At 33.6% G+C, this 144179-nt stretch overlaps 9 protein-coding genes, 2 long non-coding RNA genes and 1 pseudogene across 19 annotated transcripts; 5 read left to right on the top strand and 7 right to left on the bottom strand.

Annotated features, from left to right (window-relative positions):
* Positions 1–8815: 8815 nt before the first annotated feature.
* On the bottom strand, positions 8816–9439 carry LOC107895500 (E3 ubiquitin-protein ligase RNF13). Its single transcript, XM_016820767.1, has one exon. It carries the CDS (start codon positions 9437–9439, stop codon positions 8816–8818), a length of 624 nt encoding a protein of 207 aa, XP_016676256.1.
* A 29002-nt stretch (positions 9440–38441) lies between these two features.
* On the top strand, positions 38442–42016 carry LOC107895499 (uncharacterized). Its single transcript, XM_016820766.2, has 3 exons — positions 38442–38985; positions 40777–40901; positions 41834–42016. Exons 1-3 carry the CDS (start codon positions 38442–38444, stop codon positions 42014–42016), a joined length of 852 nt encoding a protein of 283 aa, XP_016676255.2.
* Positions 42017–42418: 402 nt separating this feature from the next.
* LOC107896626 (uncharacterized) lies at positions 42419–44996 on the bottom strand. 3 transcript variants are annotated; one of them, XR_001683793.2, is made up of 4 exons: positions 44651–44963; positions 44447–44540; positions 43479–43541; positions 42419–42729 (listed from the first exon to the last, which is right to left on the bottom strand). It is a non-coding gene; the product is annotated as an uncharacterized lncRNA (long non-coding RNA). The 3 variants fall into 3 exon arrangements; XR_001683791.2 differs by having other exon boundaries at positions 43479–44540; positions 44651–44994; XR_001683792.2 differs by lacking the exon at positions 42419–42729 and adding an exon at positions 42793–42977 and having other exon boundaries at positions 43479–44540; positions 44651–44996.
* A 576-nt stretch (positions 44997–45572) lies between these two features.
* LOC107895498 (FIP1[V]-like protein) lies at positions 45573–51788 on the top strand. 3 transcript variants are annotated; one of them, XM_041079134.1, is made up of 9 exons: positions 45573–46119; positions 46385–46572; positions 46838–46964; positions 47129–47197; positions 47298–47414; positions 47506–47607; positions 47701–47906; positions 48376–50310; positions 50939–51788. In XM_041079134.1, the coding sequence occupies exons 1-9, from the start codon at positions 45712–45714 to the stop codon at positions 50970–50972; spliced, it is 3186 nt and encodes a 1061-aa protein (XP_040935068.1). In that variant the 5' UTR covers positions 45573–45711; the 3' UTR covers positions 50973–51788. The 3 variants fall into 3 exon arrangements, with proteins under 3 accessions (XP_040935068.1, XP_040935067.1, XP_016676254.2); XM_041079133.1 differs by having other exon boundaries at positions 45575–46119; positions 46466–46572; positions 48376–50290; XM_016820765.2 differs by having other exon boundaries at positions 45576–46119; positions 48376–50290.
* A 5539-nt stretch (positions 51789–57327) lies between these two features.
* Positions 57328–58107, bottom strand: LOC107895497 (uncharacterized). The gene has a single exon (XM_016820764.1). The coding sequence runs from the start codon at positions 58105–58107 to the stop codon at positions 57328–57330; it is 780 nt and encodes a 259-aa protein (XP_016676253.1).
* A 604-nt stretch (positions 58108–58711) lies between these two features.
* Positions 58712–64111, top strand: LOC121208467 (protein high chlorophyll fluorescent 107-like). Its single transcript, XM_041079135.1, is given in 10 exon segments — positions 58712–59093; positions 59194–59253; positions 59255–59341; positions 60237–60542; positions 60626–60685; positions 60799–61044; positions 62931–63041; positions 63179–63206; positions 63291–63355; positions 63481–64111. Coding segments are annotated over 10 exon segments (1605 nt in total). The 5' UTR covers positions 58712–58832; the 3' UTR covers positions 63862–64111.
* A 1049-nt stretch (positions 64112–65160) lies between these two features.
* On the bottom strand, positions 65161–66754 carry LOC107895496 (probable N-acetyltransferase HLS1-like; annotated as a pseudogene).
* A 27335-nt stretch (positions 66755–94089) lies between these two features.
* On the bottom strand, positions 94090–98540 carry LOC107943161 (uncharacterized). Of its 4 annotated transcripts, XR_001695968.2 has the most exons (7): positions 98183–98530; positions 97874–98073; positions 97012–97074; positions 96362–96510; positions 96168–96262; positions 95758–95820; positions 94090–94435 (listed from the first exon to the last, which is right to left on the bottom strand). It is a non-coding gene; the product is annotated as an uncharacterized lncRNA (long non-coding RNA). The 4 variants fall into 4 exon arrangements; XR_005903516.1 differs by having other exon boundaries at positions 95207–95820; positions 96168–96510; positions 98183–98540; XR_001695967.2 differs by having other exon boundaries at positions 96168–96510; positions 98183–98531.
* Positions 98541–99040: 500 nt separating this feature from the next.
* Positions 99041–103479, top strand: LOC107943160 (uncharacterized). 2 transcript variants are annotated; one of them, XM_041079132.1, is made up of 3 exons: positions 99041–99576; positions 100290–102203; positions 102619–103479. In XM_041079132.1, the coding sequence occupies exons 2-3, from the start codon at positions 102054–102056 to the stop codon at positions 103180–103182; spliced, it is 714 nt and encodes a 237-aa protein (XP_040935066.1). In that variant the 5' UTR covers positions 99041–99576; positions 100290–102053; the 3' UTR covers positions 103183–103479. The 2 variants fall into 2 exon arrangements, 1 of the variants encoding a protein (XP_040935066.1); XR_005903515.1 differs by lacking the exon at positions 99041–99576.
* Positions 103480–109287: 5808 nt separating this feature from the next.
* Positions 109288–109788, bottom strand: LOC121208055 (uncharacterized). The gene has a single exon (XM_041078572.1). The coding sequence runs from the start codon at positions 109786–109788 to the stop codon at positions 109288–109290; it is 501 nt and encodes a 166-aa protein (XP_040934506.1).
* A 1179-nt stretch (positions 109789–110967) lies between these two features.
* On the top strand, positions 110968–116656 carry LOC107896625 (protein high chlorophyll fluorescent 107). The gene is made up of 8 exons (XM_016821827.2): positions 110968–111582; positions 111683–111826; positions 112722–113027; positions 113111–113170; positions 113284–113529; positions 115415–115525; positions 115663–115839; positions 115965–116656. The coding sequence occupies exons 1-8, from the start codon at positions 111061–111063 to the stop codon at positions 116340–116342; spliced, it is 1944 nt and encodes a 647-aa protein (XP_016677316.2). The 5' UTR covers positions 110968–111060; the 3' UTR covers positions 116343–116656.
* A 990-nt stretch (positions 116657–117646) lies between these two features.
* On the bottom strand, positions 117647–119712 carry LOC121208466 (probable N-acetyltransferase HLS1-like). The gene is made up of 3 exons (XM_041079131.1): positions 119527–119712; positions 119188–119321; positions 117647–118532 (listed from the first exon to the last, which is right to left on the bottom strand). The coding sequence occupies exons 1-3, from the start codon at positions 119710–119712 to the stop codon at positions 117647–117649; spliced, it is 1206 nt and encodes a 401-aa protein (XP_040935065.1).
* Between the last annotated feature and the right edge of the window lie 24467 nt (positions 119713–144179).

The following is a 144179-nucleotide window of genomic DNA, read 5'->3' as shown; positions in this document are numbered from 1 at the left end:
TATTTTCAAGAGAAATAGACGAAAGTGTCATCTGAGTCTCGTACTATGAGATAATTAATTTATAGTGAAGAGAGGTTGGAACTGTCAGACAGAAAAATAGGGGTAAATTTAAAGAATAAAATGTACTTATTTAATAGACCAAAAATTCTAAAAATTTTATGGTAAGAAGATATATGAGTCTACTTTCAGGGAAAATTAACAGTTCTCAATTCGAAGTCCTGTAGCTCTGGATACAAATAATTTAGTGACTATGACTCAGGAAAATAGCTTGACTGGACTTTGAATTAATAGAAAGAATTTTAAAAATAGCATGTTATCATATTGCTTATTATTTTTCATGCGAGCTTACTAAGCGTAAAGCTTACTCCCTCCTTTCTATTTCCTTAGCACTTTCAGGTCGGCTCGAGGTTGGAGATCGTCGGAGGCAGCATCACACTATCGAGACATCTTCGTTGGAATATTAATATATTTATGCTAGCGATTCCAAGTGAGTGGCATGTATATGGACTTAGTTTTATGATAGATGTTGTTATGAGTAGCCAAATGTATTGGCTTATAATGATTCATTGTATATAGCCATGAGATGTGGCTTATAATGATTATGGCTTGTAAGCCTATTTATCCATGTTAAGTCCTAATGTTTGTGATGTGGATATGCTTGTTGAAAATGCATGTTGGTGTATAACATTTGTGTATGATGAATGCTTCATGACCAATCGAACTGATCATTGCTATGAGAAAATACATGATATAAAAAAAATGATGATGTTGATTGAACTTGAATGCTCAAGGTCTAATGACACAAGTGATAAGTGAATAATTCTAGATTGTTAGTAAAGGTGGTGCAATAGTAAGATTAATGGTCATGGATGTTTGCATCTAAACTTAATATTGCACGAGCATGCGAAATACATGAATAATGACATGTTAATGTTAAGAATATATCTTAATGAAGGAGGTTAAATCATTAAAATGATGTCATGATATGTGTCCTTAATATATGTAATGAATTGAAGAAATTAAGGGTAACACAAAGGCTTGGAAAATAGCCTAAGTGTTAGTCACACAAGCAGAGACACGGCCATGTGTCTCAGCCGTGTGGAGGGCACAGCCTAGCACACGGGCGTGTGGCTTGGCCTTGTGGTTCATTTTTCGTGATGACGTCATAGTCAGAGAGTTACACGGCCTGAGGACATGGCGTGTTGAAGACACACGGGCGTATCCCTGTGTCCACACGGGCGTGTGGCTTCGCTTCATGGAAAAATTTCATAAATTTTCCCGAACCTTCCAAAGTTCTCGGTTTAGTCTCTAATTACTTTCATAGTACGCTTAAGGCCTTATAGGCCCAAATAAGGGACTTTAAGATAAAAATTGAAAAGTGTTAAATTTGAACGAGAAATTTTATGGCCCGGTTTGCATGATTGTTTGTGTTTAAGTCCGGTCATACCTCGTATCCTGTCTCGGCATCAGACACGGGTAGGGGCATTACAAGGCAAATTGAGTCCGAGATTTATCGAGCCGTATGAGATTACCAAGCGTATTGGGCCAGTAGCATATAGATTGTTGTTACCACTAGAGTTAGAAAAGATTCATGATGTGTTTCACGTATCGATGCTTTGACGATACGATCTGATCCTTTGCATGTGATTCCTCCATCTGAGATTGAAATTCAGTCTAATATGACTTATGAAGAAAAGCCGATCCGTATCTTAGCTCGAGAGGTTAAAGAACTGCGAAATAAGAAAATTCCGTTAGTAAAAGTGATATGGCATCGACACTGTATTGAAGAGGCCACGAGGGAGCCTAAAGATTCTATAAGACAAAAATATCCAAATCTGTTCAACGGTAAGATTTTCGGGGACGAAAATCCCTAATTGGGGAGAATTGTAACAGTCCGATTTTGACCCTAGTTAGAACAGTGGTTTCGGGACCACATATTCGAGTCAGAAAAATAGTTAAATATTATTTTCCGTGCTTATGATGTGTGAATTAGCATATGTGAAAGTTTCGTTTGAAAATTCGATTGTTTGTATGCTTAATTTTGAAAAATGACTTAATCACGTAAAATATAAAAGTTGTCTGCTGTTTGTAAAAGTGCTTATTTGATTTGTCTTTGTTAATGAAAGGTCCTTATGTGGATATTAAGCCATTCACATGGATGATAGACAATTATGGCCTTAATATATATGAATTTATAATGGTTTATAAAAAGGGCAAAATAGAAAAATTGTTATTAAAGTTATTATTAATAAAAGAAAAACATGAATTAGGTGATATATTCATCACCATTGCTGAAAATTCACAAAAGAAAAAGAAAGAAATAAGCTTGCTAGGGTTTGGCTACCTATTTTGGTGATTGAGGTATGTGTTTTAATCGGTTTTTGATAATTTCTATGTTTTTGTAATCGTTGCTTCGTATACTATCAAGCCCATGTCTCAATTTCTGATTTTGATAATGATTTTTAAATGTGCCATGGATGAATTCATGAGCTTTTTGTTGTTAATTGATGAAATATGAAAGTTTGATGTTGGGTTTATATGTTTTGTCTTTGGATTTTTGATGATTTTGAGTAAAATGGGCTAAATTGTAAAAATGTTATTTTGAGGGACTAAAATGTAAAATAAATGAAATGAGTGGACTTGTATGAGAGCAATGAATATTCAACCAAGCATGAGTATATGCAAATTATTTGTATTTTGTGATTTTGTGAATTAGGGACTAAAGTGTCAAAATGTGAAAATGTGAGGGCTAGTTTGCAAATTGCCCTAAATATGTATCTATGGATTGTTTTGAATGAATGTGTGATTGGATAAGTTAAATTTGAATTGATTTAGATCGAGATCTAAAGAATATAGAATTAGATTGGGGAAAGTCAAAAGTCGTCGAGTAATCGATTCCATTTATCCGAATCCGTACGAGGTAAGTTGATATACAATAAACGTGTTTGAATTGAATTCTTATTATTCATATGATATTGAATTGTAATGAATGAATGCTCAAGCTAAACATGTGCTATTTGAGAAAGTATTGACAAAGTTCCGAAGTCCGAAAAGTCCCATACGAACTCTAGGAATAGTTAGGATACATATGTCACATAGGATTTTCGATATCTGTTTTACGTGTAAGACCACATCTGAGACGTTGGCATCAACTTCTGCTTTACGTGTAAGACCATGTCTGGGACATTGGCATCGTATTCGGTTTCGTGTAAGACCCTATCTGGGACAGTGGCATCGATGTTTAATTACATGTAAGACCACATTTGGGACGTTGGCATTGTATATGTTATCTGAACTATCCGCGTATCCTTATGTTTTCGAACGGTTCAAACGGGCATTTCGAGAAAATGAATAACTTTGTGAAATCATATCAGATTCAGGTGTTTACTTTGTATATCCTATTTGAAAATGAAAGGTAAGTATTTGAATATGATATTTGAGTTAGCATTGCTATTCAAAGTATAAATGATTTGATGATACTTATTTTGCTTTGAATGATATGTTTATTTGTATATGGCTTACTAAGCTTTTGAAAGCTTATTTTGTGTGTGTTTGCATTGTTTTATAGATATCAAAGCTACTATGAGCTCGAGGATCGTCGAAGATCGTCACCACACTATCGAATCTCATTTTGGTACCTTTTGAAAATGTATATAGTAAAGTATGGCATGTATAGGCTAGAAGTTATGGATTACTTTTTGTGATGTATATATTTAGCCATGTGATATAGTTGGTTTGTGTTTGAACTTATATTTTGATAATGGCATATGATATGTAATGCTAATGTGAAATCGTGGTATGTTTTGGTTGGCCAAAAGAAATGGTCAATGTTGAGAAGTTTTGGTAAGTTTTGAGTATTTGATTGAATGACGTATTGATCATATGTTTTGGTATGATTTTAGTTTAAGTTTTGGTATGAATTGAGATTTGAAATGATTGGTAATGTTATAGCATGAATCATGTATGGTTTGGTATAGATATTAGCTGAAATGGTTGTGCATATATGATTGGTTTGGTGCTTGTAGGTTGACCCAAATTGGGGTGGCAAATTGGCTATTCAAATGGCCTATTTTTGTCCACACGGGCAGAGACACAGACGTGTGTCTCAGCCGTGTGCGACACATGGTCATGTTACACGACTGTGTGTCCCCTAGGGTACCCTACGAATTAAATTCAGTATACCCTCCAGTTTTTAAATGGCCTAGACACACAGGCATGTCTACTGGTATTGTGTGGCACACGGGCTAACACACGGGCGTGTGGTCAGCGGTGTGGCCAAGTCAGTAGCCTCCTTAATTTTTACACTGCCTGGAACACGGGCGTGTCTTGTGGCCGTGTGGATAAGTGAGTATGAATGCCTTGTTTTGCCACGTCTTAGACATACGGACGTGTCTAAGGCCATGTGAGGCACATGGCCTGTTCACACGGGCGTGTGACCTTTTAAAAGTTAAAAATTTTCTATGTTTCCGAAACTTTTGTATGTTATCAGATTGGTCCCGAATGCAAGAGTTAGGCTTTGTATGCTCGATTTAAGTTCTTATTGAATGTGAATGAATGTCATTTACTGTAATGATATGATTATTTGATAATGATTGTTCTGAATGTTATTACAAGTCCGGTAATGCCTCTTAACCTATTCTGGCGATAGTTACGGGTTAGGGGTGTTACATAACTCGATTGCAGAAAAACCCTTCTTCGATAATAAAATTTGTCTTTTCCTAGTCACTCTGATCCAACAAAATCTAATTATAGCCTAAGAAAGAGTCCTTGAAGTTCATGAACCTGTGACCTGCAGAAGCACCAACCAAATGGTCAATTGAAGATAAAAGGAAACTATCCTTAGGGCACACCTTGTTAAGGTTGGTGATATCAATACATATTTTCCATTTTCCATTTGCTTTATTCACCATAACCACATTTGAGACCAAATTTGGATACTTTACTTCCTTGATAAAATCTGTTGATAATAGTTTAGCCACCTCTTGTCTCACTGTTTCCACCACGTGCAGAGTGAACTTTCTCTTCTTCTACTTAACCGATTTTGCCTCCGGGAGTACATTCAACTTGTAGACAATCACCTAGGGGTCCACCCTTAGCATATCTACCACTGACCAAGCAAAACTTTCTAAATTTACCTCCAAACACTGAACCAACATGCTTTTTTCTTCAATTACCAACGCTGATGAAATCTTTATAGTTATTTCTTCATTGTTGCAAAATAGTTGTAAAGATTTAGTATGCTCTGCTGCTTTAGGCTTCTTACTTCTCTCTTAATCCCTCACATCCAGGCTATCCAATTCCAAAGCTTGACTCGCTAACTTTGTCCATTGCAAACTCTATCCTCTAAACACGGGCTCTCGAGCCTATTTAACAGATAACATATGGCATTGGCTTGCAGTTTGCTAATCCGGTCGTAAAAACCCAAACCCTATCCTCGTTGGGAATTTGATCTTCATGTAAAACATTGAAACCATTATTTTTGCCATCCTTATTGTTGGGCGCTCAAAGATAGCATTGGACGCCATAGAATGGTCTACAACAAAAAACTGAACGTACTTCATAGTCATGTGCTTGCCATCCCCCAAAATGACTGATAAAGTGATCAAGCCCTTCACTTCAATTGGATGGTTCGCAAAATCATACAACGGGTTAGCTCTAGACAAAGCTTGCTCTTTCAACCCTATTTTCTTATATGCTTCCCAAGATAACACCTCCACTGTTCTCCCACTATCCATGAGTATCTTTTTAACCTCAAAACCTGCGATCGTCACAAAAATAACCATTGAATCGTTACCCTCTTTGTCACAGACTAACTCTTCATCATCTTTACCAAATTCAAGGTTCCATCTTCCCTACAACATGACCTCTTAGGGGCACTAACAAACATCACACTTCTTATATGAGTCTTCCTCTTTGCATTAGAACCTACCCAGTTTTCATATTTATCTACAATCACATGGATGATACCTTTGACTTTCTGTTTACCTTTAGGATCAGTACACGAACTCTGATCCTGCTGGGAGACACCCTGATCAAAAAATTCAGTGAGTTCGACATTTCGTACTGCTTCTTCTATAACATTCTTTACAGTGAAACAATCTTCAGTGTTATGACTCTCTTGAGTTGGACCTTCTTGTGCTACGCCTCATTGGAGATGGTTTGGGTAGAATACCGAGACTTTTTTACTTGGTTCGAAATGTAAGTATGGGTAGCATTCAAAGGAGTGTAAACTTCAAACCTACCTTGGGGAGTGTATTTCCTGATATGTTTTGGTTGAAACCTTTGAGGGCCCTGCTTCCTGCAAGCTCCCTCTCGATTCCTAAACTGTCTGTCTTCCTTTTGAAAGGTGCTACGTGATGCCCTTTTAATTTCCTCTGCCTCTGCGAACTTGTGGGCTCGTTCATACAAATCTACCAAACTCTGCAGTCTATTATCAATAAAGGAATATTGTACATGATCATTTTGTACCCCTATTATGAAATCATCGATAACCTACTAATCCTCTAAATTATTCGTGTTCAAAGTCGTCGCAAGAAACTGCTTCACATAATCTTAAAAAGACTCGCCTTCTTTTTGTTTCATGGACATCAGTCCCATAGGCCTGCTCATGATTGCCCTATGGGCCCTGAATCTTCCCAAGAATATCTAGCCCAACTAAGAGAAATTTTGAACTGATCCTTGAGAAAGGGACAAGTATTAGTCCTTCGTCCTTCCTTTAAGTGTCGTGGAGAAGTTTTTACATTTTGCTGAATCCGATGCTCCCAGCGCGTTCATATAATCATCATACTGCATCAATAGGGCTCACAGATCTCTTCTCCCCTTAAACATGTCCTTTAGGACTTTAAAATCACATAGAAAGTTCACTGCTGCTACCTTAGGGGCTAATGGATTCTTAGAATAGAAAAGCCAATCCATGTCCTGAGGCTCGGGGTGCAACGCTCTCATGTCTCATCGCAACTCGTCCATCTCATTTTTTTCATTCTTTCGCATGCATGTCTAGAGCTTTGTCCTAGGTACTTACATTATCATGAAAATCAGAAGTGTACCTTCCTTCTTAACTCATCATTTTATTTTAGCAACTCTTGCTGAAAAGTCTACTGCTGCTCGAACCGTGCCTCCTACGTAGCCATTTGTTCTCTCATAAATTTCATCTGCTCTTAAAGAGCAAGAAATTGTTGTGGCGATGTTTCTTGATTGGAAGGGAGTGGCAACCCATGACCGGAGGATATGTTCAAATCCAATGGACCGGAAACTGCTTGATTAGCTACATTGTCAAAGTTCTCCAGTCGATTGGCGAACCAATCACCAAACAATTTTGTTTGATTAGGTTGACTGCCAAAATCTGAGGCTCTAGCCTGTCTAGATGAAAGATTGAAGGGGAAATTCTCGTTCGGGTGAGCCATTGTAACTTTTGATAATTTTTCTCATACTTGGGAGGAATCTGTTGGTCGGAAGTTTATCCACGCTCACCACACCAATTGTTCAGTAATTTTCCATCGTGTCTTATTAAAGGGGACAATCGAATATTTATATACATGCTACTGTACATGGAATTGACATTCATAGTAGACTCTATGCATGCTGGACACGTGTACTGCTCTAGGCTGTCTGCTAGAAACTCCTTGGGCATATGCGAGTCGAAACCGTGAACTCCTCTTGCGAGCACCCCTTAACATGTGCCAGTTGAGTATGCGAGCTGAGTCTGTGAGCTCCCCTTGCTAACTTCGTATTGTGAGGCTTGTACGTATCCATCAGGTGGGTCCTAGCCGAGTTACGGGTAGGCGACCTGAAACTTATCTAATTTTCAGGTTAGTAATCATAAGCACATAACAAGAGTACTTTTATATTTTTATATAAAATTAAAATATATATATACAATAAAATTTAAACCCAACATATATATATATTTAATTCTGTTCAAAAGATCCACACTTATTGTTGTTGTTGAATGGAACAAACACATTTCAAATAAAGAAGAGGAAAACATTTTTTCAGCCATGAAATATAATACTTAATCTTATTCATAGATTCATTCTACAAATGAAAATTGTAATATCAAAATACTCCAAATTAAATTAAACTTGACAAATCAATTCCTACTGTCATAAAAAAATAACACGACAACAAGGGCAACGCTTTTCTTCTTCAGCCAATCCGCAATGCAAATATCATGAAAAGCATGCGAGCAAGGTGTGCATATCTACATATCTACATAAAACAAAATGCCAAATCTTAGTCATGAATTCTACATACGAATGAAAATCGTAGTATAAATATACTTCAAATTAAACTACACTTGCGAAACAAATTTTTACTGTCCATAAATTAATTTAAGAAAATTTACTTCTTACACAACAAAACTCTTTGTTTCATCTTTTAAATTAGAGTAAATTACAAAAAAAAGTCTTTTTTGTTTATCTCGGATTATATTTTAGTCACTTATGTTTGAAATATTATGTTTTAGTCACTTACGTTATCATTTTGTTGCAAAATAGTCACTTTATTGTTAAACTCCATTACCTCCCTAACAGTAGTCGTACATGGTAGTCTAAATGAGTTTTAAATACTAACTTAGATATCCAGTTACTAGTATAGAAATAGATTTTTAATTAAATAAATTTAATTTAGATTGTCACGTGCGACCGCCGTTAGGAAGATAACGGAGCTTAACTGCAAAGTGACCACTTCGTAACAAAACGATAATGTAAGTGACTAAAACGTAACATTTCAAACATAAATGACTAAAATGTAACCTGAGGCAAACAAAAGTAATTATTTTTGTAGTTTAGCCTTTAAATTATAGCCCATTCATCTACTACAACTTAAAACGACAATACGGGCAACGTTTCTTCTTCTTCAGCCAAGCCGCAATGCAAATATCATGAAAAGTATGCGAGCAAGGCATGCAAACCGCTTCACTACCCATCGCCACCTCTTCCAAACATATCGCACAATCCTTTCCTGACCCTTCCACCATCACTTTCACCGGTTTTTCCGTCGCCTGCTCCGCCCTCACCGTCCCTTCATCTTCGTCATCATCATCATCATCTGTGTCGTTATTTCCAAAGTCAGGCACATCGTGGACGACTGCCTCGATCCCCACCCACATTCTCAAAACCTTGCTCCCTCCGTCCCTCGCAACCGCCGCCATTCGAACAGCAGAGGCCGCAATTTCTTCCACTGTGGACGTCTGAACCGGGACGCGCATGGAGTTGAGCATGTCCAGAACGGCGCCGTTTCCGTCGTTAATCAAATCCTCCAAAGGAAACTCGTGGATGACGTGAGAAATAATCCTCCCCACCTCCGTGAAAGTTTCGGCATCAACGCCGCCATTGCTCTCCACTATGATAAACGTGGCCTTAAGCTCGATTTCGAACATGGAAGAGGGCAAAGATTTGACGTTAGAAACGTGAGGGAAACTAATGTTTTCGGCTGCCATTGTTGAGAAAAAAATGGAAGAAAGTGATATAATTTATTAGAGAGAAAATGAAAGGAAAAACACAAAAAAAATGAAGTGGATTTGATAATAGGACGCGCACAGGTGAGTGGGCCCCAGAAATCGGCGGCTTATTTGATCTTCTTAACGTGGTTTACCTTGCTTCTTGTCGTCGGCCATTCGGCGACTAAGCCCATCTTGTTGGATAAAATTAAGCCGACTTGGAGGAGCATGGATTGGATTTCTGGGCCCCGTTGAGGCATGCACCACCTTACTTTTAAACAACTTTCTTAACCAATAATTGAATGATTATTATTATTTTATACTAACGATAATTTTTTTAAAAATTGCAAGTAAATTATTAAACATTTTTTATTAGACATGTAATAATCTTTTAATTTTTTTATAAAATTGCGTTAAAAAATGGCCAACAACCCTCATAGTTGGATTGTGGGATTAGATCTGTGAAGTGGCAAGTTTGAACAAAAAAAAAGATTTTAGCTGGTTTGAATTATTATCTATTAATTACATTTTTATTTAAAATATACTCTAAAATTTTAAAAATTAATAAAATTATTTTATTTTTTAATATTAATTGAATTTCGATCACTACCGAAAGCTTCTTCTTTTTTTTTATGATAAATTCTTTTATTTTGATCTTTTAAAATTTCAATTTTCTTGTCCCATATGCATTTGGATTTTTTTTCCAGGAGTCCATTAATTAGCGAAATAGCGGCGGGCTTCCAGGTGCCGACATGTTTTTTATTCTGGTAGGATAAAAAATGGCATAATATCAAGAATAGTCCCTATAATCTTAAAGCAAGTTTAAAAACCATCAAAAATTGGATTTGAAGAAAATAAAAGCAATACGTGTCTAAATTCTTTCACTCTTTTTCCTTCTTCTTCTTCTCAAATTTGGGGCTATTAGGATTTATTTACTGCAACTGGATCTCTTTTTCCTTCTCTTTTTCATTTCCTCAATACCAAATTTTGATTATTTTTAATTTTTCTTTAAACTATAGGGACCATTCTTGATATTATACCATTTTTTATTTGAGCAGAAAAAACAAAGAAGTCCGGACCCATCTTTTCTTATTTCATATGTAAGAGAAAAAGGCAATGCAATGGTGGTTTTTGGTTGGCCATTCTCCTACAGTTGCGCTTGTCAAATTTGTCAGTGAACTCTCTTTTAAGTACTCAAAGCTTCTTTCTTTCTTTCATGGAAAACTGAGAAAAATTTCCTTCTTCTCCGATTTACTTTCACCCATATAATCTTGAAAATCACCAATGTGAAAAGATAGATCATAACTTTAGCACACAAGGAGAATAAGAAGAAGGAAGTAGAGAAAACAAAGCACATGAAGGAAAGAGGTGAATACTTCATGCACTGGATGGTGAAGTCTAAAACAAGAAATAATTAAAAAAGCTTTACCAGTTTTGAGCTTTCAGAATATTCAGTATTCACAGCGGCATTGTTATTTTGCAGTCCATTTGGTTCCAAAGCGGCTTCTAATATTATGATTGCTTTCCATGACTTTCTAAGGACAAAGTTTTGATTAAACTGCTCCCATAGATTAATGATATGATTATTCTGCTTGCTGAATGAGAAGCAAAATCTTCTGAGTTTCCAAGAGAAGTAAGCTTTGAGATAATTATCGAATTAGCGTGCTAATATATTGGATCAAATTTTGACCTATCAATTTTTATTTTTTTCTATATTATTTATAAAATTTTAATTTGATTCAATTTTCTTAAATTACTATTGATATTATTAAATTAACATTATTTTATGTTGATATATTTCATACCCAAATAATTTTATTTATCAATATGAAAATAAGTTCATGTATTCTTTTATTTAAATATGTATAATTGAATCAAAATCGAAGTTTTATTTTCATACATATAAGCCACAATTCAAGTTTCATGTGTATAATTGCATCAAACCTATGCTCATATTTCAAATTGCACATTGGACTAAAATTAATATATAAATTTAATATTTATCCCTAAAAATTTTAATGTAAACTTTTGAAAAGAACAAATGTGAAAGGATGACCAAACACATAATGCATATAAGAGAAGATAAGAAGAATAAAAATTCAAAATAAAATAAAATTATTATATTAAATTAAAAGAAATTAAAATAGTTAAACATAAATTAATTGAACATTTCAAATACAAAAAAAAAATTCTATATCATAAAATACATTGGCTATTTTTGTCACTCATAAAATTTAGGTATCAAATTGAAAAGAAAAGTTTAGATATTAAATTAACAAAAAAAGATTAAGTTCAAGTACCAAATATTATATTAAATTATTTTTTTAATAATCTTAGTTGAGATGGAGGCCTCGCATCATTAAGCGTCCAGGTTTGGGTCTCACCGTGCACATTTATAATGTGTGGGTTTCAAATTCTATTATGTGTATGCCATGCATGCATTTTGTTTGAATTCTTTTCAGATTTGTTCGGTTCTTCGTCTATTGTACTTTGAAATGGTTTAGCTTTATGCTATAATTGTTCGAACATATATTTATATTATACTTCTTTACATAATTTATTTGTAACAATAAACTTCAAAAGAAATTAACACCGCATCAACTTATTCACAAATACTTTTATTTAGTATTGCTTTTCAAAATCACTTTTATGGTCAAAAGCTCTTCTGGAGCTATAAGTGATCCTAAGCTGACAACTTTTTAAGTAAAAAATACATTAAACCCAAATACAAAAGTAAATTTTTAGTATTTGTGTTTGAAAAAAATGCTTTTGAAGTCAAATGATGTTTTTAACCCTCATTTATAATCCAATATATTTTATGTTATATTTATATGAGATAGAATTATTTATTGAAAGGTGGATATATACGAAAATACTTGAACTTAGTAACTTATACCGACTTTCTACCTAAACATTTTTTTGGAACTAATTGGTACCTAATTTTAGAAATCGTAATCTAACTTGGTACTTTTTTTAGTACTTGGCTAACATAGTTAATTTTTTTAGTCTCAACCCATCAAGTTATGCCACGTGTATTAGAAAGTTAATCATATTGTGCCACGTGTAATAAAAGAAAAAAATAATGTAATTTCTAATTTTCATTTAATTTTTATTAATTAAAAATAAAAAAAATTAATTAATGAATTTTACAAATATCTTTTAAATAATATATTTTAGTATTTTATTCTTTACATCTCATCTTCTTCATTGTTTCTTTCCATGGTTTTGCTTTTCCCTTTCACCATCACCATAAGCGTTTATCATCTCCATTGCCATCACCAAACTCCGTTCAAGTCCTTTGCTATGAGAGACTCCCTTCTTTTAAGTTCAATAATTTGATTTCTCAGAAAAATATTTAAAAATATCAAAATCCATCATTGAGCCTTGACCTCTCTTACCTCCGATTGTTTCCCCGTCTGTTAGATGGCCTCTGTTTTTTAGTATGTATTTCCTCTCACCAAGCTCTTCCTTCTCACCGTATAGATTGTCAAATGGACACTTGGAGACCCTCTGGCTGTCAAGCCTTGGTCATTCATTGGGTTTAACACTTTTTTTTGTGGATGCTAATTTTCTTAGCTTCTTCTATTTGGTTTATTGTATTGTTGAAGTTTTTGTAATTGTGTGACTTTCGGATATGGTGGTTCAACAATAGAAAAGTGAGTTCTATTAGGGTTAGGAGCCATAGGTATAGTGTTTTTCTTTGCAGATGTGATTTTACAGTGAAAGTTTAACTCCATTTATTTTATTGGGCATCGACCTGTATTGATAACGAGAAAGAAGGAATAGAGAAAATTTGGCACAAATATTTACATGGAAAAACTCCTCCAATGAAGAGGATAAAAAACCACAAGCAGAAGAAGACTTCACTAAATTAGCAAATAAACGACGAGTACAAGATGAAGATCATAAAAAACAAACCCAAACCCAAAATGCAAAGCTTTTTGGCTAAAACACAAAATTCCCTTAAAGCTTTCTTAAAGCCTTTTTTTTAATCTTCTCTCTTAATCTTGATGTTATGAAGATAAAGATGTTATTCTAGGGTTACAAAGACCCTTTTTATATGTTAATATTAGAGTTCTAATCTTACTAAAATACCTCTAGTATAATCAGAGTTTAAGTGGAAAGAGTAATCCTATTGAGAGTCTAATTACGTGGCTACTTTAAGTTAGAATTTGTCGCGTCGTTGCAACGTCCCAAGCTCCTCGTCGTGAAGTCACCTCTACTTTTCTTTGTTTCAAATGTTGTCACATCATTGAGATTTCGCGTGATTCCTCATCATGATTTCGCCCCTACTTTGACTCTAGTTTGACTGAAAATGTGATACACACTCTACAAATTTCCACCTTGACTTGTATTTTAACATGCCTCCTTTTCTGGGCCCTGTCATGGGCCTAACTTCATCTTATCAAGATACTAACCAAGTCCAAACAATGCTTGAACTTGGAAATTGGAAGACTCTTATTCAAAATGGTCATACTTTTATTGCTCATATAACCAAGTCGCATATACTACAACCGAGTTGACTCCAGCTCTGTAATAAACGAGGAAATTATTGTTGCATTAGTCATTGTTGAACCCTGTAGAATATATAGACTATCGATTTTCTAACCTTTCATCTAACAAGAGTTCCTCGAGATACTTTAATGTCACTTGACTTGATGGCAATTCTATAATTGTTCGAGTCTAACTTACTTAAGGAGATGGGGTTTTTCTTTAAATCAAGCACGTGCCTAACACTTGACAATGTCTTGATAATCTCGTCATGCATCTTGATCTGAACAATACCAATATCGATTATCTTACAAGGTGAATTATTCCCTATGAGCACAACTCCACCTTCAATTGGACTTTATGTGGAAAAGTAGTCCATTTTCGGACACATATGGTAAGAACACCCCAAATCCAAGATCAACTCGGAAGTAAGCTTAGACCTTTCGATCTTTAACACCACAACCAATCATCACTATTTTCCTCAACCACACTAGCACTGGCTACCAATCTCTCGTTGCTCTCAGCAGCCCTCCTGTTCCTATTTTGCATCTTATAACACTTTGCCTTAACATGACCTAACTTATTGTAGTAGCCACATGTCTTGTGTCGTTTCCTCGACTTAAATCTAGTTTTGCTTCTAGCAACCAAAACTAAGGCTTGCTCATCTGACTTGCTATTCGAGCCTAACTCATTGTCGAGTTTATCTTTGCTCAACAAGTTTCCTTTCACATTCTCGAACAAGAGTTTATCTCTATCATAAATTAAGGTCTCACTGAAAGACTTACATAAAGGGGAAAAAGAGCACAATAATAGCATAGCCTGATCTTCATCATCTATATTGGCCTCGAAATTCTTCAGATCATTTAAGATAGAAACAAAATCACTTACGTAAGCCCTAATGGATGCACCTTCGGCCATACACAACGTGTACAAGCGTTGTTTTAACACCAATCGATTAGCCAAAGACTTTTTCATGTAAATGGTTTCTAACTTTCTCCATAAGGCGAATTTTGTTTTCTCAATAAGCACTTCCTGCAACACATTATTTGTGAGGTATAACTGAATTATCGATAGAGCATTCTCAGCAAGCTCATCCATTTCGACTGATCTAAATTTGTGAGCTTTTTCCTTGTAGTGACCTTTTTTAGGCCATTCTAAACCAGTATTGCAGTCATTCGAACTTGTCATAAACTGAAATTTGTTATCCTATCGAACTTCTTGATATCGAATGTAATTGTCGCTGTCTCTAAACGAGTTTATTGTAGAATCCTAACTAAGTTCTGATACCAATTTGTTGGGATCGACCCATATAGACAATGAGAAAGAAGGAATAGAGAAAATTGGACACAAATATTTACGTGAAAAAACTTCTCCAATGAAGAGGATAAAAAATCATAGGCAAAATAATACTTCACTAAATTAGCAAATAAATGAAGAGTACAAGATAGAGATAAAAAAAAACCTAAACCCAAAATACAAAGCTCTTTGGCTAAAACGCAAAATACCTTTAAAGCTACTTAAAGTCTTTTCTTAATCTTCTCTCTTAATCTTGATGTTATGAAGATGAAGATGTCATTCTAGGGTTACTAAGACCATTTTTATAGGCTAAGATTACTAAAATATCTCTAGTATAATCAATGTGACAACTTATACCTAACCCAGTTATTGGATCCGAATATTAAATGCCACATTTCGTTAACGAAGCAACTCACTTTTCCATTATTTTTTTTTTTGAAATGGAAACGAAGTGGTAAAATTATATAATAAAAATTTTGGCAACATTTTTGCCTATTTTATATACAAACCCCTGCAAAATTTAGATTTTACAAAATATCCACATTCAAATAATCTTCCAAATTAATTCCTAGCACTACGATTTCTCAAAACATATAATTCATGATCAAATCTATTACATGCCAACTATATCTGATTTAGTCTAACTTAGTGAGACGGAGTAAAAACCAAATTCATGATCCATTTCAATTCCATTTTTATATAATTCTCATTTCAATTCTATTTCATGTTCAAATCACATATTGCCTAATGTAAAATTAGGCTTCCAATTCAAAACATATTAATCATTTTCTTTTTTAACCATCTAAAATTATAATACTCAAGTCCAAATCATAACCATGAATTTGCTAATTTGATCATATGAAAAACATAGTATTCATCTCGAAACATAATTTTATAAATATTAACTAAATCACTGAAACTTATCCAAAACTCATAATAATAAAATAAAATAAAATTAATATAACTAGTCATAGTGAACTAAATATTCTAAAGTTTTATGTGATGGAAATAAGATATTAGCACAAACTGAAGTTTCAATCGATTTACTCATTTTCGTCCTTCTCCTTCAAGATGCTCGCTTCGTTTTTAGCTACAATAGGAGCAATTCAATACGAATCAATGTCATTTATCCATTCTAATACTAAAACTAATAAAAAAACAAACTTAAATATGCATGGTTAATCAAGTTAGCAACTTAAGTTTCCTAGTCCGAAATTCACATATCTTTCAACTCGATTATCTGTTTTTAATTTCATCTTCACTAGAGTACTCACTATTTCACAAGCTATCATTTAGCACCAATATTACACAAAGTGGTCAATGTTCTCTACTTCCCCTTTAACATGACCAAATATACCAAGTAAACTTTCCATCCATTTTATTTCTTTTTAACATTTCTAACAAGCTAGAACTCATCTTCTAATCATTTCCTATCCAAAAAGTATACCTACTTCACTTAAGTTTTCTAAGCTTTCATCACTGTCCTTTAATGAAAACTTCCAAAATATTTGATAAAGTCAAAAACTATTGATACATATATATATAAAACAAGCTTCAAAGATTCAAAATCCATGAAAAATTTGAAGAAAAATCATACCTTAAGCTTGAATTTGAAGGAAAAAATAATGAATTTCTTTTTCTCTCTTTTTCTCTTTTTTATATATTATAATATTAATTAATAAAATATTAGTACTTATTAAAATATTATTATTAATAAAAATATCATTTAAAAGCAATCATGAAACCACTGATTTTTTTAGGTAATGGTAAAATTAACGATTAAGTCCTTTCCATCAAAATAAAAATAGAATGATTACACTTCAGTCTCTATACTTTTTTAACTTATACAATTTAGTCCCTGTACTCGATACCGAATTTTTAACTTAACCACATGCTCCTACTAATAATCCTCTATGTTTTCATGTTTGGCATTTTCCTCTAAAAACGATTATAATTTCTTATACTATTATTTATTTATAGATTGCTTATTCGAGAACTTCCACCATAAATATTCTTCTTCTCTCTTCTTTTTATTTATTTATTTTGAAAGTGGGGATATTACAATTCTCCCCTCCCCTTTAAAAAAATTTTGTCCTTGAAATTTACCTGAAGAGTTGCAGATATTATGATCGCATTGTCTCCTCAAGTTCTCAGGTAGCTTCTTCTATGTTATGATTTCTCCATAATACTTTTACCAAAGGAATTGCTTGTTTCTCAACTATTTCATGTTTCTTGCTAAAATCTGCACCGATTCTTCTCCGTACGATAAGTTAGGTTGTACCTCAATGTTTTCCACTGACACGATATGAGATGGATTCGATCTATGTCTTCGGAGCATCAATACATGAAATACATTATGGATTTGGTTTAATTTTGGTGGCAAAGCTAGTCGATAAGTAATAGGTCTAACACTTTCTATAATCTCGTATGGTCCAATGAACCTCAGACTTAATTTTCCTTTTCGACCAAATCTCATAATCTTTTTCCACAAAGAGACTTTCAGAAATACTTTATATCTCGTTTCGTAGTTTTTTTTCTTCTTTTTAAATCAGCATATGACTTCTGCCGATCTGAAGCTACTTTTAATTTTTCTTTAATTAGTCAGACATTTTCTTCTATTTCTTGTATTAATTCTAGGCCAACCATCTTTTTTTCACTAAGTTCAGTCCAACACAAAGGAGTACGACATGTATGTCCATATAGAGCTTCATATGATGCCATCTGAATACTTGATTGGACACTATTGTTATATGCAAATTCTACAAATGGTAGATAACGTTCCCAATCACTATCAAAGTTAATGAGATAAGCTTGTAACATATCTTCTAACAATTGAATCACGCGTTCTGATTAGCCATCTGCCTGAGGATCGATAGTTATTTTATCTCATTTCCACTCGAGAATCGATATAGGCTGAAATAATCCTGTCAAAACTTGGTGTTCAGTTTTCACCCTTTGACAAGTTATACACATTGTAGCATATTCTGTAATCTCTCTCTTCATAGCTGGCCACCAATACAATTCTTGCAAATCTCGATACGTCTTGGTACTTTCTGGATGCATAGCATAAGGACTATTATGCACCTCTTGAAGTATTTTATTCTTTAATTCAACCTTGTTTGGCATATAAATTCTTCCATGAGATCTTACACAACCATTATCTCTAATATTAAAGTCTCTCGATCAATTGTGCTTGATTGATTTTCATTTTTCCATCACCTTATCATCATTTTACTAAGCCTCTCTAATCTGCTCAATTAACTGCACCTTCACTTTTAATTCAGTTAATAATGCATTATCATCACAAACACTCAACTGTGCAAATAGTAATATCAAATCAGCAAGGGATTTTCAGCTCAAAATATCAACAATAACATTTGCTTTACTTGGATGATAATCAATCACACAATCGTAATATTTTAACAGCTCTATCCAACGACGTTGTCTTAAATTCATTTTTTTCTGGGTAAGAAGATATTTCAAGCTTTTGCGATCTATGTAGATGTAACACTTTTCACCATATAAATAGTGTCTCCAGATTTTTAATGCAAAAACCACTGTTGTCAGTTCTAAATCATGCGTTGGATAGTTGCGTTCATATGATCTTAGTTGTCGTGAAGCATATGCAATCACTTTGTATCTTGCATCAAAATGCAACCAAGACCATTAAGTGAAGTATCACTATATACTACAAACTCCTTTCCAGATTCTGGAAGAGTTAACGCTGGAGCCTCTATCAACAATTTCTTAAGCGTATCAAAGCTTTCTTGGCACCGTTCATCCCATTTGAATGGTAATTCTTCTGGAGTAGTTGAGTCAAAGGAAAAGCTATTCTTGAAAATACTTCAACGAATCTCCGATAATATCTCGTTAATCCCAGAAAGCTACAGATCTCTAAAACATTTTTCAATTGTTTCCATTCCAGAATGGCCTCAACTTTCTTTGGATCTACACGAATACCTTCAGCCGAGACTATATGCCTAAGAAACAATACCTCAGATAAACAAAACTTACATTTTCAAAGTTTTCCATAAAGCTATTTTTCTCATAATTTCTACAGTACAATCCTTAAATGATGATCATGCTCCTCCTCATTCTTTGAATAAATTAAAATATTTTCAATAAACAGTACTACAAATCGATCTAAATATGGTTTAAAAATGCGATTCATGATATCTATGAATGCAGCAGGAGCATTAGTTAGCCCAAAAGGTATCACAAAAAATTCATAATGGCCATATTTGGTCAAAAAGCAATCTTCGGTATATCACTTTTTTTCACCTTCAATTGGTAATAACCAAATCTCATATCAATCTTAGAGAATACTACTGCACCTTTCAATTGATCAAATAAAATATCAATACGAGGCAAAGGATATTTATTATTTATTTCCACCTTTTTTAACTATCAATAATCGATATAAAACTGCAACGAAACATCTTTCTTCTTTACAAACAACACTAGTGTGTCCTAAGGTGATACGTTGGGTCATATAAAACCTCGATCTAATAAATCTTGCAACTGTACTTTCAATTCTATCAACCCTTTTGGCGATGTGATAAGGGGCAATAGATATTAGAGTAGTTCCCTGATAAACTTCAATTGCAAACCCCACCTCTCGATCAGGCAAAAGTATTGGTAATTATTCCGAAAACACATTTGGAAATTCCTACACCGTACAAATTTCCTCCAATTCCTACACCGTACGAATTTCCTCCAATTCCTACACCGTAATAATTTTTTGGAAGTTCAGTTAACGGTTAATTCAGTTCAAAATCAGTCGGTTAACCAAATTAACCGAATTTAATAAATAATATTATAATATATAAGCATTCGGTCAGTTCGGTTTGGCTAATTTTTTGGAAATATTAATTAATCGGTCGGTTAAGTCAGTTAATTTTTTAATATGTTTTATACTTGTTTTAACCAAAAATAAAAAATATATAAATTTTGGTTAACCGACCGAATTAACTGAAAAAGTTTGGTTCGCTTAATTTTTTTGAAAAAATTTTGGTTCGGTTAACGTTTAAGGGTTTAAAAAGGTCGGTTAATTCGGTTAATGGTATTTCGGGACGATTAATCGGTCGGTTAACTGAGTGAACACCCCTAGCATACCTATATACTTGATTTACTATCACCAAATGTCTCATCAGATTTGAAACATTAATTCTAACATCAGATATCTCAACTATTAGTTTCTCTATATTAATCAACTCAGTTCTCATGTATGAATGTGTAGAACCTAGATCTATCAATGCATGAATAGATACAGAAAATAGAGAAAAAATATCAGAAACAACATCGGTGGCATCACCTTCCTCTCTGGTCCTAACAGTATAGACTTTGGCAAGAATGGTAGCCTCTACACGACTCGCACATGAATCAGTGACTCTCCCCTGACCGCCTCTACCACTGGCACCACCTCAAGTACTACCACAACCTCGAGGTGCAGAAGTTGATCTCTGATATGACACATGGGTAACATCGACCGACTTTAGACAATCTCGAACATAATGCTCCATTGAACCACATCTAATACATGCTCTAGTCTTACGCTAGCACTCTCCTTTATAACTTTTCCTGCAATAATCGCACTGAGGTATCCAAATAGTACGACCAGGATGGTTTGTTTTGGCTATTGGAGCAAATGACTATCTAAATCAGCTCTTGCCCTCAACACCAATCTAAAGTGTAATGGATCTTCCTTTATCTCTGAAATCTCTAGCTCATTTAGAAGGTGGTTATGAGCTAGAACTAATCGGCCTTTTTCCTTGAGCTTTATCATCCACTTTCTCTTTATCTAACCCTATTGCTTGCTCTACCATTTTGGCTCTTTCTACCATATCAGCAATTTCCGTAATTGATAATGTTCATCTTTCCCTGTTTCAGCTCAATAAACTCTTTCTTCTTTTCTTTTAGATACAATTCTCCAACATACCTCTTGTTAAACTCGACCTAAAACAACCCCAATTAATCCACTCTGGATGGTGGGAACGAACCACTGTTCTCCGCCAATGGAAGGCATCTCTTCACAGTAGAGACACAATACACTTCAAACACTCAGCTGGGGTGTATTCTAATTGTTTAAATATCCTTTCAACTGATTCTAACCATTCTTCAGCAATAGAAGGATCAAGATCTCTCACACCTCTAAACTCGGTGGCCCCATGTTTTTTTACTTCTTTAATGAATGACCCTCTCTGTTTAGCAAAAGGTGCAGGTTGAGGTGCAACACCAGCAACCCTCTGTAATAAATTAGCAACAATACGCAGTAATGGATTATTACCTTGAGTCGGTTGTCTCTGTCTGAAAGTTCTCAGGGACTAATGAACACTGGTTCTAATACGAACTCGGTTTGGTGATGATTCGAGTCGTATTAGTTGCCCAATCGAGAAATTGAGTAAGTTTGATTCGTTATAAGAAAAAGGCTGAAGATGGATAGAAGATAGGTTCAAACAAAGGTTCAAAGAGTTCGGAAGATGGATAGAGGAATTTTGGATAAGGCAAAGGCTGAACCAACAAAATAGAGATTGTCGACCCAAGACTTACAAGCACTTAGATGGATAATGAAAAGTAAAATCAGCAAATAAACCTTGACCCACTATCTAACGAGATAGGAACCAAAGGTATAACGAACGCCACACTTTGCAGTGATAAGTTTGGAAAACAAAAGGAAGGATTAAACGCCACAAACCTAGCTTGATAAGTCAAATCAACCCAAAAAGAACAAGGAGATTTGAACTCTTACAAGTTTCAAATATTTCATAAATTTGGCAAAAGTAGTCTCACCAAAACAATGTTTTCTTACAAACTATTTATAGGCATTATTATGACTATTCAAATGCAACATTCATATCAGCTATTAACAAAATATTAAAATTCGGTTATAACTCTTCATTGGTAGCCAAAGAGTCATGCCTTTTCATTTGATTCATGCATAGTTGAAAAGTCATGTCTCTTCACTTGATGAAGGCTTAGTGGTCCATTAAATGTGCTTATTGATGTCCCTTCATTTTCCCCTTAACCAAATGCCTTAATGCTTATGTATTCATCTCTTAAGTGGCACCATAACTAGATTTGAGTCCATGAAACTGATCAGACTTGAAGAGTCACTCTTGGTCCATTTGAACAGTCACCATAATGAGCTTTGAGTGCTTCAATACCCACCAAAAACGTTCCAAATATACACCAGCAATTAAGTGACCAAATGCACACCCTCTTATGCCAAAACTGGATAGCCAATTGAATGTGACAGCATTTTATTTTTCTTGGCAAACGAATAGCCCTTTTTGTAGCTATGTGACCAGCCTTTTGGACTTTCCTACAACAATCACACAATCAATTTATTTAAGAAAAATTAAACACACTATAACTTAAGCATTAAAAAAATAACAGCCAAATTAAATAACATACTTATATAAACAAACTCAAACATATTTAACAACTAAGATGCTTAAATGCTTGGTTTAATTAATATGTAAACTAAATGAACAATGAATTACTTAATGCATGACTTCATTAAAAGATGCAAACTTTAATTAACATGGAAGTTACATAATGCATGACTTTATTAAATACAAAACACATAATGCATGTCATAATTAAAAGATATAGATCATTAATGCAAGACATTAATTAAAGATGCATTTAATAAACAAGACATAATTAAAGACTCATATTATAATAACTAAAGTAACTAAAATAATTAAATCAAAGTCCTTATTCTAGCAACCAAATTAACAAACTGGAATCAAAAGCTTCATTTTGCACTTGGGCCCCTCGAGGTTGGGCCAATTTCGATGTCGCCGAATTGTTTCAAAACATGATGCTGCTGGGATCGCATCATACCCTCCCATTTGAAAACTATTTGTCCTCAAATCGAGCCATTTGCTCGCTAAAAATTTTTCATTGTCACGAACACCTTTGTTCATGATCCTAACAGATTCATTTCCAAAAATAGGAGAACCACAAATGGTTCGAAAAGGAAAAATGTTATTTTCATGCCCTCCCTCTTTAGGAGGAAACCATTCTAAATTGTCACCTACACAATAATGGAATAAATTAGTGACACTTTGAATTTTGAACAGAAAATAACTTTTCAACAACCCATCCAAACTTGGAATGCTTAAACCACTACCGGGATGAAAAATAGAAGTTGATCTCACCTTCTCATAATGAATCAAAATGTTCTTAAATGGAAATAAACCAGAATCACAAAGTATTTGAAAGAACTATAATCATAGGAATCAAAAACATAGTTGTTCCTTACCATTTCAATTTAACTTGGAAATTCCTTGACTGGCAACATGTTAGGAACACGAAGCAAGCTAAAGTTATAATCATGTGAACGATGTCTGAATCTCTCAAACCCTAGCATAAAACAACCTCTGGAATCAAATATTTTATTTTGACTTGGCAAGACATCAAAATTCACATGTTTTGTTTTCAAACATAATGATAAAACATCAAACAAGCAAAGATTGTTCACACTTCTATTCACATGAAATTTATTATGCTCGCCTTTACTTAATGATAATTTAGGAAAACTTGCCCCCGGTTTAAACACATGGTTTTGATCACTTATTCCAGCACGTAACAAAAATTTTGTTTTAACAAGTAAATCAAACATGCCAAGCAAAAAAGATTTAGACACACAAACTTTCAAACAATCAAATCTCTCAAATCTCATGCAACTATATGAAGATTTCGCACTAAAAGTTAAAGAATTCTCATTACCATCACGGTCAAACAAACTGAGCGTTTCATATGAAAACTCTTTATCAAACATGATCAAATTTTGTGGACGTCGAGTTAATCTCACTTCACCAACAGACTTGCCAACACAGTACAAATCATGAGAAAAACTCTTCATGTCACTAGTTAGTGAAAAATCATTAACAATCAGAAAATGATAGTTAATCAAATCAAGGTGAGGAGTTCTTTCACAAACTAAGTCTTCAGCAATTTTCTCAACAACATTCAAATGTGATTGTCGTGATTCAATGGCTAAAAACTCTTTACCTTGCTTACGTTTAGGCGTTTGTGGTTTGATTTCATTTTCAACCTTACCTTTCTTGATCCAATGAAATCGTCTCTCATAGGAAGGTAATGAAGTTGAAGCTTGTAAATCAAGTCTTTAGACACCTGAATATAAGACGTAATATGAGAACAACTCGCATATGGGTTAGTAAAAAAATTTTTCACTTTCTCTTGACCACGATTTTTTTTTCAATCGTCTCTTTTGAAGACTCGTTCTCACTTTTTATTTCATTTTCATCTTCAACAAGGTCACTCGCTTCTTGCTCTCTTTCTTTTCTTTCTCCAATCTCTTTCTCATTTTCAATTTTCTTTTCATTCTCACATTCTTTTTCAATCTCAATCTCGTTTTGCTTTCTCTCACTCTCTTTTTCTTTTTCAATTTTTTTCATTCATTTCTTTTTTTCTTTTCTCAATTTCATTTCATATTCTCTCATTTTCTTTTATTAGCATTTCTTGTCTATCCTTTCTTTTTATTTCTTTTACTCTCAACCTTTCATTACAAGATGGAGATAATACAAAAGAATCAGAACGATAGAATTTTCGTTGGAAAGAAGTGGAAGAATCTTCATATAAGTCACGATCATTTCTTTGTGAATAAGCTTCTATGGATGAGTACTTATATGAATCACGTTCACTTCTTTATAAGGACTTCTTCGTAGATGAATACTTTGAGGCACTTGAAGTAAATTTTCTACTTTCTCGTTGGTAGCCTTGAAAAGTTTCAAGCTTTCGTGGTTTGCTTCATACTGACTCAACTTCCTTGATGAATGAGAATATCGATATGAGTCTCTTCCCACGTAGTCATTGAATGTTTGTCTCCGTAACGATCTTGTTTCATCCTTTGATTTGGAGATATTTGTTTCTATTGGGCTTTTGCTTGCTAGCCCCGCTCTTCGGCACGAACCAATCGTTCTTGTTGGGGTTTTAGTTTTCTATCAAACAACCGGTCCATCTCTTTCATCAAATCTTGAAGTTCAAATTCTGAAAAATCTTCTCGAAACATGATTTATTGATGGAAAAGAAAAGAGTTTAAAGATAAAAATGAGTATCTTACCAATATAAGCCTCATGTTTCACTCAGCTGGGGTGTATTCTAATTGTTTAAATATCCTTTCAACTAATTCTAACCATTCTTCAACAATAGAAGGATCAACACCTCTTACACATCTAAACTCAGTGGCCCTATTTTTTCTTACTTCTTTAATGAAAGACCCTCTCTATTTAGTAGGAGGTGCAGATTGAGGTACAACACCAGCAACCCTCTGTAATAAATTAGCAACAATACGCAGTAATGGATCATTACCTTGAGTCGGCTGTTTCTGTCTGAAAGTTCTCGGAGACTACTAAACATTGGTTCCCTCTTCACCAGGTGCATTGGGTCTATTTTCATCTTCTATTTCTCATTCCATACTATCTCTCAATTCCTCGAACATTTTACTATAAAAAATTTTAAACAAAACAATTTTAGCATCCGATTTCAGCTCAAACTCAATATTTAATAATGACATGTACATTAGACTTAACTATACATAATACATCACATTTTTATACATCCGATATCAAATTTAGATAGCTCTCCACTCAAATGTGACACCTTATACCCGACCCAGTTGTTGGATCCGAATATAAAATGCCACATTTTGTTGCTGAAGCAATTCACTATTTCATTTTTTTTAAAAGGAAACGTAGTGATAGAATTATTTTATAGAAATTTCTGTAGCATTTTTGCCTATTTTACATAAAACCCCCTGCAAAATTTAGATTTCATAAAATATCCACATTCAAATAATCTCCCAAATCAATTCCCAACACTATGATTTCTCAAAACATATCAATAAACTAGATTTCTACGTTTTACTATTTTATTAAAACATTAGTTATAAAGTACTAGCAAAGAAAATGTAATGAAAATATTTTAATTCACTTTACGACATAATATTATATATATACAAGCCTAGGTACTTGCCATTTACATCATTTATAAACTAAACTTTTCACCAACATTGTTTGAGCTGAACTTCGGTACTATGGATGTTACTGGAGCAACCTAACGAATCTAACTACCTGCATATGAAAAAATAGACAAACTGTACGCTGAGCAAGTTTTATGCTCGGTGGTGTTAATATTATATAAATCAATACATAAGTATTATGTAACACCCCAAACCTGTGCCCTATGCCGGGATGGAATACGAGGCGTTACTAAATTTAAACACATGCATTCAAACATTTACGAGTCACCAAAACTTGATTAAGTTCAAAATTTTTTGAACTTTTCCAAAACTTCTTATCAAGGGCCTGTCAGGCCCAAAGCATCTCTTGGAAATCACTCCAGACCAATTCGGGTCCTTTAATCAACATTAGGAAAATAACCTTTGAAACAGGGCACACGCTCATGTGGATGGGCAACACGCCCGTGTGGAACTTGAACATGGTCGTGCTAATGGCCTATGTGGCACACACGGCCTAAGCACCGAGAGACACGCCTGTGTCCCATGCCCGTGTGAATTAAATTTTAAATTCGAACCTACAGGAGTTTTCACACGGCCTGACACACACCTGTGTCCCTCACACGGCCATCACACACCCGTGTCCTAGCCCGTGTCTAAAAACCTTGACATTCTGTTTCTGATGTCAGCATCCAATTAGGGGTACACGGCCAAGGCACATGCCCGTGTGCTAGGCCGTGCCCTTCACAAAGCTGAGACACACGGCTGTGTCTCTACCTGTGTGTTTACTACCATGCATATTGACTTGTAAAATTTACGTACAGGGGACACACAGTTGGACACCACGCCCATGAGGTTGGCCATGTTTCACACACGGCCTAGATACACGCCCGTGTGGAAAATATAAGGCTATTTACTAAGCCTTATGCCACCCTGAAACGAAATTTAATACCAACCAACATGTCAAAGTCTAATTTAATGAGTTCTCAACCAACAACCATAGCTAAGGCCTATATACATTTCACATTCATAAAAGACTATCTTGCATTCATATAATGACTTACAATATTAGCAAATTTCCTGGCCTTATACAAAATGAGTCAAATGTTAAAACAAGCCAACACCTTTGGCCCCAAAACAATGTGGACACGAAAATAAAATCAAAGATTCCTATACATGTCATAATCAAAATGATAAAACTAGCTATACCAAGTGCTTCAAGGATAGTGTGACTGGCTTCTACGACGTAGGCGACGATCCTCGAACTACTTTGGCAGCACTATAAGAAAAGGGAAAGGAAAGAGGGTAAGCATGTGAGGTTAGTAAGTACATATATGCAAATAAGTGTAATTAGAAACACATTCATCAAACAATGGCTTATCATATTTAAATGATATATCATTTTAACCTCACTATCTTGCTCTTCCTTCTTTTACGCATACTTACTACATCTCATCACATACTAAGGTCTTCATTCGAGAGTTTAGTATACATACTAGTAATTACCCGTAAAATAACTCAAGTTCATTCTCTCTATTGACATACCTCATTGGAAGTATCGCCAACCTATTCATTGAGTTACCCCTTTGAACACTCAGAAATACCAATGAATACACGGATAGTTTACTCTTAAGTACTATACAAGTAGCCAAAGCTACCTCGTACTTTGTAATACTAGCATATTTGAGCTACTCACGGGCCTTTTCACCAAGTCAGTACCCGGACCCCATAGCTCTATCATGGAATGCCCACTCATTGAGCTACTCACGAATCTACACACAAAGTCAGTACTCGGACCTACATTACATATTTCACTTATCTCATCAACTCAGACTCAACTCATGAGTTCAAACCACTCAATTTCTCATGACTTATATTTTATATCCTATACTATTTCTCAGGTTCGACGAGATCTCGTGTCTAACCTAATGTTGTCGCACTTGTTCATAATGTGGATTACACTTATTTCGCACTATTTATACTTTCATGGTATCGAGTAAGATTATGATACATAAAAAATTAAACATTTAAAAGTAAGCTACAATAACACATTATTTACATATGTACTTACCTCGGCACAAAATGATGGGAACGAGCCTAATCCTCGTAAATTTTGTTCTTCCCTCGATTAAGACTCGAATCACGTTTCTCTTGATCTAAAATATCAAAAATTAGCTTATTTAATACACGAATAATTCAATTCAACTTAAGGCTCATACTTTGATAAAATGACCGTTTTGCCCTTAAACTTTGCAAAAATTACGATTTTACCCCTAGGCCTGAAAATTAATTTTTTATCGAATTTCCTTATTAGCCAAGCCTAACCGAATTCATTTTATAACTATAAAATCTCACAATTCTCATTATTTCAAACATTTATCACCTATTTAATATCTTATGCAAAAATGGTCCTTAGTTAGGGTTTCCATGAAATCTACTTCACAAAATTGTTTATTTCACAACCATAATTCATTTTCTTCCATAAACTTTCATAAAGCAACATGAATACTCTCATGGAAAAACCCTAGATTTTCAACCATTTTGCAAAATAGTCCCCTTGTTAGAAAGCTCATGCTACAAGGGGTTCAAAAATACAAAAATCACTAAGAATAACCTTCTAAACGACTTACTTGCAAGAGATACAAATGGTTGATATTTTGAGCTCTCTAAACCCCCTTTTGTTGCTTAAAAATCTGTGGAGAAGATGACATAATAGCTTCCCTTTCTTTTATTTTTTATTTTAGTCAAATAAGTTACCAAAAGCTCACCTAACCTAGCCATGACTCAATTTGTCCCCTATGGCCGGCCAAGCTTCTTTTAAGGGTTTATTTTCCCTTTAAAGACTCTCAATTATAATTCTCTAGCTATTTGACACCCTTAGCTATCAAAATAAGACTTTTACACTTTAAGCTCACAAACGCTAAAGTTAATTCACCAAAATTTTCATGCACATTTATAAACATGTCGTCACACATAAAATAATATTAAAATAATTTCTCTGGCTTCGAAATTGTGGTTCCAAAACCATTGTTCCGACTAGGCCCAAAATCGGGCTGTTATAAAACTAAACATAAATTAATTGATAGAAATAAACTAAAACATGATTATAAACATCATTAATAACATCACAATAAAAGAAAATTTTAATATTAATAAATTTTAATATTTTGATATTGACAAATCATATAAAGAAAATAAGCTTTTTAATCAAATTCAAAATCGCGTAATTAATTTAATTCACACAATATGGAAATACAAATAAATTCAATTTTAGTTTTTCTTTTTCTTTCAATTTTGATCCCATACTAAAGTTTAGACTCACAACAAGATATACAAATTCGTCACTCCGAGTTGTTCAACAACGATGGCTATCAGAGTAGTCCACGACCCTTTAGGAATTAGGATTGCCCAAAACCCTCTAGGAATTGGGGCTAACAATATAACAACTGACCAATTTGGCATTTTCTCCCTTGACCCTTTGGTAATTGGGGATATCTAAATCCTCTGATATAAAGACTCTATGACATACCAACTATATCTGATTTAGTCTGACTTAGTGAAACGGGGTAAAAACCAATTTTCATGATCCATTTCAATTCCATTTTCATATAATTCACATTTCAATTCTGTTTCATGTTCAAATCACATATCACCTAATGTAAAATTAGGCTTCTAATTCAAAATATATTAATCATTTTCTTGCTCAATCATCTAAAATCATAATACTCATGTAACACACTGAATTTTAGGGCTAGAAGTTTTGAGTTTTGTGGTTAGGGTTAGAAAGAGATGTGTGCTATTGTGTTTAGTTGTGTGTTTAAGTGGCAGAATAAGCTTGCTGGTTTGGTGGTTTGTTGTGTGTTAATTTGTCTCTGGGTTCTGGGTTCGACTCATTGTGTGTACTTTTTGGAGGAAAGTTTTTATTCCGTTTTGTTTGTTTTCTTTTAATTTAAAATATATAATTATTTTTTTTCTCCTGGACATTCTCCTCTCTTTTTTCTCCCTATTTCTTTTCTTTTTGTTTCTCTTTTACTTTTTCTTTTAATTAATTTTCAAAAACGATTTTGCTGGTTGATTTCGAGAATTTCGCTCTTTCGTCGTCAAGTTAGTGTCTGGGTATCTTCAATTGCGAATCAAGTGTGGGTTCCTTATCTTTTTAATGTATTTGTGAATTCTCGTTTTGACTTCGTGAAAGTTGACATTTTATGCATGTGTTCGCAAATCAATTATTTATGATGTGGTATCACTGCTTTATGCTTATAATTTGTATGATTTAGTATAATTTCAAACTATCGAGGGCTGGGAAGTGCTTCGTGGGTGAAAACACATTTTTCGGGCAACTTTAGGGTGGTTTCTGGACCACATGTGTGGCCACATGGGCGTGTGCCGATTCACATGGCTGTGTGCATTTAGGAAGTAGGGTTTTTGGGCAAAATTTGGTGCCACACAGCCTAGCCGCATGGTCATGTGGCTGATTTGGGGATTTTTGTCGATTTACACACGAACGTGTCCCTTAGGCACACGGGCATATGTGTTTGGGAATTAAGGATTTAATGTTTTGGCACCACACGACCATTTGGCTAATTTGGGAATCTAGGGATCCCACACGGGTGTGTGTTTTGGACACATAGCTATGTCTGGTGGGCACACGAGCATGTGAGACCCTCACACGGTCATATCTACCTTGTACTCTATTTTAGCATAATTGGACAGTGAGTTACACAGCCTGTTCACACGGCCGTGTCCATGTTTCACACGGGCATGTGCCTCTCTCCACACGAGCGTTTTGACCCCCACACGGCCGTGTGATTCTAAGTCACTTATTTGGTTCTGTATATGTTTTTTATCTATGAATGTGTTTGTGTGTGTTTTAGCCACGGCTAAACTTTAGCGAGGATGGCTAAGATTTCTGATCTGGGCTTCAACTTATATGTTATTTGCGAATGAGGTGTGAGATGTTTGACTCTGAGTCCAGTCTACTGGGTGTGTGTGCATATCTACTTCTATCTGATTGTCTATTGACGTTTTCATTATTTATGTGGGTTTGAATGCATACACATTAATTATTTTGGGTTTGGTTGTGAAAAGAAGGAAGACTATTTCTATTCTGATATGGCAGTTTAACTGTAAGCTTATTTGTACAGTGGTTTACCGTACTATACCGCACGTACGCCATCTTTGCTACATACTATTATCTGATCTGGAAGTTTAAACTGCATCATGACTGTACAGCAAACTACCGTATTGCACTGTACTACATTACGCCAACTCTGCTGCGTATTAATAATCTAAGTGGCTTAGTCCACATACATGGTGTATAGGGTTGGATAGGCCTTTCGAGGTCCTACGTGGTGTATTTTGGTTGGATGAGCTTAATCGGCTCTTATGAGGTATGATCGGGGGACGGAGAGGTGTGTCGGCAAAATGGGTGGGTTTTTTTACTTGACTGCATTTCATACGCATCTGTTTGAGCGATCTGGGTGCAAGATTATCTGATTGTATTCTATCTAACTGTGTGTGACTTGGTGTGCTTGAGTTGTTACGTTCTGTTAGGACATTGGTTCCAAGTATGCTTTCTGACTCTGTGAGTGTCTGTAAGTCAGTAGCGCTCTGGAATTGAGTTCTGTAATTCTATTTTAAGTCTCATTTTAAACTCACACTGAGCTTGTGTAGCTCATCCCCTTAGTGTTTTCCCTTGTAGGTACGCTCGGTTTCAGTAGCTGGACTCGGTATGTGGAGGTCTCAGACAGTTTCTGTTTAAAATAATTTATCGGTTATCTTCTCGGCTTTCGTTTGGTTTACCATTTTGAACTGTAGAATTTTGTAAAAACAGTAATACAAGTTCTGTTTGGAAATTACCACTTATACATTTTATTTCATTTATATACTAAGCTTAATTGTAATTCCTTTGTTTGAAAGCCAGCGTTAAATTGTTTTCAGTTTGTCAAACTTAAAATGTGGTTGTGGGAATTGAGACAATATGTTTAATAAAAATTTTCTACGATCATTTTGGTGATCAATGTAACCCCCAAGATTCGATCTTAACTTCTAGGCTGGGTTTAGGGTGTTACAACTCAATCCAAATCATAACCATGAATTTTCTAATTTGATCATATAAAAAACATAATATTTGTAACACCTTTTATTCAAGTCTGAGGCCGGAACTGGGCACGAGGCATTACCAAACTTAACCACATGCATACAATCATTTCGATGTCGTTAAGATTTAGTCCAATTTAAACTTTTTTAAACTTTGTCTAAGCTCCTTAACATGGGCCTACAAGGCCCCAAACATCCATTGGAAACCATTCGGAACCAACTCGGGTCCGTAAACCGACTTAATAAAAATGATTCTTGAAACAGGGCACACACTCATGTGGAAGGGCAACACGCCTGTGTAGTCACTATAACTTGGCCATGTTGATGGCCCGTGTGACACACACGGCCTAAGTATATAGGGACACGCCCGTGTCCCATGCCTGTGTGAATTAAATTCTAAATTCGAACCTACAGGGGTTTCCACACGGCCTGACATATGCCCATGTTTATGACTTGTGTCCCTCACACGGCCATGACACGCCCATGTCTTAGACCGTGTCTAAAAACCTTGACATTCTATTTCTGACATCAGCATCCAATAAGGGGCACACGGCCAAGGCACACGCCCGTGGCCATAGGCCGTGTCCTCCACACGGCTGAGACACATAGCTGTGTCTCTACCCGTGTGTTTACTATCATGCATTCTAACTTGCAAGTTCTACGTACAGGGGACACATGGCCAAACAACACGCCTATGGGGCTGACCGTGTGTCACACACGGCCTAGTCACACGGCCTAGTCACACGCCTATATGTCTACCCGTGTGGACAATATAAGGCTATCTACCAAGCCGTTTGCCACCCTGAAACACAATCTAACACCAACTAACTTATCAAATGTCCAACTTATCATGATTTCTCAACCATCAAGCATAGCTAAGGTCTCTCTCTCTCTCTCTATATATATATATCATATATTTAACTATGCCAACAATTTTTCACATTCATGAAAGACTTTCTTGCATTCATAAAAAACTTTCAATAATAGCCATTATTCATGGCCTTATACAAAATGAGTCAAGCACTAAATCAAGCCAACGCATTTGGCCCTGAACCAATGTAACACTTTAACAAAATTAAAAGGTCTCATACATGCCATAATCAAAATAAAGAAACTAACTATACCAAATGCTTCAAAATGATAGTGTGACTGGCTTCTCCGACGTAGGTGATGATCCACGAGCTATTTTGGCGGCACTATAAGAAAATGGAAAGGAAATGGGGTAAGCATAAAGCTTAGTAAGTTGCATAAAAATAAACATTAACAAATTTTTCATAGAACAATATGCTCATAAACTTTCATAGCTTGTTCATGAGTACCATAATTAGGTATAAGCACAACTTACTCATCACCATCCAATACAATTCATATGGCATATATTGAACCCACTTCTCATACATTTCAAATAGGTACTTGGACCACTACCACATGGTCATAACTTTTCTCATTTCGATATAAATCATAAATCTTCCATTGAACCATTCGGAATATTACCGGATACTCTATAGCCCTAAACATGGGATTAAATGCCGACGCCATGTCCCAGACATGGTCTTACACTGGCTAACACATTAAAGGCGATGCCGTGTCCCAAACAGGTCTTACACTGACTTTCATATATCGAGGTTGATGCCATGTCCCATAAAAGTCTTATACTGGCTTTCATATATCGGTGTTAATGCCATGTCCCAGACAGGTCTTACACTGACACACAACAAGCTGACGCTATGTCCCAGATAGGTCTTACACTAGCTTGTATATCTCGAGGCCGATGCATGTCCCAGAAATGTCTTACACTAGCTCTCGTCTCAATGTCGATACATGTCCCAGACATGTCTTACACTGGCTCACATACCACCCAATGTCATGGTATGAATATCCAAGTCTATTCCAAACGTTCAACCGGAAATCTTTACTCCATTACTTTCTTAACATGCATTCTTATATTCACATTCGTAACAATTTATGCAATATTAATCCAATCAGACATTATAACAATATAGTTGCATTATTGACATACAACTTACCTCGATATACAAAAGTAGGCGGCTAGTTGAATTACTCTACTAGTTTGGTCTTCCCCTGGTCTAGGTTTGGATTCTGCCTTTCTTGGTCTAAAATGATAAAATTTCACTCATTTAACCACCATATTAATAAAAAATCAACAATACATAATTTGGAAAAATTGACCATTTAGCCCTTAGACTTTCACAAAATTATGATTTTTCCCTTGGGCTCGTAAATCGATTTTTATCAAATTTTCACATTAACCAAGCTTAGCCGAACCTAATTCATACTTATATAAAGTCACAAATTCAAACATTTCACACATTTATCCTCTATTTTCCTACTTTACAAAATAGTCCATTTTAGGTGTTTTTCATGAACACCAATTCACAAAAGTTGTTTATTTAACAACTAGGATTCATTTTCTTTCATAAAAACTCAGAAAATATTACAACTCCTTCCATGGTAAAGCCCTAGACTATCAACCATTTTACAAAATAGTCCCTTCAATAGCTAGATTAAGCTTTAGGGGTTCCAAAAACACAAAAATTATCAAGGCTATCTAAATCACTTACCTTCAAAGATGGAGAGTGGCTGAAATTTTAAGCTTCCAAAACCCTCAATTTTCTGGTATTTTTGGTAGATAAGGAAATGAGAATAAGATGATATCTTTTTCTCTTTCTTTTATTTTTATTTTATTCATTTAAGTCACCAAACACACCTAATATTTGACCTTTGACCTCTCTTGTCCCCCTATGACCGGCCACTCTCCTAAAAAATGTCTATTTGCACTTTAAATACTCCCAATTAAGGTTCCTTGGCAATTTAACAATTTTAGCTATCAAAATAGGACTTTTGCACTTTACGCGATTTAGTCCTTTTTCACAATTAAGCATGAAATCGATAAAATTAATTCACCAAAATTTTCATACTCTCATATAATTATGCCACAACACATAAAATAATATCAAAAAATAATTTCTTTAACTTCGAGTTAGTGGTCCCGAAACCACTGTTCCGACTAAGCCCAAAATCGAGCTGTTACAATATTCATCTCGAAACATAATTTTACAAATATTAACTAAATCATTCAAATTCATCCAAAACTTATAAAAATAAAATAAAATAAATATAACTAGTCACAGTAAACTAAATATCCTAAAGCTTTATGTAATGAAAATAAGATATTAGCACAAATTGAAATTTCAATTGCTTTACTCTTTCTCTTCGCCTTTCTCTTTCAAGATGCTCGCTTCGTTTTTAGCTACAATAGGAGTAGTTTAATATGTAACAATGTCATTTATCTATTCTAATACTAAAACTAATATAAAAAAACTTAAATATGCATGGTTAATCAAGTTAACAGCTTAAGTTTCCTAGTTCAAAATTTGCATATCTTTCGACTCAATTATCCGTATTCACCAGAGTACTCACTATTTCACTAGCTATCATTTAGCACTAATATTACACAAAGTGATCAATATTCTCTACTTCCCCTTTAACATGGCCAAATATACCAAGTAAATTTTCCATCCATTTTTATTTCTTTTTCACACTTCTAACAAGCGAGAACTCATCTTATAATCATTTACTATCCAAAAAATATACCTATTTTACTTAAGTTTTCTAAACTTCCATCAATGTCCTTTAATGACAACTTTCAAAATACTTAATAAAATAAAAAACTATTGGTACATATATGTAAAACAAGCTTTAAAGATTCAAAATCTATAAAAAATTTGAAAGCTAGAATTTAAAGGAAAAATAATGAAAGAATTTCTTTTTTTCTCCCCCCTTTTTGTTTACCTAAAAGGAAGAAAGAGATGAGAAATGTTTCATCTTTTCTCTCTTTTTCTCTTTTTTATATATTATAAATGGAAAAATTGCCACTAAGTCCTTTCCATCAAAATAAAAATAGAATAATTGCACTTCTATCTCTATACTTTTTCAATTTATTCAATTTAGTCCCTGAACTCGATATCAAATTTTTAACTTAACAACATGCTCCTATTAATATGCCTCTTTGTTTTCATGTCTGACAGTTTCCTTTAGAAATGATTATAATTTCTTATACTACTATTTATTTATATATCTCTTATTCGAGGACTTCTACCATAAATATTATTTTTCTCTCTTCTTTTTATTTATTTATTTTTAAAGTGGGGATGTTACAATCAGAGTTTAATTGGGAAAAGTAACCCTATTAGGAGTCTAATTACGTGGCTACTTTAAGTTAGAATTCGTCACGTCATCACGACGTCCCAAGCTCCTTGTCGCGATGTCGCCTCTGCTTTGCTCTGTTTCGAATGTCGTCACATCGTTGCGATGTTGCATGATGATTCTTCGACACGACGTCTCCCCTGTTTTGACTCTGGTTTGACCGGAAAATGCGAGAAACACTTCACATATTTATCTTGGATTCAAGTTCATCAATATTAACTCCATTAATTTATGTTGGGTAATCAAAATTGGTAGTACTATAGTTAGAAAAATGGGTATTATCATGACTTAGTTTTTGTTTGTTAGATTTCATCTTTTTCATTATCACATTATTATTGAAAGAAACTCATTCGTCACTTAAGCTTCTTCTTCACGTTGTCCATGAAAAAATAAACCCATTTTCAATTTTTTTCACTAAAAAAGCCAAGATTAATTTCAAGTTTAAAAAATTTATAAAATCCAAATTAATCCCATTTTAATAATTTTGCAAGTTCCAAAAACCTTTTTAAATATATTCTTTTAATTATAAAAAAATCTTTTTCTAATTTTAATTAAAATTAAAATATTAATTTTATAGCCAAATTATTAAAATATTAAATATTTTATTAAAATTGGACATGTGGTGCAAATTTTTGGTTAAGATATTTTTTTAAGAAATAGGAGTTTTATTTTGGTAGTTCCTATCTTTTTGTAGATTATTTCCTAGTTTATAGTTATCTAGTTGCCTACCTATGAGGAGAAGTTTGTTTTTAACGTTATTGAAATTGCCTATATTAAGGTTGGTATTTGATGGATAAAATATATAGTTCAGCTTCCTCTCCTCTGAGTTTATTTTCTTATTAAAGTCTTTTATTCAGTTTTAGTAGTGGTGAGCAAAATCCGATTCAATTTTGAATTAAATAGTTCGAGTTATTTGAGTTAATCAAGTTATTCGGATCAACTCGAATAATAAATTAAGTTTTTTGGTTTAACTCGAATATGAATTACACAATTCGAGTTATCCGAAAATCTGAATAAGAAAAAGCAAAACTACGTCGTTTTGATAAATGTTTACCTTTTCTAAAGTTAAAAGTCAAAACTATTAAGTTAAAAGGCAAAATTACGTTATTTTGCAAAATATTTACTCATTAAGTTAAAAGATAAAACAATTATATTGTTTATGTAGTTAAATAATCTTGTATTCCATGTACTAGTTAAATAATCGGTCTATGTAAATGCAACATTGAGTATAATTAATATGATTCGTTAACTCGACTTGGCTTAACTCGAAATTTTTTCACTTGATTCGATTCGATTTGGAAAAATTCAAATTGAATTCGGTTGCTAAAATATGATTCGTCAACTCGACTAACTCGAATTTTTTTTACTCAATTCGACTCGAATCGAGTGAATACTCACCCCTAAATTTTAGCAAAAACTTTTAGTTAACAGTGATATCAGAGCCATGTTATCAAAAACAAAAAAGGCAACAGCTTTTCGTATTCCATAGCATCTGAAAATTTTGTGCAACCAACAAAACCTCGCTTCGATGGTTATTATGATCACTGGAATATGCTAAAGTAAAATTTTCTGAAATCAAAAGAGTATGGGTAAGTTGTCTCGGATGGAGTGCTAGAGTCAACAACAACAATGTCAAACACAAAAATAGAAGGGATGAAGTCGAAGGATCTTAAGGCCGAAAAATACTTGTTTTAGACCATTTAACGTTCAATCTTGGAGACAATTCTTTGCAAAGATACCTCCAAGCACCTTTGGGACTCCATGAAGAAAAAAATCAAGGATCAAATAGAATCAAGAGGCAACAATTACAAGATCTACGGTTTGAATTCAAAACATTACAAATGAAGAATGGAGAACCAATTTCTAATTTTTTTCTCAAGAACAATGAAAATAATCAATAAAATGCGAATCCATGGTGAAAAGATTGAGGATGTGGTTGTGATTGAGAAAATTCTGCGATTAATAACACCACAGTTTAAGTATGTGATATGTTCTATTGAAGAATCAAAGGATCTTGATATTTTTTCTCTTGATGAGTTACAAGGCTCTTTATTAGTTCATGAGAAGAAAATTGTTCAGCAGGACAAAGAGGAGCAAGCATTAAAAGTTTCTAGAAATCATGTGTCTTCACCTAGTGAAGGAAGCGGTGGAGGGGCTAGAGGAAGAGGTCGAGGCAATAGAGATGGTGACAGACATCACCAATATAATATGAATAATCAAGATTCATTTCAAGGCAGAGGCAACATATATGATCAGTTCTCCAAATCAAAAATTGAGTGCTATAGATGTTACAAGCTTGAGCATTGTCAAGCCGAATGTCGAACCAAGTTGCCTCAAGACAAGGAGAAGACCTCGAAATCAAATTTTGTTGTACAAGAAGAAGAAGAAACATTGTTGTTAACAGTTCATGAAAATGCAGACAAGACTAAAAAAAAAAGTTTAGCATGTAGACACAAGTTACAACAACCATATAAGTGGTAGTAAATCCATTTTTTCTCATTTAAATGAAAATTTTCATACTGTTGTCAATTTTAGGGATAAATCTACTATAAAGGTCATAGGAATTGGATATATTAAAATCATCACTAAAAATGGCTTTATAGAAACAATCTTTAATACCTTTTATGTTCCTGATTTGAAAAGAAATTTACTTAGTACTGGTCAGTTGCAGGAAAAAGGTTATGTTATAATCATTTGGGATGGAGATTGTAAAATATATGATCCTTCAAAAGGTGCAATAGCCATTGTTCAAATGAGCTCGAATAGACTATTTTCATTACAGATAAAAAGTGTTCAGACCTATTTGCAAGCCAAAGTAGATGATCTATCATGGTTATGGCACTTTCGATTCGGTCATCTAAATTTTGATGGACTAACAACACTCTAACGGAAGAATATGATGACATGACTTCCTCAAATCACTATTCTAGCTAATCCAATATATGAAAAATATGTTATTAGCAAACAACATCGATCTCAATTTTCACAAGAAAAGTCATTGAGAGCAAAGAAAGTGTTGAAGCTAATTCATTCCGACATTTGCGAACCAATTTATCCAACATTAAATGGAAGGGAAAATATATAATCACTTTGATTGATGATTATAGTTGAAAAACATAAGAGTTATTCTTGCAAAATAAATCAGAAGCGCTCATGGAATTTAAAAGCTTCAAAGTTCAAGTTGAAAATGAAGTAGAAAGTTGGAGGATAGTACCGCTCAAAAGAATTTGAAACATTTTGCACTGAACAATGCACTCGAAGAGAATTCACCGTTGCATACACACCATATCAAAACAGTGTGCCAGAAAGGAAAAATCAAACCATTCTCAACATGGTAAGAAGCCTATTGAAAAAGGGAACATTTTAAAGGCTTTCTAGCCAGAAGCTATAAACTAGAGCATTCATGTTTTGAATAGAAGTCCCACATTTTCTATTCAAAACATGTTGTCGGAGGAAGCATGGAGCGGCAGAAAACTAGTAGTAGATCACTTCATAATTTTTGGGTGTCTCGCATATGCACATGTTCCTGAATAAAAAAGGAGAAAGCTTGATTATAAGGGCGAAAATGTATTTTTCTTGGTGTAAGTGAGACAACCAAGGCATACAAATTATTTAATCCTTTCACTAAGAAGATCATCATCAGTAGAGACGTCTTTTTTGATGAAAATACTACATGGAATTGGACTGAAAAGGGTGTTAAACAACAAGAAATTCCCACTAAGTATGATAGATATAAAGATAAAATTGAAGTTGCAACTCAAGACTCAAATTCATATGCAATTGATAATCACATGCAACTCTATTGTGAAAATCAACCGGATAATGACATAGTCATCCATAAATTTCAATTGAGAAAGCGACCAACTTGGATGATTGATTATATAAGTGGAGACGAATTATCTGATAATGATCAAATTGCCCATTTTGCTTTGTTTCCAGATTGTGATCCCCTTACATTTTAAGAAGTTGTAAAAGAAAAAAATGACAAAAAGCCATGAAAAAGGAAATCAACTCAAGAAAAAGAAACAACACTTGGGAGCTAGCAGAACTTCCAAAATAGAAGAAGTCCATTGGTGAAAAATGGGTTTATAAAACAAAATTCAAGAAGAATGGAGAAATTAACAAATATGAAACTTGATTAGCCATAAAGGGATACGAGTAGGAGTTTGTGTTGATTACAAAGAGATATTTCCTTTGGTTGCAAGCTTGGACACTGTTCGTATGGTTCTTTTCATAGTTGCTCAGAATTTGTGGAAGGTTTATAAATTAGATGTAAATTCAGCCTTTCTACATGGAGAATTGCGAGAAGAGGTATACATTGATCAACCTTCTGGTTTAATAAAGCAAGGCAATGAAAGTAAGGTATACAAGCTAAAAAAAGCACTATACAAACTAAAACAAGCTCCAAGAGCTTGGTATAGCCGTATAGATGCTTATTTTGCGAAAGAAGGTTTTCGTAAGTGTCCCCATAAACACACACTATTCATAAAATTAGATGGAAATGGAAAATTACTTGTAGTGTCTCTACGTTGATAATTTGATTTACACTGGCAATAATAAACTAATGATCGAGTCCTTTAAGAAAAATATAATGACCGAGTTTGAAATGACTGATTTTGGATTGATGCATTACTTCCTTGGCATAAAAGTTGTGCAATCAGATACTGGTATATTCATTTCACAAAAGCAATACATTCTTGAGGTTTTGAGTAGGTTTAAAATGTAGGATTGCAATTTGACCTCTACTCCGACTGAGTTTGACATAAAGTTAAGAAAAGATGATAGAGCTAATAAGATAAATGTTACTTTGTTCAAGCAAATGGTTGGAAGTTTAATGTATATAACTTTCATAAAACTTGACATCATGCATAGTGTTAGCTTAATTAGTCATTATATGAAAAATCTTAGTAAAAACCATTTGCTAGCTGCTAAAAGAATCTTTCATTATCTTAAAGGCACAATTGATTTTGGTATTATCTACAAAGCAGAAATGAAAAGCTCTTTATTTGGATTTACAGATAGTAATTATGTATAGGAAAAACACATCATGTTTTGTCTTTATGACGAGTTTTGGAGCTGTATCATGGTCATCAAAGAAACAACAGATTGTGACATTTTCATTCATAGAAGTTGAATTTATTGTAACAGATTTATCCTCATGTTAAGTTGTTTGGCTGAGAAGATTGCTTGAGACACTTCCGTAGTATCAAAAGGAAGCAACAATTATCTACTGTGATAATATTTTAGCAATAAAGATTTCAAAAAGTTTATTTCTTTATGGGGGAAACAAACAGATAGATGTCAGATACCATTTTATACGCAATTTGTGGAATGGTGGTGTAATCTGTTTAGTGTTTTGTAACAGTGAAAGTCAAATAGCTGACATCCTAACAAAGCCATTGAAGCAAGTTGTGTTTGAAAAACTGAGGAGGATGCTTGGAGTATGCTCTTCAAAGGAAGCTGCAATTGATGATTAAATGGTTTTATTTTTTTATATTCTTAAACTGATGTCTACAAATATCATTTTAAGGGAAGGTGTTAAGATATTTTTCTATGAAATAGGAAGATTAAGCTACAAATATCATTAAATGGTTTTGCAAATTAACCTCCAGGCTAGCTAGATTAAGCTAAAACTAATCAAAAACATAAAAATCATTAAAAATGGGGCTCGGGATCACTTACATGCACACACCTAAGCTAATCGAACCTTCAAACCCTAGCAATGGCTATTCTTCCTTCAAATTTCGGTGGAGAAAATGAATAATGAAGATGAAGCAAATTTTGTTTTGTTTAATTTAGGTTTTATTTGTTCAATCATCATTTTAACCTTTAAAAACTATTATGATTACAATAAAACCTTGCCATGTGGATCCAGTATCTCATTTAAATGGTTTATTTACCATTCAAGTCCATTAACTTTCATTTCAAAGTCATTTAACCCCTTTAGCTAATAGAACTCTATTTTTTTTTTACTTTTATGATTTAGTCATTTTCACTTAATTAACTATTTAAACATTAAAATTTCGTAACGAAATTTTAATACAACCATAATAATATCTGGTAGACCTGTAATAAATAATAAAAATATAATTTACCCATAGGGATTGTGGTCCCGAAACCACTGTTTCTGTCATCACAAAAAATGAGCTGTTACAGGCAGCAAAGCCAGAAGTATCTTCTCCCTAGGGCCCTGCCAATCAAATCACCTTCATCAGTTACAATGCAGGATATTATGTCAACTTAAAGATTTCATTTTTCACCCACATCTGAGGGAACGACAAATAATTACCAAACAATATATTCACATAAAAAGGTGATTATGGATTTGAATCTATAAGACACCCTGATCACAACCCATTTTATCGAATCCCCTAAATTTATTGTTAGCAGACACAAATTGTAAATCTTCTCATCTGTAACATGGTAAGCACCTGGATACTGTAGCCGTTTCAAAGTCAAAACAATCATTAGTAGGCTCCACTGGAATAAATCAAGTAGTAGAACTATAACTTATCAGCAAAGAAAATCATTGATTCATAGTGCTTTCTGAAAATGTTCAACTACAATCCATCCAATCAATTTCATAGGAAGCTTTATATTCTTAGGCAACCATGTTGCCAGAACAAAATTGAATGTCTTCAGTTAGAATGAATTTGGCCTAGGCAGTAGGTAAGCAAAATTCATGCAAAGGATTAAGGCAATGTGTACTTGGGTGCTTGAATCGGTCAAAGCTCTATGCCTATGCCAAAGATCACTTAAAATGTGTTTTGAAATTAAAGACTAATGAAGAACGTATAAGACATGCTAGAAATTTTCAACATTAGAAACTTGTGTTTCCATATTCACATCAGTAATTAATTTCAACACATCAATTAAGAATATAATGAATAAAAAATTAACAATAAACAAGATAAAAATACATAAAAGAAGCTAAATTACCATAGGTATTCCTAGCTCTTTAAGGTCATTTTCGCCCATTTGCTTTAATGCAGTCATATCCACCTGAGTAAGATATCAAACCTAAAGATCAGTCGAGCTACAGATAAAAATAAAGCAATTTACCAATCAAAATTACATCTGTCTATGATATTTCAGAAACCTAAAACTATTAAGTAAATCTTCAAATTTTGGAAGATAAATTAGCTGCAGCAACACCATACAGGAAATTTCTCTATGTACAATCTGTTTGGAAATATCAATACTCAAATGCCTTGAAGATACTTATAATTGTTTTATAAGACATTCATAAGTTTAACAACAATACCAAATTTACAATCATTTAAAACACACAAACACCAGCCATAGTTGGCAGAATAACCATATCTGACATTTGTCAAGTAAAAGTAGATTTTAATGTTTTATTTAAAGTACAATCAATAAAAATATGTCCCTGCATCTCTACAGCATAAAATCCTCTACCCCTTTTTGTCATTTTGGGAAGAGGGTTGTCAATTTGGCATGGGGAGGGATATGAATGTACGTGAATCATCCTTCATTCTTAGTATTTGTCAAAACTAGAACCAATGACTCAAGTAAATGTTATTGGGAAGCTACTGGTCCAGCTCCACAACATATATTGTACTAGATATGAATAAGCCCTACAATTTCCACATACACTTTCACTATCATCTTAACCCTCCTTCATTTTTACAATAAATAAAACATCATTTGGTGAAGTGTAAATGAAAAATTGCTACATACATATCTACTTGAAAATAAAGTGTATAAACAAGATAAAATGCATCAAAAATTTTATCTGGGTATTAATTAAAAGGAGAAAAGAAAAAAGCTGGTTGCTCATCACAAACAAAAGTTCTTTTCTTTCTTTGGATGGAAGAAATGAAAGACTAAGACATTTCATTTAAGTGAGGATAATAGCCCCAAGTTTCCATTTTTCATTTTCTCACAATCCAAACAAAAGTCCAAGTTTCCAATAGTCGACGTTAAAGGCCTCTCTCCCAGTTCCCGACCCAATCTTTGCTTGTTCCATTTTCAATAACCCTGAAAATAAACCAAGACTTTGAAATTAAAAAAAATAGAATTATTCTTAGGATAACAAAAAGAGCAGAGAGGAAAACAAAAGGAATAACAGAAGAGAGAAAAAGGTTTACCTGAAGGATGTTGCGATGAAGGGGAGGAGTGCTAGTGGCCGGAAGCGAATGAAGCAAGGGAGGCTGAGATTGAGAGTGGTTATTGAGTTGAGTGAGAACATTTTTTAAGTGAGAAAGTGAGGAGGGTAAAATGGAATTCTTTGGGCACTGAATCAGCATTCAATGGGAATGAAAGGGAAAAAAAATGGCTCTTATTCTCTCCATAAGCCTGTAATGGAATATAACCATAATAGGCATTCCACTCAACCAAACATTGGTTTGTGGAGGGCCTGCAGAATTGAGTTGTAATGACATAACTATTATATTGAACCAAGCATGGCCTTAATGGTGGGATGGATAAAAATAATGGTAACTATTATATTGAACCAAGCATGGCCTTAATGGTGGGATGGATAAAAATAATGGGTGTAAGGTAATGAAAAAAATACGAAGTTTAGGTAGAAAGTAGGTTAAAATAAAATTAGATCTCAAGTAGTATAAATTACGAAATTTAGGTATCTCCATATATATTTACGCTTTATTGAAATTTATTTCAAAGATATAATATTATATGTTTGAATTTGTAATGATTATTTAAAAAATAATTCGTATATTCAAATTAAAATTTATATATAATTAACATTAATTACTTGACAAATATTTAAAGTTTATTATATATTAAAATATTAATAATAAGTTACAATAAATTATTTTTAATATTTTTTATTAAAATATCATAATATTAAAAAAATAAATATTATTTAAATACATATTATTATTTTACTATATTATATTTAACATCAATATTTGAAGTCTAAAAACACTTTTTAACAAATTGGTTAAATTTTGCATCAAACTTAGCCCAATAAATCTCAAATAATAGTCTATGGGCTAAACTTCAATAGGCATTAAGGGCTTTTGCAGGGTTTTAGATCCTATAGGGTTTCTTTACCTTCTTTGCACTATGGTTTTTCTTATCATTTTTCAGGAACGAGAATGAATTTAACGTAATCGAAATATTTGTAACCTATGACTGTGACATTCGACTAATTTGTGCACAAATAGTGGAAAGTAAAAGAAAAATGGAGTCGATGGATCATGATTTTGGTGATTTGTATGCTGATGTTGAAGTCCAAGCTAGCTCAGCTGTTGGCGAACCACAAGAGAATAACCCTGGCAATGGCTTCAAAAGCACCGAGGTGCATAATAAGTTCATAGCCGGTTCAGTTACGGAAGATAGTGACAGCGAGGACGATTTGAACATTGTGTTGAATGATGATGATTGCGATAAGTTTTCGGTCACCGGTGCTAGGAGTCACGGTGGTAGCTACGAGGAGAACGAAAATGGTGATTTTGGTGTAGATGGAACCGGGTCGGATAATATTACAAGGCGAGTGGAACCGTTTAGTCATGGGTCGCAGCTGAAATTTAGAGGGAATGGTGTAGAAAGAGGGACTGGAGCTAAAATTGAGGTTAATTCTCTCTTCAAGGTAACCTTTTTTTGCTAATGTATTGTACTTAAAGTAGCATAGTTTTATTTATTTATGTTTCGTTTTCGTTTTCGTTTCGTTTTATGTATATGTTAGTATTGTTTTAGCTTTTTTTTTAATGGAGAAAATGAACATTTCTTTCCTTGATGTAAATTACAACCATTTGTGCTCTTAATTTTGATCCTTATTGTATCAAAGCAGTGTATCCTCTCTTTTTTTTTTTCTAGATTTGTGTTAATTCATGATTTGAGTTTTTATATCGTAGTATGTGAGACCTCATGGATCATCATTTCCAAGTAATATAAGGGTTAATGGACATACTGCTGTGTTGTCATTTTCTTCTAAGTCGAGAAGAGGTGACCGGGAAGACGATGTTTACAACCAAAACAAGGTTGCTACCATGAAACCATTGCCACATCAATTTGGACATGGTTTTTCCCTTCCATGGTACAGGTTGGTTGATGCACTTTAATCTTTGATTATATTGAACCTTAATTTGCTATGGGTTCCTTTCATGTATCATGCATTGAAAAATGCAAATAATTTTCAGGCTGTCTAAGCTCTGTAATGATAATTAATGTTATCTGAGTTTTTTAGTTACTATCTTTTAATGCTCATTTAGAAATGTGAGTTATTAACTCTGTTATAGAGCTTTTCTAATCTATTCCTTAATGTTGTTGACTATGTTTCTTATCCTTCCCGCCTTAATTTCTGTCAGGAAAATATTGGATGTCAATATTGATGCATTTGAGGAGAAAGCTTGGAGGCATGCTTCTGCAGATATGTCAGATTTCTTCAATTACGGATTCAATGAGGATAGTTGGAAAGAATACTGTAACTCCCTGGTAAGTAATTTATTATCATGCTAATTGTCTTGCCATGTTTTCACCTTGCGGTGTAGCTCATTTCTTCTACTATGATGCTACTGCTGTTTAGCTGGATGGTTTTCTTTTAAAAAAAATTTTATAGCACTTTGCTTACGGAAACCTTTTATTGAGGTTTTTAACAGGAGAAACTTGGGCAACAAACATCAAGGCAGGCTAGGATTCCTTCTCATTATTCTTCAAAACTTGACCAGGTTGATTATTTTAACCTTAGTAATACTCTTGAGTTTTTAGGTAATGAACTGTAAAAGTATCTCAATTATCTGAGTTTTCCAACTTTTTATATGGTGATAGGCTTATGAAGCTGAGGCTGGTCATGAGATAGTAACTTGGGAAGCTATAACGGAGGATGTAGTTAAGGTTGATTCGTCATTGAAATGTGCTGATAGAGGAGAGATGCTCTTGGAACTGGTATGCTTAAAGCTTCAGTGTCTGATACAACAATCTTCATAGCATCTGTTTCGTGGGTTTTGTTTAATTCTTTAGTGGTTTATTACTTCAGCCAAAAGGAAGAGCAATTAAGGTTGAAGACAGCATCAATGAACGCCAACCATCCATGGATATAAGGCGTCCACGTTTTCAAGATTCTGATGTTATTATAGAGGTCTGCTTTGACTCTAGTCTTTAATGCACAATATGCACAATTCTTACATATTGTAACCTTTGTATCATTTTTAATTCCATGGGTTGGCTCCAGATAACTGTGCAGGATTCCACTGTGGATTCATCTGACTCTGCAAAGGAGGAATTAGGTCATGGTAGCAAGTCTAAAGTGTCAGAGTCTGGGAAGCTGGATGCAAAGGATGATAGAAATGTTTGCTTTTCCATTAGTGCTAGCAGTGAGGAATTGAATGAAGAGCATTATGCAAGGGCTAGAAATGTGTCCACATCTTCTTTGGAGAGGTCTGAATCATTTGTTTCTTGAACTATATCTTTCTATATTATAAATATGATGGATATTTGAAGCTTATAGATCCTTCTACTGAGTTCTCTACGTGCTTGATTTGTCCTGCACATCCTTTGTTGGAACTTCTGGTTCTAACATGGGTGTTTTTTTTTTATTCACTTGATTTTAAGTGCTAGTGTTAAAGGGTTTCTCTGCCTCCCAAAAGAAGAAAGAAAACGGAGGATTCCATAAAAACTAAAAAGGAGACTAGTACTTGTTTAAAACTTGAAAACAAGATTTACTGTTGGCACTTGACATATCTAGTATGTTTACATCTGGCATTTTAAGCTTCGTCTGCTTGTATCAGCTTCTGATGGCTGCATAGTTGTACCATATTTTAGTGATTATTTTTAGTAAGCTTTTCGTTATTGTTATTATTATTATAAACCACTGACAGCCTAATTTTTTTAAAAAACATCTGATTAGGTCTTTGCAGCCGGCATCTAATCAAACTTCACTAGAGACCAGTGATCATGGCAAGGCCTATGTCTCTGATATGAATGGGGGTTGCCATCAAAATATGGAAGTTCACATTTCAGAAGGAACTGCTGAAGCAGTGGTAACCAAAAATAAGGAAAATGAAGCAGCCTGCAGAAATACTCACCATTCACATACTTACATTACTGAGACAGAACCATCACTTGACAATCGAAGTCATTTTAGCCCTACACTTTCCTTTTCTGGAAGCGATCCTGAAGATAGTGTTGATGCTGCTTCCATTGAAATCCAAAGTCCATTAAGAGGGAAAGAACCACGTTACGGCACTGGATTACGGAAGTCACTTGATCATAAGAGTTCCAGAAGTGATGGCCCCAAAATGAAATTAAATGATGGAGAAGGTTTTTTGGAACATACAACTCCCATGAGAGACAAGCGAAAGCATGAGAGTTGGAGACACCAGCATTCCTTGAAACAGAGGGTCGTGGTTGAAAGTGATGATGAGTATGACCCTTATCCAATATCAGATGCAGAGGGTGATTGGAAAAGATACCGAAGAGATGGAAATCTCACTGAGGAAGAATGGAAGCATCACCGTGGTAGACCTCACGGTATTATTGACCAGAAGATATACCCTGAAAACTGCTATGAAGCTTCCCCTTTATCAAATGCGAGGGAACTCTGTTATAAAGATTACTCATCTGTTTACTGTGGCAGACAGAAGGAAAGATTGAAAGATCATGTTTATCATGATAAAGAAACTTCCTCGTATTACAGGGAGAAAGAACCTTGTGTTAACCGCAGTAAAAGGTTTACTGACAGCCATCTTTGGGCTCTCAGCAGAAAAGCTCATCTGTGCTATCACTTTGTTAGAAGAAACTGGAATGAGAAGGAGTTTTATCATGAAAGACGAGCTGGCGTAGCTAAAGAAGATGACATGGAAGGGTTTTGGTATCGTGGACAAAGACTTCCTGCTCAGAAGATTTTGGTTCCTCACACTTGCGGAGAATCTGGGAGTTTAGCCTCAAGGTATTCCTCTGCTTCAACAGAAAGAGATATTCAATGGAGAAGGGGAAGTGAAAGACTCCAACTTAGGAAGAAAACTGATCATGGTGATCACCCCTTAGATTATAAGCATGAAGATGAGTGGTTAAAACAAAAGTATGACTCATCTATTTCATTCACACGCTGTGAAAGGGGTTTGGTTAAATCATATGAGAGATGCATACCACCCATCAGGAGAGAAGTCAAAGTTTCTGGCAGAGAAGGTAGATTTGTTGATGCTGCCCTTTTCCATTTGAATAGATCAGGGACCGTTGAAAGTGAAGATGAGCGTCAGAGACATGCATATAGCAGATCTCTGGCATTGGCAATTGACATAGAACTGTCAGCACGTAATGGAAGAAGATGGTTTAATACTGTATTACCCAGAAATGAGGCATCTGACTCTCTAATTGAAAGATGTCATAAACATCAGAGAATAATATGTAATGAGGAAGACCGAGACAGTACTTGGTTTAGTTCCTACAATTATACTGATGAAAATAATTTGCAAAAGGATAATGAAGTTCAGTCACAGGGAAGAGGTCGTAGTAAGCGATCTAGAGTACTACACTGGAGAGAGGATAAATTACTTGTAAATGATAGATTGTTTGCTCAAGGGGTGTCTTTTTCTTGTGAAAAAACTTCTAAGCATGATTCAATTCATGCTACGCATGGGTCACACCAGGATGAGGTGTTTAATGATGATTCAATGTTAGAGCATCATGGATATGAAATGATAAGTGAAGGAAGTAATGCCAACTGTGTTAAAAGAAAATCTTTTATTAGGTATAGAGGTGAGAATGAGCAGGAGGTCCTGAAGGACAGGGACCCTGTTGACTTGATTGTTGGGGAAAGAAAGGTAAAGCTGGGGAAACCAAGGTCAAGGAAATCTTGTATCATTTGTACTTGTATATATGAGTGTTCTATTTGTGTTGGTCAAATCCTTTTTTTTTCTTTTCCATCTAATGATCTTATTGCATATTTCTTATTTTCTTCTTTTCTACGATGCTCCACCTTCAAAGGCCTTTAATACTAGTTGAAGTGCTGGAGTACAGGATAATTTATTTAAGTTAGAATAAGTACCTTTTTCATTAGCTGATGGAGGCTATGCTTCTACTTTCAAAATTCATACACTTTAACTTCTCTAGACAGAACTACAGGTCCAAGTAATTTGTTCATGTCAGTTTAATTACTTGATTTTTTTAATTTAAATTTTTGTGAATTTGACAAAAATGATTTGTCACTATTTGCAGACAATTTGACAGTTCGTATTCTTTTAATTTTACTTTTCTCTTTGCATTTTTACTTCCATGTGCACTACTTGCATGGTTACGTTCATAGGCTATTCATGATTGATATTGACTTCTTCCTAGATTTTTGTTATTGAGTACCATGCATAAACATCTGATTTGTCATTTCATCTGACCATATATATAAATCTGGTAAATTATCTAGAGCATGGTCAATTATAGTCTGTGACATTTCCGTATGATAATACCTTCTGCAGTCTTCTGGAAGACACTCACATAGTAGAAGCTTAGTGAGCAAAGCAAGGGTCGTAAAGATGGGCTCAGAATATCCTACAGAGCGGAAAGCTGATATGGAATTTCATGACTCTTATGGAAGCAAAGCAGCTAATAAAGACAACTGTAATACGAATGGCCGAAGAAATAACAATGAGAAACAGTTTGGTAAGTTCTCAGTTACAGAGTGTAACAAAGATTTGGATATCGAGGAGGGTCAGATCATACACGAAGAGCAAAGTGTTGAAGATATTAACCCGGAAAAGGAAAATGCTTCTGAGACTATGATGCAAAGGGGGAAGGCGAAGATGAGAACATTGCTCGTGGATAGTGCTTCTGATAAGAATGGAGCTGTAGGTGAATATGAGAACAAACGGATACTGGAGACACTAGCAAAGATGGAGAAAAGAAGGGAACGGTTTAGGGATCCAATCACAATAAAACGGGAACAGGACAAGATCTCTGCTCCCCAAGTTGAACTGGTTGTCCAGACTAATGAAACAAAGCGACAGAGGCCTGCTAGAAAGAGGCAGTGGGGTGTAAGTTAGCTTTTCTATAGTTTACTTCATGCCATCTTACTGAAGATGATATGGTCTCCTCAGGTTTCAGGTGAAGCAGGATTTTCATTCTCCGTTCTGAAGGGGCAAGTAACGGCTGCCGTGGTACATGCCTTTAAACATCACAATCATCATGTCTCTTCCGTATAAAATAATATTGACTTCAAAAATTACAGTGGGTGAATTTTATTTTTTTTTTGTTCTTGTTCCAGTTCTTCATCTTGGCAAACTGCATATGATTTTTTTATGCTTATGATGAAAGTATTAATGTTTTCAAGGTTTAAGCTTATTCATTGCTGACAATGTTACATTTATGGCATTTTTATCCAGTCTAAAGGCTTTGGTTAATCATGGTTTAGAAGATTTGATTCATATTCAACTATTGGGTATATTTATTTGATTTGATTAAATCTGTTTTACTGGAAATGGCTTCTATTTTGTGTCTATAAGGGAACACATGCCTATGTAAGAAAGCATTGAATAATCGAATAATCAAATAAACAAATTTCAATGTAAACTTGGAGTCTCAAATAACAAAAATTTGCTATTTTTTATTATTACTAAATCCAACTTTATTAATTTTGAGTTCATTTAGAAGAATCCGACTTTTATAGAGTTAGAAAGACTTGATATAATAAAAAAGTATTCCTATAAAATAATTCATAATTGAAAACAATATTCAATTCATCTACTCTCAATTTCTACACTTCTTCTTGATACCATTTAATTTCGTGCTAACATTATAAATTATGCAAATCGATTGTGTAACATATTATAGGTTTTTAAAGATTTTTTTTATTCAACTTGGACAAAGGTATGTAAATATTCATTTATACATATTTATTAATAACTTTATATATATTTTTATAATTTTAAAAAATGATATTTTATAAAAATTTTCTAAACTAGAAATTTTAAATTTTAAATTTTTGATTTTTTTTAAAACTTTTATTCTAAACCCTAAAATATAAAAAAATATATAACTTTTTTTTATAATTTTAAAAACTATAAGTTATAAAAAATTGAAAAATATTTTATTTTTCTAAATATCAAATTTATGTAAAATTATATAATTACTAAAAAGTTGCATGCGCATAATACAAGGTAATTAAAAAAATAAAAAACTTAAAAAAATCTATAATAAGCAACATCATCAATATCAAATCACTTGCCACATCATCAATTCTTAATTTTAGATGCCAAATTAGTCAACGGAATTAAAGACTTTTACAAATATACGCAATTTAAAGATTTAATTAATTAATTATTTTTTATTTGTTTTTAATTAAGTGCTTAATTAATTTATTGAATTATCTTATAAAACTATTCTGGTTATAAAAAGTAAATGGGTTAAGTTAAAGAATAATTCTATGGTGTTGTGAAATAATAAAGAAAGAATAAACTAAAATGTGATAGAAGAAAGAGTGTAGAGAGAAGAGAGAGTGTATCTTCTTTTTTATATATTTTTTATGAGTACATGAGCCCCATATATATATAGGGGTTAAAAGTAACTCTCTAATTATTATAGGGCATGTAAAGGGTCATGACCTTTTATCTCTCATATTAATGGGGTATAGGAAAAATCTCATAACTTATGGGATATAGGAAGAGTTTTATAACTTATGAGGTTGATAATGACATCCACATAAATATTTCATAACACTCCCCCTTGGATGTTCATTATCTAATTATGCATCGTTAAAACCTTACTAAGAAAAACCCAGTAGGACAAAAACTTAGTGAAGGAAAAAGAGTACATAATTATATGCTTGTTATGATGCCTCATTAAAAACTTTACCTGGAAAACCCAGTGGGATAAAACCAAAGTTAAGGGAAAAAGAGTACAGCGCGTATTAACTCCCCCTAATGGCTACATCACTTGAGATCTCGAAGGTGACGCATTCTAATGTAGTAAACAAGCTTCTGAAACACTAATATAGGAAGCGCCTTAGTGAATAAATCTGCTAAATTCTCACTTGAACTAATCTGCTTAACTTTTATCTCCTTAATCTTCTGGAGGTTAAGAGTGAAGAAGAATTTTGGTGCAATGTGTTTTGTTCTGTCACCTTTGATGTATCCACTATCGAGCTGATCGATGCATGCTGTGTTGTCTTCAAACAAGATAGTTGTAGCTTCCTTTCCAGATGATAAACCACAATTATTCCTTATATGCTGGATCATAGATCTTAGCCATACACATTCATGACTTGCTTCATGGATTGCTAAGATTTTTGCATGATTAGACGAGGTTGCTGTAATTGTTTGCTTCATTGAGCGCCAAGAGATTGCAGTACCTCCATATGTAAAAACATATCCAGTTTGTGATTTTCTATTATGAGGGTCTGACATAAATCCTGCATCTGCAAAACCAATTAACTCTGTCTTGGATTTATTAAGGAAAAATAGACCCATATTCTTTGTGCCTTGGAGATAACGAAATATCTGTTTTACTCTAGTCCAATGTCTCCGAGTTGGACATGAGCTAAATCTTGCTAGCAAATTTACAGAAAAAGGTATATCAGGTCGGGTATGGCTAGCAAGATACATTAATGCCCCAATTGCAATGAGGTATGACACTTCAGGACCAAGAAAATCTTCACCATCTTCCCGAGGACGGAAAGGGTCTTTACTTGGATCAAGTGATCTTACAACCATCGGGGTAGTTATTGGATGTGCCTTATCCATATAAAATCTCTTAAACACCTTTTCAATATACGTTGATTGATGCACAAGGATTCCTTCTTTTAGGTGCTTAATTTGTAACCCCAAACAAAATTTCGTTCTTCCAAGGTCTTTCATTTCAAATTTTTTCTTCAAGCACTCAACAGTCTTTTGGATCTCTTCAGGAGTTCCAATGATATTCAAATCATCAACATATACTACAATAATTACATATCCAGATCCAAACTTCTTAATGAAAATGCATGGGCAAATTGGATCATTCTTGTATCCTTATTTCAACAAATACTCGCTTAGGCGATTATACCACATGCGTCTGGATTGTTTCAATCCATAAAGGGATTTGTGCAATTTGATGGAATAATGTTCTCTAGAACCTGAACTCACTGCTTCAGGCAGTTTAAATCCTTCAGGGAGTTTCATATAAATGTTAGTATCCAGTGGGCCATACAAATAAGCTGTTACTACATCCATTTAGCGTAAATCAAGCCCTTCTCTTTTAGCCAGACTTATCAAAAATCTAAATGTAGTTGCATCCACCACAAGAGAATATGTCTCCTCAAAATCAATTCCAGGTCTTTGTGAGAATCCTTGTGCAACTAAACGTGCTTTATACCTTACAATTTCACTCTTTTCATTTCTTTTACGCACAAAAACCCATTTGTATCCCACTGGTTTCACACCTGTAGGTATACGGACTATAGGTCCAAACACTTCTCTTTTTGCTAGCGATTTCAATTCATTTTCAATTGTTTCTCTCCATTTTGGCCAATCATCTCTTTGTTTACATTCCTCAATCGATTTTGGTTCATAATCCTCTTTATTATTTATAACATCTAGTGCTACATTGCATGCAAAAATATCATCGACGTCGATTTGATTTCGGTTCCATTTTATACCAGACATGACATAATCAATAGAGATCTCTTCATTGTCAGGTACTTGATTTTCTTCTGAAACTATTCTTCCAATCATGTCTATAGTCTCTTTAGGAGATCCCGGTATAATCATTTTTTCTTTGATTTCGTCATCATTAATCTTTGCTCCTTTCTTTTTTCAATGATTCTTATCTTTGGAACCAATTGGTCTACCACGCTTCAGGTGTGTATTAGATTCAGTAGCAACTAGATTTTGTCCTTCTGGGACATCAAGTTTTATTAGAGCATTCACAGCTGGTATATGTGACTTAGTCACTTTCTTTGGGTCAGAAAATGCGTCTGGCAATTCATTAGCTAAATTTTGTAATAATAATCTTTTGAACTTCTAAATCACATTGCTTAGTTCGAGGATCAAGATGAGCTAATGACAACTTTTTCCAACTAATTTTCTTATCCAGCTGTTTGATTTCTCCCCCTAATGTTGGAAAAATTGACTAGTCAAAATGACAATCTGCAAAACGAGTCGTAAATAGATTCCCTGTAGATGGTTATAGATATTTAATTATGGATAGGGATTCAAATCCAACATATATACCCAACCTTCTTTGAGGTCCCATCTTAGTTCTATGTGGTGGAGTAATTGGAACATATACGGCACATCCAAATGTTCTTAGATGGGAAATATTTGGTTCCTGACCATGAACTATTTGTAAGGGGGAGACTTTATGATAACTTGTTGGCCTGATGCGAATTAATGCAGTTGCATGTAAAATTGCATGCCCCCAAGCAATGATTGGGAGTTTTGACTTCATAAGTAATGGCCTTGCTATCAATTGAAGTCGTTTTATTAAAGATTCTGCTAGACCATTTTGTGTGTGAACATGAGCTACAGGATGTTCAACACTTATTCCAATGGACATGCAATAGTTATTAAAAGACTGAGAAGTAAATTCACCAGCATTATCAAGACGGATGGTCTTAATAGGAAAATCTGGGAAATGGGCTCGTAATCGAATCAATTGAGCAAGTAATCTCGCAAACGCCAGGTTGCGAGTTGATAACAAAGATACATGAGACCATCTACTCGATGCATCGATTAAAACCATAAAGTACCTAAATGGTCCACATTGGGGATGTATAGGCCCACATATATCCCTTTGAATTCGCTCAAGAAAAGTAAGTGGTTTGTTATTTATCTTAGCTGGTGATGGTCGGATTATTAATTTCCCCAGTGAACATGCAGGACATGTAATGTTTTGAAGAATCTGCTGGCTCTTCAATGAATGTCCACATGAATTTTCAATTATTTTTCGCATCATTATTAAACCGGGATGGCCTAACTGGTCATGCCAAAGAACAAAGTCATTAGTAAACTTCTGGTTTACTATAGCATGTGTTTCTATAGAACTGATCTTTGTGTAGTACAAACCAGTAAAGAATGCAGGCAATTTCTCAACAATTTGTTTATTGCCTTGAGCAATACTCGTAATTTGAAGTAATTCACAATTTCCTTCGTTTAAAGTCTCAATATGATATCCATTTTGGCTAATATCTTTAAAACTCAATAAATTTCTTTGAGACTTAAGGGAGTATAATGCATTAATAATTTCAATTTTTGTTCCCCTTGGTAATAAAATAATTGCTCTTCCGGAGCCTTTTATAATAGTTGTACTACCAGATATAGTGCTCACACTTTCTTCTTTCATTATTAAATGAGAAAAATATCTCTTGTCTTTCAATATGGTGTGAGTAGTTGCACTGTCTGCTAGACATATATTTTCACCATTCATAGCTGATTGCCTTTGCGAGATAATGTTCTTCAAAGAAACAAAATAACCACAAAATGTCACAGATAATGGTGAAAACAGGTATTCAAAGTTCAAATTACTAAAAGGTCTATAAAACAAAATTATCACATAAAACATAGCACTAGTAAAGGTCATAACATCATTATTAAAGTTGCTAAATGAAACATAGAGTAGTAGAGGTTTATTTTATTATTTATCAAAATTTGTGGCCTTAATTATTTTCTTCAAGGGTAGAAAGAAAATCAGCCACTTCTAAGTGGGTTGCATTGTCATCATCAAAATCACATTCGCCATCTTTATACACAAGATTGGTTTCTACTTTCTTTCCCTTCTATTTTATGGACTGCTGATAGAGATCAACTAGATGCTTTTGTGTGCGACACACACGAGACCAATGTCCTTTTCCTCCACAACGATAGCATACATTAGTCACATTTTCACCTTTTTCTTTCTATTCTATATTACCATTTTTTCGATCCCACTTCTGGTAGGAATGTGAATTTTTAAATCGACCACCTCGACCATATCCATATCTATGTCCGCGGCTACGCTCTCGGCCACGACCACGACCACGCACACTACTATTTGCATGGTGTATTTCTTTTAATTCTTGCCCATTGTGTAAACTCACATTCGCTTCAGGGAATGGAGCAGAGCCAGTTGGGCGTAATTCATGGTTTTTCATTAGCAGCTCGTTGTTTTGCTCTGCCACTAGGAGGCAAGAAATTAATTCAGAATATTTCTGGAAGCCTTTTTCACGATATTGTGTCTGCACAACAACATTATTTGCATGGAAAGTTGAGTATGTTTTTTCTAACATTTCTGCATCAGTAATCTTCTCTCCACATAAATTCAATTGTGAAGTGATTCTGAACATGGTCGAGTTATAATCACTAACAGACTTAAAGTCTTGCAATCTTAAATGCAGCCACTCATAATGAGCTTTAGGCAAAATCACAGTTTTCTGGTGGTCATATCTTTCCTTTAGATTGGCCCAAAGAATTTGAGGGTCCTTAACAGTCAAATATTCGGTCTTTAGACCTTTATGGAGGTGATGGCGAAGGAAAATCATGGCCTTGGCCTTATCTTGTGTACTTTCTTCATTTCCCTCCTTAATAGTCTCACCAAGACCCTTTGCATCTAAGTGAATTTCAGTATCTAGTACCCATGATAAATAGTTATTTCCAGTGATGTCCAGAGCCACAAATTCGAGTTTTGTAAGATTTGACATTATAAAACTATAAGACAAAATATACAAGTCAAAAATGTAAAATAAAACATGTTAATATGCAAATGAAATAACACATATGCAAATGAAATAGATCAACTTGTTACCCTTACTTCACCTAAGCGTCCTTCGGCAATCTTTAAGGAAAAATTTGTTGGCCTTGATTTCTTGTATTAGAGACTCGTGCTGATAACGTGTTGTGAAATAATAATGAAAGAATAAACTAAAATGTGATAGAAGAAAGAGTGTAGAGAGAATGTAGAAGAGAGTGTATCTTCTTTTTTATATATTTTTTATGAGTACATGAGCCCCATATATATAGGGGTTAAAATAACTCGCTAATTATTATAGGTCATGTAAAAGGTCATGACCTTTTATCTCATAACTTATGGGTATAGGAAAAATCTCATAACTTATGGGGTATAGGAAGAGTTTTATAACTTATGGGGTTGATAATGACATCCACTTATAGAATATGAAATTTTTTAATTCAATGGGATGAAAAAGTAGTCATTTCTACTTAATTAACATTTAAAAATAAAAATTAAATAAATAATATCCATGTCTGGTATTTCATTAGGAAGGTTAAAAACTTTCCCATCAATGCACCAAAGTTTAAATACCAAAATAGTTTTATAATTTTCCTCGACCAAGAAGCCGACCGGGAAGACTCTTTAGAACCCAAGCAAGACACTTTCAAGAAGGTCCTTGTTGTTCGACTCCCAGTCATGGATGTTTCCGGTGAAGAAAATGATGATGGGAGTGAAGATGGTGAAGCCGAAGGAGATGACGTCATTTCGAAGCCGTCGGGTATAGATGCTGGCCTCGAAGAGTTTGCCAAGAAGATGCCTCTATTCGAACCCGAAAGAGGCGAGTCCGGTGGCACACTAGAGAAGCCACTTGCGGTGAACTTGGACTTGTCATTGTATAAAGCCAGGGTTTTGGCGAGGAAGTATCGATATGAAGAAGCTGAAAAGATACTGGAGAAGGTAAAAGGGTATACTTGGTTCTAGTGAATTTCATAGTGTTACATTGTTCATTGAGTTTGCTTATTTAATGGATTTTTTCTTCTTGTATTTTTGCTTGTAGTGTATATACTATTGGCCTGAAGATGGGAGATCATATGTAACATTGGGGAAGATATTGAGCAAGCAAGCAAGCAAAAAGGACAGAAGCGAGGGCCGTATATGAGAGAGGTTGCCAAGCTACCCAAGGAGAAAATCCCTACATTTGGCAGGTTTTGCATTTTCTTTTCCCTTTTTGTTTGATAATGTCATTGTTTCGAACCCTGATGAACTCACTTCTGTCACTGAGCCTATTGCTCGAGTTCAATTCTTTGATGTTTATGCTTTTCAAGTTCAATTCATGCTACCGGTTCTGAAATGGAAACCTTTAACACCGTGATGATCATTGTCATTACTGCATTATTGGACTTGCTTTTGCAAATCTGCACTTTTGTCCATTTGAGGATAGAAAGATGGTTCTTGCGGATGGGGACTTGAAATTTTGCAAATTTTACTGGTGTTTGTGCTTTTCGAATTCAAGTTCATGCTACCGATATCTGAAATGAAATCTTTGGCATTATGATGGTCATTGTCATCGATGTGTTATTCGATTTGGTTTTGGAAGTATGCTTTTTTATCCATTTGAGTACTTGGAATTTCTAATACTTCATCCTGTTGGATTCGACTAATGGAAGCATAGATGAAGCTTGTTGATGGTTACTTATTTGTATGTAACGAATCTACTATGTGGCTTCTAGCAAATGGAATGATTTTGCTAAACATAGATACAGCACTGAGCTGAGATCCTTGAACTGATATAAAGAACCACCGTTTCGTTTTCTATTATTATTCCTCGTATGTAGAATTGACAACATTTTTATACTGTTGAATTTCTAATACTTCATCCTGTTGGATTCGACTAATGGAAGCATAGATGAAGCTTGTTGATGGTTACTTATTTGTATGTAACGAATCTACTATGTGGCTTCTAGCAAATGGAATGATTTTGTTAAACATAGATACAGCACTGAGCTGAGATCCTTGAACTGATATAAAGAACCACCGTTTTGTTTTCTATTATTATTCCTCGTATGTAGAATTGACAACATTTTTATACTCTTCAAACAGTGCTGGGCTGTGTTGGAGAATAAGATGGGGAATATAAGAAGGGCTAGAGAACTTTTTGATGCGGCCACCGTTGCTGACAAAAGACACATCGCTGCTTGGCATGGATGGGCAGTTCTGGAGCTAAAACAGGGGAATGTGAAGAAAGCAAGGCATCTGCTTGCTAAATGTCTCAAATTTTGCGGTGGAAATGAGTATGTCTATCAAACCCTTGCATTGCTTGAAGCTAAAGCAAATAGGTATGAGCAGGCTCGGTACTTGTTCCGCCAGGCCACCAAGTGTAACCCAAAAAGCTGTGCCAGTTGGCTTGTAAGTCTTCAGTGTGGCAGACCTTGGTTTATTTCTACTGTAAATATGCTTTAATTAAGTCTGGTCAAATTTGTTGAATATAGGCATGGGCGCAATTGGAGGTACAACAGGAAAAAAATCGCGCTGCGAGGCTCCTATTTGAGGTAATCCTTTCTATGAAAGCCAAATAGCAAATCATGCACTGTTTCTCTCTGTCGCTTTGATCTAAGTTTGTGATTTTACTGTCCTGATAGAAATATATGTATTTAATTTGCAGAAAGCAGTCCAAGCAAGCCCCAAGAACAGGTTTGCATGGCATGTTTGGGGAGTTTTTGAAGCTAATATAGGCAATGTCGACATGGGAAGAAAACTTTTGAAGATAGGCCATGCACTCAATCCTAGAGATCCCGTTTTACTTCAGTCTCTTGCTTTGTTGGAATACAAACACTCAACGGCAAATCTAGCTCGTGTTTTGTTTAGGAGAGCCTCTGAGCTGGACCCAAGGCATCAACCAGTGTGGATAGTAAGAAATCTGTTAAGCTCTTTGAATTCTAGTTTTCTACCTGTGTGGGACATATAGCTTATAGACTAATAGGATTTTACAACCCTTAGATTTACTAGTTGCTAAATCTTGGTGGGAATCTGATATGGATGCTTTTATTGCAATAGGAGTTTTAGTTTTACTTATTTTCTCTATAATATTAGGTTTTTATTTCCTTCATAAACTTTATGTTAGGAATTCTATTAACAACCTATAAAAGGCTGCCAATATGAAATAAAGAGATAAGCAATTATTCTATAAAAAAGAAACGTTATTTTGAGAGGAGGTTCAGTTAAGGACGAATTTGCCTTTTGAGTAACCATAATTCGAAGCAAGAATTCTTTATTGTCTAGACCTGTGACTAGATCCTACGCCAAAGCGCATAACAATTTGGTATCAAAGCCAGTTGTCATGGGTGACGAAAAGACTTTGACGGCCAAGCTGGAGGCTTTCATGGAACAAATGGCTACAAGGCAACAAGTATTGGAGAAGCAACTGACGATATTATCTCTTTCGGTCTAAAAGATAATAAAAGGGGATTCAGAGAAAAATAATGAAGAACAGGGCAGCAGCAGAGGCAGGAAAAAGAATTTAGACTTGCAACACGGCGGGTGCATGGTGTCATGATACTCTAAGATGGAATTTCTCATTTATGAGGGTGTTGGAGATCCTTTAGGGTGGCTGAAAAGATGCAAAAAATTTTTTGGCAATCAACAAACTAACAAAAAAGAGAAAGTAGGCTTAGCTTCATTCCGTCTTTTAGGAGAGGCACAATTGTGGTTTGATCAAATGGAAAAAGAGGAGGCAAATCTTGATTGGGGGCACTTTAAAGCGTGTTGTCATGTAAGGTTTGGGTCACTTACGAGTAATAAGCCATTGGGAGAATGTGCCAACTTGAGACAAACTGGGACTGTAAAGGAATATCAACGCCAATTTCAATCACTGCTAGGATTGATGATCTTAAACCTCGACAACAAGGAAATCTCTTTATTTTAGGGTTGGTAGAGGAACTTAGAATTGATATTGAGATACAACAACCGGAAAACCTTGGAGTTGCAATGAATATGGTTCATTGGAAGGTAAACAAAATGTCTCTTCCAAACTATCATCTCGAGCCATCCTGAACTAGCTAACTTCCCAAAACACTGGCAACAATTTAATCATTCCAACAACTAAGAGCATTGCAAAGGAAGCGGAGCAAACAACAAAACAACATGGAACAATGGCAAAATAGGTTTTTTTGCACCATTTATTAAGAGATTGACACAGACAAAAATGACGGAAAGAAGGGCTAAGGGGTTGTGTTATAATTGTGACGAGTCTTATTCCATGGGACACAAATGTATAAGGTTATTTTGGTTAGAAGTATCAAATGTTGAAGGCAAGCAAGATGATGATTAGGTAGATGATTTTGGATAAGTTCTGAAGTTTATTCTGAATTTGAGCTTGAGGACAAACTCAACTCTGAGAAGGGGAGTAATGATATAGACGAGTTTTAGTTTTATTTATTTATTATATCAGGTTTTATTAAGAGTTTTAGTTTTACTTATTTTCTCTATTATCTTAGGTTTTTATTTTCTTTGTAAACTCTAAGTTAGTAATTGTATTAGGACAGTTTCTTATTCTATAAAAAAGAAACATTATTTTGAGAGGGGGTTCAGTCAAGAAACCATCTGCCTTTTGAGTAACCATAGGACGAAGCAAGAATTCTTTCTCGTCTAGACCTGTGACTAGATCCTATGCCAAGGCGCATAATAGAATCATTTTTATATTCATTCTAGATAATGGTTTGTTTGGTTTCAGCTTGGATAGACTATCTTTCAATCCACTTCAAAACTGATTCACTGCTGATATTTTGAGCTTGTCAGGCATGGGGATGGATGGAATGGAAGGAAGGGAATATATCAACGGCGAGGGAGTTGTACCAACGAGCCCTTTCGATTGACTCAACAACTGAAAGTGCTGCTCGATGCTTACAGGTAATAAGTCAATGTCTATACATTACATGAGACACACTGATACCAAGTTCAAATTTCCTAAACTCCCTTGCAAATATGCTAGATAATCTTCTGCCTGCTTGATGCATAGATTTAAGCTTAACTGCCATTTGTTGTAGGCTTGGGGTGTTTTGGAACAAAGAGCTGGTAACTTATCTGCAGCTAGAAGGTTATTTAGATTGTCGCTCAATATAAATTCTCAGAGTTATGTAACATGGATGACATGGGCAGCATTGGAGGAGGACCAAGGAAATTCTGTGCGTGCTGAAGAAATCCGTAACCTCTACTTCCAGCAGGTCTGTATTTGGGGAAAGTAAACAAGAAAATTCTTATGCTTTTTCTACTTTTTAGTTCGTTAAAATCCGAATTGCAGTTGAGAACTTATGAATGATTTTCTTTTCTTTGAATTGGACTGTAACAGCGTACTGAAGTAGTGGACGATGCATCATGGGTAACGGGATTTTTAGATGTCATTGATCCAGCGCTTGACAGCATAAAGAGGCTACTGAACTTGGATCAAGGCCTCATCAACAAGGCACGAGAGCCTTCGAAAGATGCAGAATCTATTGAAGATGGTGCTGAAGAACCATTTCTTACTACTTCTTTGGGACTAAATGATGGCAATGATATTGGATACGGAAGCAGATTTAACTTGAATGCTTTCATCAAAGATAAATTATCATTAGATCCATCTAAGCTGGACCTTTTGATGGAAAACTCAGGAAATTCATCTCCTAAGAGAGTAACATCTCCAAGAAGAATGTGGAGATCACAGAATCGAACCACCATGACTTTGCCTTGACCGAGCATATAAAGTTTACAGCTGCTACTGCTGATGCATGCTCGAATATATACTTGTTTTCTAGGATGCGACAACGGATGCTTTTCTAGACACAGTATGAAACTGGAAAAAATGCTCTGACGTTACAAACCCACCTGTATACCAATTGTAGAGTATTGAGACAGACATCAAATCCAAATCTTGAAAGTGTCAAATTTGTATATATATATTTTTTAATCAAACTGCAGCAGTGTAATGATATCTTGTACTACATTTACTATGGCAAAAAGGAAACCTTCCATTAAGAAAATAATCCAACAATATAAATCATAACACATGAGCCTTACAGGTTTGTATTTCTTTTTGGGTATCAAACAGTGATTAAATCTAAAAAAAAAATGAAATTGTCCTTTGAACCGGACCTGCTTTCCTGTTTCAGAAAGTGCCAAGTCTGCTGTTCCTCTCGGTTATGGTTCCTAGTTTTGTGGCGGGCTTAAGATGAACTCAAATAGTGGATAGTGAGCTGTTCATATCAGCTGTCCATCTATGCATTATCAGCGCCAAAGTCAGGGATTTTTTTTTGTTGGGATCCGGATAAAAATAATTTGTTAGGGGTTAAAATCAGAAATTTTATGCTAAAACTATTTATTTTCAAGACGTCCAAAATCAGAATTTCACCATTTTCTGATTCTATGAGCTAACTCAAACTATCGTGAACCTTTTGTTGGAGGGAGTATAAAGAAATAAAATTTTACGCCAAAGCCAGAAATTTTATGGTGCGATGGCTAAATTAAGTTATTAATTTTCAAAAGGGTAAAAACAGTATCTCACTATTAAACTCAATAAATGAACTCAATTTAAATCAATTAACTAGTTAACACATGATTAAAATTCTAATTTCAACCCTTAAAAGTTTTAAAATTCTAAACCTATCAATATATTTATGTTTTTATTTAAAAAAACATTTAATGAGATATTAACATTTTTTTTATAATTGAAAAATTTAAAATTTCGTACATATAACATAATACTCTTATCATTAGGTTAAGAGATTGTTCCTCATTAATAACTAATAAATTATCAAATGTAAATTATATATATATATTTGTATTTATAGCTAGGGTTTCGATGCCCAAGAATGAAGAGTTTGATAGACTTTTGAGCTACACAAAGAAATTTGTTGCTTAAAAATTGAATAAAAAACACACAAATGAGAAACTTAAAGTAATATAAAAAGGTACAAAAATAACTAGGAATTAAGGGGGTTTGTTTTCTTCTTCTTTTGCACAAACCCCTATAATCAAATATTTCAGAGAGGAATTAACCCTAAAAGTCTCTGGGATCCACAACCACATTTCCAAGTTCTCCCATCATCGCAAGCTCATTCTCATCATTGATGGAGGAGCCATTCATCTTTTTAAAGTACCAAAGATCATCGATCCTTGACTTGGATGATGCATGGGGCACATGTTTAATCATCGGATCCGACACTCCTAACTCAGTGATTATCATCTTGCAGTCCTTAATGTCTTCACCCAATCTCGATGCCACACTCCATGCATTTCATGAGCTCCCCAACGTTCTCTCCTTCTCCATGTATCCCATAAAGGAACAAGAAACCAAATGGTTTCTCAATTGAGTAGTCACAAATTGGAATGATATTCTTTAAACAAGGGAGGATCTTGTCCCTTGCATGGCTTAAAATTTCATGAAAAGCTTCAGAGGATAATGGGGTTTTTAATATCAATCTTGTAAGCTTCACAAGAGCTCCATATGCTAAACATGGCCCAAGAAGGTGGGACTGTGCTAATAATATCTTCATCCTCGTCTTCACTATGCAAACCAATCCATTCATCTTGTTTGAAATAAAAAATCCATGTCCCAAGGCTAAGGTTTTCCTTGAGGATTGCATCAATGTCTGTGAAATACAAGTCTTTGCCTTTGAGCTTGTTATCATACAAGGAAATAGCTTGCCTTATATTCAACTTCTCTACTTTGATATCTTGAGAGATACCCAGCTCCATTGCAAAACTGATTGGTTGAACGAATATGGCTAATGAGCTTAAGGTTTTATAATTGCATTTGGCAGTTATATAGAAAGGCTAACTTAATATGTACTTAAAACAATTTTCCCTATGCTAAATACTTTGATTTAAACAATGATACAATGCATGCAAAAGGGAAGGGAAAAGAGAGATATATAAAAAGACTAAGTTAATATGTACTTAAAACAACTCTTCTTAAGCTAAATACTTTGATTTAAACAATGATACGGGTTATTGTTGCCCTAGAACTGTAATTGGAAGACAAATTCAGAGTGACATTACACTGAAATTGTACTGGAAAGGGGAAGGACTGGGAGTGAATAATTAATCATGATATATACCGATGTGTTGGGGATACTCGGAGGCCTAGAATGCAACCCAACTTCACATTTGTTCTTCCATATTTAGTCCCCACATGCTTGATGCAGCCTCTAATCACACCGACAATCTCCCTATTTTCTCGCAGCTCAGCTACCTGTAGGCCATTTTCAAGCACATCAGTCGTCCATGCATATGTCAATTGCCTTTGCATCAGTTATATATTTGTACACCAACAATGATCTCATGGGGACAATGGGTTTCATGACTATAAAAATAGGATAGCTAAAGTTTGAATGTTTTGGAAGTTGACAATTAATGTAATATAGGAAAGGAGTAACCACTATCAGACTTTCACTCACCAGCAGGAGATGAAGGGGAAAGAACCTAATCCTACACAAAGGGTCAATCGTATTATTTGTGAAAATGGAGGTCCCCTTATTATTAGACCCTATCTCACCGCTCTTCTCAAGCTTCCCCACCACTTCAATATCCCTTGCATCATCAAATTCTCTAACCAAAACTCGATCTCCTATACTGTCAACCATTGATGTCTTTCACCCTAAGTTGGGAAAATAATAGTTTTCAGTCACTGTACCTTTCTTGAATAGGCTAATTGCCGCAACTCACTATCACCTCACTTTCAGTCTTATATACTCTTGTATATAATATATATATTTGCTAAGCGGTACTCTTATATAATATATATGTTAGGAACAAATAGCATACATCTCTCTCTCTTGTGTATAGATTTATATTTTATGCATAGTCTTATATATTAGTGCATCATATAATATTGCCTGATTTAAATTTAAAAAAATAAATTTACTTAATGTTATTATACATTATGTAACGCCCCAATTTTCGGGAATCATGTGAATGTTGGCATAGGTTTAATTATGTTAGTGGGCCTCTAGAAAGCTCAAGCTTAAGATAGAACCCGTCAATTTTAGTTAATTTTTGTTCCATAATAAAAAGGGAGTGAAATTAAGAAAGAGGACCTATGTGAAAATGTTTGAAAATGTTATAGGCTAAATTGAAGTGGCCAAATAAATAGGAGTGCAAAATAGGAGGATTTGCATGACAAACCTCCCATTTTACATGAAGTGGCCAGCCATCATGTTGTTGTAGACAAAATGTACACTTGATATCCATAATTTATGGTACAAATTGATACAAATTGATAATAGGTTAGGTAAATGTTCCATGATAATAGGTTAGGTAAATGTTCCATGATAATGGGTTAGGTAAATGTTTCATGATAATGGGTTAGGTAAATGTTTCATGATAAGAATTTCATGTCTTTTGTATTAAAGAATTAAATGGATGAAATATGAAGTTTTATTAAAAGAAAAAGGGGTGAAAAGAACAAAGTTTTGTCCATCTTTGTTCATCATAGCTGAAAGTTAGAGAAGAGAAAGGAGAGGAGAAAGCTCTTGAGTATTCGGTCATTAGGAGGAGGAAAATTGAAGGTAAGTTCTTGGTACCTTGCTTCTATTTTGAGGTTCATGAGTTCTTCTTGATTCTACCTTAACTCTTGAAGTATATTTTGATTTTAGTTGTGTTGTGAGCATTTAGTCATGAATTAAAATGAAGGAAATGGTTGTTGTTTCATGTTCTTTTGATGAAAAATGGAAGATAGGTGAAGTTGAGCCAAACAAATAAGCATGCATGTGCCTTAGATGTTAAAGGGAAAAATCAGCTAACATGTTGTGCTTTAAAATGATGAAATGGAGATTATACTTAAGTAAAATCATAGATATGTGATGATTGATTGGTGATATACATGTTTAAATAACAAGCATGCAAGTTAGGTGTGAAAGAGTGATTTGGTAATAAATCTGCTTGGGACAGCAACAGTAATGTGACTTTGAAAAATCACCATAAATTGTGGAAGATGAGTTAGAATCTGCATAAATTATGTAATTAAAGCTTATTGAGTCTAGTTTCTAATGAAATAAACAAGAACATATTTGAATTCTGTACAATGAGAAATTTGATTCGTAATGAAGGGTGGTCAGATTAGTCAAACAGTGAAACATGGGAAACTTGAGAAAAATCTGGTATTGATTGGCTAAACCAAAAATTCTGAAAATTTTATGGATAGAAGATATATGAGTCTATTTCAGGTAAAATTAACGGCACTTGATTTGGAGTTTCGTAGCTCCAGTTATAAATAATATAGTGACTGTTGCTCAGGAAGACAACTTGCAGTGAAATTATGATTATGTGGTAAACATTGACAAAAATTTGTTAATGAGTTGCTTATTGATTTCTTATAAGCTTACTATGATCTGTAGGTGTGGTTGGCTGAATATTGTAAGGGGTTAATACGTAGTTTGTATTTGAATAGTTAGATTAACGTGTTAGTAATCCAATTGTAGGCGGTTCGTGTGTGGATCTCGTCAGCATATCGTCGCAAACAGGTGTGTAACTGACACCCTCTCATAGACTAGATTGGCAAAAGCCGAAAAGCCGAAATGCCGAAAAGTCGGTATTTTGGGAATTTGCGAGTGTGCGAATGCTCGTAAGATAGTTGGGTTTGTATATTTGGTAATCTAAAGTAATAAACCGCAGTACGCACGATTTCGTACATTTTGATAATTTGGGCTTAATGGGCCAAAGATCGGGTTCATGGGCCAACGGGCCCAATTCGGTAAGTATGCGCGGTAAGTGTTCTGATAGTACGTAAATAGTTAGGATATGCATGAAAATCCTAAAAGTAGCTAAATTACTATAATACCCTTATGTATGGAAAATTACTGTTATACCCCTAGGTGCAAAATTACCGTTATACCCTTAGGGTTAATTTTGACTGAAAAGCATGACGATCTGATTCTGTATGATGTATGCCATGATTATATATCTGTTGCATGGGGACATGGGTTATATTATGGAGGAAGCGTTCTGGTGGCTATGCCACAAATATCTGATCTGGTGGCTCTGCCACAAATATTTGATCTGGTGGCTCTGCCACATATATCTGTTCTGGTGGCTCTGCCACGATTATCTGTATCTGGTGACTCTGTCACATTATCTGTTCTGGCAGCCATGCTGCAAATTCTGTGGTGTGTAGCGGTTGGGTGGGTCGAGTTGTCTCCCCACACGGTGTAAGGTTGGAATGGGGGTGTATACGGTTGGATATGGTTGGGTTTCTGCATAAACATGTAATATCTGTTCTGTTCTACTATGGGCCTATGGGCTTTATTCTGAATTCTGTTCTGGGCTAAGGCTAACTTATTCTATTTCTGTGGTTTGAGCTGATATAGGCTATGGTTGGGTTAATTTACACACTGAGTTTCCCCAAACTCACCCCTTTTATTTTCATCCACGCAGGTAATCCCCAACCATAGTGGGCTTGGAGCTGTGAGGGAATTCGGAGTGGCCACCCATTCTGAAAGTTTGGTTTTCTTCTGGTGAACTGGACATCCTATTATTTACATTTGAAGTTTTGGGTTTTTAAATGTAATAAGGCCGCTTAATTATTTTTGATGGTTTTAATATGTATTACTAAGATAGGTATTACTTATTTTAATTGTTGAAATTGGATAGCTTTAGGGCGCGTTTTCAAAAATAACAATTGATTTCAAAATAACACGACAACAAGCAAAGCTTCCGCAATGAAAGTATTTTCCAAAATTAATCACTTTTCCTAAAAATGACATAATCAAATCGGTTACCTAGAAATATCCATGACGTTAAGGTGTGGCAATGGCGGTATGCATGTCTAGGATTGGATCCAAAAGGAGCTTGGTACTTAAGCAGTCCGATGGACTCACCACCTCTTTTCCGGTTTCCTACCTGGTGCACAGCTTCCATTCACTTTAACCTATAATGAAATTATCTTTTTAAACACTAAGTAGGTTTTTCTGGATCAACAATATAAAATGTTTTGAACGCTTCGATGTGGCATGTCGGATTCGGCCATAACATCTGGGCCGGGTTTGGGGTGCTACACATTATGTATCAATGTCTGATTACCTAAAATATATAGAATTGTATGTGAATGAATCAAATATAAATCCTTTATATGAGGTTAATATCTAATACATTAATATCGTATAATTCTATACAATGTCAGTGAATTCGAGGATAACATTTAATTGAAATAAAGTTAAGTTTATATAATTCAAATATTAATTCGAATAATAATAAATTTTAATATTTAATTAAAATATTTTATCCGACCATAACGACCGAATTGATTATCATCATGTATAAAGATATTAGTTTCCCTGGTATAAAAATTTTAAAATCATCATTAACCTCCCTTTTTTCTTTTCTATTTCTGAAATATTATATGATGATTTTTAAACTTTCGAGTAAAATTTGTATAAGTTAATATTTAGTACAATGATATGTATATCAAATGCTTTCATCCATATTTATAGGATTTATTTATGTACTTTAATTTAATTTCATCTTACTATTATTAATGTTAAATTGCATGTGATCACTGAAACTATTAAAAGATTCTATTAATTAGCTAACGTGAAATTTAAAACAAGAATTCGAAATTATAAGGTTGGGCTGGATTTTTAATGACAAATTAGCTTAAAATAATAATTTTTATTAACAACCAAAATTTTAAATTTTAAATGGAAAAAAATGGATTTTGGTTATATTAAAAAACCCACATTTTAAATAAAAAATCTAAACTATATTAATTCTAGGTTGCTAAATTAAAGTAGAAGTTGAGTTCCTAAAATATAGATATATAATTGTTTTAGATTTTAAACCCTTTTGCTACTTGGCGTTCAATGCGGTCTCCACATGATGCTCAAGTTGCATGAAAAGTTGATGCACCTACTGAGGATATATATTAATATTCCTGTGAGGGAATTTGGCAAGTATAATTTTATACTATAGTGATGAGTATTGCCAGTGTTATGATAGAGTCATTTTCTTATTTAGCAAGGACAATAAGTGGTAAACGATGTACATGGCTTGCACCACAAAAATGGAACAATTGTGTCATCAATGTGATTCTCTGAATCTTAGTAATCATTCACATGTTTTTGTATATATGTTTCCCATGTCATTCCCCCAACCAAATTCTCCTGTATCTAAATTTCCAAAGGACAGCTCAATGCTCATTCAATTGTTTTGTCTTTCTACATTATCTACAAAGGGATCACAACTTGATAATTAATACTATATAGGAAAATTTTGGTTTTTGGTTTGGAAATACCTTTTTGTTAGTTTTTGGTTTAGAAAGGCTACGTAGAAGAGTTTATAATAATGGTTGTTGGAATCAATATTCATCAGTTTGCATATAATATATTTTAGGAAAATATTTTTTGTATAGAAAATTTGTGTCCAGATTGTAGAGAAGCGGATTTTAGCTTATTGAATATCAAAACTGTTTTGAAATAAAATTTGAAAATTATTCTTATGTAATGATAATTCTCTTTCATCTAAAGATTTTTTTTTAATATACAAACCCAAATTTATGATATTTTCATTTTCCAAATAAACTGTATAGCTTCTCCTTTAAGTATCCTTTTCCTTAATCTTCTTCCTTTTCCTTGCCAAAAATTTTAAGTTCTCCACCATTCTTAGAAATATTGAAGAACGAATTAACAAAAGAATGGAGAAGTTTTTTTTTCTTTTTGAACAAAGAAGACAGAGAAGTTATATGTCGTTTTTTGTGAGAAGAAACCTATCATCTACCATTTCAGGCAGGAGCTTGCTTCTTTGGTTATTGGAGTTAAGAGAAGTGCAGAAATGGTCTATTGTTAATTGCTAAGAAATAAAGAGCTTGAATGGAAATGATGATTGTAGTGTCCACTGAAGATGGCACTGCAATAATATGACAAATTGTCTATGCAGTTCGGTTTTTCTATGTTTGTGGATTCTAACTCCGTAAGATAAATCTACTATCATTAATTTCCCATGACGCGTTTGGCTAATTTGGATCTCAAAAACAACATAAAACTAATAAAAACAATTTATTAGCAATAAAATTAAAAAATTGACAAAAACATATAAAAGACACCTAAATTGCTCAAGAATAAGCTCCTTGAATGTATTTGACATATCAAATTACGACAAATCAAGGAGAATATCTTTTACCTTTAAGTTGGACTATGAATTCCACTATTGTGAATGATGCTACATACTACATAAGTCGTATACCCAACATACCAAATTTTAATTCCTTATCGATTTTAACTCAAGCTTTTAATTACATTAAAGTATACGAGTCATGCAAACATAATCCATCATCCACTCAAGACTAAAGCATGCCACACTATGAACATCACAAGTGAATAAATCCATAAATGGATCTAGGATCTATTCTACTTGGGTACTGCCCGATGTAATGTCAGTTTAATCAATCACATCTATCTTCTAGAAGTCATCTGCTTCAATGATCAAGATAAAACATTTCCCCAATTGGACTTGATAGACAACGTAGTTGTCTTTCAATCAGTTTGCTTGGCTCCAATTTGACTAATAACATGTTTAGATTTTTTTACCGTATTATGATTCAACCACATAATATTGCTTACTATTAGTTAAATATTAGATAATCAATGAGTCAATATTTGCTTCTATTTTGCTTTGCATGCAAAACTCATTGAGGAAAACATATGAATAATATTAATGTAATAAACGTGTAACACCCCTAACCCGTATCCGTCGCCGAATTAGGGTTACAAGGTATTACCGTCAAAAACATAAATTAAAACGATCACACATTCTTCAAAACTGCCTTTTCTGGTACATGGAAGAAAAGCTACATTTATATTTATGTTACTCGAATTTCATGTAACGCCCCCTTACCCGAGATCGTCGCCGTAGTCGAGCATGAGACATTTCTAAACTTATTTTAGCATTTAAACAAGTTCAAACAATTCTCGTAGTAAACTGTCCATCTACGTCACAGTCGCTAAAAAAATCATATCTCGAGTTACGAAACCTGAAACTAGACTCATATATCTACTTACTAATTTGTTTCTAGAATTTTTGGTAGGGCCAATTAGTACAATTTATTAGTTAAAGTCTCCCCTATTTCAGGGTTCGGCTACTCTGACCTCTATGTACTACAAATCAAATTTCTTCATGTACAGAGATCCAATGACCATGTCGTTTGTTTCTATTAAAAATAGACTCAATAAGGAATCCATACATATAAAGTGTGAGTCCTAATTATTTTTACACAATTTATAATGAATTTATAAAGTCAGAATAGGGAATCCATAAAATACAACTCTTTTACCTATTTTGTTTCTTCCACATGAAAATAGATTCATTAATATTCAATTTCATATTTTATTCATCATCAAATTCTATCTCTACTATTTTTAGTGATTTTTCAAACTCACGTCATTGCTGCTGTGTGATTCTGTTTTATAGCCAATTTCACCATTTTATGGATTTCCATAGATTAGTTAGCACATAAAGCATACGTGTTATCAAATATAATCTTGATTAGCCACTCCAATAGCTAATCATTCTCAAATATTTCCATGCCATCCATGAGCCATATCTTAAGATTATATACACAAAATGATTATAATGCTATACATGCCATATTCCCAAAATATACAAGTCATTATACCGAAATAGTTTGTTGATAGTGTGAGCGTGCCTCCGACCGTTCCCAATCTCTTAGCCGGCTTGACAAAACTACAAAGAATAGAGAGGAGGGAGTAAGCATAATTGCTTAGTAAGTTCACATGTAAATAGCAAGTAACATAACCATGCAATAATACGAAATCCACATTTGCGTAATATCACCAAAGCATTCATATCATGTTTCTCATTCATGATCCTACCATATTATTGTTATATTGAAGTCTCAACCCGAGGGTTAAGTACATACCTGTAAAAATTTTCTCATTCACCACACTTACCAACATGTCGCATTATTTTAGGTACTCACCTTATCCACTTAATATTTACCCATTGAACACATCGGAATATGATTCGAATACATGGATTTCATGCACATAAGTGCCATACCCGCAGCTAGACAAACTCAATAGCCTGCGGAAATTATGTAGCCAAGCTACCATGTAACCCGCCCATAAGTGAACTCGGGCTCAACTCAACGAGCTCGGGCGTTCGCATCCATAAGTGAACTCGGACTCAACTCAACGAGTTCGGATGCCTAGTTACATCTCACGAACTCGGACTCAACTCAACGAGCTCAAAACTCAAATATCTTAGTGACATGTCACTTGTATTCTAATCTATTCCCAAGGCTCAAATGGGATTTTTCCTCGATAACACATCTTTGCCGTCTTCCATGAAATATCGAAACCGATACTCGATAGCAATTCATATTTATGAAGTAGTAAACATGATTTGCATATTACTCAACAATAACCACAAAGCATAATATTTCATGATAATAATCATCATATCATATAAATATCATTAAATTACATAAAATGAAAATTATGTTACCACATTTACACATGAACTTACCTCGGTACAAAATAAAAAAATTTACAATTTAGTCCACAATTTTTTTCTTCCCCCGATCAAGGTCGATTTCACGTTGATTTCACGTCTTTCTTGGTCTAAAATAATACATTTAGCTGATTTAATACTCACATTTATCAAAATAGGCCTTAACTCTAACTTGGGAAAATTTACAATTTTACCCTTAAACTTTTGCATATTTACACTTTTTCCCCAAAGCTCAAAAATTATTTTTTCCCCAAAATTATTATGTTTTATGACATGCTGATCATTTTTCTCTTCTATGGCAACATCAAATTCTCACTCTAACATGTAGTTATAAACATTAGGTATTTTTACCGATTATGTCATTTTACTCGTTTTCACGTAAAATCGTTTAGCAAAAGTTGTTTAACACAATTTAAAGCTTCATATTCTACCATAAAACATCAAAATAAAAACATTTCACCTATGAGTATTTTTCCAAATATAAACCCTAGGTTAAATTATTGCTAGAATAGGCTAAATCAAGTTATCGGGACTCCAAAAACGTAAAGAACATTAAAAACGGGGCTTGGAATCACTTATTATAGAGCTTGGAAGCTTGAAACAAACCTTAGCTGTGGAGAACCCTTGAAATTTCATCCTAATGAAGAAGATGGACATATTTTGCCATCTTTTTCCTTTTTTTAATCTTTTAATTACCAAATGACTAAAATACCCATCATTAAAACCTTTGGTTATTTCTACCTATGTATGTCCACTTTTGTCCATGAAAACCTAATGGTATAATTACCATTTAAGGACCTCTACTTCCATTATGCTCTTCAATTAAATCCTTTAATATCTAAAACTCATATTTATCAACTTTTGCAATTAAGTCCTAATAGGCAAATTAGACATGCAATTCATGAAATTTTCTATCGATATTCTAACACATGCATCTAATCATTCAATAAATTATAAAAATTAATCGGAATAAATTTTTCTACTTTAGAATTGTGGTTTCGAAACCACTATTCCATTTAGGCCCTAATTCAGGATATCACATTTCACATTTTCTTAAAAGTGTATATATATATTCTTTTTGTTCACGAGAAACTTGATTTATAGAAAAGCTTCAACAAAATTTGAACACATATAGGACTATGATCACTTTGACACAATAAGAAGAAAAAAGGGTTAAAAAAAACCTAAAAATGTTTCTCTGTTTTATTTTTTTGAAGCCATTTGCTTTTTATCTTTTATTTGCCCAGTGGCAATGTCAACTTCTGGGTTGGCTATCACCCGCCTTTTACTCTCTCCCACCAACCCTTTCTTTCATTCTTCTTCTCATTCACTCCACATGTCTTCTTTCTTTTTCAGTTTGTAGATCTATTTTGCGGGTATCTTTGTTGTCTTCACAAGTTGTGATGGATAGATGATAATGCTTGTCTTCACGAGTTGATTTGGACCTATGTTGTCTTAAGCTTTATATGTTTTTTGTTTATTTTTTCATTGTTTATTAAGTCTTCAGTTCTAGAAATTTTTGTCTACTCTTGTAGCACATTTTTTAGTCTTGCTTATTCATGTAATCTTAGTTTTATAAGTGATTTTAAGGATGGTTTTGTTCTCGTCCTCTCTAGTTTAGTGAATGCTCGATTCTTTTGTCAATTTTTGCTCGTCGCTTTCAATCATCCAAGGTTGATTTCTTTATCATATTAAGTGTTTGCAATCACTCCAAACATGTCGTGCTTGAGTTGTGGCAAAGCCAATCGTCAAAGTGTCATAATGTTCTATTAATGCTAAGGCTAAAGCCTTTGTTGTGTTGATGGAGTTTGTCCTTCACCATTTACAATGAATGTTTTTAATTTTTTCCCTGAATTGTATAGTTCCATTCATTGAATGAATTAATGAATTTACCTTTCAAAAAAAAAAAAGAACAAAGGGTAACATATCTTAAAACTCGAATCCTGAACCTTAGGCAACTAAGCCCAAAACGGGTCATCCCATACACAAACCAAGCAATGTAAACACAGTGAAATTATTAGTGCCATGTAACAACCCGTATTTTAGTAGTTTTGGGACCACAAATTTCTATCGTGTCGGCTTGTAAATATTATTTATACAATATTTACGAAGTCATTTGAGTCTTATTAAAATTTGGTTAAGAAATTTTAATGTTTAGATAATTAATTAAAAAAAGACTAAATTGTAAAAGCTTGTTAATTATTGCATTTAGATGATCAAATAACTTAATTATTAAATGAGGGAGGATCTATGAAGCAATTATACCTTGTTAAGAGTAATGGACGGTAATAGAAACAAAAAAAAAACAATTAAGTTTAGCTTATAATTGATGGCAATTTGTAAATTTTACAAAAATTAAAACAAATTAATTTGAAGAAATAAACACTTTCTTCCCCATTTCTTCAACCTATTGCCGAAACACCACTGAAAGAGGGGTCCAAGCTTCAGTTTCCATTTCCTTGGTGCATGTGAGCTCAATTCTCACCCATTTCTTGTAATTTTTATGTTCTTGAGATCGTTACAACTAGGTCCAGCTAGCTCATACCTTCGTTTTTGAATCTGTAAAAAAATTTAGAAGTTTTCATTGATGAATCTTGGTTTTTTTATGATAATTATGTGTTTGAAGCTTTGATTGTGGTATTTAGTTGTTTTGTGAAGTAATTTTTATTAGTTTCTGATTTAAGGATTACATTGTTAAAATGTCAAAATTGCAGGGTTTGATGGTGAATTGAGGCATAATTGGGACTGTTTAAGGGCCTAGATTATTCAACTGTAAATTTTCAACTTGAGAAAATGGCTAATTTGATGATTTTCGGGTTAAGGGATTAAATTGCAAAACTTGTAAAAGTTAGGTGCAATTATGTAATTTCAAAAACTAAAAGGGTATAAAATGCATAATTAATTGGCATATGAATACAAGCTAATAAAGGGAAAATTTTACAATTTAGATCAAGATCCTGTTGACTTATGTGGAAAAGGAAAAATTGTGGAATAGTCTCTGAACTTCTACAGCTATTACAATTCAGTCCAGGTAAGTTTATAATATTTCAATATGTAAATATAATATTTGGATAATGATTTATATTTCTGATTCACTAGTTAATTTATGTTTGTATATGGATTTATATTTATAATCGAAGTACTTTGAATATTTGCATAATAATAAAGGTTATAAATGTTCTTGTATTTATGCAATAGACAACGAAACATTAGTAAAAATTTTATTGGAATCATGTTAAATTATATGGAATGAAGAAAATGACCTTGAATGCACATACGTGCCCCTGTTTGGACTTTGGTACCCTTAAATGCACATACGTGCCCCTGCTCAGACTTTGGTACTTTTAAATGCACATAAGTGCACCTATTTGTACTTCAATATCTCTGATTGCACATACGTGTTCTTGTTCATACTTTGATACCCTTAACACACATTCATACTCTGAATGCATTTCAGTGCTTCAGTATGGCAACATTGATGCCCTTGAAAATGGAGTATTGATCTATTGAATAATTTGAGTACAATTAGTTTAAAGAAAAAGTTATATTATGTCCTTACTAAGCTATGTAAGCTTTCGGTATTCTTTTATATTGTTTTGTAGACAATCGTTGTTGATCGTTTGGAAGGATTAACCACAAAGTTTACGTTATCACATCTATCTTGGTAACTTTTGTATCTTACTTTGGGTAGTGGCATGTATATAAGTCTTGTTGAAAGAATGTTGGTGTCAATAACTATGGATGCTATAGTAGGTTAAATAGCTCTTTGAATGTGTCATGTAATGTTGAAACAAGATATCTATATATAAATATACATATTAATGAATATCATGGTGTGTATTTGGATTAGAAATGTTTATATGTGTAGTTAGATATGGTTGTTTTTATGAAAGAAAATCTTGGATAAAGTGTGTTATTGAATTGTTTATAAATTGAGGTGCCTTTGAATGGCATATTGGTTAGAATTTATAGGTTGTTACTTGGTATATGGGTGAGTGTTTAAAGTGTGTTTTGAGTTATTGAATGAATGAGCAAATGAAGTGTCTTTTTGAGCAAGAACGAGTGATGGTATGACTAGTTGTAAGGGTAAATTTTGGTACACATGGCCTGGGGTACAGGCTGAGACACGACCGTGTGTCTCAAGTCAGTGAGTTACACCGGCTAGCACATGGCCTAGACACGGTCATGTGAAACAAGTTAGTGAGTTTCACGGTCTATGACACGAGCTGGCACATGGTCGTGTGCCCCTAATTTGAATGCTCACACAGCCTGAGCTGCGTCACACGGCCATGTGATCCCTATTTTCCAAAATTTTTAAGTTTTTCCTAAATTTTATATTTTGATTCAATTTGATCCTTAGTTACTTCCAAATAAACTTTGGGGCCCATAAACATGAAATAAAGCCCATGTGAATAATTATTCTATTAATTACTATATGTTTATATTTTAATTGAATATTTGTTTTGAATTAAGATAAATTGTTTTGTTTGTTTCTGTAACACTCTAATCCTTTATTAGGCAACCGAGCTAGGATTTGGGTGTTACATTTAGTGGTATCAGAGCTACGATTTAGTTGATTCTAGGATTGACGTAGTTTGTATAGATTTTGGTATATACATGCCACATATACCCTATGATAGTGTGATGGTTTTTATCCGCTCTAATATTGTATTTTCTTATAGATTCAAGATGTCGGTTGAGTCAAATTGGGGCATAGTTAACGAAGCTGAAAGTAATGTTCAAGCTTCGAATCCTAAAGTAAGTAATAGTGCATCAGTTCTACAGTCCTTTGGTAATGAAATGAGAAATGTGTTTTTCAGGATGATGAACCAGTGGTTCAATGAATTTAACCAAACAAATCCTATAACTTTGCAACCTCCACCCCATACTGTGCCTTCTTTGGCACCCATGCATCATTAAATTCCTGTATCTATGATAGTTACTCAACTATCTGTAGACAAAATTTGGAAATGAGGAGCTGAAGAATTTAAAGGCAAAATTGATGATGATTCTGCAAAAGCTGAGTACTGAGTAGTGAATACGAATAAGGTCTTTACATAATTGATGTGTAGCAATAAAGATTGTCTGAGATGTGCTATTTCATTACTGAAAGATGAAGCATATGCATAGCGGGATACTTTGAGCACAATGACAACTAGTGGTCCTATTAATTGGGATTTCTTCCAAACAGAATTCAGAAAAAAAAATATGTTAGTCGGTTGTTTTTTGACAAGAAAAAGAAAGAATTTTTGAACTAAAACAAGGGAATCGATAGGTTGCAGAGTATGAACGGGAATTTGTGCAGTTGAGCAAGTATGCTCGTAGTATAGTGTCAAATGAAGAAGAAATGTGTGTTAAATTTGAAGATGGCTTGAATGATTACTCACAAATGTCTGTGGCAACGTTAAAGTTATATGAATTTGTAAAACTTCCACAGCATGCTTAGAAAATTGAAGGAATTTGTAAAAGTAAAAGACAATTTGATGCAAGATCCCAAGAGTTTATTAGAAGAGGGTTGTTTAAGTCAGCTCAATCATTCCCTTAAAAAAAGTTCAAAAGTGAATCAAATCGATCAAAAGTCCCTACAGAGTTCATTAGTAAAGATAAAACGTGACAAAGTAATATGAAGTCTATAAATTCTCCAGCAACTAGTGTTGGAAGTGTAAGGAATGGTAAGAGAATTGTTCATGTTTGTGATAATTATGGTAAGAAACATTTTGTGGAATGTCGATTAAATATGGGAGCTTATTTTCATTGTGGTTCTAATGATCATTTCCTACATGATTGTCCAAAACAACGAAATGATTCAGGCAATCAAATTAGCAAGTCAGAAATAACTTCATAGAAAGGTAGATGACCCGGAAACGGTAGAAATACTACTTCTATCCGAGGAAAGACTAGTGATATGAACGAATGATCTAAAGCCAAAACACCAACCAGAGTTTATGCAATAAGAGCTCGTGATGAAGCTACTGCTCCAAATGTTATTGTTGATACTTTTCTCTTTTTGATATTACTTTATATGCATTGATTGATGCTGGATCAACTCATTCTTATATACGCACTGGATTAGTAGACAAAAAAAGTTTTCTTGTTGAGTTCACTGATTACACTATTAAAGTAACGAATCCACTGTGTCACAGTGTGATAGTTAACTTAGTTTGTCGTAAATGTGCATTGAAAATTAAATGCTGTGAATTCCCTACTGTTTGATGTTATTACCCTTTCAGGAATTTTATATTGTTTTGGGTATGGATTGGATATAACTACATGATGTTGTGGTAAATTGTAGACAGAAACGGACTGATTTGAAATGTCAGACAAGTGAAATGTTTTCAATTGAATCTGACAGACCGAACAGTATCGCTAGAATCATTTCAATTATTTTTGCACAAAGATTGATACGTAAGGTAGTGAGGCATTTTTAGGATATATACTTGATATCCAAGATTTAGAATTGAAGTTAGATCAACTACCAGTTGTTAATGATAGATCAACTACCAGTTGTTAATGAGTTTACTGATGTATTTCTCGAAGAGTTACCGGGTTTGCCACCTGAGCTTGAGGTTGAGTTTGTTATTGATATGGTTCCTAGAACTGCACCGATATTGATATCATCGTATTGTATGGCACCAACTGAGTTAAAAGAGTTGAAAACTCAATTGCAAGAATTGTCAGATAGAGGGTTTATTTGACCAAGCGTATCTCTCTAGGGTGCACCTGTGTTGTTTGTGAATAAGAAAGATGGCTTCTTAAGATTGTGTATTGACTACAAACAGTTGAATAAAATTACAATGCAGAATAAATATCCCTTGTCACATATTGACAATTTTTTTGATTAATTAAAAGGTGCCACAGTTTTTCGAAGATAGATATCATATTCGGGTATTATCAGTTGCGACTTAAAGATTGTGATGTGCCAAAAACACTTTCTGAACTCGTTACGGCCACTATGAGTTTATGGTAATGCCATTTGGATTAACAAATGCTCTCGCTACTTTTATGGATTTAATGAATCAGGTTTTTCAACCTCATTTGGATAGATTTGTGGTTGTGTTTGTTGATGATATATTGATCTATTCTAAAACAGAATATGAATATGCTCAACACCTGAGAATCGTGTTACAGGCTTTGCGAGAAAAACAATTGTATGCAAATTTCAGTAAATGTGAATTCTAGCTTCAAGAGGTTGGATTTTTGGATCATATTGTGTCAGCTGACGGGATTTGAGTGGATCCAAGTAAACTTTCTACTGTAATAAGTCGAAAAACTCTGAAAAACATTTCAAAAGTACAAAGTTTTCTGGGTTTAGCAGGTTACTACCGCCGTTTTGTTAAAAACTTCTCAATCATTGCTTCACCTATGACTAGATTAATACAAAAAAAAGTTGAATTTGTTTGGTCTGATAAGTGCCAACGGAGTTTTGATCAGCTGAAAAACACGTTAACAGAAGCTCTAGTATTAACTTGGCCTGAATCTGGGACAGAATATGTTGCTTATAGTGATGCGTCTCTCAATGGTTTGAATTGTGTGTTGATTCAGTCAAAGAAAGTAGTAGCTTATACTTCTCAATAGTTAAAGCTACATGTAAGAAATTATCCAACTCACGATCTCAAATTGGTTGCGATTGTCTTTACTTTGAAGATATAGAGGCATTATTTATACAATTAGAAATGTCATGTGTATACTGATCACAAAAGTTTAAAATATTTAATGATGCAAAAGGATCTGAGACAGTGACGTTAGTTAGAGCTACTGAAAGATTATGATCTGGTTATTGATTATCATCCAGGAAAGGCTAATGTGGTTGCACCATCATTGTGTCTTCTTCCATTAATGCTAGTAAATTCATGTCATACACAAGTCATGTACCCAACATACCGACTATGGGCTTGATCATTTTTAGAGCATAAACTCCGACTTATATCAAAGCACATGCGTTACATACACTTGGTCAATGATTAATTTAGGATTTAGGTAAACCACACCATGAATGTCACAAGTGAATTAATTCACAAACAGATTCAAAATTAACTCATATTGGGTCCAATCCAATGTATCATGCCAATAAATACATCTATGTCTCTACTCATGGAGTCAACTACTTCGATAACCAAGACTAGTCATCTCCTCAATTGGAATTCTAGACGACATAATAACCCTTCTTAGTATTTGAATCAAGTGCTCAGTTTGATTCTTTTACGGAATTACAGACTCATTTAGACTATCTACTGAAATAAATTGTCTTTCTCGCAATGTAAACATTCTTACAATGCCACTTATCATCAGTTTAAACTTAGACAATTAATGAGCTAATATTTGTTTGTCACAATTTCGCTATGCATGCAAAATATGAAAGGCAGAAATAAAAAAGACATAATAGTGAAATGAGAAATTAACTTTATTTATTTATTCACCGTTTTCAATAAATAGAAAATAGTTACATGTTTAGTACAATATGGGTACATTTCCCAAAAATCTCGCACTTGCCCTAGTGAAATAAATGTGTCATGTTTTGCACCTATATGCTCAACGTGTTTGTTAAAACTCGTAGTTACAAAAGTCTTAGTAAATAGATCCGTAAGGATATCTTCAAAAGCTACTTTCACCACATCTACAATTCCTTCGGCTACTGCCTCTCATATCAAGTGATACTTCTTATCAATGTGTTTCGTTCTCTTGTGACTTCTCATTCCCTTGGTATTAGCTATTGCAGCACTATTATCAAAATATAATGTTATAGTTTTTCCATACCAAGAATGACTTCAAGACCGGTTAAAAACTTTTGAAGCCATAATGTTTTTTTCGTTGCCTCGGAAGTAACCACATATTCGGCCTCCATAGTAGAGTCAGCAGTGCAAGTTTGTTTTACGCTTCGCCATGCTATAACTCCATAACTTAGGACGAATACATTTCTCGATGTTGATTTCCTCAAATCTTTACAAGTTTGGAAGTCTAAGTCTATGTATCCAATAAAAGTAAGGTTCTCCGTAGAATACACAAGAATATAATCCATGGTTCTTTTAAGATACCTAAATATATACTTTACAACTTGCCAATCCTGAGATAAGGATTAGCCTGATATCGACTAACCATTCCTACTTCGAAACAGATATCAGGACGTGTAATTCTTCCACTGCTCAGGAACTGAAGAACCACCGCCATTGACCATTTGTCGGCAATCGGAATGTCGCTATCGCAACCGTCAACGCCCTAAGTTGGTTCGGTTGTTGCCGATTCGATTTAGACGAATGATGACCCAACCAATCTGGTACAGCCACCAGCTGGACTGACAGCTCAATTTCACATACCAGGTCCGGTTCAACAGTTTTTTAGGTCTTGGTCTCGATTTTGGGTTCTTGGGCCGAATTTACGATCTCATGTCTAACTTTCAAGTTCAATTACCCATTACGCCAATTGTTTGACCTAAAAATTAATTTTCAAAAATATCATATTAATTTTAATTAATTTGATTAATTTAATTTTACTTGATCAAAATTTATTTTTTTAAAAATCATTTAGATTTTCTAAATTATTTTTTTAAGAAAATTATTTAATCAGATTTTATAGTTAAACAATTCTTACGACCACCCAACTTAATTCCACCTTGAATAAATCGACTTAATTAAACTATTTCTGAAGTCGTAGAATTTTTTTATGATTCAAATACAATCCGGTTGAGCTTTTCTTTTGCTAGAGAATGGACTAATCAGACATATACAATTAGCCTCTAGTTATTGCAATTATGTCCAGAAGCATCGTTCCTATAATTTGCAATTACTTAATCATAGATCTAGTCCACAAAAAGTACTATGATTGGCCCAATGGGTAATTGAACTTGAAAATTGGACCTAAAATCATAAATTGGGCTTGAAAGCCCAAAACCAAGACCAAGACCAAAAAACTAGTCCAACCGAGCCTAGTATATGAAACCGAGGTTTGGTCTAGACGGCTAGTTGAATTACTCTACTAGTTTGGTCTTCCCCCAGTCTAAGTTTGGATTCCACCTTTCTTGGTCTAAAATGATAAAATTTCACTCATTTAACCACCATATTAATAAAAACATCAACAATACATAATTTGGCAAAATTTACCATTTAGCCCTTAGACTTTCACAAAACAATGATTTTGCCATTGGGTTCGTAAATCAATTTTTATCAAATTTTCACATTAACCAAGCCTAGCCGAACCTAATTCATACTTATAGCAACTCACAAATTCAAACATTTCATACATTTATCCTCTATTTTCCTACTTTACAAAATAGTCCATTTTAGGTGTTTTTCATGAACACCAATTCACAAAAGTTGTTTATTTAACAACTAGGATTCATTTTCTTCCATAAAAACTCAGCAAATTTTACAAATCATTTCATGGTAAATCCCTAGACTATCAACCATTTTGCAAAATAGTCCCCTCAATAGCTAGATTAAGCTTTAGGGGTTCCAAAAACACAAAAATTATCAAGTAAGGCTATCTAAATCACTTACATTCAAAGATGGAGAGTGGCTGCAATTTTAAGCTTCCAAAACCCTCAATTTTCTGGTATTTTTGGTGGAGAAGGAAATGAGAATAAGATGACATCTTTTTCTCTTTCTTTTATTTTTATTTTATTCATTTAAGTCACCAAACACACCTAATATTTGACCTTTGACCTCTCTTGTCCCCCTATGGCCGGACACTCTCCTAAAAATGGTCTATTTGCACTTTAAATACTCTCAATTAAGGTTCCTTGGCAATTTAACAATTTTAGCTATCAAAATAGGACTTTTGCACTTTATGCGATTTAGTCCTTTTTCACAATTAAGCATGAAATCGATAAAATTAATTCACCAAAATTTTCATACTCTCATATAATTATGCCACAACACATAAAATAATATCAAAAAATAATTTCTTTAACCTCGAGTTAGTGGTCCCAAAATCACTGTTCCGACTAAGCCCAAAATCGAGCTGTTACAATATTCATCTCGAAACATAATTTTACAAATATTAACTAAATCATTCAAATTCATCCAAAAATTATAAAAATAAAATAAAATAAAATAAATATAACTAGTCACAGTAAACTAAATATCATAAAGCTTTTTGTAATGAAAATAAGATATTAGCACAAATTGAAATTTCAATCGCTTTACTCTTATTCTTCGCCTTTCTCCTTCAAGATGCTTGCTTCGTTTTTAGCTACAATAGGAGTAGTTTAATATGTAACAATGTCATTTATCTATTCTAATACTAAAACTAATATAGAAAAACTTAAATATGCATGGTTAATCAAGTTAACAGCTTAAGTTTCCTAGTTCAAAATTTGCATATCTTTCGACTCAATTATCCGTCTTCACCAGAGTACTTACTATTTCACAAGCTATCATTTAGCACTAAAATTGCACAAAGCGATCAATATTCTCTACTTCCCCTTTAACATGGCCAAATATACCAAGTAAATTTTCCATCCAATTTTATTTCTTTTTCACACTTCTAACAAGATAGAACTCATCTTATAATCATTTACTATCCAAAAAATATACCTACTTTACTTAAGTTTTCTAAGCTTCCATCAATGTCCTTTAATGACAACTTTCAAAATACTTGATAAAATAAAAAACTATTAGTACATATATGTAAAACAAGCTTTAAAGATTCAAAATCTATAAAAAAAATTGAAAGCTTGAATTTAAAGGAAAAATAATGAAAGAATTTCTTTTTTCTGCCCCCTTTTTGTTTACCTGAAAAGAAGAAAGAGATGAGAAAGGTTTCATCTTTTCTCTCTTTTTCTCTTTTTTATATATTATAATATTAATTAATAAAATATTATTACTTATTAAAATATTATTATTAATAAAAATATCATTAAAAAACAATCATGAAACCATTGATTTTTAAGTAATGGTAAAATTGCCAGTAACTCCTTTCCATCAAAATAAAAATAGAATAATTGCACTTCTATCTCTATACTTTTCCAATTTATTCAATTTTGTCCCTCAACTCGATATCAAATTTTTAACTTAACCACATGCTCCTATTAATACGCCTCTGTGTTTTCATGTCTGACAGTTTCCTTTAGAAATGATTATAATTTCTTATACTATTATTTATTTATATATCTCTTATTCGAGGACTTCTACCATAAATATTCTTTTTCTCTCTTCTTTTTATTTATTTATTTTTAAAGTGAGGATGTTACAGTCAGAGTTTAATTGGGAAAAGTAACCCTATTAGGAGTCTAATTACGTGGCTGCTTTAAGTTAGAATTCGTCACGTCATCACGACGTCCCAAGCTCCTTGTCGCGATGTCGCCTCTGCTTTGCTCTGTTTCGAATGTCGTCACATCGTTGCGATGTTGCATGATGATTCTTCACCACGATGTCTCCTATTTTGACCTGGTTTGACCGAAAAATGCGAGAGACACTTCACATATTTATCTTGGATTCAAGTTCATCAATATTAACTCCATTAATTTATGTTGGGTAATCAAAATTGGTAGTACTATAGTTAGAAAAATGGGTATTATCATGACTTAGTTTTTGTTTGTTAGATTTCATCTTTTTCATTATCACGTTATTATTGAAAGAAACTCATTCGTCACTTAAGCTTCTTCTTCACGTTGTCCATGAAAAAAGAAACCCATTTTCAATTTTTTTCACTAAAAAAGCCAAGATTAATTTCAAGTTTAAAAAATTTCTAAAATCCAAATTAATCCCATTTTAATAATTTTGCAAATTCCAAAAACCTTTTTAAATATATTCTTTTAATTATAAAAAAAATATTTTCTAATTTTAATTAAAATTAAAATATTAATTTTATAACCAAATTATTAAAATATTAAATATTTTGTTAAAATTGGACATGTGGTGCAAATTTTTTGTTAAGATATTTTTTTAAGAAATAGGAGTTTTATGTTGGTAGTTCCTATCTTTTTGTAGATTATTTCCTAGTTTATAGTTATCTAGTTGCCTACCTATGAGGAGAAGTTTGTTTTTAACGTTATTGAAATTGCCTATATTAAGGTTGCTATTTGATGGATAAAATATATAGTTCAACTTCCTCTCCTCTGAGTTTATTTTCTTATTAAAGTCTTTTATTCAGTTTTAGTAGTGATGAGCAAAATCCGATTCGATTTAAAAAACTTAATAAAAATTTTAAATTTTGAATTAAATAATTCGAGTTATTTGAGTTAATCAAGTTATTCGGATCAACTTGAATAATAAATTAAGTTTTTTGATTTAACTCGAATATGAATTACACAATTCGAGTTATCCGAAAATCTGAATAAGAAAAAGCAAAACTACACCGTTTTGATAAATGTTTACCTCTTCTAAAGTTAAAAGTCAAAACTATTAAGTTAAAAGGCAAAATTACGTTGTTTTGCTAAATATTTACTCATTAAGTTAAAAGATAAAACAATTATATTGTTTATGTAGTTAAATAATCTTGTACTCCATGTACTAGTTAAATAATCGGTCCATGTAAATGCAACATTGAGTATAAATAATATGATTCGTTTACTCGACTTGGCTTAACTCTAAATTTTTTCTCTTGATTTGATTCGATTCGGAAAAATTCAAATTGAGCTCGGTTGCTAAAATATGATTCGTCAACTCGACTAACTCAAATTTTTTTGACTCAATTCGACTCGAATCAATTGAATACTCACCCCTAAATTTTAGCAAAAATTTTTAGTTAACAGTGATATCAGAGCCATGTTATCAAAAACAAAAAAGGCAACAGCTTTTCGTATTCCATAGCATCTGAAAATTTTGTGCAACCAACAAAACCTCGCTTCGATGGTTATTATGATCACTGGAATATGCTAATGTAAAATTTTCTGAAATCAAAAGAGTATGGGCAAGTTGTCTCGGATGGAGTGCTAGAGTCAACAACAACAATGTCAGACACAAAAATAGAAGGGATGAAGTTGAAGGATCTTAAGGCCGAAAACTACTTGTTTCACACCATTGAACATTCAATCTTGGAGAAAATTCTTTGCAAAGATACCTCCAAGCACCTTTGGGACTCCATGAAGAAAAAATATCAAGGATCAAATAGAATCAATAGGCAACAATTACAAGCTCTACGGTTTGAATTCAAAACATTACAAATGAAGAATGGAGAACCAATTTCTAATTTTTTTCTCAAGAACAATGAAAATAATCAATAAAATGCGAATCCATGGTGAAAAGATTGAGGATGTGATTGTGATTGAGAAAATTCTGCGATTAATAACACCACAGTTTAAGTATGTGATATGTTCTATTAAAGAATCAAAGGATCTTGATATTTTTTCTCTTGATGAGTTACAAGGCTCTTTATTAGTTCATGAGAAGAAAATTGTTCAGCAGGACAAAGAGGAGCAAGCATTGAAAGTTTCTAGAAATCATGTGTCTTCACCTAGTGAAGGAAGCGGTAGAGGGGCTAGAGGAAGAGGTCGAGGCAATAGAGATGGTGACAAACATCACCAATATAATATGAATAATCAATATTCATTTCAAGGTAGAGGCAACATATATGATCAGTTCTCCAAATCAAAAATTGAGTGCTATAGATGTTACAAGCTTGAGCATTTTCAAGCCGAATGTCGAACCAAGTTGCCTCAAGACAAGGAAAAGACCTCGAAATCAAATTTTGTTGTACAAAAAGAAGAAAAAAACATTGTTGTTAACAGTTCATGAAAATGTAGACAAGACTAAAAAAAAAGTTTAGCATGTAGACACAAGTTACAACAACCATATAAATGGTAGTAAATCCATTTTTTCTCATTTAAATGAAAATTTTCATACTGTTGTCAATTTTAGGGATAAATCTACTATAAATGTCATGGGAATTGGATATATTAAAATCATCACTAAAAATGGCTTTATAGAAACAATCTTTAATATCTTTTATGTTCTGATTTGAAAAGAAGTTTACTTAGTACTGGTCAGTTGCAGGAAAAAAAGGTTATGTTATAATCATTTCGGATGGAGATTGTAAAATATATGATCCTTCAAAAGGTGCAATAGCCATTGTTCAAATGAGCTCGAATAGACTGTTTTCATTATAGATAAAAAGTGTTCAGACCTGTTTGTAAGCCAAAGTAGATGATCCATCATGGTTATGGCACTTTCGATTCGGTCATCTAAATTTTGATGGACTAACAACACTCTAACGGAAGAATATGATGACATGACTTCCTCAAATCACTATTCTAGCTGATCCAATATACGAGGAATATGTTATTAGCAAACAACACTGATCTCAATTTTCACAAGGAAAGTCATTGAGAGCAAAGAAAGTGTTGGAGCTAATTCATTCTAACATTTGCGAACCAATTTATCCAACATTAAATGGAAGGGAAAATATATAATCACTTTTATTGATGATTATAGTTGAAAAACATGAGAGTTATTCTTGCAAAATAAATCAGAAGCACTCATGGGATTTAAAAGCTTCAAAGCTCAAGTTGAAAATGAAGTAGAGAGTTGGAGGATAGTACCGCTCAAAAGAATTTGAGACATTTTGCACTGAACAAGGCGCTCGAAGAGAATTCACCGTTGCATACACACCATAACAAAATAGGATGCCAGAAAGGAAAAATCAAACCATTCTCAACATGGTAAGAAGCCTATTGAAAAAGGGCAACATTTTAAAGGCTTTCTAGCCAGAAGCTATAAACTAGAGCATTCATATTTTGAATAGAAGTCCTACCTTTTCTATTTAAAACATGTTGTCGGAGGAAGCATGGAGATGCAGAAAACTAGTAGTAGATCACTTCATAATTTTTGGGTGTCTTGTATATGCACATGTTCCGGAATAAAAAAGGAGAAAACTTGATTATAAGGGCGAAAATGTATTTTTCTTGGTGTAAGTGAGACAACCAAGGCATACAAATTATTTAATCCTTTCATGAAGAAGATCATCATTAGCAGAGATGTCTTTTTTTATGAAAATACTACATGGAATTGGACTGAAAAGGGTGTTAAATAATAAGAAATTCCCACTAATTATGATAGATATAAAGATAAAATTAAAGTTGCAACTCAAGAGTCAAATTCATATGCAATTAATCATCACATGCAACACTATTGTGAAAATCAACCGGATAATGACATAGTCATCCATGAATTTCAATTGAGAAAGCGACCAACTTGGATGATTGATTATGTAAGTGGAGACGAATTATCTGATGATGATCAAATTGCCCATTTTTCTTTGTTTCCAGATTGTGATCCCCTTATATTTTAAGAAGTTGTCAAAGAACAAAAATGACAAAAAGCCATGAAAAAGGAAATCAACTCAATAAAAAGAAACAACACTTGGGAGCTAGCAGAACTTCCAAAATAGAAGAAATCCATTGGTGAGAAATGGGTTTATAAAACAAAATTCAAGAAGAATGGAGAAATTAACAAGTACGAAGCTTGATTAGCCATAAAGGGATATGAGTAGGAGTTTGGTGTTGATTACAAAGAGATATTTCCTTTGGTTGCAAGCTTGGACCCTGTTCGTAGGTTCTTTCCATAGTTGCTCAGAATTTGTGGAAGGTTTATCAATTAGATGTAAAGTCAGCCTTTCTACATGGAGAATTGCGAGAAGAGGTATACATTGATCAACCTTCTGGTTTAATAAAGCAAGGCAATGAAAGTAAGGTATACAAGCTAAAAAAAGTACTATACAGACTAAAACAAGCTTCAAGAGCTTGGTATAGCCGTATAAATGCTTATTTTGCGAAAGAAGGTTTTTGTAAGTGCCCCCATAAACACACACTATTCAAAAATTATATGGTAATGGAAAATTACCTGTAGTGTCTCTACGTTGATAATTTGATTTACACTGGCAATGATAAACTAATGATCGAGTCCTTTAAGAAAAATATAATGACTGAGTTTGAAATGACTGATTTTGGATTGATGCATTACTTCCTTGGCATAAAAGTTGTGCAATCAGATTCTGGTATATTCATTTCACAAAAGAAATACATTCTTGAGGTTTTGAGTAGGTTTAAAATGTAGGATTTCAATTTGACCTCTATTCCGACTGAGTTTGACATAAAGTTAAGAAAGATGATAGAGCTAATAAGATAAATGTTACTTTGTTCAAGCAAATGGTTGGAAGTTTAATGTATATAACTTTCATAAGACTTGACATCATGCATGGTGTTAGCTTAATTAGTCTTTATATGAAAAATCCAAGTAAAAACCATTTGCTAGCTGCTAAAAGAATCTTTCATTATCTTAAAGGCACAATTGATTTTGGTATTATGTACAAAGCAGAAATGAAAAGCTCTTTATTTGGATTTACAGATAGTGATTATGTATACGAAAAACACATCATGTTTTGTCTTTATGACCAGTTTTGGAGCTGTATCATGGTCATCAAAGAAACAACAGATTGTGACATTTTCATTCAAAGAAGTTGAATTTATTGTAACAGATTTATCCTCCTGTTAAGTTGTTTGGCTGAGAAGATTGCTTGAGACATTTCCGTAGTATCAAAAGGAAGCAACAATTATCTACTGTGATAATATTTTAGCAATAAAGATTTCAAAAAGTCTATTTCTTTATGGGAGAAACAAACAGATAGATGTCAGATACCATTTTATATGCAATTTGTGTAATGGTGGTGTAATCGATTTAGTGTTTTGTAACAGTGAAAGTCAAGTAGCTGACATCCTAACAAAGCCATTGAAGCAAGTTGTGTTTGAAAAATTGAGGAGGATGCTTGGAGTATGCTCTTCAAAGGAAGCTACAATTGATGATTAAATGGTTTTATTTTTTTATATTCTTAAACTGATGTCTACAAACATCATTTTAAGGGAAGGTGTTAAGATATTTTTCTATGAAATAAGAGTTTTTTATTTTGGTAGTTCCTACTATTTTGTAGACTATTTCCTAATTTTTAGTTATCCAATTACCTACCTATTAGGAGAAGTTTGTTTTTAACGTTATTGAAATTTCCTATATTAAGGTTGTTATTTGGTGAATAAAATATATAATTCAGCTTTCGCTCGTCTAAATCTATTTTCTTATTAAATTCTTATATTTAGTTTTAACAAAAACTCTCAATTAACATTTACACCACGTTTGGTTGGAGCAAATGGAATAGAGATATAATGAAATAGAGCTATAATTCAATTGTTTGGTTCAATGGAACAGATGTTAAGGCTTAAATGACCAAAGTACCCTTACCAAAAAAATTTTTAGGTAGATAATTATTGTTATTGTTCTTAAATTTTAATAAAATTATTATTTAATATAATTTAATAAAAAAATAAATAATTTAATGATATATTGGATTGTTAGTCTTAATTAATTCAAATTATACATACTAATTTGAAAAACACTTTTTAAAATAGCAATTCCTAATAACAAAGCTTGATGGAAATGGTACGAACCAATTCGTTTCTGGTAACAAAACTTCTAAACTGTGAGTTACCACTATGGAGAACGACATTTCATGTTTGCAGTTATATTATTCTTCCCCACAATAGCAAGAGAAGACAATTCATTTTGTATTTGTTCAAAAATTGGTATTGTACCCACAAATAATAAAAAAACCTAATAGCATATAACATGATAGAGATGCTAAAAATATTTTGATATTAATGATAAATACTTTCTAGGCATATCAAATTCCTTGCCACCACTTACAAATATATTGATCAACCTTACAAAATGTGCACTCCTTAACCCACCAAATAGAAATACAATGGTTTTCCTTTGAATATATGAAAGTTAAAATCACAGTTGCCTTTTGGAACAGGACAGTGTAACACCCTTAACCCGTATCTATCGTCAGATTAAGGTTACGCAGTATTACTAATCAATCAAAAACCATGCAACATCAAATTTTTCAATAACTTAAATATATATTAACCATTCAATCACATGCATTTCGTCCCTAAATCGAGTCCTTGAGGCCCTAAAAATAGCTTTGGAGCAATTTGGGACTAATTTGAAAAAATTCAAAAAGTTTAGGAAAAAATACAAAAATTGAAAATAGAGGTCACACGGCCGTGTGGAACCTCCCAAGCCGTGTAACTTTCGAACAAGGGACACACGACTGTGTCCTAGCCTGTATCCTTACCCGTGTAACTCTCTGAATAGGGCCACACGCCTGTGTCACACGTCCGTATGTTAGGCCATGTAACTTTCTGAGTTGCCTTACATGCCTATGTGCCAGGCCGTGTTAGGCCGTGTGACTCACTAACTTGCATACTAAAGAACTTTCAGATGACACATGGTCGTGTCGCCAGGCCATGTGCCTCACACGGCTAAGTCACACGACTGTGTCTTAGGCCTTGTGGACCCAAAATTTACACGCCTGTGTCTTAGGTCTTGTGGACCCAAAATTCACCTAGAATAAAACCATTTCAATACCAAATCATGCTTAACTTCTCAAACCTTTCATACACACATTAAATGGACCTAAGCATCACCTAAACACACATCAAAATGCCACTTCAAGATACTATTTCAACTAACAAATATGTCATTCAAAGGCACCACATTTAACTATTTCCAAATCATTCAAAACATACAATAAAGACCATTATTAAGCCATTACAAACATACTAAAAGAACATTATATGCATGCACCTATAAGTGACTAAAATGACATAGTTTGACAAAACATCAAATGGTACCAAACCAACATATCCTTAACAACTTATACATATCAAAAAACCATTAACCTATTCATCAAAATACCGTTACAAACACCAGATACATACCATTATAAACCATTGGCCAAAATACTCAAAAAATACCGAAAAGACTTTTGGATAGTATGATAGATCTCCGATGAGCTTCCAACCAAATTGAGCTTTTGATGATCTATAAGCAACAACGCTTAGTAAGTTCATATAAACCAAAACACAGCTTACCATTTCCATAATACATATCATAGTTTAAAAATACAAATCAACACCAATGCCATAAGCTTAGAAATGTCTATCCAACATCATCAACTCACAAGTTAGTAAGTTTTCCATGATAATATGAAATCAACCATATTTACAACATAAAGTAGTTCACATTTCCATTCATAAAGTCATGTTTCAATCCAATTGCATACTTATCTTTCTGTTCCCTTTTGTTGCTCTTTGAACTATTTAGAATTATATCGGATACACGGAAAATCTCACACCAAGTGTGCCTATACATATAACCATAACATTTCCTTTACATCATTGCTCACACGAGCTGTGAAATAGGCCTGTTCACACGAGCTGTGGGTTGGAATGTAAGTTATACGATACTGCTCACACGAGCTGTGGGTTGGAATGTAAGTTATACGATACTGCTCACACGAGCTGTGGGTCGGAATGTAAGCTATACGATGCCACTCACACAAGCTGTGGAGTATCCACAAAAAATGCAAGACCTTCACCATCGGTAGGACATTTAGGACCAGCAACAAAAACATAAAATCCCTAATGACATGTCATTTGTATCCTAAGAATTCCTAAGGTTCAACAGGGACTCAATATCCGTAAATTCATCATAATTTTGTTACATTTCTATATTGATCAATTACATTAAGCATAACATAGTAAGTGTTCAATATAAATAACATTAATATGATAATCGTTCATACGAACTTACCTCGATGACTAGAATCGAAGAAATTAGGTCGAACTAATCCGAAGCTTTAGCTTTTCTTTGATCTAAGTCCTAACGTGGTTTATCTTGATCTAAATAGGTAATTTCAATTAATTAAATACTTCTAGCATTTAATTTAATCCACATTTCATATTTTACAAAATTACCAATTTGCCCCTAACATTTTAACTTTCACAATTTAATCCTTAAGTTTATATATTGCAATTTAACCATTTTAACTTAAATCCATGTTAATCATAGATACAAGGGACCTTGAAATAACTCATATTTAGTATCATTTCACAATAAAACCCTAGAATTTACACCTTTAACAATTTAATCCCTAACTCCAAAATTCATAAAAAATCAATTAACAAAGCTTGTTTATTTTCCAAAATAATATATCATTTAACATCAAAACCTACTAAAAAACATCCATGGCATAACCCTAAACCTTTAACAGTTTTGCAAATTAACCTCCAGGCTAGCTAGATTAAGCTAAAACTATATCAAAAACATAAAAATCATTAAAAATGGGGCTCGGGATCACTTACATGCACACACCTAAGCTAATCGAACCTTCAAACCCTAGCAATGGCTATTCTTCCTTCAAAATTCTGTAGAGAAAATGAATAATGAAGATGAAGCAAATTTTGTTTTGTTTAATTTAGGTTTTATTTGTTCAATTATCATTTTAACCTTTAAAAACTATTATAATTACTATAAAACCTTGCCATGTGCATCCACTATCTCATTTAAATAGTTTATTTACCATTCAAGTCCATTAACTTTCGTTTCAAAGTCATTTAACCCCTTTAGCTAATAGAACTCTACTTTTTTTTAACTTTTTATGATTTAGTCATTTTCACTTAATTAACTATTTAAACATTAAAATTTAAGAAATTTTAATACGACCATAATAATATCCCGTAGACTTGTAATAAATAATAAAAATATAATTTACCCATCGGGATTGTGGTCTCGAAACCACTGTTTCTGTCATCACAAAAAATGAGCTGTTACAAGCAGCAAAGCCAGAAGTGTCTTCTTCCTAGGGCCCTGCCAATCAAATCACCTTCATTAGTTACAATGCAGGATATTATGTCAACTTAAAGATTTCATTTTGCACCCACATCTGAGGGAACGACAAATAATTACCAAACAATATATTCACATAAAAAGATGATTATGGATTTGAATCTAGAAGACACCCTGATCACAACCCATTTTATCGAATCCCCTAAATTTATTGTTAGCAGACACAAATTGTAAATCTTCTCATCTGTAACATGGTAAGCACCTGGATACTGCAGCCATTTCAAAGTCAAAACAATCATTAGTAGGCTCCACTGGAATAAATCAGGTAGTAGAACTATAACTTATCAGCAAAGAAAATCATTGATTCATAGTGCTTTCTGAAAATGTTCAACTACAATCTATCCAATCAATTTCATAGGAAGCTTTATATTCTTAGGCAACCATGTTGCCAGAACAAAATTGAATGTCTTCAGTTAGAATGAATTTGGCCTAGGCAGTAGGTAAGCAAAATTCATGCAAAGGATTAAGGCAATGTGTACTTGGGTGCTTGAATCGGTCAAAGCTCTGTGCCTATGCCAAAGATCACTTAAAATGTGTTTTGAAATTAAAGACTAATGAAGAACATATAAGACATGCTAGAAATTTTCAACATTAGAAACTTGTGTTTCCATATTCACATCAGTTATTAATTTCAACACATCAATTAAGACTATAATGAATAAAAAATTAACAATAAACAAGATAAAAATACATAAAATAAGCTAAATTACCATAGGTATTCCTAGCTCTTTAAGGTCATTTTCACCCATTTGCTTCAATGCAGTCATATCCACCTGAGTAAGATATCAAACCTAAAGATCAATCGAGCTATAGATAAAAATAAAGCAATTTACCAATCAAAATTACATCTGTCTATGATATTTCAGAAACCTAAAACTATTAAGTAAATCTTCAGATTTTGGAAGATAGAATAGCTGCAGCAACACCATACAGGAAATTTCTCTATGTACAATCTATTTGGAAATATCAATACTCAAATGCCTTGAAGATACTTATAATTGTTTTATAAGACATTCATAAGTTTAACAACAATACCAAATTTATAATCATTGAAAACACACAAACACCAGCCATAGTTGGCAGAATAACCATATCTGACATTTGTCAAGTAAAAGTAGATTTTGATAATTTATTTAAAGTAAAATCAATAAAAATATGTCCCTGCATCTCTACAGCATAAAATCCTCTACCCCTTTTTGTCATTTTGGGAAGAGGGTTGTCAATTTGGCATGGGGAGGGATATGAAGGTACGTGAATCATCCTTCATTCTTAGTATTTGTCAAAACTAGAACCAATGACTCAAGTAAATGTTATTGGGAAGCTACTAGTCCAGCTCCACAACATATATTATACTAGATATGAATAAGCCCTACAATTTCCACATACATTTTCACTATCATCTTAACCCTGCTTCATTTTTACAATAAATAAAACATCATTTGGTGAAGTGTAAATGAAAAATTGCTACGTACATATCTACTTGAAAATAAAGTGTATAAACAAGATAAAATGCATCAAAAATTTTATCTGGGTATTAATTAAAAGGAGAAAAGAAAGAAGCTGGTTGCTCACCACAAACAAAAGTTCTTTTCTTTCTTTGGATGGAAGAAATGAAAAACTAAAACATTTCATTTAAGTGGGAATAATAGCCCCAAGTTTCCATTTTTCATTTTCTCGCAATCCAAACAAAAGTCCAAGTTTCCAATAGTCGACGTTAAAGGCCTCTCTCCCAGTTCCCGGCCCAATCTTTGCTTGTTCCATTTTCAATAACCCTAAAAATAAACCAAGACTTCGAAATTAAAAAAATAGATTTATTCTTAGGATAACAAAAAGAGCAGAGAGGAAAACAAAAGGAAGAACAGAAGAGAGAAAAATGTTTACCTGAAGGATGTTGCGATGAAGGGGAGGAGTGCTAGTGGCCGGAGGCGAATGAAGCAAGGGAGGTTGAGATTGAGAGTGGTTATTGAGTTGAGTGAGAACATTTTTAGGTGAGAAAGTGAGAAGGGTAAAATGGAATTCTTTGGGCACCGAATCAGCATTCAATGGGAATGAAAGGGAATAAAAATGGCTCTTATCCTCTCCATAAGCCTGTAATGGAATATAACCATAATAGGCATTCCACTCAACCAAACATTGGTTTGTGGAGGGCCTGCAGAATTGAGTTGTAATGGCATAACTATTACAGTGAACCAAGCATGGCCTTATTGGTGGGATGGATAAAAATAATGGGTGTCAGGTATTTAAAAAAAGTACGAAGTTTAGGTAGAAGGTAGGTTAAAATAAAATTAGGTCTCAAGTAGTATAAATTGTCAAATTTAGGTATCTCCATATATATTTACGCTTTATTGAAATTTATTTCAAAGATATAATATTATATGTTTGAATTTGTAATGATTATTTAAAAAATAATTCGTATATTCAAATTAAAATTTATATATAATTAACATTAATTACTTGACAAATATTTAAAGTTTATTTTATATTAAAATATTAACAATAAGTTACAATAAATTATTTTTAATATTTTTATTAAAATATCATAATATTAAAAGAATAAATATTATTTAAATACATATTATTATTTTACTATATTATATTTAACATAAATATTTGAAGTCTAAAAACACTTTTTAACAAATTGGTTAAATTTTGCATCAAACTTAGCCCAATAAATCTCAAATAATAGTCTATGGGCTAAACTTCAATAGGCATTAAGGGCTTTTGCAGGGTTTTAGATCCTATAGGGTTTCTTTACCTTCTTTGCACTACGGTTTTTCTTATCATTTTTCAGGAACGAAAATGAATTTAACGTAATCGAAATATTTGTAACCTATGACTATGACGTTCGACTAATTTGTACACAAATAGTGGAAAGTAAAAGAAAAGTGCAGTCGATTGATGATGATTTTGGTGATTTGTATGCTGATGTTGAAGTCCAAGCTAGCTCCGCTGTTGGCGAACCACAGGAGAATAACCCTGGCAATGGCTTCAAAAGCACCGAGGTGCATAATAAGTTCATCGCCGGTTCAGTTACGGAAGATAGTGACAGCGAGGACGATTTGAACATTGTGTTGAATGATGATGATTGCGATAAGTTTTCGGTCACCGGTGCTAGGAGTCACGGTGGTAGCTACGAGGAGAACGAAAATGGTGATTTTGGTGTAGATGGAACCGGGTCGGATAATATTTCAAGGCGAATGGAACCGTTTAGTGATGGGTCGGAGCTGAAATTTAGAGGGAATGGTGTAGAAAGAGGGACTGGAGCTAAAATTGAGGTTAATTCTCTCTTCAATGTAACTTTTTTTTGCTAATGTATTGTACTTAAAGTAGCATAGTTTTATTTATTTATGTTTCGTTTCGTTTCGTTTCGTTTTTGTATATGTTAGTATTGTTTTAGCTTTTTTTTTAATGGAGAAAATGAACATTTCTTTCCTTGATGTAAATTACAACCATTTGTGCTCTTAATTTTGATCTTTATTGTATCAAAGGAGTGTATACTTTTTTTTTTCTAGATTTGTGTTAATTCATGATTTGAGTTTTTATATCGTAGTATGTGAGACCTCATGGATCATCATTTCCAAGTAATATAAGGGTTAATGGACATACTGGTGTGTTGTCATTTTCTTCTAAGTCGAGAAGAGGTGACCGGGAAGACGATGTTTACAGCCAAAACAAGGTTGCTACCATGAAACCATTGCTAGTGTTAAAGGGTTTCTCTGCCTCCCAAAAGAAGGAAGAAAACGAGGGATTCCATAAAAACTAAAAAGGAGACTAGTACTTGTTTAAAACTTGAAAACAAGATTTACTGTTGGCACTTGACATATCTAGTATGTTTACATCTGGCATTTTAAGCTTTGTCTGCTTGTATCAGCTTCTGATGGCTGCATAGTTGTACCATATTTTAGTGATTATTTTAGTAAGCTTTTCTTTATTGTTATTATTATTATAAACCACTGACAGCCTAATTTTTTTAAAAAAATCTGATTAGGTCTTTGCAGCCGGCATCTAATCAAACTTCACTAGAGACCAGTGATCATGGCAAGGCCTATGTCTCTGATATGAATGGGGGTTGCCATCAAAATATGGAAGTTCACATTTCAGAAGGAACTGCTGAAGCAGTGGTAACCAAAAATAAGGAAAATGAAGCAGCCTGCAGAAATACTCACCATTCACATACTTACGTTACTGAGACAGAACCATCACTTGACAATCGAAGTCATTTTAGCCCTACACTTTCCTTTTCTGGAAGCGATCCTGAAGATAGTGTCGATGCTGCTTCCATTGAAATCCGAAGTCCATTAAGAAGGAAAGAACCAGGTTACGGCACTGGATTACAGAAGTCACTTGATCATAAGAGTTCCAGAAGTGATGGCCCCAAAATGAAATTAAATGATGGAGAAGGTTTTTTGGAACATACAACTCCCATGAGAGACAAGCGAAAGCATGAGAGTTGGAGACACCAGCATTCCTTGAAACAGAGGGTCGTGGTTGAAAGTGATGATGAGTATGACCCTTATCCAATATCAGATGCAGAGGGTGATTGGAAAAGATACTGAAGAGATGGAAATCTCACTGAGGAAGAATGGAAGCATCACCGTGGTAGACCTCACGGTATTATTGACCAGAAGATATACCCTGAAAACTGCTATGAAGCTTCCCCTTTATCAAATGCGAGGGAACTCTGTTATAAAGATTACTCATCTGTTTACTGTGGCAGACGGAAGGAAAGATTGAAAGATCATGTTTATCATGATAAAGAAACTTCCTCGTATTACAGGGAGAAAGAACCTTGTGTTAACCGCAGTAAAAGGTTTACTGACAGCCATCTTTGGGCTCTCAGCAGAAAAGCTCATCTGCGCTATCACTTTGTTAGAAGAAACTGGAATGAGAAGGAGTTTTATCATGAAAGACGAGCTGGCGTAGCTAAAGAAGATGACATGGAAGGGTTTTGGTATCATGGACAAAGACGTCCTGCTCAGAAGATTTTGGTTCCTCACACTTGCGGAGAATCTGGGAGTTTAGCCTCAAGGTATTCCTCTGCGTCAACAGAAAGAGATATTCAATGGAGAAGGGGAAGTGAAAAACTCCAACTTAGGAAGAAAACTGATCATGGTGATCATCCCTTAGATTATAAGCATGAAGATGAGTGGTTAAAACAAAAGTATGACTCATCTATTTCATTCACACGCTGTGAAAGGGGTTTGGTTAAATCATATGAGAGATGCATACCACCCATCAGGAGAGAAGTCAAAGTTTCTGGCAGAGAAGGTAGATTTGTTGATGCTGCCCTTTTCCATTTGAATAGATCAGGGACCGTTGAAAGTGAAGATGAGCGTCAGAGACATGCATATAGCAGATCTCTGGAATTGGCAATTGACATTGAACTGTCAGCACGTAATGGAAGAAGATGGTTTAATACTGTATTACCCAGAAATGAGGCATCTGACTCTCTAATTGAAAGATGCCATAAACATCAGAGAATAGTATGTAATGAGGAAGACCGAGACAGTACTTGGTTTAGTTCCTACAATTATACTGATGACAATAATTTGCAAAAGGATAATGAAGTTCAGTCACAGGGAAGAGGTCGTAGTAAGCGATCTAGAGTACTACACTGGAGAGAGGATAAATTACTTGTAAATGATAGATTGTTTGCTCAAGGGGTGTCTTTTTCTTGTGAAAAACTTCTAAGCATGATTCAATTCATGCTACGCATGGGTCACACCAGGATGAGGTGTTTAATGATGATTCAATGTTAGAGCATCATGGATATGAAATGATAAGTGAAGGAAGTAATGCCAACTGTGTTAAAAGAAAATCTTTTATTAGGTATAGAGGTGAGAATGAGCAGGAGGTCCTGAAGGACAGGGACCCTGTTGACTTGATTGTTGGGGAAAGAAAGGTAAAGCTGGGGAAACCAAGGTCAAGGAAATCTTGTATCATTTGTACTTGTATATATGAGTGTTCTATTTGTGTTCTATTTGTTCATGTCAGTTTAATTACTTGATTTTTTTAATTTAAATTTTTGTGAATTTGACAAAAATGATTTGTCACTATTTGCAGACAATTTGACAGTTCGTATTCTTTTAATTTTACTTTTCTCTTTGCATTTTTACTTCCATGTGCACTACTTGCATGGTTACGTTCATAGGCTATTCATGATTGATATTGACTTCTTCCTAGATTTTTGTTATTGAGTACCATGCATAAACATCTGATTTGTCATTTCATCTGACCATATATATAAATCTGGTAAATTATCTAGAGCATGGTCAATTATAGTCTGTGACATTTCCGTATGATAATACCTTCTGCAGTCTTCTGGAAGACACTCAGATAGTAGAAGCTTAGTGAGCAAAGCAAGGGTCGTAAAGATGGGCTCAGAATATCTTACGGAGGGGAAAGCTGATATGGAATTTCATGACTCTTATGGAAGCAAAGCAGCTAATAAAGACAACTGTAATACGAATGGCCGAAGAAATAACAATGAGAAACAGTTTGGTAAGTTCTCAGTTACAGAGTGTAACAAAGATTCGGATATCGAGGAGGGTCAGATCATACACGAAGAGCAAAGTGTTGAAGATATTAACCCGGAAAAGGAAAATGCTTCTGAGACTATGATGCAAAGGGGGAAGGCGAAGATGAGAACATTGCTCATGGATAGTGCTTCTGATAAGAATGGAGCTGTAGGTGAATATGAGAACAAACGGATACTGGAGACACTAGCAAAGATGGAGAAAAGAAGGGAACGGTTTAGGGATCCAATCACAATAAAACGGGAACAGGACAAGATCTCTGCTCCCCAAGTTGAACTGGTTGTCCAGACTAATGAAACAAAGCGACAGAGGCCTGCTAGAAAGAGGCAGTGGGGTGTAAGTTAGCTTTTCTATAGTTTACTTCATGCCATCTTACTGAAGATGATATGGTCTCCTCAGGTTTCAGGTGAAGCAGGATTTTCATTCTCCGTTCTGAAGGGGCAAGTAACGGCTGCCGTGGTACATGCCTTTAAACATCACAATCATCATGTCTCTTCCGTATAAAATAATATTGACTTCAAAAATTACAGTGGGTGAATTTTATTTTTTTTTGTTCTTGTTCCAGTTCTTCATCTTGGCAAACTGCATATGATTTTTTTATGCTCATGATGAAAGTATTAATGTTTTCAAGGTTTAAGCTTATTCATTGCTGACAATGTTACATTTATGGCATTTTTATCCAGTCTAAAGGCTTTGGTTAATCATGGTTTAGAAGATTTGATTCATATTCAACTATTGGGTATATTTATTTGATTTGATTAAATCTGTTTTACTGGAAATGGCTTCTATTTGTGTCTATAAGGGAACACATGCCTATGTAAGAAAGCATTGAATAATCGAATAATCAAATAAACAAATTTCAATGTAAACTTGGAGTCTCAAATAACAAAATTTGCTATTTTTTATTATTACTAAATCCAACTTTATTAATTTTGAGTTCATTTAGAAGAATCCGACTTTTATAGAGTTAGAAAGACTTGATATAATAAAAAAGTATTCCTATAAAATAATTCATAATTGAAAACAATATTCAATTCATCTACTCTCAATTTCTACACTTCTTCTTGATACCATTTAATTTCGTGCTAACATTATAAATTATGCAAATCGATTGTGTAACATATTATAGGTTTTTAAAGATTTTTTTTATTCAACTTGGACAAAGGTATGTAAATATTCATTTATACATATTTATTAATAACTTTATATATATTTTTATAATTTTAAAAAATGATATTTTATAAAAATTTCTAAACTAGAAATTTTAAATTTTAAATTTTTGATTTTTTTAAACTTTTATTCTAAACCCTAAAATATAAAAAAATATATAACTTTTTTTATAATTTTAAAAACTATAAGTTATAAAAAATTGAAAAATATTTTATTTTTCTAAATATCAAATTTATGTAAAATTATATAATTACTAAAAAGTTGCATGCACATAATACAAGGTAATTAAAAAAATAAAAAACTTAAAAAATCTATAATAAGCAACATCATCAATATCAAATCACTTGCCACATTATCAATTCTTAATTTTAGATGCCAAATTAGTCAACGGAATTAAAGACTTTTATAAATATACGCAATTTAAAGATTTAATTAATTAATTATTTTTATTTGTTTTAATTAAGTGCTTAATTAATTTATTGAATTATCTTATAAAACTATTCTGGTTATAAAAAGTAAATGGGTTAAGTTAAAGAATAATTCTATGGTGTTGTGAAATAATAAAGAAAGAATAAACTAAAATGTGATAGAAGAAAGAGTGTAGAGAGAATGTAGAAGAGAGAGTGTATCTTCTTTTTTATATATTTTTTATGAGTACATGAACCCCATATATATATATAGGGGTTAAAAGTAACTCTCTAATTATTATAGGGCATGTAAAGGGTCATGACCTTTTATCTCCCATATTAATGGGGTATAGGAAAAATCTCATAACTTATGGGGTATAGAAAGAGTTTTATAACTTATGGGGTTGATAATGACATCCACATAAATATTTCATAACACTCCCCTTGGATGTTCATTATCTAATTATGCCTCGTTAAAACCTTACTAAGAAAAACTCAGTAGGACAAAAACTTAGTGAAGGAAAAAGAGTACATAATTATACGCTTGATATGCTGCCTCATTAAAAACCTTACCTGGAAAACCCAGTGGGATAAAACCAAGGTTAAGGGAAAAAGAGTACAGCGCGTATTAACTCCCCCTAATGGCTACATCACTTGAGATCTTGAAGGTGACGCATTCCAATATAGTAAACAAGCTTCTGAAACACTGATGTAGGAAACGCCTTAGTGAATAAATCTGCTAAATTCTCACTTGAACTAATCTGCTTAACTTTTATCTCCTTAATCTTCTGGAGGTCATGAGTGAAGAAGGATTTTGGTGCAATGTGTTTTGTTCTGTCAGCTTTGATATATCCACTATCGAGCTGATCAATGCATGCTGTGTTGTCTTCAAACAAGATAGTTGTAGCTTCCTTTCCAGATGATAAACCACAATTATTCCTTATATGCTGGATCATAGATCTTAGCCATACACATTCACGACTTGCTTCATGGATTGCTAAGATTTCTGCATGATTAGACGAGGTTGCTGCAATTGTTTGCTTCATTGAGCGCCAAGAGATTGCAGTACCTCCATATGTAAAAACATATCTAGTTGTGATTTTCCATTATGAGGGTCTGACATAAATCCTGCATCTGCAAAACCAATCAACTCTGTCTTGGATTTATTAGGGAAAAATAGACCCATATTCTTTGTGCCTTGGAGATAACGAAATATCTGTTTTACTCTAGTCTAATGTCTCCGAGTTGGACATGAGCTAAATCTTACTAGCAAATTTACAGAAAAAGATATATTAGGTCGAGTATGGCTAGCAAGATACATTAATGCCCCAATTGCACTGAGGTATGACATTTCAGGACCAAGAAAATCTTCACTATCTTCCCGAGGACGGAAATGGTCTTTACTTGGATCAAGTGATTTTACAACCATCGGGGTAGTTATTGGATGTGCCTTATCCATATAAAATCTCTTTAGCACCTTTTCAATATACATTGATTGATGCACAAGGATTCCTTCTTTTAGGTGCTCAATTTGTAACCCCAAACAAAATTTCGTTCTTCCAAAGTCTTTCATTTCAAATTCTTTCTTCAAGTACTCAACAGTCTTTTGGATCTCTTCAGGAGTTCCAATGATATTCAAATCATCAACATATACTGCAATAATTACATATCCAGATCCAAACTTCTTAATGAAAATGCATGGGCAAATTGGATCATTCTTGTATCCTTCTTTCAACAAATACTCGCTTAGGCGATTATACCACATACATCCGGATTGTTTCAATCCATTAAGGGATTTGTGCAATTTGATCGAATAATGTTCTCTAGAACCTGAACTCACTGCTTTAGGCAGTTTAAATCCTTCAGGGAGTTTCATATAAATGTTAGTATCCAGTGGGCCATACAAATAAGCTATTATTACATCCATTTGGCGTAAATCAAGCCCTTCTCTTATAGCCAGACTTATCAAAAATCTAAATGTAGTTGCATCCACCACAGGAGAATATATCTCCTCATAATCAATTTCAGGTCTTTGTGAGAATCCTTGTGCAACTAAACGTGCTTTATACCTTACAATTTCACTCTTTTCATTTCTTTTACGCACAAAAACCCATTTGTATCCCACTGGTTTCACACCTGTAGGTATACGGACTACAGGTCCAAACACTTCTCTTTTCGCTAGCAATTTCAATTCATTTTCAATTGCTTCTTTTCATTTTGGCCAATCATCTCTTTGTTTACATTCCTCAATCGATTTTGGTTCATAATCCTCTTTATTATTTATAACATCTAGTGCTACATTGCATGCAAAAATATCATCGACGTCGATTTGATTTCGGTTCCATTTTATACCGGACATGACATAATCAATAGAGATCTCTTCATTGTTAGGTACCTGATTTTCTTCTGAAACTATTCTTCCAGTCATATCTATAGTCTCTTCAGGAGATCCCGGTATAATAATTTTTTCTTTGATTTCGCCATCATTAATCTTTGCTTCTTTCTTTTTTTCGAAGATTCTTATCTTTGGAACCAATTGGTCTACCACGCTTCAGGCGTGTATTAGATTCAGTAGCAACTAGATTTTTTTCCTTCTGGGACATCAAGTTTTATTGGAGCATTCACAGCTGGTATATATGACTTAGTCACTTTCTTTGGGTCAGAAAATGTGTCTGGCAATTCATTAGCTAAACTTTGTAAATGAATAATCTTTTGAACTTCTAAATCACATTGCTTAGTTCGAGGATTAAGATGAGCTAATGACAACTCTTTCCAACTAATTTTCTTATCCAGCTGTTTGATTTCTCCTCCTAATGTTGGAAAAATTGACTCGTCAAAATGACAATCTGCAAAACGAGCCGTAAATAGATTCCCTGTAGATGGTTCTAAATATTTAATTATGGATAAGGATTCAAATCCAACATATATACCCAACCTTCTTTGAGGTCCCATCTTAGTTCTATGTGGTGGAGCAATTTGAACATATACGGCACATCCAAATGTTCTTAGATGGGAAATATTTGGTTCCTGACCATGAACTATTTGTAAGGGGGAGACTTTATGATAACTTGTTGGCCTGATGCGAATTAATGCAGCTGCATGTAAAATTGCATGCCCCCAAGCAGTGATTGGGAGTTTTGACTTCATAAGTAATGGCCTTGCTATCAATTGAAGTCGTTTTATTAAAGATTCTGCTAGATCATTTTGTGTGTGAACATGAGCTACAGGATGTTCAACACTTATTCCAATGGACATACAATAGTTATTAAAAGACTGAGAAGTAAAACACCAGCATTATCAAGACGGATGGTCTTAATAGGAAAATCTGGCAAATGGGCTCGTAATCGAATCAATTGAGCCAGCAATCTTGCAAACGCTAGGTTGCGAGTTGATAACAAAGATACATGAGACCATCTACTCGATGCATCGATTAAAACCATAAAGTACCTAAATGGTCCACATGGGGGATGTATAGGCCCACATATATCCCCTTGAATTCGCTCAAGAAAAGTAAGTGGTTCGTTATTTATCTTAGCTGGTGATGGTCGGATTATTAATTTCCCCAGTGAACATGCAGCACATGTAATGTTTTGAAGAATCTGCTGGCTCTTCAATGAATGTCCACATGAATTTTCAATTATTTTTCGCATCATTATTGAACCGGGATGGCCTAACCGGTCATGCCAAAGAACAAAGTCATTAGTAAACTTCTGGTTTACTATAGCATGTGTTTCTATAAAACTGATCTTTGTGTAGTACAAACCAGTAAAGAATGCAGGCAATTTTTCAACAATTTGTTTATTGCCTTGAGCAATACTCGTAATTTGAAGGAATTCACAATTTCCTTTGTTTAAAGTCTCAATATGATATCCATTTTGGCTAATATCTTTAAAACTCAATAAATTTCTTTGAGACTTAGGGGAGTATAATACATTAATAATTTCAATTTTTGTTCCCCTTGGTAATAAAATAATTGCTCTTCCGGAGCCTTCTATAATAGTTGTACTACCAGATATAGTGCTCACACTTTCTTCTTTCATTATTAAATGAGAAAAATATCTCTTGTCTTTCAATATGGTGTGAGTAGTTGCACTGTCTGCTAGACATATATTTTCACCATTCATAGCTGATTGCCTTTGCAAGATAATGTTCTTCAAAGAAACAAAACAACCACAAAATGTCACACATAATGGTGAAAACAGGTATTCAAAGTTCAAATTACTAAAAGGTCTATAAAACAAAATTATCACATAAAACATAGCACTAGTAAAGGTCATAACATCATTATTAAAGTTGCTAAATGAAACATAGAGTAGTAGAGGTTTATTTTATTATTTATCGAAATTTGTGGCCTTAATAATTTCCTTTAGGGGTAGAAAGAAAATCAACCACTTCTAAGTGGGTTGCATTGCCATCGTCAAAATCACCTTCGTCATCTTTATACACAAGATTGGTTTCTACTTTCTTTCCCTTCTGTTTTATGGACTGCTGATAAAGATCAACTAGATGCTTTTGTGTGCGACACACACGAGACCAATGTCCTTTTCCTCCACAACGATAGCATACATTAGTCACATTTTCACCTTTTTCTTTCTCTTCCATGTTACCATTTTTTCGATCCCACTTCTGGTAGGAATGTGAATTTTTAAAACGACCACCTCGACCATATCCATATCTATGTCTGCGGCCACGCCCTCGGCCACGACCACGGCCACGCACACTACTATTTGCATGGTGTGTTTCTTTTAATTCTTACCTATTGTGTAAACTCACATTCACTTTAGGGAATGGAGCAGAGCCAGTTGGGCGTAATTCATGGTTTTTCATTAGCGACTCGTTGTTTTGCTCCGCCACTAGGAGACAAGAAATTAATTTAGAATATTTCTGGAAGCCTTTTTTCACGATATTGTATCTGTACAACAACATTATTTGCATGGAAAGTTGAGTATGTTTTTTCTAACATATCTGCATCAGTAATCTTCTCTCCACATAAATTCAATTGTGAAGTGGTTTTGAACATGGCCGAGTTATAATCACTAACAGACTTAAAGTCTTGCAATCTTAAAATCAGCCACTCATAACGAGCTTTAGGCAAAATCACAGTTTTCTGGTGGTCATATCTTTCCTTTAAATTGACCCAAAGAACTTGAGGGTCCTTAACAGTCAAATATTCGGTCTTTAGACCTTCATGGAGGTGATGGCGAAGGAAAATCATGGCCTTGGCCTTATCTTGTGTACTTTCTTCATTTCCCCCCTTAATAGTCTCACCAAGACCCTTTGCATCTAAGTGAATTTCAGCATCTAGTACCCATGATAAATAGTTATTTCCAGTGATGTCCAGAGCCACAAATTCGAGTTTTGTAAGATTTGACATTATAAAACTATAAGACAAAATATACAAGTCAATAATGTAAAATAAAGCATGTTAATATGCAAATGAAATAACACATATGCAAATGAAATAAATCAACTTGTTACCCTTACTTCACCTAAGCGTCCTTCGACAATCTTTAAAGAAAAATTTGTTGGCCTTGATTTCTTGTATTAGAGACTCGTGCTGATAACGTGTTGTGAAATAATAAAAAAAGAATAAACTAAAATGTGATAGAAGAAAGAGTGTAGAGAGAATGTACAAGAGAGAGTGTATCTTCTTTTTTATATATTTTTTATGAGTACATGAGCCCCATATATATAGGGGTTAAAAGTAACTCTCTAATTATTATAGGGCATGTAAAAGGTCATGACCTTTTATCTCCCATATTAATGGAGTATAGGAAAAATCTCATAACTTATGGGATATACAAAGAGTTTTATAATTTATGGGGTTAATAATAACATCCACATAAATATTTCATAACATATGATATATTATTCTAAAAAAATATGAAATTTTTTAATTCAATGGGATGAAAAAATAGTCATTTCTACTTAATTAACATTTAAAAATAAAAATTAAATAAATAATATCCATGTCCGGTATTTCATTAGGAAGGTTAAAAACTTTCCCATCAAGGCACCAAAGTTTAAATACCAAAATAATTTTACTTGCATAAATTTAGTTTGGACTAAAAAAAAATGATATATATATATTAAAAAATAATATTTTTCATAGATAATTTGAGGTAAGAAGGATATATTATATTTCTGCTGTTGAAGATATTGACGTTACTGTTAAGCCAATGGCAGGCCTCCATCTAAGATCTGTAATAGAAGAGAGTGAGATGAGCATCTGAATAGAGCGAGCTACGTGGCTTTTTCTCAGACCAGCCATGTTGAAACCTGAAATTACGTAAACACCCTACATCCCAGCAAATTTCAGAATTGATTTTTAGTGTTCTCTATGATAAATTTTCAAACACATAAACGTAAAATTTAGAATAAATTTCCAAAAGGAAATGTTTTTCTGATTCTTTTTTATTTTTTTATTCTGAAATAAAAATAATAAATATTTAAAACATATCAAATACAAATAAAATCAACTTGATTAGCTACTAAGTTGCAGAAGGGCATATTGGTAATTAGAGGTAGTCTCTTCTTCTCCAGTGCGCGCCTAGCAAATCTCCTTCACGAAAATTAGACAGTTTTATCAATTAAAACCAAAAGAAAAGTAAAAAACTTCAAAAATAAAAAAAGAAAGAACAAAAGCATGCGTCTCTTCTCTACATCTTCTTCACCAAAACCGAACTTTCCTCTCTTTTCGCCTTCTCAAAACCCCAAAAGATCCACCTCCAAAACAATCCCTCCCTTCAAAACTCGCCTTCCCTCTCCTTCATTCCTCTCCCTCCCTCCATGCACTGCCAACAACTCCCCCTCTTTCCCCGTCCTCGACCAAGAAGCCGACCGGGAAGACTCTTTAGAACCCAAGCAAGACACTTTCAAGAAGGTCCTTGTTGTTCGACGCCCAGTCATGGATGTTTCCGGTGAAGAAAATGATGATGGGAGTGAAGATGGTGAAGCCGAAGGAGATGACGTCATTTCGAAGCCGTCGGGTATAGATGCTGGCCTCGAAGAGTTTGCCAAGAAGATGCCTCTATTCGAACCCGAAAGAGGCGAGTCCGGTGGCACACTAGAGAAGCCACTTGCGGTGAACTTGGACTTGTCATTGTATAAAGCCAGGGTTTTGGCGAGGAAGTATCGATATGAAGAAGCTGAAAAGATACTGGAGAAGGTAAAAGGGTATACTTGGTTCTAGTGAATTTCATAGTGTTACATTGTTCATTGAGTTTGCTTATTTAATGGATTTTTTCTTCTTGTATTTTTACTTGTAGTGTATATACTATTGGCCTGAAGATGGGAGATCATATGTAACATTGGGGAAGATATTGAGCAAGCAAGCAAAAAGGACAGAAGCGAGGGCCGTATATGAGAGAGGTTGCCAAGCTACCCAAGGAGAAAATCCCTACATTTGGCAGGTTTTGCATTTTCTTTTCCCTTTTTGTTTGATAATGTCATTGTTTCGCACCCTGATGAACTCACTTCTGTCTCTGCGCCTATTGCTGGAGTTCAATTCTTTGATGTTTATGCTTTTCAAGTTCAATTCATGCTACCGGTTCTGAAATGGAAACCTTTAACACTGTGATGATCATTGTCATTACTGCATTATTGGACTTGCTTTTGCAAATCTGCACTTTTGTCCATTTGAGGATAGAAAGATGGTTCTTGCGGATGGGGACTTGAAATTTTGCAAATTTTACTGGTGTTTGTGCTTTTCGAATTCAAGTTCATGCTACCGATATCTGAAATGAAATCTTTGGCATTATGATGGTCATTGTCATCGATGTGTTATTCGATTTGGTTTTGGAAGTATTCTTTTTTATCCATTTGAGTACTTGGAATTTCTAATACTTCATCCTGTTGGATTCGACTAATGGAAGCATAGATGAAGCTTGTTGATGGTTACTTATTTGTATGTAACGAATCTACTATGTGGCTTCTAGCAAATGGAATGATTTTGTTAAACATAGGTACAGCACTGAGCTGAGATCCTTGAACTGATATAAAGAACCACCATTTCGTTTTCTATTATTATTCCTCGTATGTAGAATTGACAACATTTTTATACTGTTGAATTTCTACTACTTCATCCTGTTGGATTTGACTAATGGAAGCATAGATGAAGCTTGTTGATGGTTACTTATTTGTATGTAACGAATCTACTATGTGGCTTGTAGCAAATGGAATGATTTTGTTAAACATAGATACAGCACTGAGCTGAGATCCTTGAACTGATATAAAGAACCACCGTTTTGTTTTCTATTATTATTCCTCGTATGTAGAATTGACAACATTTTTATACTCTTCAAACAGTGCTGGGCTGTGTTGGAGAATAAGATGGGGAATATAAGAAGGGCTAGAGAACTTTTTGATGCGGCCACCGTTGCTGACAAAAGACACATCGCTGCTTGGCATGGATGGGCAGTTCTGGAGCTAAAACAGGGGAATGTGAAGAAAGCAAGGCATCTGCTTGCTAAAGGTCTCAAATTTTGCGGTGGAAATGAGTATGTCTATCAAACCCTTGCATTGCTTGAAGCTAAAGCAAATAGGTATGAGCAGGCTCGGTACTTGTTCCGCCAGGCCACCAAGTGTAACCCAAAAAGCTGTGCCAGTTGGCTTGTAAGTCTTCAGTGTGGCAGACCTTGGTTTATTTCTACTGTAAATATGCCTTAATTAAGTCTGGTCAAATTTGTTGAATATAGGCATGGGCGCAATTGGAGGTACAACAGGAAAACAATCGCGCTGCGAGGCTCCTATTTGAGGTAATCCTTTCTATGAAAGCCAAATAGCAAATCATGCACTGTTTCTCTCTGTCGCTTTGATCTAAGTTTGTGATTTTACTGTCCTGATAGAAATATATGTATTTAATTTGCAGAAAGCAGTCCAAGCAAGCCCCAAGAACAGGTTTGCATGGCATGTTTGGGGAGTTTTTGAAGCTAATATAGGCAATGTCGACATGGGAAGAAAACTTTTGAAGATAGGCCATGCACTCAATCCTAGAGATCCCGTTTTACTTCAGTCTCTTGCTTTGTTGGAATACAAACACTCAACGGCAAATCTAGCTCGTGTTTTGTTTAGGAGAGCCTCTGAGCTGGACCCAAGGCATCAACCAGTGTGGATAGTAAGAAATCTATTAAGCTCTTTGAATTCTAGTTTTCTACCTGTGTGGGACATATAGCTTATAGACTAATAGGATTTTACAACCCTTAGATTTACTAGTTGCTAAATCTTGGTGGGAATCTGATATGGATGCTTTTATTGCAATAGGAGTTTTAGTTTTACTTATTTTCTCTATAATATTAGGTTTTTATTTCCTTCATAAACTTTATGTTAGGAATTCTATTAACAATCTATAAAAGGCTGCCAATATGAAATAAAGAGATAAGCAATTATTCTATAAAAAAGAAACGTTATTTTGAGAGGGGGTTCAGTTAAGGACGAATCTGCCTTTTGAGTAACCATAAGTCGAAGCAAGAATTCTTTATTGTCTAGACCTGTGACTAGATCCTACGCTAAAGCGCATAACAATTTGGTATCAAAGCCAGTTGTCATGGGTGACGAAAAGACTTTGACAGCCAAGCCGGAGGCTTTCATGGAACAAATGGCTACAGGCAACAAGTATTGGAGAAGCAGGTGACGATATTATCTGTTTCGGTCTAAAAGATAATAAAAGGGGATTCAGAGAAAAATAATGAAGAACAAGGCAGCAGCAGAGGCAGGAAAAAGAATTTAGACTTGCAACACGGCGGGTGCATGGTGTCATGATACTCTAAGATGGAATTTCTCATTTATGAGGGTGTTGGAGATCCTTTAGGGTGGCTGAAAAGATGCAAAAATTTTTTTGGCAATCAACAAACTAATGAAAAAGAGAAAGTAGGCTTAGCTTCATTCCATCTTTTAGGAGAGGCACAATTGTGGTTTGATCAAATGGAAAAAGAGGAGGCAAATCTTGATTGGGGGCACTTTAAAGCGTGTTGTCATGTAAGGCTTGGGTCACTTATGAGTAATAACCCATTGGGAGAATTTGCCAACTTGAGACAAACTGGGACTGTAAAGGAATATCAACGCCAATTTCAATCACTGCTAGGATTGATGATCTTAAACCTCGACAACAAGGAAATCTCTTTATTTTAGGGTTGGTAGAGGAACTTAGAATTGATATTGAGATACAACAACCGGAAAACCTTGGAGTTGCAATGAATATGGTTCATTGGAACGTAAACAAAATGTCTCTTCCAAACTATCATCTCGAGCCATCCTGAACTAGCTAACTTCCCAAAACACTGGCAACAATTTAATCATTCCAACAACTAAGAGCATTGCAAAGGAAGGGGAGCAAACAACAAAACAACATGGAACAATGGCAAAATAGGTTTTTTTGCACCATTTATTAAGAGATTGACACAGACAAAAATGACGGAAAGAAGGGCTAAGGGGTTGTGTTATAATTGTGACGAGTCTTATTTCATGGGACACAAATGTATAAGGTTATTTTGGTTAGAAGTATCAAATGTTGAAGGCAAGCAAGATGATGATGAGGTAGATGATTTTGGATAAGTTCTGAAGTTTATTCTGAATTTGAGCTTGAGGACAAACTCAACTCTGAGAAGGGGAGTAATGATATAGACGAGTTTTAGTTTTATTTATTTATTATATCAGGTTTTATTAAGAGTTTTAGTTTTACTTATTTTCTCTATTATCTTAGGTTTTTATTTTCTTTGTAAACTCTAAGTTAGTAATTGTATTAGGACAGTTACTTATTCTATAAAAAAGAAACATTATTTTGAGAGGGGGTTCAGTCAAGAAACCATCTGCTTTTTGAGTAACCATAGGACGAAGCAAGAATTCTTTCTCGTCTAGACCTGTGACTAGAGCCTATGCCAAGGCGCATAATAGAATCATCTTTATATTCATTCTAGATAATGGTTTGTTTGGTTTCAGCTTGGATAGACTATCTTTCAATCCACTTCAAAACTGATTCACTGCTGATATTTTGAGCTTGTCAGGCATGGGGATGGATGGAATGGAAGGAAGGGAATATATCAACGGCGAGGGAGTTGTACCAACGAGCCCTTTCGATTGACTCAACAACTGAAAGTGCTGCTCGATGCTTACAGGTAATAAGTCAATGTCTATACATTACATGGGACACACTGATACCAAGTTCAAATTTCCTAAACTCCCTTGCAAATATGCTAGATAATCTTCTGCCTGCTTGATGCATAGATTTAAGCTTAACTGCCATTTGTTGTAGGCTTGGGGTGTTTTGGAACAAAGAGCTGGTAACTTATCTGCAGCTAGAAGGTTATTTAGATCGTCGCTCAATATAAATTCTCAGAGTTATGTAACATGGATGACATGGGCAGCATTGGAGGAGGACCAAGGAAATTCTGTGCGTGCTGAAGAAATCCGTAACCTCTACTTCCAGCAGGTCTGTATTTGGGGAAAGTAAACAAGAAAATTCTTATGCTTTTTCTACTTTTTAGTTCGTTAAAATCCGAATTGCAGTTGAGAACTTATGAATGATTTTCTTTTCTTTGAATTGGACTGTAACAGCGTACTGAAGTTGTGGACGATGCATCATGGGTAACGGGATTTTTAGATGTCATTGATCCAGCGCTTGACAGCATAAAGAGGCTACTGAACTTGGATCAAGGCCTCATCAACAAGGCACGAGAGCCTTCGAAAGATGCAGAATCTATTGAAGATGGTGCTGAAGAACCATTCCTTACTACTTTGGGACTAAATGATGGCAATGATATTGGATACGGAAGCAGATTTGACTTGAATGCTTTCATCAAAGATAAATTATCATTAGATCCATCTAAGCTGGACCTTTTGATGGAAAACTCAGGAAATTCATCTCCTAAGAGAGTAACATCTCCAAGAAGAATGTGGAGATCACAGAATCGAACCACCATGACTTTGCCTTGACCGAGCATATAAAGTTTACAGCTGCTACTGCTGATGCATGCTCGAATATATACTTGTTTTCTAGGATGCGACAACGGATGCTTTTCTAGACACAGTATGAAACTGGAAAAAATGCTCTGAAGTTACGAACCCACCTGTATACCAATTGTAGAGTATTGAGACAGACATCAAATCCAAATCTTGAGAGTGTCAAATTTGTATATATATATTTTTTAATCAAACTGCAGCAGTGTAATGATATCTTGTACTACATTTACTATGGCAAAAAGGAAACCTTCCATTAAGAAAATAATCCAACAATATAAATCATAACACATGAGCCTTACAGGTTTGTATTTCTTTTTGGGTATCAAACAGTGATTAAATCTAAAAAAAAAAAATGAAATTGTCCTTTGAACCGGACATACTTTCCTGTTTCAGAAAGTACCAAGTCTGCTGTTCCTCTCGGTTATGGTTCCTAGTTTTGTGGCGGGCTTAAGATGAACTCAAATAGTGGATAGTGAGCTGTTCATATCAGCTGTCCATCTATGCATTATCAGCGCCAAAGTCAGGGATTTTTTTTGTTGGGATCCGGATAAAAATAATTTGTTAGGGGTTAAAATCAGAAATTTTATGCTAAAACTATTTATTTTCAAGAGGGCCAAAATCAGAATTTCACCATTTTCTGATTCTATGAGCTAACTCAAACTATCATGAACCTTTTGTTGGAGGGAGTATAAAGAAATATAAAATTTTACGCCAAAGCCAGAAATTTTATGGTGCGATGGCTAAATTAAGTTATTAATTTTCAAAAGGGTAAAAACAGTATCTCACTGTTAAACTCAATAAATGAACTCAATTTAAATCAATTAACTAGTTAACACATGATTAAAATTCTAATTTCAACCCTTAAAAGTTTTAAAATTCTAAACCTATCAATATATTTATGTTTTTATTTAAAAAAACATTTAATGAGATATTAATATTTTTTTTATAATTGAGACATTTAAAATTTCGTACATATAACATAATACTCTTATCATTAGGTTAAGAGATTGTTCCCCATTAATAACTAATAAAATATCAAATGTAAATTATATATATTTGTATTTATAGCTAGGGTTTCGGTGCTCAAGAATCAATAGTTTGATAGACTTTTGAGCTACACAAAGAAATTTGCTGCTTAAAAATTGAATAAAAAACACACAAATGAGAAGCTTAAAGTAATATAAAAAGGTACAAAAATAACTAGGAATTAAGGGGGTTTGTTTTCTTCTTCTTTTGTATAAACCCCTATAATCAAATATTTCAGAGAGGAATTAACCCTAAAAGTTTCTGGGATCCACAACCACATTTCCAAGTTCTCCCATCATCGCAAGCTCATTCTCATCATTGATGGAGGAGCCATTCACCTTTTTAAAGTACCAAAGATCATCGATCCTTGACTTGGATGATGCATGGGGCACATGTTTAATCATCGGATCCGACACTCCTAACTCAGTGATTATCATCTTGCAGTCCTTAATGTCTTCACCTAATCTCGATGCCACACTCCATGCACATTTCATGAGCTCCCCAACGTTCTCTCCTTCTCCATGTATCCCATAAAGGAACAAGAAACCAAATGGTTTCTCAATTGAGTAGTCACAAATTGGAATGATATTCTTTAAACAAGGGAGGATCTTGTCCCTTGCATGGCTTAAAATTTCATGAAAAAGCTTCAGAGGATAATGGGGTTTTTTAATATCAATCTTGTAAGCTTCACAAGAGCTCCATATGCTAAACATGGCACAAGAAGGTGGGACTGTGCTAATAATATCTTCATCCTCATCTTCACTATGCAAACCAATCCATTCATCTTGTTTGAAATAAAAAACCCATGTCCCAAGGCTAAGGTTTTCCTTGAGGATTGCATCAATGTCTGTGAAATACAAGTCTTTGCCTTTGAGCTTGTTATCATACAAGGAAATAGCTTGCCTTATATTCAACTTCTCTACTTTGATATCTTGAGAGATACCCAGCTCCATTGCAAAACTAATTGGTTGAACGAATATGGCTAATGAGCTTAAGGTTTTATAATTGCATTTGGCAGTGAAGAGATTTTTAGAGGCAACATTGTTCTTTTCTGTTGCTAGGAAAGTGTAGTGAGCTCCATTGTTTATCAACCATTCTTCCATTGCTCTCACAAGTTTCAATCCGATCCCCATTCTCCTACATTTGTTTCAAAAGGAAATTATACACTCTATGTTAGTTGATAAGAGACCATATATAGGTTTTTTTTTTTTGGAATCCATTTAGGAGAAAAAGTAACAAGGTTGAAGATTCAGGTCAAGTATTGTCCATGGTTAGGGTTTTGTCTTTTTATCCCGTTGAGAGTTCTAATGAGTTCAATCTAATGTCTCAAAATGTTTAAATAGTAAAAAAATTATGGAAACCGAAGAGTTTGGGCATGATCTTGATCTAATGTTACCATTAATTTGAGCTAGAAACAACATTCCATGCTACTCTAAAATCTATATTTCATGTCAATATCTGTTGAAATGCATGCAAAAGCGAAGGAAAAAGAGAGATATATAGAAAGGCTAACTTAATATGTACTTAAAACAACTTTCCCTATGCTAAATACTTTGATTTAAACAATGATACAATGCATGCAAAAGGGAAGGGAAAAGAGAGATATATAAAAAGACTAAGTTAATATGTACTTAAAACAACTCTTCTTAAGCTAAATACTTTGATTTAAACAATGATACGGGTTATTGTTGCCCTAGAACTGTAATTGGAAGACAAATTCAGAGTGACATTACACTGAAATTGTACTGGAAAGGGGAAGGACTGGGAGTGAATAATTAATCATGATATATACCGATGTGTTGGGGATACTCGGAGGCCTAGAATGCAACCCAACTTCACATTTGTTCTTCCATATTTAGTCCCCACATGCTTGATGCAGCCTCTAATCACACCGACAATCTCCCTATTTTCTCGCAGCTCAGCTACCTGTAGGCCATTTTCAAGCACATCAATCGTCCATGCATATGTCAATTGCCTTTGCATCAGTTATATATTTGTACACCAACAATGATCTCATGGGGACAATGGGTTTCATGACTATAAAAATAGGATAGCTAAAGTTTGAATGTTTTGGAAGTTGACAATTAATGTAATATAGGAAAGGAGTAACCACTATCAGACTTTCACTCACCAGCAGGAGATGAAGGGGAAAGAACCTAATCCTACACAAAGGGTCAATCGTATTATTTGTGAAAATGGAGGTCCCCTTATTATTAGACCCTATCTCACAGCTCTTCTCAAGCTTCCCCACCACTTCAATATCCCTTGCATCATCAAATTCTCTAACCAAAACTCGATCTCCTATACTGTCAACCATTGATGTCTTTCACCCTAAGTTGGGAAAATAATAGTTTTCAGTCACTGTACCTTTCTTGAATAGGCTAATTGCCGCAACTCACTATCACCTCACTTTCAGTCTTATATACTCTTGTATATAATATATATATATATTTGCTAAGCGGTACTCTTATATAATATATATGTTAGGAACAAATAGCATACATCTCTCTCTCTTGTGTACAGATTTATATTTTATGCATAGTCTTATATATTAGTGCATCATATAATATTGCCTGATTTAAATTAAAAAAAATAAATTTACTTAATGTTATTATACATTATGTATCAATGTCTGATTACCTAAAATATATAGAATTGTATGTGAATGAATCAAATATAAATCTTTTATATGAGGTTAATATCTAATACATTAATATCATATAATTCTATACAATGTCAATGAATTCGAGGATAACATTTAATTGAAATAAAATTAAGTTTATATAATTCGAATATTAATTCGAATAATAATAAATTTTAATATTTAATTAAAATATTTTATCCGACCATAACGACCGAATTAATTATCATCATGTATAAAGATATTAGTTTCCCTGGTATAAAAAATTTTAAAATCATCATTAACCTCCCTTTTTTCTTTTCTATTTCTGAAATATTATATGATGATTTTTAAACTTTCGAGTAAAATTTGTATAAGTTAATATTTAGTACAATGATATGTATATCAAATGCTTTCATCCATATTTATAGGATTTATTTTATGTACTTTAATTTAATTTCATCTTACTATTATTAATGTTAAATTGCATGTGATCACTGAAACTATTAAAAGATTCTATTAATTAGCTAACGTGAAATTTAAAACAAGAATTCGAAATTATAAGGTTGGGCTGGATTTTTAATGACAAATTAGCTTAAAATAATAATTTTTATTAACAACCAAAATTTTAAATTTTAAATGGAAAAAAATGGATTTTGGTTATATTAAAAAACCCACATTTTAAATAAAAAATCTAAACTATATTAATTCTAGGTTGCTAAATTAAAGTAGAAGTTGAGTTCCTAAAATATAGATATATAATTGTTTTAGATTTTAAACCCTTTTGCTACTTGGCGTTCAATGCGGTCTCCACATGATGCTCAAGTTGCATGAAAAGTTGATGCACCTACTGAGGATATATATTAATATTCCTGTGAGGGAATTTGGCAAGTATAATTTTATACTATAGTGATGAGTATTGCCAGTGTTATGATAGAGTCATTTTCTTATTTAGCAAGGACAATAAGTGGTAAACGATGTACATGGCTTGCACCACAAAAATGGAACAATTGTGTCATCAATGTGATTCTCTGAATCTTAGTAATCATTCACATGTTTTTGTATATATGTTTCCCATGTCATTCCCCCAACCAAATTCTCCTGTATCTAAATTTCCAAAGGACAGCTCAATGCTCATTCAATTGTTTTGTCTTTCTACATTATCTACAAAGGGATCACAACTTGATAATTAATACTATATAGGAAAATTTTGGTTTTTGGTTTGGAAATACCTTTTTGTTAGTTTTTGGTTTAGAAAGGCTACGTAGAAGAGTTTATAATAATGGTTGTTGGAATCAATATTCATCAGTTTGCATATAATATATTTTAGGAAAATATTTTTTGTATAGAAAATTTGTGTCCAGATTGTAGAGAAGCGGATTTTAGCTTATTGAAATATCAAAACTGTTTTGAAATAAAATTTGAAAATTATTCTTATGTAATGATAATTCTCTTTCATCTAAAGATTTTTTTTTAATATACAAACCCAAATTTATGATATTTTCATTTTCCAAATAAACTGTATAGCTTCTCCTTTAAGTATCCTTTTCCTTAATCTTCTTCCTTTTCCTTGCCAAAAATTTTAAGTTCTCCACCATTCTTAGAAATATTGAAGAACGAATTAACAAAAGAATGGAGAAGTTTTTTTTTTCTTTTTGAACAAAGAAGACAGAGAAGTTATATGTCGTTTTTTGTGAGAAGAAACCTATCATCTACCATTTCAGGCAGGAGCTTGCTTCTTTGGTTATTGGAGTTAAGAGAAGTGCAGAAATGGTCTATTGTTAATTGCTAAGAAAATAAAGAGCTTGAATGGAAATGATGATTGTAGTGTCCACTGAAGATGGCACTGCAATAATATGACAAATTGTCTATGCAGTTCGGTTTTTCTATGTTTGTGGATTCTAACTCCGTAAGATAAATCTACTATCATTAATTTCCCATGACGCGTTTGGCTAATTTGGATCTCAAAAACAACATAAAACTAATAAAAACAATTTATTAGCAATAAAATTAAAAATTGACAAAAACATATAAAAGACACCTAAATTGCTCAAGAATAAGCTCCTTGAATGTATTTGACATATCAAATTACGACAAATCAAGGAGAATATCTTTTACCTTTAAGTTGGACTATGAATTCCACTATTGTGAATGATGCTACATACTACATAAGTCGTATACCCAACATACCAAATTTTAATTCCTTATCGATTTTAACTCAAGCTTTTAATTACATTAAAGTATACGAGTCATGCAAACATAATCCATCATCCACTCAAGACTAAAGCATGCCACACTATGAACATCACAAGTGAATAAATCCATAAATGGATCTAGGATCTATTCTACTTGGGTACAGCCCGATGTAATGTCAGTTTAATCAATCACATCTATCTTCTAGAAGTCATCTGCTTCAATGATCAAGATAAAACATTTCCCCAATTGGACTTGATAGACAACGTAGTTGTCTTTCAATCAGTTTGCTTGGCTCCAATTTGACTAATAACATGTTTAGATTTTTTTACCGTATTATGATTCAACCACATAATATTGCTTACTATTAGTTAAATATTAGATAATCAATGAGTCAATATTTGCTTCTATTTTGCTTTGCATGCAAAACTCATTGAGGAAAACATATGAATAATATTAATGTAATAAACGTGTAACACCCCTAACCCGTATCCGTCGCCGAATTAGGGTTACAAGGTATTACCGTCAAAAACATAAATTAAAACGATCACATACACGTACTTGAATTTTAATTGTCAATTTAATCTCTATTACCGCATAGCTGAATATACTTTTAATTTAAACTCATAATACATGCAGATAAACAGACTTCATTACACTTTAGTCGCATACTATAATAAAACACAAATGGATTATACGAAATGTACTACTTATAATCATTTGATAAAAATCATAACATATTCGGTATTCATTTAATATTAAGTTAAACATTTATATATCACATAAGATACATATAATTTTCATAATTTATTAGACCACATGTAACACCATATACATTCCTATTCACACATAACCAAAACACATATTTCATATAAATATCATGTGTCATAATGACCATTTTACTTATCAATATTAACAAACTTTAATAACATATAATACTTAATTGTAAATATACAATACCTTACTTATAACATAAACATACAAGAGAACAAATAATGACCTAATTTAATCATATTTACCCAAACACACATAAGGCATATTGATAAGATTAAATAACATATACTACTTGACTTTACTTAGCCAATTCATTACACTTTAATATTCATGGCTTATGCACATATAAATATATGTACTCATTCAAATATATAAATATATATATACATATCAATACACAAATTTTATAAAAATCATAAAAATATATATATTAAAATAGCTCCAACCATATTCGGTTAATACAAGATATCCTTTAACACCAAATCATTTATAAACCTTAACTAGGCAAATTACTAAATTCATTTATATACTTTATTTTCATATAAAATCACATTCAAACCAATCAAAAATACCTATGCATAAATTGTGGCCAATTCATTCATATCACATCCAAATTTCTTTAATCAACTTCATTACACAAACACATATTATAAATACTAGTTATCCAAAGCACATAGCATTTTAACCAAAAATGAACTTGAACCATAATCAAACAAAACCAAATTCAAGCTTAGGAGTCAAGTCATATTCGCATGGCTTAAATTATACATATCCAAGATCAGAAAAAATACATATTAGACTATACATGCCATAAGTTTGAAATAAGACTTTTAATAGTACCGAAGATTGACAATAGTGTGGATAACTTCACTGACGGTCCCTGAGCTTGTAGCAAACTTCCAAAAATCTATAAGAACAAAGAATAAATATACTCACAGTAAGCTATCGTAGCTTCGTAAGTTATAAGCAATTTAAGCAAATTAACAACCTCTCTCTATATATAAAATAACCATAATCAAACATATATTTATACATTAATATACCATGGCCGAATATTCCATACATATATATTATCAATATATTCTCCAATTTCAAAGTCATAATATCAAAGATAATCGATTCTACATATGTATTCATATATATACAATCACATGAATCAAACGTTTAAATCACCTACTTATACTTATCATAAAACTGAATACCTTACTCATAATTTCATACATTTTCAATATCATTACAAAACATTTCTATCACATATCTTTCAATCCATTAACTTTCATTTCGAATAGAATAACCATATTCACATACCTGAATGCTTTAGCTCACTTAACATATTTGATTGCTTTTACCATTGCTCACATAAAATTTTTTAGGCATAGAGCCTTGTATAAAACATCGACACAAAGCCTGCTAGGTAATAAACCTGATTCAATACACTAGCATAAAGCCTGCTAGGCAATAAGCTTGATATCATACACCGGCATCAAAGCCTACTAGGCAATAAGCCTGATATATCACTGTTACAAAGTTAATCTTATTCATAATTCATATCTCAATTGAACCGAAAATATTCCCAAACATCATAAACATTCATGCATTCGGCTCTAACCATATAAATTCATACAATTAAATTCAACATATAAAAATGATACACATTCAAATTCAACAACGTTTATTGCTTATAAACTTACCTCGGATATCAACGAACGATTTAAATCGGCTATTCGACTATTTTTGCCTTTCCCCAATCCAAGTCCGATTTCTTTTGTTCTTGATCTATATAATTTCAAATTAACCTCATTTAAACACAATTTCATCCAATTTAATCCAACAACACATAAATGGGAAAATTACCATTTTACCCTTAATATTTCATATTTTTTACAAATTAGTCCTAATTGCACAAAACACAAAATACACAAAATCTCACCACATCATTGTTAGGCCGAATCTTCCTTATGCTCATACTAATCCATATATTTCATTTATTTTTCATTTTAGTCCTTCAATTTATTATTTTTTCAATTTAGTCCTAATAACTCAAAATCATCAAAAACTCCAATACAAAACATATTAATCCAAAACATACCTTTCATAATTTATCATCAAACATCACAAAACAAAAATATTCATCAATGGCATAATTCAAAATATTCACCAAAATAAAAAATTCAAGCATGGTGAATATAGATTGACCATGGTGATTACCTCCCACAAACAAAGCAAATGGCATCTCGTACATGTTCACAAGATAAGTTAATAACCTTAAAGTCCTCATAATTCATTTTATTGTGATAATGGATTTAGATAATATTTTCCAATCTTCCATCATCATCAATGTCCATTTGGTGGTAAAAGTCCTTACTTTTATTTTTCATTTTGCAAAAAAAAAAAAATCCCTTACGTAATGACTTAACATCCCACACTTGCAGGTTTAGCTTCCAATTTCTATGAATAAAATTCTATAATCCTCAGGTAAATACTTCATTTCATCTGACCCATGTAATTGAGATTGGACCAACCTTAATGTTCTTGCAAATTCAAAGGCCAACCATATCATTTTTCTCGAGACTTCTCTTTAATTGATTTAGAACATGCCGATGTGTAGAAACAATATTAGACATATCAAGAAGTAGTTCATGAGAATGATTTGTGACTAACTTAGTTACATGCAGCGCCCATCATGATTTAACACAACATTGACCCTTGCAAGATAATTACTTTGCTTGCTACTCCTATTATCACCAACTTTGCCAACTTTATCATAGGTTAACCAAGCATATTTGGGGCTTCATAACCATGTTAGAACATTTATCTCTTTGCCACACCAAACCCATTTAACTTGGCATAATCTTGATGGATGTCGAATAATGCATCAATACTTGTGAAGTGCATAACTATGTTTGGGCTTGATCATAAATTAAAAAATATGGTTATGATAATGAACATCTTCATCATTAAAAGACTCATTAGCAACCTCATCCTCGAGGGTGAAATCTTCAGCCATTGTGTTTTGAATCATTGTTTGCAACAGAGAATGAATCATCGCTTCCTTCTAGTTCCATTAGACTATCTTTGTCAAAAAATCCAAACAAATTATTCAAGATTTATCTTACATCATGGTTCATGTTGGAATTTTTTTTAGAAAGCAATCATTTCCTATGCTTTTATTCTCATTTTGATTTTCCATTTTATTTTTATCTTGATTGAGAATATGAAATAATTTGTGTTGTAATTCATATATTTAATTTGGTAGGAGGCTTTTCATATGCTTGCACAAGTAATAATGTTAATCTTGGAAATGGAAGTTAATTAAACACAACATCCAAAATCTTTGGATTGGAAAACATGTTTACATTAATTACAATATAGGAAGGGAACAATGAGAGGGAAATATATATACATAAACCATTAAAATCTCCAAAAGAACATCTATGCCAATTTGAAAATCTAGACATTTCTTGGATGTGATTTTCTAGATGCTTAATCGCTATCTATATATTATATACTATTTTCAAATAAAAACATAATGTGAATTTATATACACTTGAAGGAGGGAAAATATATATATTTTTTTATCTTCCATCTAGTTTGGGCACTTCTAGGCTCATACTTTGCAATGAGTTGCCCTCTTATTTTCTCAACGCACATTGAATGGCTCATAAGATTTAACTATATGCTCACTCAAGGTGTTTCTTAGATGAAAAGAAAAAAAAACAGTGGAGCTTGAAAAAAAGAGTTGTGTTATTTACCGAAGAAAATATAAGCTTAGAAGTACTATCTATCCGTTGTGGGATTGTTGGAAAAACTCAAAATTTTTACAACCTTAAAGTTTAAGGAAGATAAAAAATAAGTTTTCCTCCAAATGTAAATTCATACCGTGCTTTTATTTGAAAATAATATATAATATTATATACATATATTATTTTAGTTCTAAACCAGTATCAAATAATTTAAGTTTTACTTTGGTTAAAATTTTGATGAGTTTTGATTATTTTGGTGTATTTTAGTCTATTTTGTCCAATACAAGTCTATATCATTGTGTAATGTGTAACGACCCAATTTCCAGTGATGTCGGAAACTGCGGTTTCAAAACCTCATTTTCATAAACTCGAGTTTGTAAATATGAAATAGGAATATTTACAGAGTTTTTATAAAAATATATTGAAATTAAACTATGTAATTTAGCCAAAAAAGTAGTTAATTAAGGCTTAGGGACTAAATTGTAAAAATCAAATCGTTATATAGTTTAAATTAAGAAAAGGATTCGGGACCTAGATAGCAATTATCCACAGGACTAAAATGGTTAATAAATCAATTTTAAATGGTGGATAGTGGATAATGATAATGGTGGATGCCATTAAGTTTAACTAATTGATGATTACTATATAATAAACTAAAATTTTAGTTTATAATTAATTAAATTAGATTAACTATAACTTAATCCTAGTATATAACCAAATGTAAGGGGAGGAAGATTATTTATCGTCCCTTGAAATAAAAACAAAGAAAACTCCATTATCGGATCTTGATCATTCAGCAATTAATTCAAGTAAGTCTTTAAACTATTTTTCTTTGTTTTTTTTTTATAGATTTATGAACATGAGAGATTAACTTAGCTAGCCCATGTAACAATTTGTTCAACTATTGAGATTTTAGTTAGTTTCCATTGTTGAGAAATTGAAGAATTAGATTTGAAATTGATAGAATCAAGCTTAGATCATGACAATGACTAAATTGTAAAGCTTAATAAGCTTGGTAGTTAACTTTGTTACATTAGGGAAACAATTGAATAAATTGAAAACCTATCATGAGATTGTGTTGTAAATTGAAAATGTAGGGTCCTTAATGGAATAATGTGAAATCAGATTTTGATCTGAAGTTATAGATCGAAAGATATACATATCCTGAGTTTAGGGATTAAATTGAATGAAATGCAAAATATTTTTGACTTTGTATCTAAATGTGAATTGTATGAAAATTGATATTTTTTATCTATTGTATTATTGTACATAGCTAAAGATGACATTGAGCTATCGAAAAGGAAAAGAGAGAATCGTCGACAAGTGATGCGAGATTTTGGTTTGTGCTTTTATGATTCAGGATTAATTTATTTATCTGCATATTCCTATTACATTGCATGATTGAATATCGAGGTGAGTTTATAATGGTCATATGAATTGATTTGTTGGGATTGATATTGAATATCGAGATAGTGGACTCAATTGAATAAAATAGAAAGTAGCATGATTTAGTTGGAATATGATATATGATATGAAAAATGGATTGAAATATGTTATATGATATGAGATACTTGTGTATTGATGATGAATCGAAATGAGATTATGAATTGAATGTCAAATTATATATGAATTGAATATAGTTGGCATGTCATAGGATTAGACTTTGTACGGGTTTATGCATTTTGTGTGCGAAGATGCGCTTCGTGTGCCAAGATGCACTTCTTGCACCAGTATGCATTATGTGGGCCAATTTCCCTTACTTCAATTTACCCGAAAATGCATTTCAATGCTAGATTGGTATGTTGGTTGGACGATCCGTGTATCTATTTGAGTTAAGTTAATAGGGATTATAAAATGTAAGCTTGTCAAATACTATTAAACTGAAATGATTTGATGATAGGGAAATATATGTTTGCATATATGTAATTCAAGAAAAAGAAAGTATATAAAAGATTATGCGATCCAATTAGAATTGAGCCTTGGTGGCCGAACTGAATATGAATGAGTCAATAGACTCTAGAAAGATCTTCAAACTGTAATTTGCATGATTAAATGGAATTGATAGAACATGAAAATTAGGTAGCTTATTGTTAAAGATTATGCGATCCATTTAGAATTGAGCCTTGGTGGCCGAACTGAATACGAATGAGTCAATAGACTCTAGAAAGATCTTCAAACTGTAATTTGCATGATTAAATGGAATTGATAGAACATGAAAATTAGGTAGCTTATTGATATACATGTTTGATGCATAAACAATATTGAATGTTTTAAATGGCATATGAATTGGCACTTGGCAAATGGTATGATTTGGTTAATTTTATTGCAAATGTTGAATGAATTGACTTGCAATATGTATATCCTTATATATATGATAATGGAAATTCTTGGCATGATAAAATGTAAATTGGTTAGTTATTGAGCTTGAATTTATTGTAATCATATGCTAATGTTAATGTTGTATTGTCTTGAATCATGAAAGTTCCATTAAGCTTTATCGCTCAAGGTATGGTTTGTTTATTCCATATGTAAGTATAGGTGATTCTCAAAGTTTCGAGAGGTGAATTCAACATCTAGATTGCAGTTCTCGACTCAACGAAGTTTGTATTGCTCTTTCATTTTGATCAATGGCATGTACTTAGGATTAAGCTAGTTATAAGTTGTAAATGGTCAATGTTGTGTAAATGAGTAGTGGATAAATGTAAATGATATTGGTTTTTGCATGAGAAAGGTCCTTTTGAGTTTGTTTTGTATATTTCTATTTGTTAGTTGTGTTGAAATGTTATTTTGGATCTTAAGACCAATTATGTCTTGCTATATGCTAGGTTGAAACCAAAAGGAATTGGGATTGTTGTATTTTGCCTATGGAGTCACTACACCACCTATAGATGTTGCGACACCAGTCATTATCATTGCAAAGTCCCCTATTTGATGTCACGATGCCAACTTAATGAAGGTTTAGAAACTTTACATTTTAGTCCTCAAAATTGTGAAGCTAACCTACTGTCTTCAAGGTCACAACATCGTACCATGGGTGTCACGAATCTAGCTTGAAAAGTTTTAAAACCTTGCAATTTAGTCCTTTATTGGTCTCGGGTTATCAAAATAGCTTCCGTAAGCTCAAATAGACCCCTGACCAGATTACATAATTTAATTTTATGATGAAATAAGCATGCTAGTGAATATAGACTATTGAATCGATAGAAATTGTGACTACAATTGCTTTGACAACGAATGTGGCATCCCGTAGCTTAAACCCAACGATCGGATTGGGTATAGGGTGTTACATAATGACATCTATTAGTGCATACCGATGTCTGTTGGTTAATACAAGATTTCAATATATTAAACCAAATTTTAATATTTTTGTTTGAACTATTTTTATTTTCTCATAACTAGATTTAAAAATAAAATAAAATTATTAAATTAAGTTATTGAATCTAATTAATAGTTAATAATTTTATATTTATATATTTATATATAATATATTCATATTATGTGATTAGAGGTGTTCATGGGTTGGCTAAGCTAGGTTCAGAGCAAGCCTAGGCATTATATGAACATATTTTATGCTTACTAAAGCCCCACTTGACCCGAAACATGAGCCTACAATTTTGCCCAAGTTCGCCCATACTTGTAAATGGTTAACTCAAGCCCATTTTATGTATGCCCATATTATTAAAAAATAAAAAAAATATTTTTAATTTAATATTTAATATTTTTATATTTTTTATTTACAAAAATTTTATATATAGTCATTTTAACAATTTTTAATGTTTATATTACAGTATATACTAGTATGAATTTAATTTTTAGGGTTAAATATAAAATTGGTACCCAAACGTTTTTTCTATCCACTATATTGGTACTCGAGTCTAACACCATTACTTTTTGCTAACGTCGCAATTTTGACCGTTCACGCGTCACCATGTGACGTGATCTCTTTAGCCCTCTTTTTCCTAGCTCTTTTTCTCTGGTGAAAGAGGCCAAGCAAAGAAGTAAAAATCAAAATAAAAAAATGAAGAAGAGAAAATAGAAGAAAAGAAGAAGAAAAAAGGTGAAAAAGATGACTTTTGGTGTTGTTTAACCTATTTCTCAAAACCTTATACCTTCAAATTTTCTTGTTTTTTTTCTTATTCACTCCACATAAACACATTTCCTTGGTATCCCTAAAAGAACTTGACCTTTTTCGACAAGAAGCCTCTTATCCAACACAAGCAATTTGTAAACACCAATGCAACATTTCAAAAGTAAGGTTATCTTTTTAATGGCAGATTTAACACTGACATGGAAAATAGAATGTGAGTGTTGAACTGGGTAGGCAAGAACATCATTCAAAGCAGAGAACAATTCATTGAACCTGGCATTGAATTTACAGAATAAGACATCCGAAATTTGATGAACATCTTTGAACTTGATTTTGAACTCGTTGAAACTGAATTAGGTTTCCGAGAAATTCAAATTGGATTTAGAATCAAAGCAGCATAAAGTAAGCAAAAGCAAATACAAGCCTTCCATTGTTTCTATTTTTAGACCTTAAAATCAACCAAATTAAAATTAGTAAAAAGAATATTTAAAAGAATTGAAGAGAAAAAAATTGGGGAGGGGAAAGGGTACCTGAGGAGAAGAAAGGGAGGAGATTAGGGTTTGGAAGTTGAAAGAAGTGGGGTTATTTACAAGCTTCTTGTTCCGCTACTTCTTATTGAAGCCATTTCTTTGAATTGTAATGAACCCAAAATTCAACACAAAGGAAGATAAAGATTGGAGTTTTCGCAGGGGTTGTGACTTAAAAACCAATTATGACTTGTCGGTTGAATCAATTGGAGCGAGAACTAATTTATCTTCTTATTTAGATTTGTTCTTGTTTTCCTTCTTCACCAACACCCTTCATTTTCAAGCGTTCCCAAAACCCTAACTGGAAACCCTAACTCACAAACTTCGGTGTCATTTTCAGGCTGGAAGGAAAATAAGAATAAAAAGAAACGAGATTGGAGATTAAGATTTTTGGATATTGATTTTTGGTTGAAAACTGCAGAAGAGAAAAGTCAAAAGAAATAGTATTTTTTTTAGATTATGACATCATTATGACGTCATCTATGCCACACATCACAATCTTATTCCACTACGCGTTCTACATTTAACAGCGTTAGGCTCAGGTACCAATTTAGTTACCAGAAAAAAAAGTTCGGATGCCAATCTGGGACAAAAAGACCATAAGTATAAATCTAGAAGAAGTGGACAAGTTCAGGTACCAATTTTATATTTAACCATAATTTTCATGTGTTATAAATTACATAATATATAAAAATAACATAATATAAAATATTAAGAACTTTAAAAAAAAAGTCGAGGAGGGCCTTGAATGTTTAAACCCGAGTTTGACCAATATTTTAAATAGGTATAATTTTTTTGCACAAGCCCATTCTTTAGACTTAATTTTTTATTTAAACCCTCTCACCTCCAAGTTTAGATAGAGAGATATATATGATATATATGTAATTAAAACATTTATATACAAATAAAAAACTAAAAGTTAGATGATAAATATATAGAAAATTATTTAAAAAACACGGGTAAACTCAAAATAAGAAATCAAAACATATCTGAATAAAGATATATTTATACGTATCGACCTTGTGTCCGTGTATAGATCATCGGATATAAATATTTGAATACTGAAGTGTAGAGTAAAGTGAACAGTATTAAAAGGCAAGTCTAAGATAAAGTAATTTCTAATCATTCTGATATGTCTTTCCATGCCTGCAACAGCTTTTTGTTTTTTTTTTAACTGAAAATGATATGTTAAATCTTGTTTTCTTTTCCTTGGGACTGTTTTATGTTTTGTTGAATCTTCCAAAAGAGATTGTCGGCTATAAGCTTCAACCCACAGTGCTAAAAATGTTGTTATTCATTTTGTTGCTTCTGCAGTTCATATATTCGCTCTATTTTTAGTAGCTATATTATTATAACAGAACCCTATACAGAGATATCCCATGTGAAAAAGGGTTGGCAATATATGTATATATTATACATATGAATCATCATCATCAATCATGCAGATATACTTACATTGCTTTGTTAAGTGATTTTTTTTTTTGATTTGCTAGTTTCATATCTCATCCAAAACCTGTTGTTCAAAAAGTAGTGTTGGAGTTTATAAATTTTCCTTTTGAAGTGATAGAATCTCCATGGCGGAAATATGGATTTTCTATGCAACCAATATGGAAAAAATTAACTAATGATATCATATATATTTCATGTCAATATTATTAGAAAATACGATAACACATTCTTCAAAACTGCCTTTTCTGGTACATGGAAGAAAAGCTACATTTATATTTATGTTACTCGAATTTCATGTAACGCCCCCTTACCCGAGATCGTCGCCGAAGTCGAGCATGAGACATTACTAAATTTATTTTAGCATTTAAACAAGTTTAAACAATTCTCGTAGTAAACTGTCCATCTACGTCACAGTCGCTAAAAAAATCATATCTCGAGTTATGAAACCTGAAACTAGACTCATATATCTACTTACTAATTTGTTTCTAGAATTTTTGGTAGGGCCAATTAGTACAGTTTATTAGTTAAAGTCTCCCCTATTTCAGGGTTCGGCTACTCTAACCCCTGTGTACTTCAAATCAAATTTCTTCCTGTACAGAGATCTAATGACCATTTCATTTGATTCTATTAAAAATAGACTCAATAAGGAATCCATACATATAAAGTGTGTGTCCTAATTATTTTTACACAATTTATGATGAATTTATAAAGTCAGAATAGGGAATCCAAAAATTGCTCTGACCCTATTTCACCAAAACGTAAATATCTAATAAAATATAACTCTTTTACCTATTTTGTTTCTTCCACATGAAAATAGATTCATTAATATTCAATTTCATATTTTATTCATCATCAAATTCTATCTCTACTATTTTTAGTGATTTTTCAAACTCACATCATTGCTGCTGTGTGATTCTGCTTTATAGCCAATTTCACCATTTTATGGATTTTCATAGATTAGTTAGCACATAAAGCATACGTGTTATCAAATATAATCTTGATTAGCCACTCCAATAGCTAATCATTCTCAAACATTTCCATGCCATCCATGAGCCATATCATAAGATTATATACACAAAATGATTATAATGCTATACATGCCATATTCCCAAAATATACAAGTCATTATACCGAAATAGTTTGTTGATAGTGTGAGTGTGCCTCCGACGGTTCCCAATCTCTTAGCCGGCTTGACAAAACTATGAAGAATAGAGAAGAGGGAGTAAGCATAATTACTTAGTAAGTTCACATGTAAATAGCAAGTAACATAACCATGCAATAATACGAAATCCACATTTGCATAATATCACCAAAGCATTCATATCATATTTCTCATTCATGATCCTACCATATTATTGTTATATTAAAGTCTCAACCCGAGGGTTAAGTACATACCTGTACAAATTTTCTCATTCACCACACTTACCAACATATCACCTTCATTTTAGGTACTCACCTTATCCACTTAAGATTTACCTGTTGAACACATCGGAATATGATTTGAATACACGGATTTCATGCACATAAGTGCCATACCCGCAGCTAGTCAAACTCAATAGCCTGCGGAAATTATGTAGCCAAGCTACCATGTAACCCGCCCATAAGTGAAATCGGGCTCAACTCAACGAGCTCGGGCGTTCGCATCCATAAGTGAACTCAGACTCAAATCAACGAGTTCGGATGCCTAGTTACATCTCACGATCTCGGACTCAACTCAACGAGCTCAGAACTCAAATATGTAATATCCTGAATTAGGGCTTAATCGGAATAGTGGTTTCGTGACCACAAATTCCAGATAGAAATAATTATTTTACAATGATTTTGATGTTTATGATATGATTTCATGATTGTGTGAAAATTTCGTGATGAAATTCTATGCCTAAAGTGCTTAAATTGAAAGTAGGGACGAAATCGAATAAGTTGCAAAACTTGCATTCTAGAAGTTTTTAGTATGAAATTGTTTTGGAATATTAATGAGGAGGTCTTAAATAGAAATTTGACCAATTTTAAGTTCATGGACAAATTAGGACATGGAAGGAATTTTTGGAAAGTTTAGTAGTAAGGGTATTTTGGTCATTTAGTTATTAAAATGAATTAAAAACAAAATTAAAAGCCAATTTTTGTCCATCTTCTTCATTAGGCCGAAATTTCAAGGGTTCTCCATAGCTAGGGTTTGTTTCAAGCTTCCAAGCTCCATAGTAAGTGATTCCAAGCCCCGTTTTTAATGTTCTTTACGTTTTTGAAATCCCGGAAGCTCGATTAAGCTTATGTTAGTAATAATTCAACCTAGGGTTTATATTTGGAAAAATACCCATAGGTGAAATTTGTGTATTTTGATGTTTTATGATAGAATATGGGGTTTTAAATTATGTTAGACAACTTGTGCTACTCGGTTTTTAGTGAAAACGAGTAAAAGGGCTTAATTGGCAAAAATACCTAATAGTCACAAGTATATGTTAGAGAGAGAATTTGATGTTGCCATAGAAGGGAAAAGTGACCAGCATGTTATAAAACATAAGAATAAGGAATAAAGTTTAATTCCCGAGCCTAGGGGCAAAAGTGTAATTATGCAAAAGTTTAGGGGCAAAAGTGTAATTTTTTAAAAGTTCGTATTAAATGCTGTTTTGATAAATGTATGTATTAAATAAGATTAATTTGGTATTATAGATCAAGAAAAACGAGATTCAAGTCGTGATCGAGGAAAAGAAAAGATTGTGGACTAAATTGCAAAATCTTTATATTTTGGTACCAAGGTAAGTTCATGTGTAAATAATGTAGCATAATTGTTATTTTTAAGTTATTGATGTTAATTATATGATATGCTGATTTTTAATCGTGAAATATTTTGCTTTGTGGTTAATATTGAGTAATATGCAAATTATGTTTACTACTTGATAAATATGAATTGCTACCGAGTATCGGTTCCGATATTCCATGGAAGACGGCAAATGTGAGATCGAGGGAAAAATCCCGTTTGAACCTTAGGAATAGATTAGGATACAAGTGACATGTCATTAGGATGGTTGAGCATCCGAACTCGTTGAGTTGAGTCCGAGTTCACTTATGGATGCAAATGTTCGAACTCGTTGAGTTGAGTCTGAGTTCGTGAGATGTAACTAGGCATCCGAACTCGTTGAGTTGAGTTCGAGTTCATTTATGGATGCGAACGCCCGAGCTCGTTGAGTTGAGTCCGAGTTCACTTAGGGGCGGGTTACATGATTTCTTGATTACATATGTGGCACTTATGTGCAAATTATCCATGTATCCGAGTTATATTCCGATGTGTTCAACGGGTGAAATTTCTAGTTTAATGGAAGAGCATTTAAGATATAAGTGACGTTTTGGGTAAGTGTTGTGAAATGGACACTTTGGACAGGTATGTTCTTAACCCTCGGGTTGAAAATAGATACAACAACGATAAGGTGGTAAGATGATGAATGATGTTTAAAGATGTGATATATGTTTTGGTGGTACCATGCTAAAGTTGTTTGGTATAGTTGTATTGTTATGTTACTTGTTATTTACATATGAACTTACTAAGAATTTATGCTTACTCCTTCCTTTTCATTCACTGTAGTTTTGAACAAGCCGGCTCAGGAATCGGGACAGGTCGAAAGTTCGATCACACTATCCAAAGGACTTTTATTTTGGTAAATGGCTTGTACAACTACTTAAGTATGGCATGTATAGCAATATACCTATTTTGTGTAAATAATTTTATGATATGGCCATGTTTGGTTGAGAAAATGTTTGATATTGATAAGTTATGGTGATGGCTAATTTAGATCATGTTTGATATCATGGAAGTTTAACAGGTTATCTAGTTCATAAAAATTCATGGAAAGATGAAACTTGCCTTAAAACAGAATATTGCTGCAGCAATGACATGAATTTGAAAAATCAATAAAAATAGTATAAATAGAAATAAATGATGAGTAAGTTATGAAATTTAATATTAATGAGTCTATTTTCATATGGATTGAACAAAACAGGAATATAAATTATATTTTATGAGATATTCAAACTTTTGTGAAACAGGGCCAGAGTGATTTCTAGATCCCCTGTTCTGACTTTAAAAATTCATAATAAATTTTACTAAAATAATTAGAAGTTGTTATTTATATGTACAGATTCCTTATTGAGTCTAGTTTAATATAAACAAACCTCATAGCCATTGAAATTTTGTATAGAGATATATCTGATTCGTAATATACAGAGGTCAGAGCAGTCGAACCCTAAAATAGGGGATAATTTAATTAATAAAATGTACTAATTGGCCTAATAAAAAATTCTAGAAAAAAATTTTAAATAGATATATGAGTCTAGATTCAGGGAAAATTTACGGATCTTGATTTCGAGTTTCGTAACTCGAGATATGATTTTTCTTGTAACTGTTACGCGAGTAGCTAGAAAGCTTTGAATGTAGAAACAAAGGATTTGAAGTTCTTAAATTGATAAATTATGTTCGGTAACCCCTCAAGCTCGACTCCAGTGATGGTCTCGGGCATGGGGGCGTTACATTTAGTGGTATCAGAGCACGTTTAGTCAGTTCTCGGACTACGTGTTGTATGTACGGATTTTGCTATACATGCCATATGTATGAATTGAGATAGTGTGACGACTTCTGACCTTTTTAAATGATTTTTATATACTAAATGGATCCCAATCCAGCTGTGGCAGATGAAGTAGAGAGTAATGCGCCAGCTCCAGCTGAAGGGGCAGCGCCGACTGAAAACCCACCTCCTACTGTTGGTCAGGGAGGAGGAGAAAGGGATCGGGAAGCCTTTCTCCAAGTGATGAGTGCATGGTACACTGAGTTCATTCGTACGAACCCAAATGTACGACCTCCCCCACCTCCCCCAATTCCTCAACCTATGCCTCCAATGCCTCAAGGAGTGGATATGATAAAATTTCACAGAACCCCCGTTGATAGAATTCGTAAACAAGGGGCTGAAGAATTTAGAGCAAATATTGATGATGATACAGAGAAAGCAGAGTTCTGGCTTGAAAATTCTATCCGGGTATTTGATGAATTATCTTGTACACCTGAAGAATGTTTGAAATGTGCTACATCTTTGTTGAGAGATTCAGCCTATAATTGGTGGAAGACTTTGATTTCGGTGGTACCGAAAGAGAGGGTAACCTGGGAATTCTTTCAAGAAGAGTTTCGGAAGAAATATATTAGTGAAAGATTTATTGATCAGAAATGTAAAGAGTTTCTTGAGCTGAAGCAATATAATATGACAGTCTCAGAATATGAAAGAGAGTTTGTTCGATTGAGTAAGTATGCCAGGGAATATGTTCCTACAGAAGCCAAGATGTGCCGACGATTTGAAGACGGGCTCAACGAAGACATTAAAGTATTTGTCGGGATCCTTGAACTGAAAGAAATGGTAGTCCTAGTTGATCGAGCTTGTAAGGCTGAAGAACTACTTAAAGAGAAGAGGAAGGTAGAGGCTGAGACACAAAATTGGAAGAAAAGGCCAATGAGTAAGGCACCTTCACAGCAACCCGGAAAGTCAAGAAATATGAATCCTCGTTCCCAAGTTTCAGCTGGGCAATCATATGGAAATTTTAAGAAGCAGAATGTGGGTCCTAAATCTCAGAATACTTCTGCAGCCAGTGTAGGGAACTCGAGATTTGTTAAACCCGAGCGCCAGCGGTGTGGTAGAAATCATTTTGGTCCGTGCAGAGCAAATGAATGTTTTCGATGTGGTTCTCCGGATCATTTTATTAGAGACTGCCCAGAGAGAGCTGAGAAAGAAAAATTTCAGAGTGTAAAAGCTAGTGGTGCAAACTCGAGGGGAAGGTATCCGAGAAAAGCTGGAAGTGAAACAAGCAGTAAGAATGTAGCCAGAGATGCAGCAGTTAGATCTGAGGGAAGAGCTCCGGCTAGAACTTATGCTATTAAAGCGCGTGAAGATGCTTCCTCACCCGATGTGATTACCGGTACATTTTCTCTTTATGATATTAATGTTATTGCTTTGATTGATCCTGGTTCTACTCATTCATACGTATGCATTAAACTGGTGTCTAGTATGAATATACCTGTTGAGAACACAGAATTTATGATTAGAGTGTCGAACCCGTTAGGCAAATGCGTGATAATTGATAAAGTAAGCAAGAAATGCCCTTTAACGATTCGGGGTCATTACTTTCCGGCCGACTTGATGTTGTTGCCGTTTGATGAATTTGATGTTATTTTGGGTATGGATTGGTTGACATTGCATGATGCTATAATAAATTGCAAAGAAAAGGTTATAGAATTAAAGTGTGAAAGTGGTGAAATTCTGCGGGTTGAGCCAGACAAATCAGAGGCATTATCTAGTATGATTTCTTCGATGTCGGCTCAGAGATATTTGAGAAAGGGTTATGAAGCTTATTTGGCGTATGCAATTAATACAAAAGAAGTTGAAAAGAAAGTTGAATCAGTGCCGGTTCTGTGTGAATTTGTAGACGTATTTCCAGAAGAATTGTCGGGTTTGCCTCCAGTCATGGAAGTAGAATTTGGTATTGATTTAATACCGGGAACAACTCCGATCTCGATTGCTCCATATAGAATGGCACCAACAGAGTTGAAAGAATTAAAGTCGCAGTTGCAAGAGTTGACTGATAAAGGCTTTGTGAGACCGAGTTTTTCACCTTGGGGTGCTCCCGTGTTATTTGTGAAAAAGAAGGATGGTTCTATGAGATTATGTGTTGATTATTGGCAGTTAAATAAGGTGACAATAAAAAACAAGTATCCGTTGCCGAGAATTGATGATTTTTTGATCAGCTAAAAGGAGCGACATGGTTTTCAAAGATTGACTTGAGATCTGGGTATTATCAGCTGCGAGTAAAAGAGTCAGATGTGCCTAAAACTGCTTTTAGAACAAGGTACGGTCATTATGAATTTTTAGTTATGCCATTCGGGTTGACAAATGCTCCTGCTGTGTTTATGGATTTAATGAATCGCATATTTCGGCCATACTTGGACAGATTTGTTGTGGTGTTTATAGATGATATTTTAATTTATTCAAAAGATGAGACAGAGCATGCTGAGCATTTGAGGATAGTTTTGTAAACTTTGAGAGATAAGCAGCTGTATGCTAAGTTTAGTAAAAGTGAATTTTGGCTCCGGGAAGTTGGGATTTTTGGGTCATATTGTTTCAGGTGATGGTATACGGGTTGATCCTAGTAAAATTTCAGCCATTGTTGATTGGAAACCACCGAAAACGTAACTAAAGTTAGAAGTTTCTTGGGGCTAGCTGGGTATTATCGGCGGTTCGTAAATGGATTTTCTATAATTGCTGCTCCTATGACTAGACTACTCCGAAAGGATGTTAAATTTGAATGGACGGAAGAATGTCAACAGAGTTTCGAAGAATTGAAAAAGTTATTAACTGAAGCACCAGTGTTGATACAACTCGAATCAGGTAAAGAATTTGTGGTGTATAGTGATGCTTCTCTAAATGGTTTGGGGTGTGTACTCATGCAAGAAGGAAAAGTGGTGGCTTATGCTTCGAGACAGTTAAAACCTCATGAGAAGAATTATCCTACTCACGATTTGGAATTGGCTGCGGTGGTATTTGCTTTGAAGATTTGGCGACATTATTTGTATGGTGAAAAGTGCCGAGTATATACCGATCACAAAAGTCTTAAATACTTGATGTCACAAAAAGACTTGAATTTGAGACAGCGAAGATGGTTGGAGTTATTGAAAGATTACGAGCTTGTTATCGATTATCATCCAGGAAAAGCGAATGTGGTTGCCGATGCTTTAAGCAGAAAGTTGTTGTTTGCTTTGAGAGTTATGAACACTCAGTTGAAAATTTCAAATGACGGTTCGATTCTAGCAGAGTTAAGAGCAAGACCGATGTTTTTACAAGAGATTTCTGAAGCTCAAAAAAATGATCAAGATTTGCTAGCCAAAAGAAAACAGTGTGAAGCTGATACGGGATCAGATTTCAGAATCGGTTCTGATGGTTGTTTGATGTTTAAAAATCGGATTTGTGTACCAAAAATGATGAGTTGATTCAAAAGATTTTGCATGAAGCACATAATGGTTGTTTAGCGGTTCATCCGGGCAGTACGAAGATGTATAATGACTTGAAGAAAATGTACTGGTGGAGTGGAATGAAAAGAGATATTTTCGAGTTTGTATCAAAGTGCTTAGTTTGCCAACAAGTGAAAGCTGAACACCAAGTACCTTCGGGATTACTCCAGCCTATTATGGTTCCTGAATGGAAATGGGATCGGATTACTATGGATTTTATATCAGGGTTGCCGTTAACTCCAGGGAAGAAAAATGCCATCTGGGCAATAGTTGACAGACTGACTAAATCGGCTCATTTTATTCCGGTACGTACAGATTATCCTCTTAATAAGTTGGTTGAATTGTATATCCGAGAGATTGTTAGACTTCATGGGATACCTTTGTCAATCATTTCGGATAGAGATCCGAGGTTTACCTCACGGTTTTGGCAAAAGTTGCAAGAAGCATTAGGTACAAAGTTAAATTTCAGCACTGCCTTTCATCCACAAACTGATGGACAATCAGAGAGAGTAATTCAGATTCTTGAAGACATGCTCAGATGTTGTGTATTGGAATTTCAAGGTAGTTGGGAAAAGTATTTACCGTTGGTAGAATTTGCTTATAATAATAGTTATCAGACAAGTTTGAAGATGGCACCTTATGAAGCATTATATGGTCGTAAATGTCGGACGCCATTGTATTGGACTGAACTCAAGGAAAATCAGATTTATGGAGTTGATTTAATAAAAGAAACCGAAGAAAAGGTGAAAGTGATTCGAGATTGTTTGAAAGCTGCTTCAGATAGACAGAAATCTTATGCGGATTTGAAACGAAAGGAAATGGAGTTTCAAGTTGGTGATAAGGAATTTTTGAAAGTGTCTCCATGGAAGAAAGTCCTTAGATTTGGACGAAAGGGCAAGTTAAGTCCGCGTTTTATTGGACCGTATGAAATAATTGAAAAAGTTGGACCGGTAGCATATCGGCTAGCGTTACCACCCGAATTAGAGAAGATTCATGATGTGTTTCACATATCTATGTTACGTCGGTATCGTTCGGATCCTTCACATATAATTTCACCGACAGAAATTGAACTGTGACCGGATATGACTTATGAAGAAGAACCGATTAAGATTTTAGCTCGAGAAGTCAAACAACTAAGAAATAAAAGTGTTGCACTTGTAAAAGTGTTGTGACAAAAGCATGGGGTAGAAGAGACTACATGGGAACCTGAAGAAACTATGAGAAACCAATACCCACACCTATTTACCGGTAAGATTTTCGAGGACGAAAATCCTTAAAAGGGGGGGAGAGTTGTAATATCCTGAATTAGGGCTTAATCGGAATAGTGGTTTCGTGACCACAAATTCGAGATAGAAATAATTATTTTACAATGATTTTGATGTTTATGATATGATTGCATGATTGTGTGAAAATTTCGTGATGAAATTCTATGCCTAAAGTGCTTAAATTGAAAGTAGGGACTAAATCGAATAAGTTGCAAAACTTGTATTCTAGAAGTTTTTAGTTTGAAATTGTTTTGTAATATTAATGAGGAGGTCTTAAATAGCAATTTGACTAATTTTAAGTTCATGGAAAAAATTAGGACATGGAAGGAATTTTTGGAAAGTTTAGTAGTAAGGGTATTTTGGTCATTTAGTTATTAAAATGAATTAAAAACAAAATTAAAAGCCAATTTTTGTCCATCTTCTTCATTAGGCCGAAATTTCAAGGGTTCTCCATAGCTAGGGTTTGTTTCAAGCTTCCAAGCTCCATAGTAAGTGATTTCAAGCCCCATTTTTAATGTTCTTTACGTTTTTGGAATCCTGGAAGCTCGATTAAGCTTATGCTAGCAATACTTCAACCTAGGGTTTATATTTGGAAAAATACCCATAGGTGAAATTTATGTATTTTGATGTTTTATGATAGAATATGGGGTTTTAAATTATGTTAGACAACTTGTGCTACTCGGTTTTTAGTGAAAACGAGTAAAAGGGCTTAATCGGCAAAAATACCTAAGAGTCACAAGTATATGTTAGAGAGAGAATTTGATGTTGCCATAGAAGGGAAAAGTGATCAACATGTTATAAAACATAAGAATAAGGAATAAAATTTAATTCCCGAGCCTAGGGGCAAAAGTGTAATTATGCAAAAGTTTAGGGGCAAAAGTGTAATTTTTTAAAAGTTCGTATTAGATGCTGTTTTGATAAATGTATGTATTAAATAAGATTAATTTGGTATTATAGATCAAGAAAAACGAGATTCAAGTCGTGATCGAGGAAAAGAAAAATTATGGACTAAATTGCAAAATCTATATATTTTGGTACCAAGGTAAGTTCATGTGTAAATAATGTAGCATAATTGTTATTTTTAAGTTATTGATGTTAATTATATGATATGCTGATTTTTAATCGTGAAATATTATGCTTTGTGGTTAATATTGAGTAATATGCAAATTATGTTTACTACTTGATAAATATGAATTGCTACCGAGTATCGGTTCCGATATTCCATGGAAGACGAAAAATGTGAGATCGAGGGAAAAGCCCGTTTGAACCTTAGGAATAGATTAGGATACAAGTGACATGTCACTAGGATGGTTGAGCATCCGAACTCGTTGAGTTGAGTCCGAGTTCACTTATGGATGCAAATGTTCGAACTCGTTGAGTTGAGTCCGAGTTCGTGAGATGTAACTAGGCATCCGAACTCGTTGAGTTGAGTCCGAGTTCATTTATGGATGCGAACGCCCGAGCTCGTTGAGTTGAGTCCGAGTTCACTTAGGGGCGGGTTACATGATTTCTTGATTACATATGTGGCACTTATGTGCAAATTATCCATGTATCCGAGTTATATTCTGATGTGTTCAACGGGTGAAATTTCTAGTTTAATGGAAGAGCACTTAAGATATAAGTGACGTTTTGGGTAAGTGTTGTGAAATGGACACTTTGGACAGGTATGTTCTTAACCCTCGGGTTGAAAATAGATACAACAACGATAAGGTGGTAAGATGATGAATGATGTTTAAAGATGTGATATATGTTTTGGTGGTACCATGCTAAAGTTGTTTGGTATATTTGTATTGTTATGTTACTTGTTATTTACATATGAACTTACTAAGCATTTATGCTTACTCCTTCCTTTTCATTCACTGTAGTTTTGAACAAGCCGGCTCAGGAATCGGGACAGGTCGAAAGTTCGATCACACTATCCAAAGGACTTTTATCTTGGTAAATGGCTTGTACAACTACTTAAGTATGGCATGTATAGCAATATACCTATTTTGTGTAAATAATTTTATGATATGGCCATGTTTGGTTGAGAAAATGTTTGATATTGATAAGTCATGGTGATGGCTAATTTAGATCATGTTTGATATCATG

Source organism: Gossypium hirsutum, chromosome A10 (assembly GCF_007990345.1).
Source record: "Gossypium hirsutum isolate 1008001.06 chromosome A10, Gossypium_hirsutum_v2.1, whole genome shotgun sequence".
Taxonomy (NCBI): Eukaryota; Viridiplantae; Streptophyta; class Magnoliopsida; order Malvales; family Malvaceae; genus Gossypium; species Gossypium hirsutum.
Note: the sequence above shows the minus strand (reverse complement) of the source record. Positions and strands in the feature narration are given on the sequence as shown.

Bases quoted from the DNA above. Each gene is read 5' to 3' on its own strand.
- LOC107895500 (XM_016820767.1), bottom strand. From the start codon at position 9,439: ATGGCAGCCGAAAACATTAGTTTCCCTCACGTTTCTAACGTCAAATCT.
- LOC107895499 (XM_016820766.2), top strand. From the start codon at position 38,442: ATGCGAATCCATGGTGAAAAGATTGAGGATGTGGTTGTGATTGAGAAA. The intron at 38,986-40,776 runs GTAGACACAAGT...TTCTTTTCATAG, and splicing joins TAAAAAAAAAAGTTTAGCAT to TTGCTCAGAATTTGTGGAAG. The intron at 40,902-41,833 runs GTATACAAGCTA...GGAAACAAACAG, and splicing joins AGCAAGGCAATGAAAGTAAG to ATAGATGTCAGATACCATTT.
- LOC107895498 (XM_016820765.2), top strand. From the start codon at position 45,712: ATGGAGTCGATGGATCATGATTTTGGTGATTTGTATGCTGATGTTGAA. The intron at 46,965-47,128 runs GTAAGTAATTTA...GGTTTTTAACAG, and splicing joins AAGAATACTGTAACTCCCTG to GAGAAACTTGGGCAACAAAC. The intron at 50,291-50,938 runs GTAAAGCTGGGG...TACCTTCTGCAG, and splicing joins TGATTGTTGGGGAAAGAAAG to TCTTCTGGAAGACACTCACA.
- LOC107895497 (XM_016820764.1), bottom strand. From the start codon at position 58,107: ATGTCAAATCTTACAAAACTCGAATTTGTGGCTCTGGACATCACTGGA.
- LOC107943160 (XM_041079132.1), top strand. From the start codon at position 102,054: ATGTTAGAGCATCATGGATATGAAATGATAAGTGAAGGAAGTAATGCC. The intron at 102,204-102,618 runs GTAAAGCTGGGG...TACCTTCTGCAG, and splicing joins TGATTGTTGGGGAAAGAAAG to TCTTCTGGAAGACACTCAGA.
- LOC121208055 (XM_041078572.1), bottom strand. From the start codon at position 109,788: ATGTCAAATCTTACAAAACTCGAATTTGTGGCTCTGGACATCACTGGA.
- LOC107896625 (XM_016821827.2), top strand. From the start codon at position 111,061: ATGCGTCTCTTCTCTACATCTTCTTCACCAAAACCGAACTTTCCTCTC. The intron at 113,171-113,283 runs GTAATCCTTTCT...TTTAATTTGCAG, and splicing joins CTGCGAGGCTCCTATTTGAG to AAAGCAGTCCAAGCAAGCCC. The intron at 113,530-115,414 runs GTAAGAAATCTA...TGAGCTTGTCAG, and splicing joins GGCATCAACCAGTGTGGATA to GCATGGGGATGGATGGAATG.
- LOC121208466 (XM_041079131.1), bottom strand. From the start codon at position 119,712: ATGGTTGACAGTATAGGAGATCGAGTTTTGGTTAGAGAATTTGATGAT. The intron at 119,322-119,526 runs GTGAGTGAAAGT...AATGGCCTACAG, and splicing joins TTCCCCTTCATCTCCTGCTG to GTAGCTGAGCTGCGAGAAAA. The intron at 118,533-119,187 runs GTATATATCATG...AAACAAATGTAG, and splicing joins CGAGTATCCCCAACACATCG to GAGAATGGGGATCGGATTGA.